The sequence below is a fragment of the Prionailurus bengalensis genome, chromosome C1 (genome assembly GCF_016509475.1).
Source record: "Prionailurus bengalensis isolate Pbe53 chromosome C1, Fcat_Pben_1.1_paternal_pri, whole genome shotgun sequence".
Classification (NCBI taxonomy): Eukaryota; Metazoa; Chordata; class Mammalia; order Carnivora; family Felidae; genus Prionailurus; species Prionailurus bengalensis.
In genome coordinates this window covers 87,741,084-87,885,262 of record NC_057345.1, presented here as the reverse complement: position 1 = coordinate 87,885,262, position 144,179 = coordinate 87,741,084, and the positions used below count along the sequence as shown (strand labels likewise).

The following is a 144,179-nucleotide window of genomic DNA, read 5'->3' as shown; positions in this document are numbered from 1 at the left end:
CTCCTGGGATATTATGTTTATTTAATAAGAAATAAATAAGTTTTATAAATAAGCACCTCCATAGGCACACACATCAATTCACAATCACACTTTTCTGTTATGGCAAATTTAGGTGGGGTTAGTTAGGAAGGATCAAGAACTTTGGCTGAGGGAAACATGGTAAAGCCACTAGAAGGTGATTGGGCCCTAGAGTTTGTTGCTGTGCTTTGAGAATGACCAAGTAGTGAAAACAAAATATGCAAGAAGAATCACTTTCATTGAATTCATCATATCACACACACACACACACACACACACACACACACACACACACACACAGTTTTTACAGGGTTTCCAAAGCAGTAGTGCTTTTGCTCTAAATTCTTGAAGTAGCTCATCATTGAGGTAACTCTTTAAATTTCTGCCCTTTAAATTTTAATCATATATTTCTCAGTTGAACTCTGAAATTAAAACTAGGTAAAAACACTAGTCAAGGGGATGGGTCTTATATTTTATTTAGAATTACCCCTACGTTTTGATGATCTTCTATGTTTTTTCAAACTCAATATAGCTTACTTTTATCTTAATATTATCCTATAGAGGGAACTTCACACAACCCTCCGCTGCCCCTTTCTCCGTAAATAGAAATAGGGTTTTGTATGATCCACGCTATTGGTTTTCCAAATATGCCCAGGCATGAACGTCATTGATAAACATACTCTACACCATTTATGTAAATCAAAAACCATACTGTCTTCTCTATGTCCTTCTTGCTGAGATTTATGAATAAAAAAAATAGAAAGAAAAAATATTCTCATAGTTTTTAAAAATACAACATTAAATTTATTTACATAATTATTGACCAAAAGGTCAGTCTGAAAAAAAGAAGTAAGCCTCCTTACTTTAAGTATATTTGCAAGAATCATATATTCCACTGCTCCTGTGGTCATTAAGTATATTTGCAAGAATCATATATTCCACTGCTCCTGTGGTCATTTATGAAGCCTAAGTTTATACTGAAAACATCAAAGACTCAACAAACATTTGCATAAATAACTCAAAGATTATAGAAAAGATGAAATGGAGAACATAAATATCTTGACAATTCAAATCATACACTGAAATTCAGGGTCTTCTGCCAAATTAAAAAAAAATCTTTGTTTTCGGGGCGCCTGGGTGGCGCAGTCGGTTAAGCCTCCGACTTCAGCCAGGTCACGATCTCGCGGTCTGTGAGTTCGAGCCCCGCGTCAGGCTCTGGGCTGATGGCTCAGAGCCTGGAGCCTGTTTCCGATTCTGTGTCTCCCTCTCTCTCTGCCCCTCCCCCGTTCGTGCTCTGTCTCTCTCTGTCCCAAAAATAAATAAACGTTGAAAAAAAAAATTAAAAAAAAAAATCTTTGTTTTCAAAATCAAGTGTAATTTTTATTCTCCTAGGTGGATGAATTACAAAGTCTATTGAACTGATTTCCCTGCCATACCTTTAATGTGAATGTTAAGGTAGCAACTGGGAGAGTGGAATATTGACAATTTGGGCGGTATTTAAGAGAAAATGTGGAAGATGAATCAGCATCTACTGAATTCCCAACCACCGAATGACTCTTTGAGGTTGAAACAGTCTTTCTTTCCATGTATAAGCCTATCCTCCATTGTTTAATGACCCCATAAATACTTGTCTTGGAGAGTCACTTTGCAAGGAAAACCATGTCATCCTATTGTCCACCCTGACACTCCTCCTTTGCCCCATTTATCTAGAGTAAAGATATGTCTAATTATAAAATTATATTAACAAACCCAGGAGAAAAAAACAAACAACAAAATACAAACTATAGAAGTAGCGATTTATATCTAAAAATATTCTGGTAAATATATATGGAGAAAATATGCCCTTGATAGATAAATGCAGGAAGAACCAAAGTTTAACTGGATTCAAGTTGTAAATATAAGTGCAAGATATCAGAGACTTTCAACTAAATTTACCAGGTTGAGTAGCTGGGAGAAGATGTAATTGCTTGCTTAGTTGCTTTCTTGATATCTGTACTTAACTGTGACCCATAATAAATGAAGGTAAGATATCATAAATAGGTAGAAATGTAAACTAGGGAGACAGGAATATGGACTGATATTATCAAATGTAATTCAAATAATTCTTGCTCTTATTTTCTCTGGAAGGACACATGAGATATTTCTTTGAACAAGTAACTGAAATTAATCACGGAAGTAAGCACCTGTGTTTTGAAAAGCCTTGCACTGGCTGTTCTTGGTAGTCTGAGAATGCTAGTAGGGTGCTGCAATTGAAATGGACTACAAGGTTCCAGAATACATATCTGAATGTTGTGATAGAGGCAAAGGAGCAGAACTCAAGTCCAGTTTTATATCACTACATTGGGTAGGAGATACAAAAATCAAAATAGGTTCATTAGCAGGAAGATTGGTTGCAGCTAAATACTCATAAAGTTCCAAACAAGCAGCACACTAAAGTTAAGGAAAAAATTCAAGGTAGAGAGAAGTCTGATGTGAGTCCCATGATACAGAACCATGCCGTCATTCAACCTGACCGGGGTCAGTTCATACATAAAAACCCTTTAAAGAAATACAGATTTTTCTCTTGAAGTCCTACAAGCGTTATAAGTGAACAGTGTAAATTTCCCTTCTAGCCTTTCCTAAATGTTACTTGGTATCATTCACCAAGATAACTGTGCAGTAGAAAAGGAAAAGCCTCAGACAATGTAGAGGTTAATATGCACTGGCTCTATGTTTACATTTTTTTCCTGAGAAACATGACATCATCTCTGCTGATCAAAATAAGTAATAGAGTAGCCAAGAAATAAATGGAGATGTTTATTTTACCAAAATTTGCTTCACGGTAGATCAGTGGGAAGAAAACTTTCTTCAGTTCCAGAATGTAATGGCAGAACAATTATATTGGTAATTGCCCCCTAAAGACTGTATTTTTGCAAGAAGGTCTAAGCAGAAGGTCATAGAATTATCTTTCCCTGTCAAAGAAGGAAACAAAAACAATACCACATCTCTGAAAGAATTATAAAGTTAACTACCAACATCAAAGGCTTGAAAGAATCAGGGTTGGTGATTCTTATCAAATCTCCCTTAACTTGCCAGTTTTGCAATTATTAAAAATAGATTGATGTAGCACAAGGAAAATGAATTATTGAAATCTTAATCAGGTGATGACTCCAATTACAGCTGCTCTTCTAGGTTTGGACATTTTTAGGTAAGCAAATCAGCACAACCAACTGGTACTAGAAATGTAACTATTGAACTGCTATTATTCTGTAAGTCAATAAACACGGAAGGCATTTGAGTACTTTGTCCAGCAAGCAAAAATACTCTACTTTTTTGCCTTCTTACAACGTAATTGAGTCAGCTTGTTGGTCCTGTGTCAAAATTTAGTCCACAGGGATGTTGATTTTTTCCACCACCTCAGAGTTCATCATGCTAGTAGTTCACAAGAAGAATGACATAGTAATGACATCAGGTACCTCATATCTATTTATCAGATAAAAACATGCGAAAGAGTAGGAGGAGAAGCTCATGCAACTATGCACGTGCAGCAAAACATTCTTTGACTTTAGAGGGGATATAATTTTATGTCATGGGCCTATTAGATAATAACAAATTATGTTGAATATATGTATAATTTGATTTTACTAGCAATGTTTTATTTCCCTAGTTAGACAAAAATAATGTCAAATTACAAATGAAATTTTTTAATGGAAGAGTAGACAATTATGTTTCATTTTTTGTAAAGGTACTCTGCACGTGTTTTCTCTCATTTATCTTGGTTTATGACTTTTCACCTATAGAATTAGAGGAGTTCTTTATGTATTGAGAACACTAAATTTTGTTTCTTATTTTATTGTGATATCTTGTCAAATTGGATATTTTATGACTGTTTTTAATGTATCTTTTAATAAGCAGTAACAAATGATTAGTTTTAATGTTGTGAAAAAATATCAGTGATTTCTATTTTTAATTTAGTTTTTTGCATCTTATTTAGGAAATTCTTCCTTATTTTACTTTACCAAAGATATTCTCAAATATTTTCTTAGAACTTTTTAATTTTTGCTTTACGGATTAAGCCTTAGTTGGCCTGGACTTGATTTGGGATAGGAGGTGAATCCAGAATTTAATATTATTTTTCGTTTTCACTTTTGCAGCTCTATTTATTAATCTCTGGTTAAGTAATAACAAGTAGATAACAGTGATGGGCAGAGTCCTCTGCAATCCTCATAAGTGTGTGATGTTTTACTTGTTACTGGTCTATTTGTGCACCAGTTCCATACCATCTGAAGTAATACGGACAATACAAACTAAGACAGCAACAACTATTCCGTGTCAATACTTCTTGAGGAATGTCATTATAGGCTTTGTACTCGTCTATGTAAGTTTTAGTATCTGCTTACCAGTTCCTAGGAAAAATTCTGTAGTTTTTTAAGTAAAACTCTTACTGAAGTATAAAATAATAAAGAAAGGTGCACACAAACCTGTTGATTGATGAATTTTTACAATGTAAACACACTCACTGTATCAACACCAAGATATTAAAAAAATATATACTCTCAATACCCCAGGACATCCCAAATTATCACACTTAAAGGTAACCATCATCCTGAATTTAAATAGTATCAATTAGTTTTGCATATTTTTGTATTCTCTGTAGGATAGAATCATACAGCATATATGCTTCTGTCTGGTTTCTTTTGCTAAACACTGTTTTGGTGTTATATTTCTTTCTTTCACGTGGCCATAAAATATTCTATTATATGAATATACTACAATTTTAAAAATCACTTTATTGCTGATGAATGCTGTGAATGTTTCGATATTCGGCCTATATAAATAAAGCTGTTGTGAACACTCTGGTACATTTACTTTGACAAACAAATGTATGAAATTCTGTGGATATACAATAGTGAAGTATGCTCAGCCTTTTTTGAAAGTGGTTATAACAGTTTACACTCCCACTAGCGGCGCTGAAAATCCCAGTTGCTCTACATCATTGTTAACACTTGGCATGGTCTACTTTTTCCCTTTTAGCCATTGTGATAGTTATCTCATACAGTTTTAATCTGTATTTTTTTGACAATTAATAAGGAAGAACACTTTCTCAGATAGATAATAGCCATTTTAGTTCCTTTCTGGTGAAGTGCCCATTAAAACTTTGTATTTCTGTTGGGTTGTCTTTTTCTTACTGAAATGTTAGTTATTTATATGCTCTGAATAATCTTCTCGTATTATATACATGCATCAAAATAAACTATTCTCACATTAAAGACCAGAATGCCTGAACTTGCTAGAGCATCCCTCAGTGATAGGCCAAATCTATTCTTGGCATGTTTTCAGAAATGTCCCATATTAATGTATAGGGTTTATACAATGATAATATTTTTGCTCAAGGTCATGGATCAAAAGAGTTTTGTATTGATCAACATAATCTTGTAAGGATATTTCTTAGATCTGTCAACTTTTCTAATATTTTCACAGCTCTCTAATCCTATATGAACAGAAAATATTTGAAAGATAATTTCGTGCTTTGAATGTTTCCTACTTGGGGAATTATCAGCCATATGCAAATGTTCTTTTAACATAGAGAGACCGGGGAGAAAAGAATATTTTAATAGGCCTGAACCCTGGCAAATTAATGGAACTGGCAAAAATAAATAAAAATTAGTGTCCCTCTTCAAGAAATGTTCATATATGGAGCAAGTCAGGAAACCCAAATGAGCCTGCAGTGTGATCATTGAGACAAATCCATCACCATCTATTTATATCCTAAGGATGAAAATCAAGTTTGACACTAATTTATATTAGACTAGCAATAAAATCTTGGGGCAAAGCCAATTTTAAAATTTCCTTTAGAATATACATATATAAATATATAGGACTTCTTTCATCTATGAGTAGTTTTCTTCATGCCTTATTCAGTTACAACATTTGGGCAGGCAAAGGAGAATTGAAAACAACATATATAAACACATGCTAGTTTTCAAGTAATTCTGCTCAAATGATCTTTCCTATCCAACCCCTACCTCTATCTTTGCATTTATTTCTTATTACACTTACCTCAAAACCCCCAAATGGTATCAGGCTACCCAGGATTCTATTAAAGGCAATCAGCTGTTTACACCTTCATAAATTGCCCATCTCCTCCTCATACATGAAATATCCTTCTTCCCTCTCCTACCCTATCAAATCACTATATTTTTTAAGTTTTCTGTGATTCCTTTCTAACCAAAAAGAAATGACCCGTGGTTCTTTTATGTTTCTGCTATACTCTATATCTCAGTCATATCATATGTTATTTTATTGCATATGTTTATTTATATGACTTCATAATTAGACCATAAGACTTTAGAATGAAGGTGTTGTCTGATGTCTCTCTACAATTTTGGTGCTTGGTATATACTAGGTGTGCACAAATTATTAATGTAACTGTTTTCAGCTTGAGCCAAAGCTATATTCTCTATAGGATTAAGATATTTCTAGACATGTCTCAACAACTGATTGAGACAGGCCATTCAGGAGTCTGTTCTAATGTAAGCGAAAATGATTCTTGGCTTAGTACTTAAAGTGATGCATGAAAGGGTTGGAGAAAATTAGATTTACCTTTAAACTGAGCTCTAGTCAGTATATTATGTGTTGAATTTGCACCAAACAATTCAGTTGTCTGGCCAAGCCCCAGGATTTTGCATGATGGCAAGGAATATGAGCTATAAGTACATTTAAATAGTCTACCTATATGCAAAACATACACTACAATATAAGATATGTAAGATAGAGTACACGGATTGCCACCGCTTGGTCTAAGAAGAGTATATAACGACTCATTATTAGCACTACCATTGTTATTAGTAGCTCAGTTCAGTGAAATATTGATATAAATGTGGAAGGATCTGGTGCCAGAGCCTACACCATCATTTGTAGCAACAATGCAACAGTTTTACAGGGGTTCTTGGCATCCGCAGGTATCAGCAACAAACCTCACTCTAGGAATACGAAGTTGGAAATGGAGAAAGAAAAGAAAAATAAAGTCACTTTGTGGTAATCTCAAACTGTATGTAAGAGCTGTATTAAAGAGTTAGGCTAATGTGTGCACAGATTTAACGCTTATTTGTATTTATGTTTATATTGTATTTGTATTTTTCCTCTGCCAGCCGGTTCAATGTCGGGTTTTGTTACAGAGGGTGATGGAGGGATGCTATAAGGCCAGACCAAGAGGAAAAGACTTCATGTCCTGATTCAGCAAGCATTTGTGCTTTCATTTCTTTGGCACAGACGTCAATGGATCAGCCTGTTGGCATTTCCTGTGCATTTTTCTATTGCTTTGTGAGACATTACTGCCTAGTGGTTACATCCAGGGCCTTGGTCAAGTTTCTTTGCTAACAGCTGGTGCCCGTTTCTGTGCAGTCACACTCTCTTCAATGGAGTCTAAAGCTCAGCCACAGTGGAAAATTCCTCTTCTAAGTCCATTCTTCTGTCTTTATTTCCATCCCTTTGGCTTGATTTTTGCATTTGCTATTTATTTATACCCTAGTGAACTTTTACCCCTTTTAGTAGTTAACCAAAAGCACTAGTTTATAATTCTTCAGATTAAATATTTTCAATTCGAATTACTACTCTGCTTTCTCTTTCCTGACTGGACCCTGACCGATAAAGTAGCAGTTTTTTGTTTGTTTTTTTTTTTAATTTATTTTATTAACTATGAAGTTTAACTATAAAGTACAAAATATATACACATCAAAACAAATTATTAATATCATGGACATTATTTTTTAGAATGAGTCTAAGTCAAACTTACTTTAATAAAAGTTTATATAAAGAAAGTATGGGATGCCTGGGTGGCTCAGTCTGTTAAAAGTCCAATTCCAGCTGAGGTCATAATCTCACAGTTCGTGAGTTCGAGCCCCACGTTGGGCTCTGTGCTGAGGGCTCAGAGCCTGGAGTCTGCTTTGGATTCTGTGTCTCCCTCTCTCCCTGCCTCTCTCTCTCTCTCTCTCTCTCTCTCTCTCAAAAATAAATAAACATTAAAAAAAACTAAAAAAAAAAGAAAATATTAGCAAAATAATGGTAGGGGAAATATATAAATGTGACAAATTCATAAAGGTTGTTTCGAAATGAGTGAACTTGAGCAAACCCTGGACTTCATTATCTATTCACATTTTATGAAAATGCCATGAAAAATGTTATTTATTTAAAATTAATCTTCAGTTTGCCAATAAATCAATTTCTATGAAAAAGCTCCCTATATACCAACTAAATTGTTTATGGAAAACTACCTTTAAAATATCATGGTTACTCTTATTAATGATATTTATAAACTACTGTTAAGGACTGAATTTTGTTTTGACCTGAAATTTATAGACTGAATGTAAGAGAAAGAATTTCTATTGTTTAAGACACTCAGTCTATAGTGTATCATTATGGCAAACACAGCAGACTAAGACAACTATTTACAGTACACTTCCTCATAAATAGTTTTTGAAACAGGTTACAATAATTTTGAGAAATTGCCATTAAATTTACATTTTACAGGGGAGGGAAACTGAAGCTCGCGTAAATACAAAATCTATTTGTGTGATGGTATGGGCCGTACCTTCATGTCCCTCTTGGAAGAGAAAAACAGGAGATTCTCTAAAGCAAAACAAATTGGCAGTAATGTCAAGTTTGTGGAGAACAAATTTGGAATAAAATTGGCTCTCAATGAGACCAAGATGCCAGTTAATTCCCACACACTTAGAAGTGGATTTTCAGGTTCATTAGTAGCTTAGCAATGGTCATGAATAAATCAGGGAATTTAGGGCCATGGAGTAGGTTACCCCACTTCTCTAAAACCATGAGAGCTGAGACCATGCATTCTAGTTTTTAATTTGGAAAGCGTATTAAAAAATAAACATAAAAAGATATTAGAAAAGAGAAAATATAAGTATCATCAATACTATTAATTAAAAACACTTTTAAAACCTTATTTAAATATGTTCACTTAATTTTGGTAACATATCCTTGGATTGCAACTAACAATTATTTTATTATTTAGTAATTCTGTGTTGCTATGATTTTTTAAATTAACATTTGATAAGTAGAGCCCTGGGGTGCAGGATGGTGAACCTTGGTTCAACAAAAGAAAGCAGGAAATTGAAATAGAGAAAGTCCTGCAGGAGGTATGTGGCAGGTCTCAAAGGGCCTGGGGAGGTCAAGGCAGGATGCAGGTGGAGACAGAGCAGGACCTGGACCACGTGCCTTTATTAAGGTCCAGGGGTAAAGTGCTTTGGGGTTCTCAGGCTAAGGCCAGGTTGGTTAATTCAAACCAAAAACAGCAGAGCTTTGGTAAGCTCTCAGAGGTTCTTATCTAAGTCACAAGGGGAAGGCCCTAGGAGCAAGGGGAGAATGTTACGACAGGAGTGGTCAGGGGAGTCGAATCAGGAACTTACATTTACTTGCGACTCTGTGGGCTGTTATCTAGAACATGAGCTCAAGGTGGCAGCCAATCAAGGCCTTTTCAGGCCTCTTGGTCACACAAAACGAACGTCAAGGAAGCAATATATGCAATATTTCAGCTAAACTCTCAGTATAGTATTGTGTATTCTATTAGATATGGCATTGGACAATAATAGTTAAAAAAATTTTAACGTTTATTTATTATTTATTATTGAGAGACAGAGAGAGACAGAGCATGAGCATGGGAGGAACAGAGAGAGAGACACAGAATCCAAAGCAGGCTCCAGGCTCCAGCTGTTAGCACAGAGCCTGATGTGGGAACTCACAAACCATGAGATCATGATCTGAGCCGAGGTCAGACGCTTAACTGACTGAGCTACCCAGGCACCCCTGGATAATAATATTTTAAAAGAATTACATTTGGAATAATGATGAACAGAGGTCTTAAATATTATCCTAAGAGATTAATGACAGAATAAAACAAGAGAACCTTGTTATGTGAATTAACAATAGAAAAGAAGATGGGGAAAAAGTGGTCATTTTATAAGATTAAAAGTTATTTGTCAACTGAGCTCCAGAATTATACTTTAAAAATTATTACAGTATGTAATTTTTATGCTAAAACTTTAAATATGTAATATTTATATCTATATAATGTGTAATATTTATACCTTTTTAAAAGTTTTTTTTATGTTTATTTATTTTGAGAGAGAGAGAGCCAGGGAGAGGCAGAGGGAGAGAGGGAGAGAGAATACCAAGCAGGCTCCATGCTGTCAGCACAGAGCCCCATGGGGGGGTCGATCCCACAACCCATGAGATCATGACCTGAGCTAAAACCAAGAGTGACTAACTTGGTCACTTAACCTACTGAGCCACCCAGGTGCCCCAAGTAATATTTATATCTTAAATAAAAAGTCAAAAGTGAAACCAACTTAGATTTTGAAAATGATATGAATTATACTTTATGTAATGTTTTTACGTTTGTTTTACATTGAGTCTGTAGAAAATGCCATAATACATTAAGTGATATTTGGACAGTAGTTTATTGGGCTTCTAACACCCCTTCAGAAGACAAATACGATGAAGAAATTTTTATACAGAAAAAGTTAAATTTTTGATACAAAAGAAAGTCTAGACATGTGTCCTAAGGCCCATATCTGAGAATGAAGTCAGGAGAAGAGGCAAGGATTCTTGTACTAGGAGTATTGGTAGAGGAATCCGTTGTGTCAGGCCAGTGACCCCTGTGGGACTCTGCTGTGTACGTAAGAGCAGGAAACATGCACTCACTCAGGTGTTCCGCTAAGCTGCACTTCATCCTAGTATATCCGACCTCAAAGCTGGAGCAAAGAATCTACACTTTGTCTTGCCATCTGCTTCCATTGCATCATTAAACTCACAAGACAGTCCTATTTTATAAGTATTATTATCCCATTTTATAAAGATGGAAACCAAAGCTTAAGTTACTCATTCAAGGTTACAAAGAAAGTAAATGGCAAGAATGGAATTCAGAACTAATTCCAAAACCTAGTCTCTATCTGTTATAGAAAAGCAGCTAAGGAGGGATGCCAGAGTGGCTCAGTTGGTTGAGTGACCAGCTCTTGATTTTGGCTCAGGTCACAAACCCAGGGTTGTGGGATCGAGCCACACATAGGGTTCTGTGCTTAGAGTGGAGCCTGCTTAAGATTCTCTCTCTCTCTCTCTCTCCCTCTGCCCCTCTCCACCTCACTTGCTCTCTCTAAAATTAAAAAAAGGTACTCTTTAAAAATTTAAAAAATAAAAGCATCTGAGGATATGCTCGTAAATATCCACAGTGCCAAACACACACACACACACACACACACACACACACACACACACATACACATACACTTTACCTGTACTTTCTCCGCTTAAGGATCTAGGAGGCTGTTTCAGATGTTCCTATGAGTCATTTTTATAGAATCTTAAACTGTGTAAGCCCTGAGCTAAATCATTAAATAAAAGGAGTTTTCTGTTTTCTTATAATGTCTCTAGCCTTTAACTTACTTCCTTTTCTTGTGCATTAGTGATCCCTGCTTTATACCTAAGCAACTTGCATTGGGGTTTAATTTTTGTCCTTTTTTTGTCCAACCATATTCTCAATTCAAGAACTAAAAAGCAGTATCAAACAATACAAATGATTGATATAAGCTTATAATCCTAATTTTGCAAGAAATATTTGCATTTAAACGTTTTAAAATCACAAGATAAACAGTGAATTTTGAGGGGAGTCACTCCTTAAGCTTTGAATAGAAAAGATATCTTGGGCTGGGAAATTGCAGTTCCCTCAGTCAGACCTGACATAATTCGATACAGTTTAACAGTCAAGCTTCAATTAAAACAAATAACTAAAATGGGACTATCCCTCTAGGTACTTCAACATTGTGATGGAAGCATGTCAGTCAGTTTAAAAGTATTTAAAAATCCTAAATATGTAGCTGATTTAAAAACCAATGTGGAAAAAGACTACCAAAATAATAACTGAGTACCCTAGGAATCTATTAATAGGTTTTCTTCATATTAATTCTCTCAAAGAATCCAATTTTAGCATCGACATCATTTAGCATTTGGAATATAGAATAGTCTTTCTAATAACCAATAATACAATCCTGCCAGATTTACATAAGAGAGCATAAGAGACAAAAATAATGTGAGTCAAGTAGACAGTTTCAAATATAAAATGCAAACAAAAATTTAAGACTATTTAATATCCTTGAAATTATTCTGTCAATTTTAAAGATGTTAGAGGTCAAATTTATAAGCATGGATGATACAAAAAAACATGCCAGTGTGATGCCACATACAAATTCAAGTGGCCAGTGGTAATACAAAGAAATCTTTAATACCTGAATGGAAAGAATGATTAAATTCAAACATTGAATATGACACTAAAGAGACAGAAACATGATATTTTAAGGATAAATGTATGTTATTAGTTACAAATTTTAATATGTACAAATATGTTGAATTAATTTTCCTTGCAATTTATAAAGTAATGGTGTGTCTTAAAATTGATGATGGTTTGGAGGCAAAGAAATATAGGAGCTCTCCCTTTTTGTTAGCAATTTTCAATCAGTTCTTGGGTTCTCTAAAGTTAAATAATTCCTGTAGCATAGTTTCCATTAATTGGACTATATGGACTTTTACTATATTTCAGTGGAGTCTAATACTACTAAGAAGCAGACCCAAAGAAGTATCATTTCTTGGCCAGTTTTAGCTTGTCTATATTGGCTACATTTTATTCCAGTTGACTGACATTCTATTGGCCACAATAGCTAACTGTATAGCTTTGATAAGCAAAATCTTATCCATGTATTTATATTATCTTTTAATTCAAAAATTAATGTTAGGTACCCAAAATGATATTTGTGACTTTCTTAAATGCCCAACAGAGTAGCCTTCATACTATTCCAGGCCTCCCGATAGAGTTTCTGATGACATATTAGTGATGCTGTTATCCTTGCTAACTTCCGGCATTCTGAAATCACATACAGAATATTTCACAATCCAATCATTCACAGCAATGACTGCAAAGAGGAGATTCTAGGAATACTGCTATATGCTATCTAACCAGTAATTAAATCTCTCTTAAAAATGAGTAGTGCATTTTTAATAGTTTCTCCGGTTTCATGAACAACATATGTTCTTTTAAGCAAGAGCTCATCTTTCATCAACACCTAAATTCACACCAAAGCTCAGTGGCTTTTTTCAGTTGGACGCCTGCACATTATATCATCCATCATCCTGGCACAGCAACAGGAGTGGAACAGAGGCATTAACCTGTCACAGTGTGATTCAGGAAGGAATGTGGTTTTCAAAGGAGCCTCAGCTTGGTTACCAGATCAGAGCTATAAAGTGTGGGGGTTATATGTATGTATACAAATATGTCCCGAACAGGGCCTTAAAATTCACATTGACAAAAAAAAATTCTCAGACTATTGAAAAACAGCTTGGAGCAGAGATGAATGTTTAAGTAACTTAAATTTTTACTGACAAAGCTCATTCCTTATTCTTTATTCTATTCTTCTCTTGCTTAGCACATCTCTATGCACATGAGAGCTTTGGGCTAATTTCTATGGTTTATATATATGCGTACAAGGAACATGGTCTCATGGATAAGTAACAACAGTTGAACAGACAAAAGCAGCCTAAGATGTGCATGCAAAGGGGAAAACCATCCTTGGGACATGGAATGTCTATTATCTCAGCCCAGGTATAGGGCACTTTACAATCTGAGTCTGTAGTGAATTATAGAAGGGTGTCAGGTGAAACCAGTTTTGATGTTCTTGCTAACTAGCACAATTATTAACAGAGAGTGCTGAGAAGTATTACTTTCTGGGGCCAAGAAATTGATCCATGATCAATTCCATTTGGTTAGAATCCTGGCCCTACCACTTCCTAATTGTATGGGTTGAACAATTCACTTAACTTCTCTGTGCCTTCGTTTCCCCCCTCATTAAGTTAGGAATAATATGATTGCCTACCTCATGGAGCTATTGAGGGGGTTATATAGTTTTCTTTTTGGGGAATAAGGAATACAATGCACTAAATTCAAATTTACCAAACAGGAAGCACAAATGATTTCAGTGGGTTATTTTAGGTAATAGTAATAGCCTTTTCCTTTCCTGGTCACTGGATCCACGCATTTTAGCCATGGGGACGTGTTTATGGTTGGATTTTGTCTCCTAAAAGGCACTTTGAAGTCCTAACCTTGAGTATCTCAGAATATGATCTTTTTTGGAAACAAGGAGAAGAGGCACAGAGGGTAGGAAGAAGGTCATGTGAAGATTCAAGTATGCTGTCATAAGGTAAGGGATGTCTGGGACTGCTGGAAGCTGGAAGAAGGAAGGATTCTCCTCTAGAAGCTTCAGAGAGAGCTTGGCTCAGCCAACAGCCTGAGTTTGAACTTCTAGCCTCCAGAACTGTGAGACAATAAATTTCTATTGTGATAAACCGCCCAGTTTGTAGCATGTTGTTATGGCTGTCCTAGGAAACTAAAACAGAAATTTGCCATCTACTTACTAGGGATTTCAAGTTGTTTAAATTATCTTATAGCAATGTCGTGGTTATATCAGAACTAAATTAAATCTCAGTTCTAGAGTGCTATCTTCTAATGTGATGATGGAGTCAACTTGCTAGTATTTCATCAAAGTTTTCCACATCTTCCTGAAACATGTTCTATTTTCCCAGAATACGATACAACTAATAGAGACATTAAAATGTATTAATATAGAATTTTACATAGCAGTCTCTTTTAACTTATACATTTCTGAAGGCTGTGGCCTTTTTCATTCATAATGATGTATCATTTTATATTTTGTTTTATTTTAATTTTTATAGTATTTCTTTTAAAAATATATTTAATTGTAGTAAAAACACACAATATAAAATCTACCATCATTAATCATTAACCAGTACACAGTTCAGTAGTGGTATATATTTCCATAGTATTCTTAATATTTGGTTATTTAATTGAACTTTTCAAAAGTCTTGAGTATAGTTTTACATAGTACCTTGTTTTAAAATTTTTTGGTCATTTATTTTTATTGAGGCAAAATTTACTTAAAAATTTTCACTGAGGGGCACCTGAGTGGCTCAGTCGGTTAAATGTCCGACTTTTAGTTTCAGGTCAGGTCATGATCTCATGGTTTCGTGAGTTCAAGCCCCACATCCAGCTCTGTGCTGGCAGCATGGAGCCTACTTGGGATTCTCTCTTTCTCCCTCAGTTTGCCCCTACCCTGCTCACACTGTCTCTGTCTCTCTCAAAATAAATAAATAAACTTTTAAAAAAAGTTTTCATTGAAATATACTGACTTTAGTTAAATATATGTCTAATTCATTCGAGAATTTGGAATTTTTATGATTTTTTTCTTTAGAAATTCACTTGCATACATGTATAAATGTTGTAGGCTTTGTGAGAATTTCCTAAATATTTTATTGTCACTGATATTTATATCCCTCTATTAATAATCCCAAAAATACTGCAGAATGGAGGATTTCTCTATATTTCATAATTTGTTTCATTCATTTATAACAAGACTTTTAACAAATTATGATGAGTATGAATTTTCAAACATTAGGTTATATAATTTAGCTTTCTGGAAAGTCCTACTTAATTTTGAAATGTATTCACTCATTTGAAAATTATGAAAAAAATATGTCCAGAACTAAAGAGAAAATGACTGGATTTGATAAAAAAAAAAAAAAACTATCTAGAGTTTTAAGAACTTAGATGAGATGGCATTGATTGATAGAACTCTTACTTGTTTAGGTTATTTTATCCGGAAAAATGTAACAGCTCTCATCTCTGCTCCTGTGGTATTTTTTGATAGTATTTTTTTTAAATTGCTTTTGACAAATAAATTAAATATATTTATGTAATATACTCTGCTTCTAGACCAATAGGACAAGTTTAAGAATGACAATGCACAGACTTTTGCTGTAACAATAATCACAGACACGAATATACAAATGATTCACTTAAGCAATGTAATAAATAATCTTCTAAAATTCAATGACACTAAGAGCTATTCCCTCCTTTCTTTAAAGAAAAGAAAGAAAAGAAAGAAAACTTTAAAAGAAAGAAAATAAAGTTTCTTTTTTCATTTTTAACAAATTTATTGACAAATAGAGGATATACAATAAATAGGACATGACTTGTAGTTGGATAAGCTGTGACATATGTACACAAATATAAACCTATCAAGATAATAAACACAAGGTAATAAACATTACCCCAAGAGTTTATTTAGTCCCCTTGATAATCCCTCCCTCATGCACCTCCCTGAGTCTCCTCACTCCAGGAATATATCAAATGGCTTCTTGTCACTTGAGAATAGCTTAGTTTTCTAAAATTCTATCTAAATGGAATCATAGTATATAAGCTTTATGGTTTAGTTTCTTTAACCTACCATGATTATTTTAAGATTCATCCAAGATGTTACATGTTTCAGTTGTTTGTTCCTTCTTATTTCTGAGTAGCATTTCATTTCATAGATATACCACAAAGTTTTACTATTCCTCTTTTAATGATCATTTGGGTTATTCCCTGTTTTTCTGGCTAGTACAAGTTAATCTACATTTATTTATGAACATTCATTTATGGATAAAGCTTTCATTTCTCTTGAGTAAATACCTCATAGTAAGATAGGTATTAAAATGGTAGGAACTGCCAATTTTTTTCAAAGTGTTTGTAAATTTTACTCTTCTACCACCAGAGTATGAGAGTTCTAGTTGTCCTACACCTGTGCCAGAAGTTGGTATAGTGGATCTTCTAATTTTAAATTGTCTAATGGTTGTATAGATGTATGACAATGTGGCTTTATTTGCATTCTCCAAACATCCAACGATATCCATCTTATCTCTATTTGCTTCTTTGTCATTGTTGTACCATCTATAGTAATTTTTTTTGTTTCAATCTTTGTCAATTCTTTATTGAATTTTTAAAAAGTGTTATTATTAGGTGTGAGAGTTCTTTAAATATTATGGGTACAAGCCCTTTAACATATATGATATTTACCAATTTTTTTTCAACCCATGGTTTGTTTTTTATGTTCACAACCATGTCTTTCAAACAGAAGTTCTTAATTTTGTTACAGTTTATTATTTTTTCCTTATATAGGTCATGGTTTTGGTGTTTTGTATAAGAAATCTTTGCCTAACACAGAGTCACAAAGATCCTTTCCTAGGTATTCTCTACAAGTTTTATTTTAGGTTTTTACATTTAGGCCTATGATTCATTTGACTAATTTTGGCATATGATGTATGCATTGAAGTTCCATATGAAGTTCCATTCATTTGACTTAATTTTGGCATATGATGTATGCATTGAAATAGGTCTACACCACCTTTGCTTATGATTGGCCTAGTATATATTTTGTTCAAAAAATTATCCTTTACTTATTTAATTGCATATGCACCGTTGTTGAAGATCAACTGACTGTGTGTGTGTGTGTGTGTGTGTGTGTGTGTTTGTGTGTGTGTGTGCGCGCACGCACGCACGCATGCATGTGCATGTGTGTCTCTGTCTGGACTTTCTATTCTGTTCTGTTTCTGTTGTTGTATTTGTATATCTTGATGCTAATAACACATTCTTCTGATTACTGTATCTTTGTAATAAATCTTGAAGGCAGATAATAAAACTCCTCCAACTTTGTCTTCTATTGTTCTGCCTAGTGTGACTTTTGCATTTTCATATGAAACTGAGGATCAGCTTGGCAATTTCTACAAAAAAATTTAAAAAGGCCTGATTTTGATTATAATTATTGATCAGTTTGTACAGGATTAAGATATTAACAATATTGATACTTTTGATCCATAAGTATGGTATATATATCTCCATTTAATAAGCAATTCTTTAATTTCTCTTAGGAATGAATGCTTTATAATTTTCAATGTCTCAGTCTTACAACTCACTCATTAGATTTACTATTTCATATTTTTGCACTACTTATTTATTTTTCTATTTCTTACTGTCTTCCTAGATGTAAAAATAAAATTGAGTTTCTGTATCATGCAAGCTTGCTAAACTCACTAATTAGTTTTAGATTTTTTGAAATTAGATACTTGTTATGTAAGTGATTTGATTATACAATCTGGAAATAACAACTGTTTTTATTCTTTATTTCCAAAGTAGATACCTTTTATTTATTTTTCTTTCCTACTTATATCCATTCAAACCTCCAGTAAAGTGGGAAATAGAAGTGGTAAAAGTTGATATCTTTGACTTTTTATTAATTGTAAAGCATTCAGCTTTTTATCTTTAATTGTATCATTAGCTGTAATTTTCCATAAATTCCTTTAATTAATAGCAGGAAACATCCTTCTATTCCCACCTTGTAAAAAGTCTTTATCATGAACGGCTTTTTTTGGTCATATGTCTTTTCTACATCTGCTGGAGTTGTTATGCATTTATATTTCTTTCTGTGTATGGAAAATTACATTTTTTGATTTTTAAATATTAAAGCAACCTTGATTCCTGGCATAAACCCATTGTGGTCATGATTAATGATTCTTTTATATATGTTGGATTCAATTTACTAAATTTAAAAAAATTAGTTTGGCAACAATGTTTAAAAGACATATTGCTCTGCAGTTTTAACGATTTTTTTTCTGGTTTCAGTAGTAGAGCAATGCAGACTTCATAAAATGAATTTGAAAATATACTCTCCTCTTCAATTTCCTGAGTTTGTGTAGCATTAGCATAATTTCTTCCATGAAAGTTTACTAGGATTCACATGGGAAAACACCTGGGCGTGAATTTCTCTTTGTGGAAAGGTTTCTAACTAAATTTTATTATACTACTTATTTATTCACATTTGTGACAATGTTTTCATAATTTATTACTGTTTCCTGAGTAAACTGGGCAGTTTGCATCTTTTATAGAATGCATCTAATAAATTGTCAAATTTGTTGACATAAAGGTTTTAAAAGCATTGCCTTATTATTTTCTTAATATTGGTGAATCTCTAGCGATATCTTGTCTCTCATTTCTGATATTGGTGATTCGTATTTTCTCCTATTACCTACAGCAGTATAATTACATTGTAATGAGAGAACATAGTTGTATAATTTAAATTCTTTTACATATATTGAGACTTGTTTATAGCTCAGAATATGACTTTCTTGGTAAATAATCCATGTACATTTGATAAGTGAATGTATTCTAGTGGTGTTGATAGTAATGTTTTATACATGTGAATTAGAGTTTAACAGAACTCCTTATACTTACTAATTTTCTGTCTACTTGCATTATCAGTTATTGACAGGGGTTGCTGAAATCTTCAATTATAATAGTCAATTTACATTTTCTTTCAGTTTTAACTAGCGATCTTGTTTTCCCCAGTCTTCCAGATCTTTCTCTATCAGTTCCTCTCTTTTTACAGCATCTCATAAGTCTTTATCAATTTTCTTTGAGTTATTCCTTTGGCTCATACTTGTAATTAGTGAAGAAGGTCAGGGAGAAATAGGTCTACACCACCTTTTTGACTGGAATTCAGAATCAATTTTTAAAGTGAGTTCAGGTTAAGCAGACCACAAAAGTACATTTCTTACAGAATGATATTTGAGGAATGATTATTCCCATTACTCCCTGCAGTAATGAAGCAGAACAAAACAATATATTTTAGGAGTCAGATACACAAAAGAAAGTTAAAAAGAAATAATGAAAACAGACATTTGTGCAAACAGAAAAGTGTGAGGTAGCAATGTGCATCAGAAAGGTCATTTACTTAAAATGATCTTTGTGATAGAACTTTGGAACTCCCCAACATACTCCATGAAGGAAGCATTCTACTTAGATGAATTTCTTGGCTTTAGTACAATTTTCTCAATGCTTGAGAGGACAATACAACTCAGAGCTAGGACAGATAAATTTTAAAGTATGAATGTTCATTTGGTGCATGAAGGGAGTTTGCCAGAATCATCTGATCAATGGAAGTGGGAAAGTAAAACAAAATTTGTTCTTGTTTCTGTTTTGTTTATGCTTTTACACCACTTTGGTCAGTGTTACAGAAAAGTGAGTTCTTCTCTTTGTCAAAATAAGGCTAACTGTGTACTCCCAGAATATCTTCAAATATTGGCATTTCTTCCCCCCTCCTTCTCTTGGGAAGAGTAGTTCAAACTCTAAGAAATCCCAGGCTAAAGCTGGTCATGATCAGTTCTTTGCTATTTGGTAGGAAAAGTGACCACACAGTTAATCCTCTCAAGCATGTTTTATTTATTCACATTTAACAAAAAATAGAACTGTTGTTAGCACTGTAGTTTGGGTAAGTAGAAGTAATAGAATGTTCAGGTATATTTCTGCTTTGCAGTTGTAAATAAATTAGTAAAACAAAATAGCAACAAAGCTGATGACACATGATCTTAAACCAATGGAAAATTGTGTATTAAAATCAATATTTCAAAATTGTGTGGCACCTGGATGGCTCAGTTGGTTAAGCATCGACTCTTGACTTCAGCTCAGGTCACGATCTCATGCTTTGAGTCTGAGCCCAGTGTTGGACTCCGCACTGGCTGTGCGGAGCCTGCTTGGGATTCTCTCTTTCCCTGTCTCTCTACCCCTTCCTCTCTCTCTCTCATTCTCTCTTCCTCAAAAATAAATAAATAATTTTTTAAAAATGCCACAAAGTAGAAATAATGACCACTGGGATATCAGAAAGTTAATATTTAGTTGTTGAAGGCCAGATGCAGATATAAATCAAGAGAAATCAGAACACTGTTAATTTCATGTTAGGAATTTTTTGTCAAGTAGTTGAGCTTAGATAAACTAAGTAACTAAATGATGAGCTCCCTTCTTTGGAATGTTTCCAAGTATACTCCAAAGTACCTCTTATTCAAATGTAGTATGTCATGTGACAAGACATCTATTCAAAGCTGGCATCAGAGAAAATGATGTATGAGTAAGTATGCTAATTCATAAGCCACCCTCCCTGTTCTTGATGTGAAAGTGGACATTTGGCTCAGTGAGTAGGTTTTTGTTTTGTTTTGTTTTGTTTTGTTTTGTTTTGTTTTAACAGTTAACTTTCTGAATTAGAATGAGCAGCAAGAGGAAAAAGCAAGAATGTTCTTATTTTTCTACATATTAGTTTTCAGTTGTGAAGTTTTTCTTTTATTTCAAGAGTCATAGCAATTCACATCAAACAATGAATGAGGTGTCAGCATAGGCGGTTATTGTGATTAAACAGAAATGTGCTGCAAAGCCCATTTGAGTAGTGCAAAATATTAAGACTTTTGCTGCAATAGTCAATGCAGTCCTGAATGCCCTGACTTTTAGTAGTCCATTATGACTATATCTATCATGTGATGCACTGTTCAGTAAGCTACCGTTTCCAATTGAAAAATGAAAAAGGTGGATCACCCATAAGCTCTCTGTGTGTGTGCGTATACTTGAGTATTATTTTTAAACACAGACATAATTAAAATTACATTATACATAATTTTATTATTCATAAGTGTAGAAGCCATATCCTAAGGTGATCCACAGTAATTTCCACCTCCTGATTCTGTGTAATCATCTCCCTCTGTGTGTGGGAACTTCGATTTGTTCCCAATTATAAAATAGAAGCAAAGATGATGGAATGTCACCCCTATCATTGTATTACTATATATGTAATCCGTCTTCCTAGCCAACTCATGTTCTCTCTTTTTTTGCTCTGCTGGTTTTAAAAAAGCAAGATCTCATGAAGGAGGTAGCACCCACACTTAGATGCCCATGTGACAACAAAATTTAAGGAATCTCTAGGTCTTGAGGGTGACTTCCAGAACAAAACTGAGACCCTTACTCCTGCAACCATAAGGAAAGGCATCCAGTCAACAACTAGGGAGCTGGAAAACATCTTTGCTCAGTTGAGCTTCTGATGACACTGCAAGCTCAGATGCCAATTGAATTGCTACAATTCTCCACTATTTGATTATTTTTTTATTTTCTATTTTGTCAACATGTTAATCACAATATTTAAAAGTTATTTTAGGCTAAATCTCATGTCTGGGTTGCTTATAGTCCTTGTGTTGAATGCTTTCTTGGATTTTGTGCCAGATTATCCTACATCTTGGAATGTGTGCTAAACTTTTAAAAATGTAGAATATGTGTATAAAACGAATATTGTAGAGGATCCAGATGATGTTATCCTCTACTAGAAAGAGTTCAGCACTTTCTCTAGCAGGCAGAGAGATGGGAACCTGGTTACTTTAATCCCAACATGGACTGATCTGAGTCAAGCCTCAGTTAGAATATTAGTAAGTTCACTCTACTTTCTGTTAGATTCTGCTCCTAGGATGCAGCCCTCTAGGTCTGTGTAAAGAACCATGGCCCTTGTTGTCACCAGGAATCCTTTCCCTATGAAGACTTTAGCATCATTATCTTCTCTGCCTTCTGAGAATACTATTCTGCTTTGGAATGCTTTCTGCTGTATTTTAGACACTTGGTTCATTTAGCTTCAAAATTAAAATACATACAGATGAAAAAATGGGCACAGATTTGAGGCCTCTCAAGTTTCCAACTCTTCTTAGGGAATATTAAAGCTCTGCTGGTTTCCTTGTCATTCCAGGAATGGCCTTTGTTTCAATAAATTCTGGATCTGAGAATCCTAGGTTCTCAGCATTGTGTCCTATGCCCAGAAATGGAAACTTCCTAAGGAAAAGTGGCTACACAGTGGCAGCTTAACTCTTCATGTTCTTTCCTCTGCAGACTCTTGGTCCATTCTTTCTTTATGTTTTAGAATCTCTCTTATGCCTTTAAACAGATAAATACTATTTTCCAATTTTTTCCAGTTATTTTAAGTGCATGCATTGGTCTGATGCAAGCCACTCCAACCTGCCTAAAAGTAAAAGCACTTTCAAATTTATTTTCATTTCCTAATATCCATAGACAAGAGAGACACAGAGACAGATTTTTCTTGCAGATAGGAAAAAATGAGATTATTTTTAAAATGTTTTTGTGCTGGTATTTATTATTTACTTGCAAATTCAACAAATTTATAACATGCTTGTAAATCATTTCTCAAACACTTAAGCATGTTTTCAACTTCGTTTAGTTGCATTTATATTCATAAGAAAGTTTTACACTACCTGGCACCTTACAGATTTTTGGTACTTTCTCACTAAATCACTTAAGACGTATTTTGCTATATTGTTTGTTTTAATTTTTCTAAATATTTTCTTGTGATTTGGATGTTTCTTATACTTTTTTATTCTACTAGTAATTATATATTTGAAAGTATATGTTTTTCTCTGGTGCCTAAATTAAAATACTGATATTAGTTTGTTACTTTTTGCTTTTGTTGATCCTGTTTCTTGCACAATACTAACTATTAAAATATATGTAAAGAGTATTATGTTCCCAGTGCCATTCCAAATGGTTTATTTGTCTGAACTAAGCAAAGTTCTGTGGTATGTTCTAAAATTAGCTCCATTTAAAGGATGGAATAACCCAGGCTAAAGATAAATAACTCTTAAATATGCTCAGGTAGTAGGTGGTAGGACCAGCACTAGAATCCAGGCAGTTTGACACCAGCATTCACTATCTTATATTACTTCAAAAGTCATTATGTTTACTTAGTACATGTATTGGGCTTTTCCTTCCAGAGGCGTAACAGTACATTTCTTGGGGACACTAGGATTTATGATGAATTGGTTACAAATCTTGCCCCAATTTTCTACCTATATCCATGTCTATTGAAATGTGATTTTATAGTTTAGTTCTTCACATCAAGAGGTGGTATCTATTTACCCTCACCCCTTGAAACTGTGAATTCCATGCAAAAGATTTTGGCTAGCATGATATAAATAGAATATTGCTTTTGAAACAAGATCACAAATATTAGGTCAGTGTCAATTTGATTAATTTCAGATCCTACTTAGAATTCCTTGTGTCTAGAGGCTCTTCAAATAGCACTTCAAATTAAAGAAAGGTATATGGGGAAAGATGAAGTTAGAATGAATTAGGATCAGGATATATTTTGAGAATAGTGCTGATAGTATTTGTTGTTCATGTGAAGATTTTTTGGATTAACAAACATAGAAAACTATGGAAGAATAAACAGACTTGAAAGGTATGAATCTGTGAACATAGGTTCTACTTTGGGTTTATTCTGGTATATAGAATCAATTTTTCTAAAAGATGTTTGATTATATGAGCCTGAAAATTAATAGAGAAGCCATAGCTAGAGAAAAATATTTAGGAGCCATCTTACTTAGGTGGATGTGTAGACAGAATGGCCAGAAAGTCAGGATAACGAAACATCCTAATTTTTAATGTCATTACTTGAGGAAAAAACAACTTACTACTGATAGTAAAACTGAATGATTCAAATAGTGAGAAAAAATGAATAAGATGCATCATGTCAGAGAGAAACTCTCATTGAGACAGGGTTTGACAGTGCACCTGGATGGCTCAGTCAATTAAATGTTGGACTTTGACTCTGTTAATGATCTTGCAGTTTGTGAGTTCTAGCCCTGCATCTAGCTCTCTGCTGTCAGCATGAAGCTCACTTCAGATCCCCTGTCTCCCTCTCTCTGCCCCTACCCTGCTCACACTGTCCCCTCCTCCCCCACCTTAAAAACAAATAAACATTTTTTTTAAATGACAGGGTTTGGTAATTAAGGCATGGTGTTGGTTCTTGTTAGAAATGTTTCAGTGCAGGAAGAGGGGGAAATTTTGGATTGTGTGGTAGAGATGGATTAAGGAATGGTTTGGAAATGAAGAAATGGAGATTGAAAAATGTAAAAATAATGAAAACGAAAAATTTGAAATGATGTATATACACGTATATGATTTATGACACATATTAAATAATCTCAAATTCTACACTTTCCTTATTTTTAAACTTGGTTTTTTATTTTATTTTTAAGTTTATTTATTTTTGAAAGAGAGAGAGAGGGAAATCACAAGTGGGGAAGGGCAGAGAGAAGGATAGAGGGAGAATGCCAAGCAAGCTTCACGCTGCCAGTGCAGAGCTGAATGCGGGGCTTGATTTCAGGAAGCGTGAGATCATGACCTGAGCCTAAACCAAGAGTCAGATGCTTAATCAACTGAGCCACCCAGGAGCCCCACATTTTACTTCTTTTATATTTATTGGGTATGTGTGTGCACTACTTTGTTTCCAAGAAGTGGACTGAAAGAAGAAATAGGGAAGCTGGAAGGGAATGCAGTATTCCAATAACTTTTTTTTTTCCAAATGGAGATGTCATGGATACATTTATAGACTGACTTAAAAGCAATGTCAGTAAGGACAAAGTGTTAAAAATAAAAAAAGAGAGAGATGTAACTGATAGACCAAATACTTGAAGAAAATGGGGGTGGGTGGGAAAATCACAGATTGAAAAAAGTGTTAGCTGCAGTCAATATTCAATATGTGCCAACTAATATGCAAGTAATTTCCTATTTGATACTTATAAAATTATGATACTATCTTTGGATGTACAAATTAAAAAATAATTAATGGTTAAATAATGCATTGAAGGTCAGAGAGCTCTGAATGATAGAGCTTAAAAACATAATCCTTTTTTCGATCTCTTCTCTTTTGTCAATTAAGTAATTTTTAATCAAATTCAGATATCTGGTGGAAAGTCAACTGTTATTGAAATAATTTCTAATTTACCTTGGTCTCTCTATAATTGCTTACTTCCCAGTAGCCTAAGAATGTAAAATTACAAAAGAATAAAAAGTACATCATTCCAAATGCTGTAGAGGTATTATCCTAAAATAGCTTTTTCTACTTCCTTCTGTTTGGCTCCTGGATTCTATTTTACTAAATTTACTGACTTGTCTAAGGAAAGGAGAGACTTGAGGAAAGTAATATGAAGGAAAAAAGATAAAACTACAAAAAGCAAAAGAAGGAGGGCTCATTTTTGAGGGAAAACTTTTTAAGTGTTAAAATTTAAAAAAGAAAAGAAAAGTTAAGCTATTATATGTATTTCAGGAAGCGGGTAAAAACTGGTCCATGCATTAAACACAATTAAAGCATTTTAAAGAAAGTTCTGTCTTTGCTAGATAGGAAAATAACAAAACTGCTTTGTAGGAATTTCATTGACATTATTAGTAATCAAGTCTTAGATCTATTAGTATAATATTCTTATATTCCTATCAAGTTTGGCCCTTATGAATAGAATCCCTGTTGATCATTGTGGGCTTTATAATGGACAGTGGGTTTCTCATACTTAGGGACTGTTTGCATCCTTAAAAGAGAAAATGCTCCTACCTCAAAGGACTGTAAACCACAACAAAAGAAATGAAAAGCTGACAATTTTCTTTTCCCAAAGGCCTTACCAACTACAAAGACATCTTATAATGAAGTGTTATGTGGAGCTCTTTCTAGAGGTAGGAAAAAACTAAAATGTACTTACTAAAAGCTATAGCTTCATGGATGTAAATGGACCTATACGTTGCTACGGTAGGATGGAAAAAATAAATGGTAGTGCTGAAGATTCAGAGAATAAAGACAACAAGTAAACACTGTGAATAACACACCTGTACTTATATTAAATTAAACAACTTTTAACTGCTATACACTTAATTTAGATTGTTTGTCAAGGTGAATAATTGTAAAAATACCATTTAAATCATTGAGGTGCTAACTCAGGTGCTAACTTTCCATGAAGTTTTTGCTATATACTTGGGTTAAAAAAGTGGCAAGTTATAAAATCTCTTCTAGGTACATACATGGCAAGAAAGTTTATAGCTACTTTAATAAAGAAAATAAAAATAAATCCTTTTGATTATGTGTGTCTTTTTGAGATAATGTGGACTGCGTTATAAGTTAATAGACATCAATACCACATAATGCAATAGTACTGACATTGTTGGGCACCTGGGTGGCTCAGTTGGTTAAGCGTATGACTCTTGATTTCAGCTCAGGTCATGATTCCATGGTTCATGAGATTAAGCCAAATATTGGGCTCTGAACTGACAGCACAGAGCCCGCTTGGGATATTCTCTCTCTCTCTCTCTCAAAATAAATAAATAACACTTTTTAAAAAAGTAGTACTGACATTCATGAAATATCATTTTAATGATTTAATACGTGGCTTAGAAAAGCAGTAGCCTAGTATTGAGCAAAATATTTGGACATACCATAACACAGAAAAGAGCTATAATTTTCTAAACATGATAGATCCTAGTGTTAACAAAAGGTCTCAATTGTTGGAAATCAATGAACATTTACTATGAACAAAAATCATTGGGTTGGTATTTTGTACTCTTTGGGTAAATACCTAGTAGTGCAATTTCTGGGTTGTAGGATAGTTCTATTTTTAACTTTTTGAGGAACCTCCTTCCTTTTTGCAGAGTGACTACACCAGTTTCCATTCCCACCAACAGTGCAAGAGAGTTCCCTCTTCGACACATCTTGCCAACTCCTGTCGTTTTTTTTGTGCAGTTGATTTTAGCTATTCTGACAGGTATGAGGGATAGCTCATTGTTGATTTGTATTTCCCTGATGATGAGTAATGTTGCATGTCTTTTCATGTGCCTGTTGGCCATCTGTACTTCTTTGGAAAAATGTCTGTTCTAGTCTTCTGCCCATTTCTTAATTAGAATATTTGTTTTTGGATGTTGGGTTTTGTAAGTTCTTTATATATTTTGGATACTAACACTTTATCAGTTACGTCATTTGCAAATATCTTCTACCACTCCAGAGACTGCCTTTTAGTTTTATAGACTGTTTCCCTCACTGTGCATAAGTATTATCTACAATAGCCAAATTATGGAAACAGCCCAAGTGTCCAGTGATGGATGAATGGATAAAGAAGTGGTACACACACACACACACACACACACACGTACACACACTGGAATATTACTCAACCATAAAAAGAATGAAATCTTGCCATGTGCAACACCATAGATGGAACTAGATTATATCACGCTAAGTGAAATAAAGCAGTCAGAGAAAGACAAGTACCATATGATTTCACTTATATGTGGAATTTAAGAAACAAAACAAATGATCAAAGGGGGAAAAAAAGAGAGTGAGGCAAACCAAGAACAAGACTCTTAACTACAAAGAATAAACTGATGGTTACCAGAAGGGAGGTGGGTACGGAGATGGATTAATAGGTGATGGGGATTAAGGAGGGCACTTGTGATCAGCACTGGGTGATGTATGGAAGTGTTGAATCACTATACTCTACACCTGAAACTAATATTACACTGTATGTTAACTAACTGGAATTTAAATAAAAACTTAAAAAAAAATCATTGCAGGGGGCATGGGGGGCTTGGGTGGCTCAGTCAGTTAAGCATCCGACTGCAGCTCAGGTCATGATCTCGCAGTTTGTGAGTTCAAGCCCCACGTCGGGCTCTGTGCTGACAGCTCAGAGCCTGAAGTCTGCTTCAGATTCTGTGTCTCCCCATCTTTCAGCCCCTCCCATGCTCATGCTCTGTCTCTGTCTCTCAATAATAAATAAACATTAAAAAAAATAAAAAAAACATTGGGATCCTCAAAATATGATAGCCAATGGCCTAGTGTATGTAACTAATTTTTTTTAATGAATTGAATTAAAAGAGCTTCTAGCTTTATGTGTTAGTTATGATTCCAAATAATCAATAATCCTTGGTGTCTGGCTGGAACTTTAGGAACAAGACTTGGGCATAGGAATGGATAGACCTGTAGAGTTCAGAATACAGAATAGTTCTTCATTGTTGCTCCAACAGGAGGTAATATATTTGGTCATAATTAAGCACTGACTAATCAGATGCTCCTCTCTCCCTTACTGAATCTCTTAGTCTATCAGAACCATCCTCACTGATTGAATATTTATTTGTGAAAATAACATCGACAAACCATATGGTATTTTATCAGTCACAGGTAAAGTGAATTCCCAAAATGATATCATTTTATATGAATGTACTTGAAGTTGCCTAAAGTTGAGAGCCTTATGCAATGTAAATTCTATTCTTGCTAGTTTCCCAGTAGTTGCATATTTCTTTAAAATGTTAAAAAAAAAAAAGAAATGAGTCTGGTTTCAGAAGGAGCAACAATGTCAACTGCTTTCCAAATCAATGCACTTCTTCCAGTCATTTTAATTGAGCACCAACTCATCTAACAATGCCAAGCTGCCACTAAAATGATGAAATCAATTACTAATCACTCATAAAGTGTTTACGGTTTAAATGGATCTGCAATTATTTTCAACATTTTGGCAATACACATAACATGTACATACAGGCTTACACAAAATAATTAACTTCACTATAAAATCCTTAATATTAAAGGTTTCTTTCTTACAGTTTGTAGATCTTCTCATTCTCCAAAATTTTTTAAAAAAAAGCTTTATTGTTTATAAAATTTTAAAAACTGAGAAATAAAATATAGAAGCTATTAAAAGGTATATGTTCATGCAAGGCACTACGTTTTGGTGTGATTTCCTGATAAATAATGGGAATTCATAGGTTTATTTAGTTTACACAGTGTTGCCATTGTACAGAAATTCTTTAGTAAAGATATTTTTATGGTAAAAGAAGTTGACCTTAAGTATTTTCACCTGTATAAGTAATGTTTATCCAGAAACATCTGTCAAATAAAAATAAATCTAGACTTAGTGGACACTTTATTCAAAAGGATAACTGCAAGGAAGAAGAGGGACTCTTGTAATAGGAGGAATCCTGTGACCATAAATGCTACAAGCGTCTGAAGTTAGAGGTTTTTTTGTTTGTTTGTTTGTTTGTTTGTTTGTTTGTTTTAATTTACCAGAGAGGATTAAACAAAGCTAGAAAGAAACAGGTGTGAGGAATAAAACAATGGAGTGAATGGATAGCCAGTTAGAGAATTTTTACTCAGAGACCAGCCTATTCTTAAGAAGGGCTAAATGCTGGCTTAAATCCAGGAATTTGTGGGAAGAGAAGCATAAACACAACTCAATTAACAAGAGTTTTCTTCCCATTGATCAAGTGGAGACAAGCAATTCAGCTAATCATTCATGAAACAAGGACTGGGAATTTGGAGTCTTTCGCTTGTCATAAGCAATGAAGAAGGGCCATATGTGATTCTTATCTAAGCCATACAGGGAAGGGTAGCTCATGGCAATAAGCCATTTCACAGAATACAAACGGTAGGAGGCTTTCTTAACCTTTGCTGTCCTCTAGGATCATAGGGCTTGGTTAAAATTCAACATTGTCACATTGTAACATTCTTCAAATGACATTTCGTTTAGTGAAATAAAAGTTGAAGACAATTTTCATTTTAATTTTAATAAAATATTTCTGATGAGAAGTAAATGCACTATAACTAAGTACTTTTTAAAACTTAATACAGAGATTTTGGATAATCTAGTGTAATAACTAGTTAACATGCTGCAATGTTCTGAATTTTTATGTCTTCCCAAACGGAAAAGTTGAAAACCAAATGCCCAAGGTGATGGTATTAGGGGGTGGGGCCTTTGGGAGGTGGCTAGGTTAAGAGGGTGGAACCACAGTGAATAGAATTAGTGCCATTATAAAAAGATATCACAGAGACCCATTCTACATGTGAGGACAGAGGAAGGTGATGGCTATGAACCAGCAAGAGAGCCCTTACCAGGATCCAACCATGCTGGTATCTTGATCTCAGACTTCCCAGACTCCAGAACTGTGAGAAAAAAACCTTTCTGTTGTTTATAAGCTACTAAGTTGGTTATAGCAGCCCAAACAAAGACACGTTTACCATAATCTCTATCTCAAATATTAAATTAACTCAAATAAGGATTTGGCAAATGCTAAGTTGATTAAAGTAATGGTTGAGGCCTCTGAAAAACATTTGAAATGCTGGAGGTCTATGTTTTTGATTGGTAAGAGTTTTATATGTTTTATGACCCATATTTTAATTTTTTTATGTTTATTTATTTGAGAGAGAGAGAGAGAGAGAGAGAGAGAGAGAGAGAGAGAAACAGAGTATGAGCTGGGGAGGGGCAGAGATAGAGGGAGACACAGAATCCAAAGCAGGCTCCAGGCTCTGAGATGTTAGCACAGAGCCTGATGTGGTGATCAAACCCATGCATCATGAGATCATGACTCTAGATGAAGTCAGATGCTCAACTAATGGAGTCACCCAGTCTTCCCTGTATGTCCCATATTAAGATAAATAAGGTTATATTTTACTGAGTATTTAAATGTTTGATATATGCAAGAAAATGTGTTAAGGAAGTGTTCTAAGAGTGATCACTTATGTTTTCTAAGCAGGAAGGTAATACTGTTAAATTGGATTTAAAAAGTAAAAATAACAGTGTGGAGTTTATATCATAATAAAAAGATCTGTGTGACATTGACTCACATAGGGATATGCTCATTTAAAAACAATGGCCAATCAAAACACCTTCCCCCTGAGATAAACAGATCTGATTTTTCTTATATACCTGTACACATGTTTAACTGAAATTCCAGATTTCAGTGTCTTACCAAATGGATTTTTTTCTTTGCTAGAAAAATATTAACAACTAACTTTCAAGTTCCTTAAAATAATCATGGCATGGACTCAATTGTGTCCCTAATATTTCCAGGGCCAGGATATTGATAGGCCTTAAATAATTTACTTCATAGTCTTTTATTGAACATGCATATATCATTCATGGGAGATACTGGTTAATGATTTATTGCCTAAAAGATGGCCAAATAAGTTTGGCACAGGGAAGTAATGATAGAAATGTTAATTGGGATAAGATTTTTTTCTGTTTAGAATCAACAAGATACACAACCAGCTGGATGGAATACAGAAAGGATCAATGGAGAAGTGATGTCAGTAATATGGCTAAGATGTCCCTTCCCTCGCTTATCCCCCCTTTAACAACAACTTGGCATCTATCCAAGGACAGAGTGTTTTTGTGGCATTTGTGAGATACATAGAGGAGATCGTGAAACCCCAGGGCAGCCCAAGACCTAGGAAATTCATTTGGAGAACACTGGCTCGTATCCAGGCAGCTGACACACCAACTGCAGTCTCTGCTACAGACCAAGAAAAAGCTTGATACCCCTGAGGACTCAGCGACAGGTCTGGCTTGGTCCTGTCACCAGCACCATATGCCAAAGGACCTGAGAGCAGTTGTGCTCATTTATGCATCAGTGATGGGCATACAGAATTCAGGCCGTGGACCCTGAAGTGGTCTATAAACCGGCTCCAGCCCCTCTTGGCCACAGTTCCAGAGCCCCTGGAGGTAAGCTCACCAACTTCAGTTATGAAGGTGATAGGCCCCTGACAGGCCCCTGATAGGCCCCTGCAACTGGGCTCCTGTCCCAATTACAGTCCATAAACAGTTTTTCTGGCACAGGGTTCCTGAAGGAGACAGTACTATGACCCTGAAGATCCTGAAAGGGATCTATATAGGGCTCCAGCTTCCTCACAGCCACAGTTGGCTAGTCTGCCAGCAACCCTAAGGGTCCAGGGTTCCAGTGAAAGGCACTCCTTTCTGTGTTTCCAGAGACCCTGAAAGGTTTGTACACTCAACTCCAGGCTCTTCTCAGCCAGAGCTCATGAAGAGGCCTGTTGGCACAGGGACCCAGCGGGGGATACTCCTGCCTGAGCCCCCAGAGATCCTGAAAGGGCCCTATAATTTGCACAGCCCTCTTCCAGCCACAGGTCACAAACAGGCTTGCTGGCACCGGGACCAGATGGGAGACACTCATGTCTGTGCCCCAGAGAATCCTAAAAAGCTTCTGTACAACAAAAGAAACAATCAATAGCATTAAGAGGCAAACTCGGAAAAAATATTCGCAAACTATGTATCAGATAAGGAGTTAACATCCAAAATACATAACGAACTCCTACAACTCAATACCAAAAAGAAAAAAAAATCCAAATAATCCAGTTAAAAATGGGCAAATGACCTGAATAGACATTTTTCCAAAGAAGACAGAAATGGCCAAAATGTACATGAAAAGACATGCAACATCACTATCAGGGAAATGCAAGTCAAAACCACAATAAGATATCACCTCAGGTCTGTTAGAATGGCTATTAACAAAAAGACAAGAGATAACACATTGGTGAAGATGTAGAGAAAAGGAAACACTTGTTCACTGTGGGTGGAGGTGGAAATTAGTACAACCCCTGTGAAAAACTGGAGAATGAAGTTTCCTCAAAAAACTAACAGTATAGGTAATATTTGATACAACAACCCCATTTTGGAGTATATACCTAAAGGAAATTAAATCACTACCTCAAAGAGATATCTGTACCACCATGTTCATTGCAGCATTATTCACAAAGACACGACCTTTGGAAACATCCTAAGTGTCCATGAACAGATGAATGGGTAACAAACATGTAATATATCATAATTTGTACATACAAAGGAATATAACTTAGCTATATATAAAAAAGATATCCTGCCTTTTGAGACAATATGGCTAGACCTTGAGGGTATTATGCTAAGTGAAATAGTTGAATAGGGAAAGAAAAATATTGTATGATCTACTTATCATGGTGAGCATTGAGTAATGCATAGAATTGTTGAATCACTGTGTTGTATACATGAAACTAGTCTATAAGTATATGTCAACTCTACTTTAATAATAAAAATAAAAATAATCTTTTCAAGTGAAAAAAACCATTGCATGAGTTTACTTATATATGAAATTTCAAAAAAAAAAAAAGTCTAACTCATAGAAACAGAGGAGAGTTACAACGGTGTTTATCAGGCCAAGGGGTGGGGGAAATGCGAGATGTTAGTCAAAATGTACAAACTTCTAGTTATCAAATGAGTAAGTTCTGGGAATCGAATACTCATCAAGGTGTCTATACTGTATTGCATACTTGAAAGTTGCTAAGAGAGTAAATCTTACATATTCTTACCACACACACACATACACACACACAAAAGGTAATTATATAAGGTTATGGAAATGTTAACTGATCCTAACAAATACTGTTGTGGTAATAATTTCACAACAGATGCATATATCAAATCAACACACTGTACACCTTAAACTTACCTAACACTATATGTCAATTGTCTCTCAATAATGCTGGGGAGGGGGAATAATAATAAGAATAAAAAAAGCACTGATATTCAGTCTGAGGGTTTTGGCTTGAACTAGTGGGTGCAGATGTTCCTGAAGATACAAGCATAAAAGGAGCAGGTGCGCAGCAAATGGTGTGGGAGGGAATGGGGATTTTCCTTCAATGACATCTCTATCATCTATTGATTCCTCATTGCCTCTACTTGGCTCTCTCAGGCCAAGAAGATAACAAAGTCAACATCAGGGATCATGAGATGGCAGAGATCCTTGGCATAAACCAAATCAGGCAGAAGCTGCCAGGCTGAAGAAAATTCTGTTCCATTTTTTGAGTTTTCTATTTAGAGAACAATCACTTTTAAGTTGCATTTCCTTTATCCTCCATTTTGATTATCTACTTGTATAACTTCTTTGCTTTTTCCTTTTGCATTAATTGTTAGTATTTAAATTGAAGTCTATTTTTCTGCCTTATTTTTTTAAATGGTTATTTTTGGGAGAGAGAGAGAGAGCATGAGCATGAGCAGAAGAAGGGCAGAAAGAGAGGGGGACAGAGGATCTGAAGCAGACTCTGCGCTGACAGCAGTGAGCCCAATGTGGGGCTTGAACTCAAGTACCATGAGATCATGACCTGAGCTGAAGTCCAACGCTCAACTGACTGAGCCATCAGGTGCCTCATATCTTTCTGCCTTATTTATCACACTTTAAATAATAATTCTGCTAGTTTATAATCCTCAAATTGTTTACTTAGCTTGTCAATTTCTCTTTTCAACTCTAATTCTACTTTGCTTAAATATTACATCTTTGAGCTTTTATTTTGTTGATTCCATGATTTTAATAATTTATTTCTATAACATATAACACTTATTGTAAAAACTAGGGTTTTTATTATTTCTGCGTCTTATTCTTTGGATTACATTTCCCTGTAACTGGAATTTTCCATCTATTTATCTGTGCAAACATGTTAGTTTTTGCCACTTTGTTACTTTTGTGTATTTGAATAGTTTTAAAGCTATTCTTCTTAATTTTGTTTTTGTTTAAAGTGGCATGCCCTATCTAATCTTCCTAGTTAGATTATTCTATTTCTGTGTTCTCAATACAGTATGAGGGCTGGAAATTGTATTAAATCTACACTTTTAGAGTCCAGGAGCATAAAGGACTTCTTGAGGACCTGACTTTGATCTCTCTTTTGAGATGTTTTCTCTGTGTTATACACTAGGTGTCATTTCATTTATTTGGAGATATTCTAACACAATGGATTGATACTCTTCAGCCTGAGGTAATTTCTTAATGTGGCATGAAGCTTTGTAGCCAATGCCTACCTTAGAGTTTGTCATCACTATTCAGCACCACCTCATTTCTCTCACCCATCATTACAAGTTCAAAGAATGAAAAGCTTAGGGCACCCACTGGTTTTGACAAAGTTTTTATTAGTACATTGCAGGAATGGAGAATTTCACCTGGAGCTCTCAATATGTCTCCTTGTTTCATACTCCTGTTCTCTCTGGGGATCCCAGTACATTTACTTTCTCTTGTCCACAGTCCTTTTCAATTATTATTTCTTGTGGAAAGAATTAGCTCTCTGTGGTTATGAAAAGTGCATTTTTCTCTCTCTGCCTTTACTCAGACAAGAAATATAAAAGTTTTTAACAGCTATAGTTCCTTCTGCCTCTGCTGAGATAGTTTGGTATATAGATAATAAGAGATTCTTCAGGACGCCTCAGTGGCTCAGTCGGTTAAGCATTGGACTCTTGGTTTGGGGTCGGGTCAGGATCTCTGGGATCAAGCCCCACATCGGGCTTGCTGACAGGAGGGAGCCTACTTGGGATTTTCTCTCTCCCTATTTCTCTGCCCTCTCTCTCTCCTGCTCACTCACTCTCTCTCTCTCAAAACAAATAAATAAACTTAAAAAAAATAAAAATAAAAAAAAATAGATTTTTCAGAGACATTCCCATGAGCATTAGGGAAATGTTTCTGGGTTTTGCTAACCCATCTTCTTTCTCAAGTGCTGGGAAGGAAGAGCTTATCTTCTTTAAATTAAAAATGGTTAATAAAATGAAATACCTCAACATTCTCCTTTCTAGTTTTCCTTGAAGCAACACTTAGGATTATTTTATCTCAGGAGGCTTCCTGTTAAGCTTACACCTACTTTAACCTTTATACAGGCTTAGTTTAAAAGCTCAACAGGTAACTTTCACTATTTTGCAGAAATATTTAGACTTAAATAGCTTTTGGTTTCTGCTGAATTTTTTTTGAAAAAATATTTTAAGTAGTTTTCCAAGATTTGTTTTTGTTTTATATCAGATAAATGCAGTCCTTCAATTGCCCAGAGATTGGTCAAAAAGAAGGCAGGTGATTATTTATCTATGATCTAGAGATATGTACTGTGGTGGGTTAAATAGTGGCCTCAAAAAAATAGGCCTTAAGTCTGAACCCCTGGAATCTATAAAGGTGACATGATTTGGAAAAAGGGACTTTGTATTTGTGATTAAGACTCTAGACACGAGATCACCCTGTGTTTTTGTACAAGAAGCAAAGGCCCTATGATGCAGTCACAGAAGAGATGCAGGCAAGAAAGCCATGTGAACGTATAGGCAGGGATCGTAGTTACACTGCCATAAGCCACAGAATGCCTGGCAACACCAGCAGCTATAGGAGACAAGGAAGAAATCTCCTCTACAGCCTTCTGCTCCCTGGAATTATAAAATAATACATTTCTGTCATTTTAAGCTACAAACCTTGTGGTAATTCATTGCAGCAGCCTTAAAAAACGAATACCCGTCCTTTAAGTGGGGCCTTCTACCAGATGCAATGCAATTAGTAGGCCATGAATTTCCTACTCTTATAGAGATGCCAGGAAAATCTATTCCCATATCTAATTTATTCATTCTTATTAGTTCTGCATTCAGATATTTGGGATCTCAAAAGGCAGCATAATACAGTTATATAACCACAAACTTTAGAGATAGCCTGCCTGGATTCAAATTGCAGCTTTACTACTTCTTAGTTCTGTGACTTTGAGCAGACTACTTGCTATCTATCTCCTTACCTAAGTTTCTTCTCCAGAGGATGGAATAATGATGGTACAGATCTTACATGTTGCAGGACATAAATGACTTACTAATGTGAAGGATTCAGAACAAGATCTAACACATAGCTGCTGCTACATGTGGGATAGTTATTTAGCTCGTATGATTCTATAACCAGCTGGAAAGACAGTTATTTGAAGAACAAAAATTTCACTGAGGATGTAAAACATCATTTTCAGTCTTGTTTAGCATAGCCAATTGAAGAGAAACTGCTTATTAAAAGTTAATAGTGCTGTGAGAGATGGTGGATGAAATGTGTCCTCTGCCTATGAAAGGGGATAATATTTAACATCATAAGGATATTTGATAAGTGATATTGTCAATTTGTTCCTAGGGAAATGGATCACATGAAATAAATCTTCTTAATCTACACACGTTATGGATGAAATAGACCGAATGCCAATTTCAGAACTTAGTTACCTTAAATATCTGGCATATAAAATAAATATATTTAGATATATTTATATATATAGATATATTTAGATATTGTTAAATTTTTAGATTTTTTTTACACTTATTCATTTTTGAGAGTGAAAAAAAAACAGAGCAAGAGTGGGGAAGGGGCAGAGAGAGAGGGAGTACCTCTCCTCAGTACCTCTGCTGTGTATGTTACCTGCTTGAGAGAGGAAAATAGGACCTCTACTGAAGCATTTTTAAAAAATAATCCACTTAAAAACAAGAACTTAACTAATTTTGCAGGACAATGAGAAAAAAGGCTTCTGCTTAAGCCTTGTCAAAAAGCTTTTTCCAAAAAAAAAAAAAAAAAAAAAAGGGGGCGCCTGGGTGGCACAGTCGGTTAAGCGTCCGACTTCAGCCAGGTCACGATCTCGCGGTCCAGGAGTTCGAGCCCCGCGTCGGGCTCTGGGCTGATGGCTCAGAGCCTGGAGCCTGTTTCCGATTCTGTGTCTCCCTCTCTCTCTGCCCCTCCCCCGTTCATGCTCTGTCTCTCTCTGTCCCAAAAATAAATAAACGTTGAAAAAAAAAAAAAAAGCTTTTTCTCTCACTTTTTAAATCCATAACAACACTAATCATATAAAAAGTTGCAAGAAGAATACAATGAACAATTATAATGACCATATATAGATTTTTTTTTCATTTTTTCTTTACATTTGTTAAACTGAATCTCATGGTAGGAAAAAAAAGTATAATTCAATTTATAATGTGAGTATTTTAAAATCATGTAGAAGTGAGTACAAACTTCCATTTATAAAATAAATAAGTCACAGGGATGAAAAGTCACAACATAGAGTATATGCTCAATAATACTGTAATAACAAAATAATAATAATATTTCAATAACATTGGTGACAGACAGTAACTACACTTACTGTACTGAGCATTATGTAATGTGTGGAATAGTCAGATCACTATGTTGTACATACCTAAAACAAATATAACATTGTATGTCAACTATACTTCAATAAAAAAACAGTGAGTAGTCATCACAAAGAAAATCAGAGACAAAATATAAGTTATTTCTTTCTCCTATTATAAGATTTTGGAGCTTTTTGGGGCACCAGGGTGGCTTAGTCAGTTAAGCGTCCAACTCTTGATTTCGGCTCAGGTCAGGATTTCATAGTTTCACGGGTTCAAGTGCCGTGTGGGGGTGTGGGCTGACAGTGTGGAGCCTGCTTGGGATTCTTTGTATCCCTCTCTCTCTGCCCCTCCCCCACTCATACTGTTTCTTTCAAAATAAATCAATGAACTTCAAACAAAACAAAAACAAAAACAACCCAAGACTTTGGAGCTTGTGAATCGGCACAGCTTAAGTAATAGCCGTTATGCCAAATTTAACAGTATCTCTTTTGGTCATATCTTCAATAAACTAAAAAAATATTTAGATCCATAGACATGCTGCTTATGAATATTTTGAGAAACAATGATCTGATGATATGTTGCTACACAACAAACTACATCAAATCTTAAAATCACAGTTTATTATTGTTGTTTACAATTCTATGGGCTGTCTGGGTGCAGTGGAATAGTTCTTGCTCAGGGGTCTCATGTTATTGTAGTCAAGTAGCAGCTGAGGTAGAAGTCATTTTTAAAGACCAGGTTCAACTAAGCTGCATGTCTTATATGTCTTATTCTCATAACTAGAAGTTGATACTGAGGTCACTGGCCAGGAACTCAACTAAGGCTGCTGACTAGAGTAATCCCATGTGTTTTTCCATGTGGCTTGGGCTTCTCACAGCATGGCAGCTGATTCTCAGAATAATAATTCCAAGAGACAAGAAATGGAATGTGACAGTCTCTTAAAGATAGGTGCAGAACCTTAAACGGTGTCATTTCTTCTATATTCTATCAGTCACAGAAGTCAATAGCCTGTCCATATTACAAAGGGAAAGATACAGCTCATACCTCTCATGTGGAGAGTTGTCAAAAAATTGTCATCATCTTTAATTTACAGCATACAGAGGGATTATACACTAATGTATGTGCTATAACCTTAAATATTTCTCTACATACCTTTTACTCCAACAATATCAACTATATATTCCCTCATTTCTACAGGTGTTTGCATAGGCTATTTCCTCTGCCTGGAATCCATTTTTTCTTTCTCCCTCCTTTTTGACCTAATTTATCCTGAAAGACCTGGGTTTAATGGTAAATACTATTATATCTACTAATGAAATTATAAAATTTATGAGAAAGCAAACAAGAAAATAAAAGGAATAAAAAGTTAAGAGTATAATATTAGGCCTGTGAATCGGTATTTACTCTAAACATACAAAATATGACACCTGCAAGCCATAGCTTCATATTAAATGTTTGCTCTTAGCTTGTTCATTCAATCTGGTTTTAATGCTTAAAAGTGCAGTAGACTTTTCTTGTTCATATTGTTACTAGAGAACAGTGATTGACAAATCCTTTTAAAGGGCCAGATAGTGTTTTATGCATTGAAGGCCAATACAGTCTCTGTCACATCATTCAATTTTACCCTTGTACCATTAAGGCAGACATTAATAGTACATAAATAAATGGGTATAGTGGTGTTTAAAAAATTTGTTGGTTATCAAAACAGATAACAAGCCAGGTTAGGCTCATAGAGTATGGCTGGAATATTTCACAGTATAGAATAACTCCACATGTGTTGAGAAAGACACTCCAATCAGTTAACATAAATTCAAGGAGGAGGTGGGGAAATCATAATTACAATGAAAAGGAGACGCAAATAATATTATTCAGAATACTTAGGATTTTCTTTCAAACTTTATTTTTTTTTCCCTGAGAAAAACAAAACACAAGAGAACCTGTCAACAATATTTTTGTTACTTTTTAATTTCTATAAAAAAAGTGATTTAGCATAGTACATTGGAATGGATATTTGATATTGAGTTAAAATATATAGTTTTAAAAAATGAATTATATCCACTAATATATAGGTGAGAATTGGAACATCATCTTATCTATTTAAGTTTGTTTTTTTCTTTTGTCTTGATAAATACAGAGTAGTTGTTAACTTCAAATGAAATAATAATTTAAATATATTTTGTATAGAATAAGAGCTTTTATGAAAGAAGTTTTATTCAAAGGTTGTTCCAAAGACATTTTTATTATTTTATTTAGTTTGTTTATTTGGGAAAATGTATCATTTGAAAATTAATAGACAACTTGTAAAAAAAAAAAAGAACTGATGTAAAGGTATATAGTAAATAAAATTCAAAAAGAGTAGAATTGGGCCTAAGAACATTTCTGTCCATCATGTGCAAAAATGAATGGAAAAACAGCTTAACCTAATGAAATTATTGGTATTTGTCCCACCCCAAACCTCTGCTCATTCATTTCCTACATAAAGAAAAGAAAAAGAAATATCAGAGAAAAGCAGTGAAGTTGTACACATAACAAGATTTTCTGATTTTTCTTTCTCTCCAATATCAATAGCTATAACTTCAGATGGGTTTTTTTAAAGTTAGTGATATTATTATTCTACAAAATCAGAATGCTCAGTAAAGTAATAAAGTATCATAACAAGCACTAAAATTTTATAGGGATCATCAAAATAGCTAAAGGTTACTTGTTATAGCTGTGTAGCATTAAATGGAATAAAGAACTACTAATTACAATAATTAAAGCAGGAAATTAAGAGGTAACAGTCAGGTATATTGGGCCTATTATTTTATTTAAAGACACATTTTAAATGACCTATTGAAGATTATTTAATCATGAGGAACAAAATTTCATGATGACAAATTTGAGTCCATTTAAGCAGAGAAACAGCCATGTTGAAATTGCTATTCAGTTAATGAGACTAAAGCTTATCCAGGCACAATATGAAGGGATATTTCGGTTCCAACTCAGTCTCCCAGCTTATTAGTTATATGTTCAACTATACAATTTGTACAGTCAGACCTCATTTTATTGCACTTTCTTTTACTAATATAACTAATATTACTAATAAACTAATATAACATTGTATGTCAACTATACTTCAATAAAAAAAAAACAGTGAGTAGTCATCACAAAGAAAATCAGAGACAAAATAAATGTTATTTCTTTCTCCTATTATAAGATTTTGGAGGCAATACCCAGGTTATTGGGGCACCAGTATGGCTTAGTCAATTAAGTGTCCAACTCTTGATTTCATCCAACTCTTGATATGCTTTGTAGATACTGTATTTTTTTATAAGTTGAAGGTTTGTAGCAACCCTGCATCAAGGAAGTCCACAGGTGACATTTTTCCAACAGCATTTGCTCACTTTGTGTTTCTGTGTCACATTTGGTAATTCTCAAAATGTTTTAAATTTTTGCATTATTATATTTGTATGATGATCTGATCAGTGATCTTTGATGTTACTATCATAACTGTTTTGGAATGCCATAAACCATGCCTGTAGAAGACAGTAGGTTTGATTGATAAGTGTGTGTGTTCTGAATATGTCCACCAACTGGCGGTTCCTTGTTTCTCTCCATCTCCTCAGGCCTTCCTATTCTTGAGACACAACACTATTGAAATTACGCCAATAAAAACTGTACAAGGTCCTCGAAGTGAAAGGAAGAGCTGCACATCTCTCACTTTAAGTCAAAAGCTAGAAATTATTAAGTTTAGTGAGGAAGGCAGGTTGAAAGCCAAGATAAACTGAAAGGGAGGCCTCTCACCAAACAGCCAAGGTGAGAATGCAAAATAAACATTCTTGAAGTAAATCAAAAGTGCTACTCCGGTGAACACACAAATTATAAGAAAGTGAAACAGCCTTATTACTGAAATGGAGAAACTTTGAGTGGTCTGGATAGAAAATCAAATCAGCCACAACACCCCCATAAGCCAAAGCCTAATCCAGAGCAAGCCTCTAACTTTATTCAATTCTATGAAGGTAAGATATGTGAGGCAGCTGCAGAAGAAAAGGTTGAAACCAGAAGAGGTTCATGAGATTTAAAAAAACAAACCATTTCCATAACATAAAAGTGTAAGGTGAAGCAGCAAGTTATCCAGAAGATCTAGCTAAGATCATTAATGAAGGTGGCTATAATAATACATTTTCAATGTAGATGAGATAGCCTTATACTAAAATAAAATGTCATCTAGGACTTTCATAGTTGTAGAGAAGTTAATTCCTGGCTCAAAGCTTCAAAGGACAGACTGAGTCTTGTTAGGGGCTAATGCAGCTGACAACTTTAAGTTGAAGCCAGTGCTCATTTATTATTCTAAAAATTCAAAGGCCCTTAAGAACAGTGCTAAATCTACTTGTGCATGTGCTCTCTAAATGGAATAACAAAGCCCGGATGACAGCATGTCTTTTCACAACATGGTTTGCTGAATATTTTAAGCCCACTATTGAGACCTACTGGTCAGAAAAAAAAGATTCCCTTCAAAATACTACTGCTCGTTGAAAAAACACCTGGTCACCCAAGAGTTCTAATGGAGATGTACAAGATTCATGTTGGGGGGCGAGGGTGGCTCAATTGGTTGAGTGTCCAACTCTTGATTTCAGCTCAAGTCATGATCCCAGGGTTGTGGGATCGAGCCCCACATCAGGATTGGTGCTGAACATGGAGCCTGCTTGGGATTCTTTCTCTCCCTCTCTCTCTGCCCCTCCCCCTACACACACTCTCTCTCTTTCTCTCAAAATAAATAAATAAACATTTTTTTAAATGATAAAAAAAAAGATTCATGTTGTTTTCATGCCTGCTAACACAACATCCATTCTTCAGCCCATGGATCAAGGAGTCATTGTGAATTTAAAGTCTTATTATTTAAGAAACATATTTCATAAGGCTATTGCTGCCATAAATAGTGATTTCTCTGACAGATCTGGACAAAGTAAATTGAGAACTTTCTGGAAAGGATTCACTATTTTAGATGCCATTAAGAACATTTGTGATTCATGGGAAGTGGTCAAAATATCAATATTTACAGGAACTTGTAAGAAGTTGATTCTATATTTGCATATGACATGATACCCTATATAGAAAACTCAAAAGACTTGACCAAAAAACAGCTAGAACTGATACACTAATTCAGTAAAGTCACAGGATACAGAATCACCATAGAGATTTTGTTGCATTTCTATACACCAATAATGAAGCAGCAGAAACAGAAATTAAGGAACCAATCCCATTTACATTTGCACCCCAAACAGTAAGATACCTAGTAATAAACTTAATCAAAGAAGTGAAAAGACCTATACGCTGAAAATTATAAAACACTGATAAAAGAAATTGAAGAGGACAAAAAGAAATGGAAAAACATTCCAGGCTCATGGATTGGAAGATCAAATATTGTTAAAAGCCTATACTACCTAAAACAACCTACACATTTCATGAAATCTGTATCAAAATACCAACAGCATTTTTCACAGAGCTAGAGTGAACAATTCTAAAATTTGTATGGAACCACAAAAGACCCCAAGTAGTCAAAGCACATTGAAAAACACAAGCAAAGCTGGAGGCATCGCAATTCAGACTTCAAGTTATGTTACAAAGCTATAATCGTCAAAACAGTATGGTAATGACACAAAAGTAGACACATAGATCAGAACAGAATAGAAAACCCAGAAATGAACCCACAACTATATGATCAATTAATCTCTGACAAAGCAGAAAAGAATATCTAATGGGGAAAATACAATCTCTTCAACAAATGGTGCTGGGAAAACTGGACAACAACATGCAAAAGAATGAAACTGGACCAGTTTCTTACACCATAAGCAAAAATAAATTCAAAATGGATTAAAGACCTAAATTTGAGACTTTAAACAATAAAAATCCTAGAGAAGAACATAGGCAGTAACTTTTTTTACACTGGAGTTGCACCTTCTTTCTAGATATGTCTCCCGAGGCAAGGGAAACAAAAGCAAAAATCAACTATTGGGACTTCATCAAAATAAAAATCTTCTGCTAAGCAAAGGAAACAATCAACACAACTAAAAGGCAACCTACAGAATGAGAGAAGATATTTGCAAATGACATATATGATAAAGGGATGGTATCCAAAATATATAAAGAACTTAAAAAATTCAACACCCCAAAACAAATAATTCAATTAAAAAAATGGGCAGAAGACTAGAACAGGTATTTTTCCAAAGAAGACAACCAGATGGGCAACAGACACACGAAAAGATGCTCAACATCACTCATTATCAGGGAAATACAAATCAAAATGGCAATGAGATATGACCTCACACCTGTCAGAATGGCTAAAATAAAAAACACAAGAAACAACAGGTGTTGGCAAGGATGTTTAAGAAAAGGAATCCTCCTGCACTGTTAGTGGTAATGCAAACTGGTGCAGCCACTCTGGAAAACAGTATGAAGGTTCCTAAAGAAGTTAGAAACAGAACTACCCTCAGTACTACTAGGTATTTACCAAAAGATAAAAAATACTAATTTGAAGGGATACGTGCAACATGAGGTTTATAGCAACATTATCTACAATAGCCAAATTATGGAAACAGTGCAAGTGTCCATTGATTGATGAAAGGATATATATTATATATATAATATAATATATATAATTCCATTATACATATATATATTAATGTATATATACATATACCCACACACAATGGAATATATATGTATACACGTATAAATGTATAATGGAAGATTACTCAGCCACAAAAAAAGAATGAAATCACGCCATTTGTCATGACATGAATGAAGCTAGAGAGTATTATATTTGGCAAAATAAGTCAGAGAAAGACTAATACTATATGATTTCACTTATATGTAGAATTTAAGAAACAAAACAAATGAGCAAAGGGAAAAAGAGAGAGAGAGACACACACACACACACAAACCAAGAAACAGACCCTTAACTATAGAGAACAAACTGATGGTTACCAGGGGGGAGGTGGGTGGGAAGATGGGTTAAGTAGGTGATGGGGATTAAGGAGTGCTCTTGTGATGAGCCCCAAGTGTCATAAATATGTTGACTCACTATATTGTATATCTGAAACTACTATTATACTGTATCTTAACTAACTGGAAGTCAAGTAAAAACTAGAAAACAAAGAAAAACAAAGGTTGATTCCAATCCCCATGGATGACTTTGAGGAGCACAGGATTTCACTGGAGGAAGTAACTGCAGGTGTGGTGGAAATAGCAAGAGAACTAGAATTAGAGGTGGGGCCTAAAGATGTGACTGAATGGCTGCAATTTCATGATAAAACTTTAACGGCTGAGGAGTTGCTTTTCATGGATGAGCAAAGAAAGTGATTTCTTGAGATGGCATCTACTCCTGTACTCCTGGTGAAGATGCTGTGAAGACTGTTTCAATGTCAATAAGGAATTTAGAATATCATACCAACCCAGTGATAAAGCAGCAGTGTTTGAGAGGACTGACTTCCCTTTTGAAAGAAGTTATACTGTGGGTAAAATATTATCAAAGGGCATTGCAAGCTACAGAGAAATCGTGCACAAAAGGAAGAGTCAAACTTCACTGTTGCCTTATTCCAAGGAACTGCCACAGCCACCAGTCTTCAATAACCACCACCTTGATCAGTCAGAAGCCATAAGTGAGACAAGATCCTCCACCAGCAAAAATATTACAGTGTACTGAAAGTTCAGTTGATGGTTAGCATTTTTTAGCAATAAAGTATGTTTAGTTAAGGCATGTATTTTTTTCGACATATCGCGATTGCACACTTAAAAGACTATTATATAATGGAAACGTAACTTTCATATGCATTGGGAAACCAAAAGAATGATTTGACTTACTTTATTGCAATATTTGCTTTACTGACGTGGTGTGAAACTGAACCCACAATATCTCTGAGGTATGCCTATACATTTTCCCAAATCAATCAATTAGAACCTTCCTTTATGCAACACTATTCCAGAAGTTCTTAAATTTTGTCTGTTCATGACATCCTTGGGAGTCTCAATTTTTTTAAACTATATTCGTAGGCCAAAAGAAACACTCAAGTATTCTGTTTAACAGTTTCTAAAAACATAATATTTATATCCTAAAAGTGTAGTAGCTATTTGAAAAATAAATGTGCATAAATTGGAAAAAAATATTTTTATTTCATTCTTAAATAACCTAACTTACTAATGGGATGCAGTGCCTGCTGAGTGCTGCACAACTTCTTAACCTTTGAATTAGATTAGATGGTTGCCACCCTCATTTTCTTTTTCAAATTCATTTCTGAGTGGCAATTGCTTTTTAAATTTTTAAAAATTATTCTAAGACTTTTTTTAGAGCTGTTTCAGATTCACAGCAAATTTCAGAGCCAGAGATTTCCCAAAGCCCCCATACCACACACCTGCATAGACTGCCCTATTATCAACATCTCTCACCAGAGTAGTACATTTATTACAATTGATGAAGCTATGTCAACAGATTGCAATCACCTAAAGTCCATGTTTACATTTAGGTTTACTCTCGATGTCTTACATTTTATGGGTTTGGACTGATGTATAATAACATGTATCCATCATTATGGTATCATACAGAGTATTTCCACTGCCCCCAAAGTCATCTGTGCTCTATCCATTCATCCCTCTTCCTTCCTCTAATTCCTGGCAACCACTAATCTTCTTGCCTTTATAATTTTGCCTGTTCAAAAATTTCATACAGTTGAAATAACACAGTCAGCAGCCTTTTTAAGTTGCTTTCTCCACTTAGTAATATGCATTTACATTTCTTCCACGTCTTTTCATGACTTGATAGCTCATTTCTTTTTAGTTCTCAGTAAGATTCTGTTGTGTAGATATACAGTATTTATTCATTCACCTGCTGAAGGACACCTTGGTTGCTAGCACACCAAGGTGTGATTGCTATATCATATGTCAAGTAGTTTTATAAGAAGGCACTAAATTGTTTTCCAGGTGGCTACATGATTGTATGCATTCTCACCAGGAATAAATAGGGCTTCGTGTTGCTCCATATTCTCACCAGCATTTGGTTTTGTCAGTGTACTGGAATTGGGCCATTACAATGGGTGTATAGAGGTATGTCCTTGTCTTAAGTTGCATTTCTCTAATGGTATATGATGTGAAACATCTTTTCATATGCTTATTTACCATCTGTATATCTTCTTGGCTGAGATGTCTGTTAAGGATCTTGGACCATTTTTTTTTAATGTTTATTTATTTTTTTATTTATTTATTTTTCTGAAATTTATTGACAAATTGGTTTCCATACAACACCCAGTGCTCATCCCAAAAGGTGCCCTCCTCAATACCCATCACCCACCCTCTCCTCCCTCCCACCCCCCATCAACCCTCAGTTTGTTCTCAGTTTTTAACAGTCTCTTGTGCTTTGGCTCTCTCCCATTCTAACCTCTTTTTTTTTTTCCTTCCCCTCCCCCATGGGTTCCTGTTAAGTTTCTCAGGATCCACATAAGAGTGAAACCATATGGTATCTGTCTTTCTCTGTATGGCTTATTTCACTTAGCATCACACTCTCCAGTTCCATCCACGTTGATACAAAAGGCCATATTTCATTTTTTCTCATTGCCACGTAATATTCCATTGTGTATATAAACCACAATTTCTTTATCCATTCATCAGTTGATGGACATTTAGGCTCTTTCCATAATTTGGCTATTGTTGAGAGTGCTGCTATGAACATTGGGGTACAAGTGGCCCTATGCATCAGTGTTCCTGTATCCCTTGGATAAATTCCTAGCAGTGCTATTGCTGGGTCATAGGGTAGGTCTATTTTTAATTTTCTGAGGAACCTCCACACTGCTTTCCAGAGCGGCTGCACCAATTTGCATTCCCACCAACAGTGCAAGAGGGTTCCCGTTTCTCCACATCCTCTCCAGCATCTAGAGTCTCCTGATTTGTTCATTTTGGCCACTCTGACTGGCGTGAGGTGATACCTGAGTGTGGTTTTGATTTGTATTTCCCTGATAAGGAGTGACGCTGAACATCTTTTCATGTGCCTGTTGGCCATCCGGATGTCTTCTTTAGAGAAGTGTTTATTCATGTTTTCTGCCCATTTCTTCACTGGGTTATTTGTTTTTCGGGTGTGGAGTTTGGTGAGCTCTTTATAGATTTTGGATACTAGCCCTTTGTCTGATATGTCATTTGCGAATATCTTTTCCCATTCCGTTGGTTGCCTTTTAGTTTTGTTGGTTGTTTCCTTTGCTGTGCAGAAGCTTTTTATCTTCATAAGGTCCCAGGAATTCACTTTTGCTTTTAATTCCCTTGCCTTTGGGGATGTGTCGAGTAAGAGATTGCTACGGCTGAGGTCAGAGAGGTCTTTTCCTGCTTTCTCCTCTAAGGTTTTGATGGTTTCCTGTCTCACTTGGACCATTTTTTTAAGTTAGATGGCTTATTTTCTTAATGCTGAGTTTTAAGAGTTATTTGTATATTTTGAATAACAGTCCTTTATCAGATGTGTCTTTGCAAAACTTTCTCCCAGTCTTTTCTAATTCTCTTGATATTATTTTTTGCAGAGCAGAAGTTTTTAATTTTAATGAAGTCCAACATATCGATTCTTTCTTTCATGGGTCATGCCTTCAGTGTTGTGTTTGAAAAGTCATCACCATACCAAGGCCATCTAGGTTTCCTCCTATGATATCTTCTACGAGTTTTATAGTTTTGAATTTTACATTTATGTCTATAACATATTTTGAGTTAATTTTGTGAAGAGTGTGTCATCTGTGTCTATATTGACCACAAAAAATACCAGAAACCTAGCTTAGCAAACATGTTATCATTCAAAAGAATGAAGAACAATCTAATAATGAAACTGTAAACTTCTTCAAGAAAGTATTTTACACAGTATTCAGTGTTGCTGAATTTCCTTTGAAAATTTAAAGTGTCCTGGAGAACCCCTGTGAATTCAGTGAGGGATCTTGGAGTACCTCAGGAAAGTTTGGGAATCAGGGACATCTGCCATTGATGGAAAACCTAAGGTAAGTAAATGTGTAAAAAAAAACAAACTATAGGGTCACCTGGCTGGCTCAGTCAGTTGGGTGCCCAACGTTGGCTCAGATCATGATGTTGTGGTTCATGAGTTCTAGCCCCACATGGGGCTCTGTGCTGACAGCTCAGAGCCTGCATCCTGCTTCAGATTCTGTGTCTCCCTCTCTGCCCCTCCCCCACTTGTGCTCTGTCTCCCTCTCTCTCTCTCTCAAAAATAAATAAAAACATTTAAAAAAATTAAAAAGAAAAAACTATAGACATTATTAAAAGCAAAGGTGCAAAGTAGCAGAAGATATCTGTAGTACATAACAAAAATATAGAATTAATATCTAGGCTATATAAAGAAATCCTATAAATCAATGATAAAAGAGAAATAATCCAATAGAAAATGAATAAAAATCTTACATAATTCTCAGAAAAAATTCCTAAGCATAGGGGAAACATGAAAATTCAGTTCATCTCATTAAAATCAAGTAAATTCAAAATAACACTCTAATAGGTACCATTTACACTCACTGTAATGAGTATTACATATACTTTATTACATTAATATCATAAATAATTCTATTTCTCCAAAACCATAGAGCAAATAAATTTTTATAGACTACTAGTAGGAGTATAAACTAGTACACTGACTTTCTGAAGGAGTTTGGAACTGTCTGGTCAAGTTAGAAATTCACATGTCCTATCAAATATGATTCTACTCCAAGAATATACTCTAGACAAATACTGCTCAGTTACCCTAGGAGACATATGTTGGTCATACTGAGAAAAATGAAACAATTCATATCTCTGTCAATAATAAAGAATTAAATTGTATAGTCATGAAATGGCACACAATACAGCAAGGGAGTGTGCAAACTATGTGTTTGAATCTAATGGTATCACGTCAAGTGAAAGCCAGACACGTAAAATATAAAGTGTATGATTTCATTGATATATATTTCAAAAATGGACAAAACTAGATTATTTGGAATGCATAGATGGAGACTAAACTTAACAAAACAAGGATATGAATGATTGTCACAGGAGTCAGAGCAGTGGTATTTTACAGGGAGTAAGAAAGATACTATGGGAAGGGGACAGTTGGGAATAATTTCTGAGATTCTAACAATGTTAATATTTTGACCTGAGAGATGTTTACACAGTGTTCACTTTGTAATAATGCATTTAAGTGCACATGTTTTATTTTATACTCTTCTATATATGTATTACATATCCTAAGTTAAAGAAAACAGTTTATATTATATCGACCACTGTAACAATGTCTCTTCTTCTCTGCCATCTGCTTGGCAGCCACAAAGCAGCAACCATGTGTGAATTCATCTCCATCCATGTTGGCCAGGCTGGTGTCCAGATTGGCAATGCCTATTGGGAGCTTTATTGCCTGGAACACGGCATGAGTCTGATGGTCAGATGCCAAGTGACAATACCATTGGCAGAGAAGATGACTCTTTTAATACCTCCTTCAGTAAAACAGGTGTTGGCAAGCATGTGTTCAATGCAGTATTTGTAGACCTGGAACCCACAGTCATTGATGAAGTTCGCACTGGCACCTATCATCAGCTTTTCCACCCTGAGCAGCTCATGACAGGCAAGTAAGATACAGCCAACAACTATGCCCAAGGGCACTACACCATTGGCAAGGAGATCATTGACAATGTCTTGGAATGAATTTGGAAATGGCTGACCAGTGCACAAGGTCTCCAGGACTTCTTGGTTTTCCATGGCCTTGGAGGGGGAATTGGTCCTGGGTTCACCTCCCTGGTAATGGAACATCTTTCTTGTCGATTGTGACAAGTCCTAGCTGGAGTTTTCCATTTAGTCATCCCCCCAGGTTTCCACAGCTGTAGTTGAGTCCTACCACTCCATTCTCACTACTCACACCAGGCTGGAGCACTCTGATTTTGCCTTCATTGGAGACAATGAAGCCATGTATGATATCTGTGGTAGAAACCTCACTGAATGCCCAATCTACACTAACCTGAATAAGATAACATGTCAAATTGTGTCCTCCGTCACTGCTTCCCTCAGATTTGATGGAGCCCAAAATGTTTTCGGATAGAATTCCAGACCAACTTGGTACCCTATCCCCACATCCGCTTCCCTCTGGTCACATATGCTCCTGTCATCTCTGCTGAGAAAGCCTACCACAAACAGCTTTATGTAGTAGAGATCACCAAGGCATGCTTTGAGACAAACAACCAAATGGTGAAATATGACCCTTACCATGATAAATACATGGCTTTCTGCCTGTTGTACTGTGGTGATGTGGTTCCCAAAGATGTCAACGCTGCCATTGCTACCATCAGGACCAGGCGTACCATCCAGTTTGTGGGCTAGTGCCCCATCAGCTTCACAGTTGGAGTCAGCATCCCACTGGCTAATTACCAGCATCCCACTGTGGTACCTGGTGGAGACCTGGTCAAAGTACAGCGAGCTGTGTGTACGCTGAGAACCACCAGAGCCATTGCTGAGACCTGGGCTCGCCTGGACCACAGGTTTGACCTGATGTGTGCCCAGTGAGCCTTTGTTCACTGGTATGTGGGTGAGGGCATGGGGAAAGGACAGTTTTCTGAGGCCCATGAAGACATGGCTGCCCTTGAGAAGGATTATGAAGAGGTTGGTGTGGATTCTGTTGAAGGAGAGGATCAAGAAGAAGAACAGGAATACTAAAGTTAAAAATGTCACAAAGGTGCTGCTTTTACAGGGAAGCCTATTCTGTTTTAAACGTTGAAACGTGCTGTGATCAGTTAGTTTGTAGGTAGCAGTATATACTTTCTTATACAATTACGGACCTAAGCTTTAAGACATGATGCTTTGTTACAGACATAAGCTGTCCATTTCTCTGATGGGTTTGAATAAATGTCTCAAATGAAAAAAAAATGGGTTAAAAACCAGAAAATACAAACTCAAAATGTCAATTGCCTTTGAGAACTGATTAAATGGAATTTAACATATTTGTGCTGTTTTTGTTTTTCAAAAATTAGATTAAAAGTGTAAATGGCAAAAATTAGCATTTGTAGCTTCAGATGGAGAAAAATGAGTCTTGGTTTTATTTTCTACTTTTATGCTGTGTTTTTTTCTCTCTCCAAGAAAGATCAACAATAAACAAATTAAAACAGACCATGCAAACCAAGAGTGCACACTGACTCTAAATACCTTCTGTAGTTGTCCCTACTCCATAGTAGAAGGGTGTCTTAAAGGTTGTTTGTACAAGTTTCTTAGGTTGTAGAGTCACATGAGACAAAGCAAGTTCTGTGAATCAACAGATGGAATGGCCTATCTTGGGTGGAATGCATAACAGGAAATGGTATGAATGGCAGTTCTGATTGGTAAAAGAAGAAAGATTTGGGAATATGTCTGTATAAATATATTATATAGGTAAAGATCGGGTTGTTTCATCAATATAAAAAAGTTACAAGAAAAAACTATTGTATGTGAAATTTGTTAGCTAGGCTACTGATAGGGAAGATCTGTATTTTAAGAGCGAATATAAGATGTAAATTTCATAAGTATTTATAACCCAATGAAACAATTACAATCATCTGTGATTATCTAGACTATAGTTGTCTTAATCATATAGTTTTTTTTAATTTTTTTAACATTTATTTATTTTTGAGACAGAGAGAGACAGAGCATGAACAGGGGAGGGGCAGAGAGAGAGGGAGACACAGAATCTGAAACGGGCTCCAGGCTCTGAGCTGTCAGCACAGAACCGACTCGGGGCTTGAATTCACGGACTGTGAGATCATAACCTGAGCCGAAGTCGGATGCTTAACCAACTGAGCCACCCAGGTGCCCCCTAATCATATAGTTTGACAGTGATAAGATGTGCTGAGTAACAATTGAAATATATTTTTGAAACAATTTCAGATAATTGAAATTGAAATTGAAATAATTGGTTTTACTATACATTGCAGGATATCAAAATGCATATTTTAACAAATGTTTTTTAAAATAAAATTATTTGCTACAAACACGAGAAAACGTGTTAACATTTTATATATGATAATATGCATTATTTTTAAGAACATGACCTTTTTCATTTGAATTATAATAAATCTACCCTAAGACTTTTGATGGAGTCTTCCTGCAAAAGCGTTCATCCTAAGAGTAATGTCTTTCCATTCAACCCAATTATTTCTGGCAATAGATTATTTAAGAAAAGGAACAGAAGAACATATAAACCAGCAAAAAGAAGTTGTTCAAGGCCTATGTCAACCTACAGGTAATTATTTTTATCAAAGAGAAGCATGGCTTCATTCCTCTGCATCACCACCCATCCCCCCAACCTAGGTGCCTTGTAAATTATACAGTCTGCAAAACTACATGAATTTGATGCAAGCAGACTGGTCCAAGAACGCAGGGTTGGGGGGGGCACAGGACCGGCCAAGAGGGTCCTTGGCTTCTCACAGGACAGAAATCAAATACAAGCCAGAGAAAGTGAAAGCAGAGTTTACTGAATAGTGTGGATGACCGAGAATAGTCGGTAGAGTGGGAAGAAGGAGTCGCCCCATCGCTTGGGGTTAGCGATTATATTGGAAAGAGTTCTAGGTTACATGTTTCTCCAGAAATCCAGAATAGGGTCTAATCAAAGGCAAGTGTCAGGTGAACAATAGGTGTTATTCAATAAATCACTGAAGGTAGGGGGTATTGATGCCAGGTTTGTTCAAAGCTAATGTCCTGGAATGTGTTTGGGATCCAGCTCTTAGATATTACCAGGTATTTGGGGGCTTAAAACTCAGAGAATGATTACTCTTTATTACTTCCCCCTTGGACTTGGAACATAGCTTCTTTGGTTTTTACTCAGATATAAGGTAAAAACTAGAACACAAGTAAATAGGGCCTAGCAGGAAAAGAGCAGAAATGGAGCCTTTCTAAAACAGAGTCCTTTCAGCTTTCCTATCTCTCAGTCACCCCAAGGACAAGAGAATCCAGGCTCAATAACTATTTTAAGATGATATTTTAAAAGTTTTTTTAAAGTTTATTAATTTTTGAGAAAGAGAGACAGAGTGTGAGCAGGGGACGGGCAAAGAGAGAGAGAGAGAGAGAGAGAGAGAGAGAGAGAGAGAGAGAGAGAGAGACACAAAGAATCTGAAGCAGGCTCCACGCTCTGAGCCGGCAGCACAGAGCATGATATGGGGCTGGAACACACGAACTGCGAGATCGTGACTCCACCTGAAGTCGGAGGCTTAACCGACTGAGCCACTCAGGCACCCCAAAGATGATACTTTTTAAGTCACTACTAATTTGACAACTAAAAAAATATATGTATATATAATATTTTTAAATAAAAATACATCAAATTGTTTATTTTTAAACATACCAACCGAAAAATTCAGTCTATTTAACTCCTGTGTTCTGATGAGAGATCTGTATTATTAAATGTTTTACTAAGTCTTTTTATGTTTTTACTATTTTCAACAATTTCTGTTTAGTCCAATAGCCCACCCTGTTTCACTTTCATCTTTCTTTTTTAAAGAGTCTAGTATCATTAACTATATTGTATTGTAATTTATTTTGCTAAGGTTTCCTTTGACTATTATGAATTCTGTCTGTGACTCAGGACAGGTTTTTTTTAATGTTGAATATTTCATATGTAGATGAAATAATGTACGTAACACAGCCAGTGTGTCTTACATGAAAGCCATATTACTTCAATATCCTGCTATAGACAACTATGTCCTACTTTAAAAGCTAAAAAATAATAATAATAAAAGTTTACAGCACCATAAATAGCATGTAATGAATACTACATGCTACTTTCATGAATACTACATGAATACTTTCATGATGTGACTATGTGACTCTAGTCCCAATAAATACATTAATGTCCCAAGACTCACAGCTCATTAGAGAAATGTTACCAGCTTGTAAAAGAATATGCAAGCCATCAAGCTTGGAAGCCAACCTTGATTACTAGAAGAATTTTAATCAGAAATGGCTGAAATCCTAAATATTCCAAATTGCTGATATGAAAAAAAAAATAATGTGACTTAGAAGCTTTGGAATAGAGGGGGCTTTTTCTTTTATTGATTCCTTAAAACAAACAAACAAACAAACACAAAGTAAGGTTTATTTTTTTAAAGAGATACAAACACATTTACTTTAAGCCTTTCCATCTATAATAGCTTGTCCATGGCTTCTTGGAAGGAGGCTGAACACAGGAATGATTGGCTGATTAGGATTGATTCCAACAAAAAATAACAAATATTTGTTTTAGCAAATACAAAAACAGAGGCAAAACTGGGAAGTGGGTTGTAAAGTATCTATTTTTGAGGGCAGATTATTAAAACAAGTGAAATAATATGATCAAATTCCTTTTTTAGACTATAACAGGGAAAATTTCATCATGTCAGATCACTGGTTACTCTCTATGGTACTAATTTTCCAAATATTCTATAATGTAACATAAAGTACTTGAGTGTTACATTTTAAAGAATCTTATCGCTGAGTAAATAATCTCTGCTGTTCCTTAGAAAATGGTCTTTTGGGGCGCCTGGGTGGCGCAGTCAGTTAAGCGTCCGACTTCGGCCAGGTCACGATCTCGCAGTCCGTGAGTTCGAGCCCCGCATCGGGCTCTGGGCTGATGGCTCAGAGCCTGGAGCCTGTTTCCGATTCTGTGTCTCCCTCTCTCTCTGCCCCTCCCCCATTCATGCTCTATCTCTTTCTGTCCCAAAAATAAATAAAACGTTGAAAAAAAAAATTAAAAAAAAAAAAAAAAGAAAATGGTCTTTCAAACTTCTTGACTGAGAAACACAAGAAAAAAAAACATTTTACATTGTGATACAGCATATATGTATGAGTGTGTATGTGTATGCATAAACAAAAGTTTACACACACACACACAATTACCTTACTAGGTGAAATAAGCTTGCATATAATCTATCCTATGCTATTTGATCTATTCTATCATTTTCTTTTTTTTTTTTTTAATTTTTTTTTCAACGTTTATTTATTTTTGGGACAGAGAGAGACAGAGCATGAACAGGGGAGGGGCAGAGAGAGAGGGAGACACAGAATCGGAAACAGGCTCCAGGCTGTGAGCCATCAGCCCAGAGCCCGACGCGGGGCTCGAACTCCCGGACCGCGAGATCGTGACCTGGCTGAAGTCGGACGCTTAACCGACTGCGCCACCCAGGCGCCCCTCATTTTCATTAATAATACCATTCTATCATATTTCATTAAGAACAGTCAAGAATCACTAAGATCTCACATCTCCCCAAATTTTACTGACTTTACTGCAAGTTTGGAAAACATTCCCTTTAGGTACCTAAATAATGACTGTTTAGTTTAATGGTTAAGAGAACAGGCCTTACCAGGCACCTGGGTGGCTCAGTCGTGTAAGCATCCAACATTTGATTTTGGCTCAGGTCATGATCTCTCTGTGAGATAGAATTCTTCACCCTGCTTTGCACTGACAGAGCAGAGCCTGCTTGGGATTCTCTCTCTCCCTCTCTCTTTGTTCCTTCCCCTCTCTCTCTCTCTCTCTCTCTCTCTCTCTCTCTCTCTCTCTCTCTCCCTCAATGAATAAATAAACTTAAAAAAAAAGAGTGCATGCTTTACATAGCAAGGAACACTCATTAACACTACTGAATAAGTAAATGGATGGTGTTTAAAATTTCTCAGTTTGCAATTATGGTCCAGCACTACCTTTCTGAGACAACATCTCACCCAGTATCTTTGGTTGTGATTTTCACATTACTCAAACTCCTTAGGATTCATTTAAACCCACTCTCTTAGGTTACTTTTATAGGGAGTTGTTGCAGGTAAGTGTTTATTTTACTACTAAAAAGAAAACCAAAAATAAAACATGCCCTTGAAAGAGGACTCCATTTTTCCCCTTAACTGCTTCCATTTTGACCTCAATCTGTACTTTCTAAGTGATTAAGTTCTTCTTTCCAGCTTATCTCTTAACTCAGGCAAAAGACCCAGCAGGCAAAGCATCCTGAGATGGGAACGGAAACTGCCCCTCAAGCAATAGTGATCCTCCTGATACCAGCCAAGACCTCACTTGATTGACCCCAAGACAATGATCAACCTGACTTTATTGCCAAGCTGTGCACTGACCTTTGTCCCACATTTTCCTTACAAACCTGGAAGTATTTCCAGCACTTTGGAGACAGACTTTGGGACACTAGTTCTATGTCTTCCTGATGTTGGCCTCCCTGAAATAAATCCCTTTCTTGTTTCACCACTGCTTGTCTTTCTGCCTTTGGGTTTTGTCATTGGCAATTAGCTTAATCTGTTCTGTTTGGAACCCCAGGTGCTCTTAGGCCCTGCACCCTGGCTACATCTTAAAGCCAACATAGTCAATTGTGTTTAGGTACCAGCTCTGCTGTGCAGTCTGTATATCTCTGAGATTGCTTTCTCATTTATAAATCTATGCTACTAATAATTAACATCTAGGTTTGTTATACAAATTACATGAAGAATGTGAAGCACTAAATTTCTGGAAAAGCCAATACATGTTAAGTGATATATGCTCATGGCTATCTTGTAATACACGGTATTTCTTCTGCAAACAATTTTGCGTTCTATGGTCCCTCATCTTGTTTTATTGTATTTTTCTCTCTTTATTTCAGTCTTATATATTTAACCAATTTAAGCAACTGCCATGATCCCATTAATATGAATCATGTGCTCCAATTAAAATAATTTCTCTGCCAAATGTATGATCACAATTTTAACTTTATCAGGTCAGAAAAATTTTGTTAATAATGTTAATTAAAACAGTGATCTGATTACAGAGACCTTGTAAAAATTACATATGTATGACTTTATTAGACATACACAATAATATGAGCAGTCTTTGGTGGAAATATCAAAAGCTATCTATCATAGGATCAGTATGTTATACCAATTTGACAATCACTTCCCATGCTTCAAAAAACGTTCTATGATCTGTCCCCTTTTTGTACATTAAAAAATATGTGTTTAGTGAAAAATAAGAGAAAAAGAATATTTTACTAACACTCAATTACAAATTAGACATTGTGGTATAACATCTTAAAAATCCTGATACTAGATTCTCATTTTAAAATCCCACATTTGGGAGATGGCAACCTTCTGCTTCTGACTATGATGGAGTAGCTCATTTCAGACCAATCATTCCATCAAGAACAACTAGAAAAGCTGAATAAAAATTAAAAATAAGTATTCTTTAAAGGCAGTAGAGAGTGACCATGACATTTTTCTACCCTGAATATGTTCTGAGTTAGGCAAAACAAAGACAAGTCCCTTCCCTGAATCATTCATGTGCCTATAAAAACAATTCTTTGGCAATAAGACCTGCTCCACTCCTGCAGATACAGGGAACTGTGTCCCAGTCTGGAAATGTAGGCTGGGATTCAAGACTACAGCAAACCAGGGAGGGTTGGGGAGCGATGACAGGTAAAAATGCTGTAATGCTTTCCAATAACTCTTTTATTATTTTTTTTAATTTTTAAATATTTATTTTTTGGAGACAGAGAGAGTGCAAACAGGCGAGGGGACAGACACACACACACACACACACACACACACACACACACACACACAGAATCTCAAGCAGGCTCCGAGCTGTCAGCACAGAGACCGACACGGGGCTGGAACCCACGAAGCGCGGGATCATGACCTGGGCTAACGTTGGATGCTTAACTGATTGAGCCACCCAGGCGCCCCTCCAGTGACTTTTTTTAAAGTTTATTTATTTCTTTTGAGAGAGAGAGAGTGTGTGGGCAGGGGATGGGCAGAGAGAGAGAATTCCAAGCAGGTTCTGTGCTGTCAGCACAGAACCTGATGCGGGGCTCGAGCAAGCTCAGGAGCAGTGACCAAGAGTCAGATGTTTAACTGACTGAGTCACCCAGGCACCCCTCCAATCATTTTTAAGTTGTCTTGTTCTTGATCAATATTTGCAGGATCTTGATACTTTAAAATGCTGCTTCTTTAAGTTGGAAAAATTTAAAACGTGCAGGAGGAAACAGAGCCCACAATCTCTTTACAGCCACCCCTGTCTAAGGATTTGCCTTGAAAGTATTTCTTTTGAAATGTAGGCATTCTTGAAAACTGCTTGAAAATCAGTGATATGAAGCCATTTTACAAAGAAGAGAAAGGAGGCTCAAAGATGTGAAGTAACACTTTCTCACACCACTGATAGGAGAAGGCAAACCTGGGACCTAAATCTAGGTATTTGGGGTTTTTTAGGCCGTTCTTTCCACCATGCTTTTCTGTCACCTTCCCCCGCCCCCCTTTAATCAAGGACTATGACACCAGTGAGTTTCCATTTAATTTTGAAAATAAGAATATGCATGAAATAACAGCACAAATGATAAGATTGGTGACACAGTGTTAAGGGAATTCATACAAGTAACAGATAAATAAAATATTAAGCAGGAATTAACAAGAATTAAGATGGAGTTTCAGAATAAAACTAGAATTTGGTTGGTAATACGTACCAATAACATGTTTGTACACCCATGTTCTACAACTTTTTATCTAGTATACCTTCTACTGCCAAAGTCATACTACTTTTGAAGTCTGTGTTTGCCCAAAAGACTGAAATAATGAAACTGTAGTGGCACACAATGCTCACAATTTGACTTTACATGAATTTTATACAATCGTCAAAAAGGTTCTATTTCTGCCTTCAGTTAGACATAGATTTCTAGTTCTCCACTGAGGCTTATGGAGGTTCCTGTGCCTATAACACTCCCCTGCACAAATACATGTTATCTCTGAATTATCAAATTTCTCTCAAGGAACTTCAATTTAATGCATTTAAGTTTTCAAACCCACAGTTAATCTTGGCTTACTCTGAACTTCGGTTATACTATTAGTATTTGTGTCATTTATTATTGTGTGTAGTCTAAGGCTCTTGCCCTATTATTTTACCTAATTAATTTGAGCATATCAGAAATTTTATAAACATTACTTGCTGCCATCCTAGTTTGGATATTGTGAGGCTGATTTTTCCCCCAGATAAGCCTCCAGAAATTCATGCAAAAACTGATAACCAAATTTGGTAAAAGTTGTAACTAAAACCACAATTTTACAGATGCAATTAAAAATTGACAATATATGGTTACTTATTGCTTTATGAATTTGCTTATAGTAATAGTAATAAATGATACCATTGAAGGGGTTCAGGACAGGACCCCAGAGTGTGCCACTTTGGCATGTACATTATTTTGAGCTGAAGGCACTTGAGACCGTGTGTGCCCAGAGAAACTTTTGCTCCTCTCCTAACTACACAGAAGAATCTAAACTGGGGGTCACTCCCAGACTATGGGTTATTAGCAGAGATAAATTTTATCTGAGTGACCCATCTCTAAGGCGGGGTAAACATCTAATTACCAAACATCTACTCTTCTTACTGCCCTGTGAAGTGCATTCCTTTCCCCTGAGGTCCCTTCTCCTTGGTTCAGAATCACATGTATACTTCATTTTGCCTGACTGTCTGGAATTTCCTTATCTATGTGGATTCCCACATGTATGCCTATTAAATTTGATTTTCTTCTGTTAATCTGTCTCATGTCATTTTGATCTTCAGTCTAGATAGAAGGACCTAGAAGAAGACAGGAACTCTTGCTCCCCAAGGAGACAAGGCATTTTTGCTCCCCAACAGCATAGATTAAAGCACATATCCAAGATGCATTTTCAGATATCCAGATGATCATATTTCTATAGATTTTTTTTCCAAAAAAAAGCAAACTTGTTTTTCTGCCCATATCTTTATATACAGGCATTGAATTGGTACATCATTTCATAAATCTCATTGGAGATAATAATTCAAAATTGCTCACCTTCACAGAATACAAATATAAAAGGGTTTAAAATTACTACAGGGAATTTTAAAGTGATTTCTACATTTATTTCAAAGGCAATGGACTTCCCTTTAATATGCTAAAGATTTTTTTTTACCGTGTCTTCTAACTTTTTTGCTTTATAATCATTTCTCATAGCACCTAAGCTCTACACAAGTAACACACCATTATAAAGATTGTCTAAATACACATAAATGTGGAAGATATTGCCATTTCAATTCACTCTGAGATTGTAATAGCACATTTTTCTAGGGATTCCATTGTCTGTTCAAAACTAGAACTTCCTCAAAATAGCTTTGCAACTGCTATTCAATATTCATTCACTGGAAATGGTACAATGAGAACACCACATGATGAAATGTTGTGCAAAAGGAACCAAATGTTCTATAACTCAGTAAGAAAAGTGAATTTTAAAGGATGTGCACTAAATAAATGAGGCATGCATTTCCAAAGATTTCTTTTCCATTGTATAGTAGTGTCTTATACCACTACTTTAACTAGCAAGGATTCACAAAATGCTAGTTTCTATGGACAGTGAAAAAAGCAGGTGTTCTCTATGAATACTGATCTTTACTGCTCTTCTTATGTTAATTACAAGAATAAAGCACAGCTGCATTTACACTCCTGTTTTACATTAAATTTGCTGGGGAAGGATTTTTAACATGTAGATTATATAAACCGCTAGCACAGATATAGGATCTTTTATTACTTTGGAATTTGTTTATCCTTAGAAATAATAATGCCTTTCATTTTGCTTTGTTTGTTTTTAAAATATAAAGGAGTTTATTGTCAATGAAACAGGGAAATTGCTCAGCTACTTTTTAAAGAAGATACCACGCAAAATTCAATCGCATTTTAGAAAAATAATTGCATTGTGTCAATTGGTTTAATGGATTGATTACTTAATCTTTACCCTTCCTTTGAGAATGCTAGCGAATCAAGACATTTGGTTTCAGGGGTCAAACTGTTGCCCATGTGTGACAAGCCTCTTTTATTCCAAAGAAAAGCTTTCAGCTTACTATTCTACAAGTTTATCCAGTCAATTTCTCTAACAGGAATTCAAGGTTTCAAAGTTTTGTAACAAAACAGGAAATTTTATAACTGAAAGTTTCTCTAAAAATGATATGAATGTATGATGCATCCTAAAGTTTATTTAGAAATAAATAAAGTGTATTTTGAGAGAGACCACATGTGCATGCAAGTGTCAGTGGGGGAGGGGCAGAGAGAGAAGGAGAGAGAGAATCCCAAGCAAGTTCTGTGCATGGATTGATCTCATGACCCTAAAGTCATGATCTGAGCCAAAATCAAGAGTCTAGTGCTTAACTGACTTAGACACCCAGGTGCCCCTGTCTGATGCATTTTAAAAAGCAATTAACACAGGCAAGAATTTGATGGCTACCATAAAAATCAGATTCCTATCATTCAGGTATGATATTTTCAGATCACAGCTTCTGCTTTGATAATTAGTAATTTAATGATGAGAATGTGTGGAGCCTAAAAAGTTCCCAATATTCAAAGACATTACAAACTCTCACAGTATATTGAAGCATCTTTTCAATTGATAAGGGGAACTTGCATATTGGGACCCACAAAATGGAGAGTGCCCCAGTGGTAGGGCCTATATCACAAATCTAAACCTAATCTGCTGGTACTTAATGGGAAACACCTCACTGTCCAGGAAGTGTAACAGAAACAATCACAATCCTTAGCTAGCTCACCTTCTTCTGTAAAACAGGACCTGCTAGTCTTACCAGGAAATGCTGACACCTTAGCTAATCACGTCCTGTGCTTCTAATGCTCTATACACCTCCATCTTGCCCCAAATCTCTCCAAAGAGTGTTCTAGTGCTTGTGAGGCACTGTACTCCATGATCCATGGGTTGTTTTCCTCTCAGAAAGGACATGAGACTTATTACTAAGTTGTGTTATTTTTGTCATTTGACACAATATGCTTAAAACCCTTTTGCTATTAAAACTTATATTACTGTTACCATGCCCACAGGGCAGGATGAATATACAGTTTTCAAAACAGTATTACAGAAACAAAACACATCATTTAAGATATCTGCTGGGGCTCAGGGCAGCCTGCCCCAAGATATGCCACAGTGGTATATTATTTTGATTTAAAGTCACACAAAAAGCAGCCAGTGCAAGAAGGGCATCTTGACCCTTCCTCCCCTGAATGTGGAAAATCAGTCTCCCCTGTGAAGGGTGCTTCTCCCTCCGGGGCATCTGGAGACTGAGAGGAGCCATCCTTATCACCAGAGATGGAACCTAGGGCCAAAGAAGCCTATATAAACAAACTTTGTTACTTTTACTAATTTACTACCCCAGCTCAAATTCGTTTAGAATTTCTTACAAATTGAAGCTCCTACCTTTTGAAAAAAACATAGACTGTTTATATCCAAGGTAAGGTTCTCATTCTGGTATCATACTATAAAGTCACTTTTTATTTTTTAGCTGCATACACTTTCAATATCAACCTCTACTTAGAGTCCTCTTTGTAGAGGCCTCTTTTAGGCAAACAGGCTTGCATAATGCAATGTAGAAAGGGCCCACAGTGACCCCCTGGCCGAATATAGACAGGTCCATCAGGTGACCCACCTCAACATATCCATAGGCCCTCACCGACAAATGGGCTGCTTACAACCACACACACTTACCAAAAAAGGTAAAATTCCATATGTCGCCATACCTCCTCACTTTCCCCCTTTAAAAACAGCCCCACTCACTGTCTTGCAGACAGCCTTTCCTTTGCTATCCTGCCTGCTTGCCCTTCCCTTGCAGTGTATGCAATATCCACTGCCCCCTGGCGGGCAGTTACCTGCTTTGCTGTCCTACCCGCTGCTCCCTTGTGGTGCATTAATAAACTTCCATCACCTTTTCCTGCCTTAGGTGAATCCTTTCACCTTCTGGACCACTGGCTTCCACCCTATCATTGTCCTGCATTTGGGGGCCCCCATCTGATTGAGAGGGACACCCACATTCTTTGTAACCTTCTTCTAATATTTTAAAAAACTGAATTACTTTATCATTTTTTTTTCATTTCTTCTAAAGATACTTAAAACTTTTTCAAAATCTCTCGATGTTGATGAGTTGGAGACACATTTCTTTTATGTCATCAGAGAGCCTAGATTTCAGTTTGGGTCTATGTAATTTTCAGATAAGGAGAAAACCATGGCATTTATTCTCTAGAACACTAGTTCAATCTTGTTTGTAATTCCTTCATCTAAAGATGCTGTGTAATTTTTATGGTTACCCTACTTTCTTCCCTCTCTACCCACAATGTACAATGGCAAATTATCTGTTTGTTAGTAGCTCCTGATCTTCATAGTAATTCATTTCAATGCTATTATTAAGCCTTCTTCTCACATCACTCTCTCAGCTGCTAATGTCTGTTAACCTTGTTGCATGTTAAATAATTTGGTCTTTTTCCCAAGTGCCTTGGGAGATAACCTCTACAACCTTGGACATTTCTGAGTGATAGAACTCTTAAGCCATCACTGATCCACCACATCTGAGTTAATGCTAATGAGTTCACTCAGGATGGTGGCAGGCCAGAAAGACCAACCACAGGTAAGCCATTTGATATCAACCTAAATACACCCAGGGAGAGAAGGAGGACGGGAGATTGAGTTCAGTCACCTGACTAGTGATTCAAACAATCATATAAACATAATAAAACCCCAATAAAAGCCCTGGACTCTGAAGTTTAGGTGAACTTCTTGGTTAGTAAACACAATCGCTGGGAGGGTGACTCATACTGATTTGATGGGGCAAGAGAGCAGAAATTCTGAATTCTGGACCATCCCGGTGTCTCTTCATTTGTCTAGTTTTGATTTGTAGCCTTAAGAATACAACTACAGTTGTGAATATAGGAATGTTTCTGAGTTTTATGAGGTATGGTAGCAAATTCTTAAACCTGGATAGGTTGTGGGAACCAACTATCATAGCCAGTTTGTGTGGGTGTCCTAGGGACTCTCAAACTTGTGGCTGGCATCTGAAGCGAGGATAATCTGCTAGGGACTCAATTTGTGTACTCTGCAGTAAATGTAGGTGATTAGTATCAGAATGCCATTGTAGTATTACAATCTGTGAGGTGTTATTATAATTATTAAATTTTATGGGAAGACATGTTACAATCCTTTCATTATGTATAAGCCTTATATTTTTTACTCACAACTATTATTTGTGAGAGTGACACAGAAAAATATACTTAAGGTACATTCAGTGTTTGGCATTTAATATACATTCAATGAGTGGAAAATGTTTTTATTTTTATAAGTGATTAGTAAAAATTAGGGCTTGCAAGACATCAGTCCCTACCTCCTTTGGAAGCATGGAAGATTGACAGTATTGACAACAACATGGCAGATTATTCTGCTCACCTATTTGCGAAAGGTTGAGCTGTTCTCAATTTAGAGCTTTGAATTCATTGGCGTTTTATACTCTGATCACCTGCATGCATTATAAAGTTAAATGAGTAATTACATAAGTATATAAAATGAGGTATTTCTTACTTGGGTAAAGCTAATGAAATTGAAATATATATTTCTCACTGAATTTCTGAGTGCAGGGAAAGAATAAGGAAAACAGAAAATCATCATCAGAACACATCATAATTATTGCCTTGAACTAGGGTTACCGCTGGTTGCTAAAATTAGTGTGCAGAAGTTTGAGCAAAAGCAGAATGCTTGTCTCAAACATCTATGCCTCGAAGATTTCTCCCATGAGACATGGTGACTAGATACAAAGTGATACTGGAATTTTGATCCTGGAATAAAGAAGGGTCACTGGCGGAAAAAATGGTGAAGTTCCAATAAATTTTGTTGCTTAACTAGCACTACTATACCAATGTTAATCTCCTGGTTATGATCGTTGTTCTATGACTATTTAAGATGTTAACACAACAGGAAGTTGGATGGGGGATATGCAAAAACTCAGTATTATGATTGCAACATTGTATAATTCTAAAACTATATCAACATTTGGAACATTTTTTTTTTTAATTTTTTTTTCAACGTTTATTTATTTTGGGGACAGAGAGAGACAGAGCATGAACGGGGGAGGGGCAGAGAGAGAGGGAGTCACAGAATCGGAAACAGGCTCCAGGCTCTGAGCCATCAGCCCAGAGCCCGACGCGGGGCTCGAACTCACGGACCGCGAGATCGTGACCTGGCTGAAGTCGGACGCTTAACCGACTGCGCCACCCAGGCGCCCCTGGAACATTTTTTAAAAGCATAACCTATTACTAGTTGCCTTGCGCAGGGGTAAGAACATTGACTCCAAAGGACACAGGGAACTTTTGGGGATGATAAAACATGAAGAAATGGATGATACTATTGGCCATGGTCCCTACTAGGGCTTCCTCCAAAAGCCAATTATGTCACTCCCAGTTGTATCCTTACACAGCAGGGATATGATTCGCTGGTAGTTCTGTGGAGTCTTTGGGCCTCACTGTAAAAAGAATTTTACAGAAATTCACTTTTACCCTTATATCCATCCACCCCCACTATAAACTGAAGGGGTATGATGTTTCAGGTATCGATGTATCAATGTCAACTCAGATCTTGTGTTCAAAATCCTTAAGATGCTTGAGTATTCTCCTTTCCCATATAAATTTTGCTTCATCAACTTTTTCTAGTTATTACTACAAGTGTGAAGGTCCTTTACATCTTTCTCGTCCCAATGGAAGCAGTTATACGCTAGTTTTTTAACAACTGGTCTGGTTAAACATTAGTCATAGAAAACATCTTTGCATACCAAAGATTCCTAACTGGTCAATTATCATAAGCATTCATTTATTTTCACACTTTTACTGTCTCTAAATTTGCTATGTCCTCCTTTTGTCCCTGAATTTTCTATGCATTTTCTGCTAATAAAACTTCCGCATCTGGTCTATGCTCTTTCAAATTTTTATTCTCTGATAATACCTGCCCCAGTTTATATCAGTGCATTTTATATCAAGGTATAATTGAACCTTACCTAGCTCATTTGGTAGTTGTATATTTCAAAAGGAGCCCACTTGCCTAAATTAATTTAAGCAGTCTCTTGGTTCTCCTTGCTGCCTTTTCAATGTCCCCTCTCTAATTCCTTACCTACTTTGCTAAGAAGATACACAAAATGGTCTCTACAGCTCATGGAATCATTGATTATCTTCACTATGTATGAGCTATGGAAGTTTAGGGAAATATTCTTATCTATTAAATGAAGATAAAAATAGATGTATTTAAATGATGTTATGATTTAAGTATACAGTATATGACAAGTGTTGACTGTATATCATATTTAATTGACTTTAGGACATATATTTTTCATATGTATGACTGCATAAATTAAAATTAATTTTACATGGTGCAATGTTTAAGGTTTCTGCTAGCCAACTCACATTTGTCATTTATTTTTATGGAGAAATACATTATTACCCTCTAGTAAACATATATTAAACATTATAAATTATATATTAAAGAATACATCAATATATGTTTGATTCAATAAAACACAGAACAAAATAGAATTAGACCTATAAATTCAGAGAACTGATGGTTGCCAGAGGGGAAGAGGGTAGGAAAATGGACAAAATGGGTAAAGGGGAGAGGGAGACACAAACTTCCAGTTATGGAATGAATAAGTCATAGAAATAAAAGGTACAACATACAGGATATATTCAATGATATTGTAATAGGGTTGTGTGGTGACAGAAGGTAGCTACACTTGTGGTGAACAAAAATAACATACAGAGAAGTTAATCATTATGCTGTATACCTGAAGCTAATATAATACCGTGTCAAATACACTCAAATAAAAATGAATAATAAAGTACGAGATGCTTGTGACACTTAAGACTTTTTTTTATGTCTCCAAGGACACAAAAGGTAAATTTGAATGGGCTTAAACCAAGAAAGAATTTGTTGACATTGAGAAATGAAAGTTCAGAAACAGGATCATCATTAGACACAGCTTTATCTGGTTCAAATGATATCAATAAGGGCCAAGGATCTCTTTATCTTTCACCTCTGCCTTCCTAGGATAGGCCTACTTTTTATATTAGATATGGTACTTCCCTACCTCCCACCACCACACACCATCCCCAATCTACATGGTGACTTCAGGATGTTCCCTCATTGCATAACAATGATTGCAGCCAAACATAGTTCCCATGAGGAGGTGGGTAGGACGAATGGGTAAAATAGGTGATAGGGATGAAAGAGTACACTTACGATGAGCACTGAGTAATGTATAGAATTGCTGAATCACCATATTGTATACCTGAAACTAACATAATACTTTATGTTAACTATACTGGAATTAAAATAAAAAATTAAAAATCCATAATTAAAACAAATTATTGCAGCCCTTCAATGATCATAACATGATACTGAAAGTAAGACACTCAGATGCTCTTTCAGAGAAATTGGAATAAATGTCACTTTGCTTGTTTTTTACCCTGAATGTCTTGCTTCCCTTCCTGGAGCCATTTATTATGGCTAGGGAAATAGACTGTACTATTGATAAAGGCAAGTAGGTATTGCTCTGGAACTAACACTGAGGTAAATCCCACTCAAAATTCATCGATTCATGTGTTTTATTCCCATTACTCTTTTGAAAGCACTCTAATCAAAGTTACCAAGTACTTCTAACTAATCTGTTAATTTGTAGTCATTTATAGTCTTCATCACATCTGAATATTCAGCATAATTCCTCAGAGTTTATTACTGCCTCCTTCTACAAATACTTGATCACTAAACTTTTTTTTCTTTTTATTTTTTTTTACATTTATTTATTTTTGAGACAGACAGAAACAGAGTGAGATTTGGGTAGGGGCAGAGAGAGAAGGAGACACAGAATCGCAAGCAGGCTCCAGGCTCTGAGCTGTCAGCACAGAGCCTGATGTGGGGCTCAAACTCACAAACCATGAGATCATGACCTGAGCTGAAGTCAGATGCTTAACTGATTGAGCCACCCAGGCACCCCATTTCTTTTTTTTAATTTGACAGAGAGAGAGAAAGAGAGTAACAGGAAAGAAGGGCAAAGAGAGAGAGAGAGAGAGAGAGAGAGAGAGAGAGAGAGAGAGAGAGAGAGAGAATCTTAAGCAGGCTCCACACTCAGTTCAGAGCTGACATGGGACTTGATCACAGACCCTGGGATCCTGACCTGAGCTGAAATCAAGAGTCAGATGCTCAACTAACTGAGCCACCTAGGCATGCTTGTTTACTAAATTTTCAAGACAAAACACTCTCCTAGTTTTCTTCCTATCATACTGGATGCTTCTCATGCCCAATGAAAGTTTTATTTTTGCTTTTGTTTTCAGAAGACAAAGTCACAACTACAGCTTTTGCACATTTTTCTAAATGATGACTATTTGGAAAGCCTTAATGATAGGTCTGTGATCCTTTCTGCCTTCCATTTATGTTTATTCTACAGGTGGCTTCATGTGGTATCATGGCTTGAAGTATTATCTTAGTACTAATCAATCTCAAATGCATATAACCATCCCTGACCTCACTCCTGAGCTTCAGATTGATATAGCCAATAACTGATGTGACAAATTCATTGGAAAATAGTGTTTTAAATTCAATATAACAAAAATTTAATTCCATATTTTCATCATCTAAAATGGGCTCTTATCTTCAGCATTACCCCTATCAATAAATGTCATCAGCATTCACTCATTTGCTCGCGAGAGAACCAAAATGCCAATTAATTTGTAAATCCTATTGACTGTACAATCAAAATATATTTCAAATTATACTGGAAGTCACTGCTTTCCCAGAACTCACTCTAGTCAAAGTCATCATTATTTACTTGGATGATGTCAATTGATCTTTCTTGAACAACTTGGAGAGTGTATTCTACAAAGAGTAGCCAGAAAAACCATTAAAAAGTGTCATAGGGGTACCTGGGTGACTCAGTTGGTTAGGTGTCCGAGTCTTGATTTCAGCTCAGGTCGTCATCTCACAGTTCATGGGTTTGAGCCCCACATCAGGTTCCATGCTGGAAGTGTGGAGCCTGCTTAGGATGCTCTCTCTCCCTCTCTCTCTCTGCCCCTCCTCTACTTGCTCTCTCTCTCTCTCTCTCTCAAAATAAATAAACTTAATTTTTTTTAATCTCTTTAAAAAGTGTGTCATATTATGTCACTTTTCTGTTCCAAATCTGCCAAAGATTTCATATTCACATTTAGAATAAATCCAAAGTAATCACTGTATCCTACAAGCAAATATATGATCTGTACCCTTTTATAGTATTATCCCTTATTTCCTGTGCTCTAATCAAACTGACCTCTTTACCATTTCTGTAAAATATCCTACTTACTCCTACCATAAGGCTTTGCAATTGCTGTTCTTTTTGCTTGGAGAATTTGTGCACCCCAGATACTTATGGGATTTATTCTTTTACAACATCAATACCTGTACCATCTCAGAAATGTCTTCTCCTTCTCCCTCTCCCCCTTCCCCTCCTCCTCTTCTTATTCTTCTTCTTCAAAGAAGAAATTAAACATGGCAAAGCCATGTTTAATTTTTAAAAATAGTAAAAAGATTTATAATTAAAAAAAATCTTTCTCCTAGTCTTCTGTGAGAGAAATTATGAAGATGGCAGAAATTACTGATGACATTCTGCATATGTAATTCACCTTCAGGACTGAAAGTCTTCCTATCCTTATCCATTTTAGACCAAGTGAGATCATGGAGCCTTTTATTACAGCTTTGCAAGGACTCGTCAACCTGCTCTCCGTGAAGTGATCATTGATAGTTATAGCCCCGTGAATAAGATGTCATTAATAGGTGACATCAAGCCCAGCTGTCAGTTTTAATGGCTTCTTCAATACCATTTGGTATGAGGAATGCTTCTTGGGGTCAGAGGACACTGTTCTTCATTTCTCTCCTGCCGGCTAATAGGTAAACACACCCTAAAAGATGCAATGCTCTGCTTGGAACCAAAAAGCACTGGGATTTTTCTCTCTGGCTGCAGAAACCCATTGTCCATCCACAGGACTGACCTTTTCCATGCAGAGTTCCAACCACCTTTCATGAAGCTGATGGGAAAGGAAAAGCTACATCAGACCCTGCCCATGTCTTCCTAAAGTATGTTTAAAATATGAATCATACAAAGCTCTCTATGTCTGATGCCCATTTTAGTATTTTAAAATTGTTTTAACGTAAAAATATGCTTTTCCAAAAAAGTGGAGGGGGGGCACCTGGGTGGCTCAGGTCATGACCTCACTGTCTGTAAGATCTGTCCCTGAGTCAGACCCAGTGATGAGTGTGAAGCCTGCTTGGGCTTCTCTCTCTCTCTCTGCCCCCCACCCCCGCCCCCTGCTTTTAAAACTTAAAAAAAGGTATATATTTTTTCCAAAAATACTCCAGGCTTTTTCTCTTGTATTTTTTTTTTGTCCTGTAAAAAGTCTCCCTGCCTTGCATTATTACATAAAGTACTTATTATGTGCTGAAAGTGCCCTAAAGACCTAAGACCCAAAGCAACTATGAGAAAGAGACAGACAGTGAGCAAGAGGTGATGGGGCAGAGGAAGGCAGTGGGGAGGAGAGAAGGGCAAGAAAGCTGTCCATCAAAGATTTTGTCATGGTGTCTATGAGCCTGCATCTACTGAGGGTATACTACAAATCAAGACCAACTGAAAGAAGGAGAAAGGTAAAGAGGGCAGACAATGGGAAGGTCCACAAACAACAGGATTCCAGCCAATAGAAAAACTACTGACAAAGAAGATTCTAGAAGATAGCAAGTGTTGGCATTACAAAATTGTCCATTTCATCCATATAAACTGCTCTTTGAAGATCCTTTGTGAGAGCAACTATAGTGTCCACATTGTTAAGGAAAAAAAAACCAAACCCACCACATGGAGAAGAGTCCCCTTATCCCCTTTTGGGTTATCATGGCAGTTTCCTTTTTGACACAGCTTTTTTTTTTAAGTTTTGTTTTGTTTTGTTTTCCTTCTTTTCTCTTCTTGGCTATCAGAGCCTGTTCAGTATGGAAACCAAACCAGGTACCATCTAGCTGGTGGCTTTGTGCTTCCCAGGCTGAGAGTTCTGGGTGGAAATCACTCTTTCCCCCTTTGATATGGCTGTGTATGTTTGACCTTCAGGCTCACAGCATGGAAATATACACCATAACGTGAAGTCCCACTGGGCCAGCCACCAGCCACCCAAATTCCAACATCATGCTAGCAAGTGCTTCGTTTAATTCCATGGTTCAACTGTGGGTCGTGGAGCGAGACATTTGAATCCACATGCTAACCAAACATCAGCAACTTGCCCATTGTGTAGCTTTTAGCCCTTATGAGAAATATGTAGCCAGTGGCTCCTTTGACAAGTGTGTGCATATCTAGAATACTCAGAGTGGAAGTCTCCTCCACAGGTACTGAGGTGTTGGCGGCATCTTGGAGTGTGTTGGAATGCCCAAGGGAACAAAGTGGGCCCAGTGCTTCTGACAGTTGTGTGTGTTTTAGATCTTAGAAGGTAAATACAAAATATTATAGAAAATAATTCTTTAAAAAAATTTTTTTCAATGTTTTTTTTTTATTTTTTTGGGGACAGAGAGAGACAGAGCATGAACGGGGGAGGGGAAGAGAGAGAGGGAGACACAGAATCAGAAACAGGCTCCAGGCTCTGAGCCATCAGCCCAGAGCCTGACGCGGGGTTCGAACTCACGGACCGTGAGATCGTGACGTGGCTGAAGTCAAACGCTTAACCGACTGCGCCACCCAGGCGCCCCTAGAAAATAATTCTAATGGACCAGCAGCGAATGTTTGGGGTTGCAGCACTTGTCAAACATAGTTCTATCTGCTCTAAAACTGTACAAACATCTGCTACAAAACTGTAAGTTAGAGTGTACTTGGAAATCAACGCTTCCCTGGCCACAGGAGTCTATTTTTTCATAATCTTCAACCCCCTACTTCTTAATATTTGGAAGGAAAATGTGGAGGCTATTCTTCATGTCCATCACTCACACTAAAGCAGCTTATTCAGAAGGTGTGAATTAGTTTTTCTGGCTATTTCATGAATATCATTATAATTAGATTCTTCTCAACTTATAAGAAAATAGTAGGCCCTTCACTAATTGTCCCCAGTTTATTCTATGCTTGTTACTGATTTGAAAGGGTCAGTATGTACAATGTAAGTTAGGTGTGCAGTATATTAAAGTTCTTCTTAGGCTGACCACTGAAAATAAATTTAGTGGAAAAATAAAGTTGTAAATTTCCTTGATTAGACTCTCCGAGGATATGAGTTTTTAACACAAGAGGCCTTTTAAAAAGCACTTCACATGATCCTCATCGCAGGTCACACAGTCTGACCAAGTGAATGAAGTGTGTACCTATACAAAGATTTCATTGTGAATATGCTTGAGTGTGAGAGAGCAAGGAGGGGGTGAAAGATAATGATGAAAAGAGATCAGATTCTCTGTGTGGTAGTGGAAGTAATTAATTGTAACGACTAAATCATTAAATAATGTAAGTTTACTATAACAAAGGTATGTTAATTTAGATGTCATTTGGTTCAAGATATTTTGTAATTTCTTTTACCCAATTAAAATGTATGTGTGCTGTTAAATTTCCAAATACTTGAGCATCCTGGTTATCTTATTTGCAGATTTCTAATGATGTTCTGTTGTGCTCAGAAAACATATTCAGTATGATTTTAGTATATAAAAATTGATATGGAATTTTTAGAGTGCAAATTGTAGTCTACCTTTGTAAACATACCATGTGCATCTGAAAAGCATGGGTATTCTATCATTTTGGGGGTAGTGTCCTATAAGTATCAGTTAAGTCAAGGTAGTCCATACTATTTGTAAGATCTATGTCTTTGCTGATTTTTGTGTCCAGTTGTTTTATCAAGTACTGAAGAAGGTATTTAAATCTCAACAGTGGTTATGGTATTATCCATTTTTATTTCTTTTTAATTCTGTCAATTATTGCTTTATGGATTTTGAAGCTCTACTTTTCTATATCTCTCGTTTTTTGGATCCTCCTATTTCTATTTTAGTTTTTTTTAGATTTTTAGAACTTCACTTTAATTTTTGTGTTGGTGCTGTAATTTTTGCCCTAGGGATTAAAACTGAAATATTTAGATTTCCATAGTCTACTTACAAGAAATAAAGTCAAACTTCGTGCAAAAAGTAGACATCTAGTAAATTTATAGTCCCATATACTCATTCATCCTTTATGTTATAGTTATATGTATTATATTTAAATATGTCACAAACCCCATAAGACAATGTTATGATTTTCATTTTAAACAGTTTTACAAATGAATTAAGAAAGAAAAGGCCAAAACATGTAATCTTTTGTTTTTCCCCAGATACTAGTTGCAATGCTTTTGTATTCTCTTCTGAGGATATCTGCATTTCCACTTGATATAATTCCCCTGTAGCCTGAATAAATTCTTTTAGCACTTTGTGTAGCACAGGTCTTTTGGCTGCAAATTCTCCTATTTTCCTTTTTCCTAAAAATGCTGTATTTCATTTTTCATCTTGAAATATATTTTTGCTGGAGATAGAATCTGAGTTAACCTTTTTCCCCTTGTTGTTTGTTTGTTTGTTTCTGTCATTTTAAAAATGTTTCACTCTCCTCTGACTTCCTTGCTATCTGATGAAAGGGCAGTCTTTGATCATAACCTTGTTTCTCTATATGTAATATGTCATATTTCTCTCTCTGCTTCCAATATTTTTTCTTTATCTTTGGTTTGATTTTGATGTGCCTTGGCAGGAGTGTCTTTGTGTTTATTTTGCTTGATGTTCAGATATCATCTCATATACAGGATTCCCCAGTGTTCTTGAAATCTCTCTCCCTCTCTCATTCAATATTATTTAACAGGGCCTGGGGCTCTGTCCACTGCTAACACAAAATAATTTCTCTTCTTCTGAATTCAGCTTCACTTACTTTTGCCTCAGTCAATTCCATCAAGCTGTTAAGTCCATTCAGGTTTGTTTTGATTTTAACATTGTATTTTCAGTTTTAGAATTTCTATTTGGTTCTTTTTTATTGTTTTTATTTCTGCTGACACTTCCAATTTCTCTGTGAAAGCTTTATGCATAGAAAACACATTTTGTTTTACATCACTGAGGATAGATATAATAATATCTACTTTAATGTTTTTAAAATTAGTTTCAACATCTGGTTCATCTATGGCTCAAACTCAATTGACTTTCTTTTCTCTTGAAAGTGTAATTCATTTTCTTGGCTCTTGGTTGGTTGGCTAAATTTTGGATTGCATACTGAACTCTGTGAAAGTTAGGTTGTGGACATTCTGGATTCTGTGTCTTTTCTGTGACAAATGTTGTTTTGTTTTGTTTGTTTTAACAAATATTTTTCTCAGGTGAGCTTCAACGGCAAACTATTTGCTACTCTGGCCTTTGGTCATATGTTTTACCTTCAGCTGGGCTGCTCTAAGTCACTTCTGTACACATGTGGTTCAGGAGTCAGTTGATCAAAGGGTACATACTTCCAGTTATAACATAAATAAGTTCTGTGGATCTAATGTACAGCACAGTGACTGTAGTTAACAATACTATGTTATATACTTGAAAGCTGCTGTGTGTTCTCACCACAATGACAGAGAGACAGACAGAGAGACAGACAGACACACACACACACACACACACACACACACACAAGGTAATTATGTGAGATAATGCAGGTGTTGACCAACCTTACTGTGGTAATCATTTCACAGTGTCTACAGTAGTGACATATATTAAATCATGTTATACACTTTAAACTTACACAATGTATAATATATCAATTATACATCAATAAAGCTGGAAAAATGTTTTGAAAGAATGGGAAAACAAAAAAGGCAAAAAAACAAAAAAGCTAGGAATGGAACAAAATTATAAACCTACAATAGGTAGAAAGAAGGATATGATAAAGAAAACATTAATAAAAAAAGAAAAAGAATAAAATCAAAAGCTATTCTATCAAAAAGGTTAATAAACTCATTCTTTAGCATGACTAAGTATAAAGAGAAGACACAAATAAACATAATTTAGAAGTTGAAAAAAATAGATAACAGACATAGAACATATTTTCAAATATAAAGTGGTATTTTAAATAGCATAGCCAATAAACCAGAAAAAAATAAAAATGAATAGTCTACACACATAAATTAGTATAACTGACTAAAGAAAAACTAGATACATGAGATTTATTTATTAAAATAAATTTATTAAATTTAATCTACATCCAAAATTTTCTTGTTATAAAAAAGAACCAGCCACCATAATTTTCCTAAAGAGACCTATCAAACCTCTTTGGAACAGACAGTTTTTGTGCTGTATCAACTGTTCAGAAAACCACAAAAGAAGGAAAGCTCCCTAAATAATTTCATGAGGCTAATAACATCTTGATAGTGAAAGCAGATAAACCAGTATTAAAAAGAAAATTTAAAAGGCACATGTCATTCTTGAATATACGTCAAAAACTCACAAACAAGGGCATCTGGGTGGCTTAGTCGATTGTGTCCGACTTCAGCTCAGGTCATGATTTCACAGTTTGTAGGTTCCACCCCGCATTGGGCTCTGTGTTGCAGCTCAGAGCCTGGAGACTGCTTCAGATTCTGCCTCCCTCTCTCTCTGCCCCTCCCCAACTCATTCTCTCTCTCTCCCTTTAAAAAGTAAATTCATAAATAAAATACCAGTAAATCAAACTACTTTCCCCCAAAAAATAGTGATGTGGGACACAGATTTTGAGGATTTCCCTGACTTCTAGGATTCCTTCACTGTCTTCAGGGTTCATAGTTTCCCAGCTTCTCTTTTCTCATTCCCCAGACCAGCAAATGTGTTTCTGTACGTGCTCTCAAAACCTTACCCCTGCTGTTTACCTACAGACTAAAAACAAGCCAGATGGATGGGAACTTAGCTGTAGAGCTCCTGTCTCTTCTTCACCAAGTAAGAGGGCACCCCTCCATCACATACACATGCAATCTTTCTGCTTCTGAATTTCCCAGTGTTTCCATGAATGGATTATAGTTCTTTTCAGATTATTTGTCTTTGAGCTACTTAGAGACTATTGGGTACATGCATGCTTGCAGGGTAAATCAGAGCTGTGAGCATACAGGACTAAATAACTCTCTTGGCTTTTTCTCTCTGAGGATCTCCCCACTTTCTTGGACATTCATGACTCCTGACTTCACTTTTTTGGTTCTCTGAGCCAGAGAGATGAAATGGTTTACTTGAGCCTTCTTGAGTGAGTATAAACTTCTCGTCAGAGTCTAAGTCTGTCTCTTTAAGTTCAGTCTTCTTCTTTATATTTAAGTAGTTGCTTTTTATACCACATCTAGGTTGAAAAGCTTTTTCCCCAGGCAGAGGGTGTACATAAAGTAGGATCTTATTCTGTCAAACTCAGACTGATGATAAACTCAGACTGATGCTTTATCTTTGAAAATCTTCAAAAATTTATTTTTACTTTTTTTTAAATCAGTTTTTTCCTGGGCCATAAAATTCCACATGAATCAGGAAATGAATCCACTTTGGTTTTTATTTTTAAACTGAGATATCTTTCACATACCACGAAATTAGCCAATTTAACATTTATAGTTCAGGGTTTTTTTTGTATATTCAAAGAATTGTACAACCATCACACAATTTTAGAATAATTTCAACACCTCAAAAGGAAACCCCATACACATTATAGTCATTTCCCGTATCTACTCCTTCTCCTTCACCCTAGTCACAAGCAACCATTAATCCACTTTCTATATCTATGGATTTTTCTACACTGGACATTTCATATAAATGTCATTATACAATATGTGCTCTTTGTAATAGGTTCCTTTCACGGATAAAAACACGTTTTGTTTTTGTTTTTAAATGTTTATTTTTGAGAGAGAGAGAGAGAGAGAGAGAGAGAGAGAGAGAGAGAGCACAAGTTGAGTAAAGGCAGAGAGAGAGGGAGACAGAGGATCCGAAGCAGGCTCTGGGCTGAAAGCAGACAGCCTGATGTGGTGCTCGAACTCGCGGACTCACAAACCGTGAGATCATGACCTGAGCTGAAGTTAGATGCTTAACTGACTGAGCCACCCAGGTGCCCTAAAATCATGTTCTGAAGACTGACCCTTATGTATCAGTACTTCATTCTTTTATATTGCCAAATAATAACTCATCGTGTAGATATGCAGATTTAATTTATCCATTCATTAGTTGATGGACAGTTAGATTATTTCCACATGTTTGCTCTTAGAAATAATGTTGCTGTGAACATTAGTGTACAAATTTCTGTTGGGACTTATATTTTCATTTCTTTTGAATGTATGCTGAAGACTGGGATTGCTGACGATACGATAATTCAAAGTTTAGCATTTTGAGGAACTACCAAACTGTTTCCATGTAGCTGCATTTTACATTCCTGTCAGCAACATATGAAGGTTCTAATTTCTCCACATCTTTTTTTTAACTTTAAAGAAAAAAATTGTTCCTAAGTTTATTTTGAGAGAGAGACAGAGACAGCATGAGTTGGGGAGGGGCACAGAGAGAGAGGGAGACAGAATTCCAAACAGGCTCCATGCTGCCAGCACAGGGCCCAAGGTGGGGATTGAACTCATGAAACTGCAAGATCATGGTCTGTCTGAGCCGAAATCAGTCAGACATTTAATCTATTGAGTGACCCAGCTGCCCCTTTCTCCACATCATTACCTTCCCTTGTTAATGTCTTAATTTTGGCCACCCTGATGGTTGTGAGTGGCATCACATGTGGTTTTGATTTGCATTTCCCTAGAAACTTAAGATATAGGCATCTTTTCATTTGCTTGGTGTCCATTTGTATATCTTTACAGAAATACTATTCATATGATTTGTCCCACGTTTCATTTTGTTTGTTTTCTTTTTTAGTTAGGTTGTCTTTTATCATTGAGTTGTAAGAGTTCTTTATATTCTGGATGTAATTCTTTTCTCAAATATGTAACTTGCAAATATTTTGGCCCATTCTGTGGGTTGGCTTTTCACTTTCACGGTGTCCTTTGAAGTGCAAAGTTTTTATTTTGATAAAGTCTACTTTACATAGTTTTTCCTGTGATTTGTGCTTTTGGTGCCACATCTAAGAAACCATTGCCTAATCCAGGGTTACAAAGATCTAGTCCACTGTTTTCTTTTAGGAATTTTATAGTTGTGGTTCTTGCATTTAGACCTATGACCCACTTCAGCTGATTTTTGTAGATGATGTCAAATAGAGGTCCAAATTCAATCTTTGAATGTAGATATGCAGTTGTTCTAGTATCACTTATTGAAAAGATTACTTTTTCTCTCATTGAAGTGTCTAAATAACATTGCTGAAATTAATTGACTCAATCAAACTGACTCAATAAATCAGTTTATTTCTGGATTCTTAATTCTACTACATCTAAGCCTATCCTTTTAGTCTCACATTCTTGATTATTAGAGCTTACAGTAGGCTTCTATTTTTTTTAAATGCTTATTTTTGAGAGAGAGAGAAAGCAAGAGTGAGAGTGCACGTGTGCACAAGAAGGGGAGGGGCAGAAAGAGAGGGGAGAGAGAGTCTCAAGCAGGCTCCACACTACCAGCACAAAGCCTGACACAAACTCAAACTCAGGAATCATGAGATCATGACCTGAGCGAAACCAGGAGTCAGAGGCTTAAACAACTGAGTCACCCAGGCACCCCTACAGTAGTTTTTTTTTTAAATCACGAAGTGTAGGGGCCCTGAGTGGCTCAGTTGATTAACTCTCCAACTCTATTTCAGCTCAGGTCATGATCTCACTATTTGTGAGTTCAAGCCTCACACTGGGCTCCACATTGGAATCCTGCTTGGGATTCTCTCTCCCCCTCCTCCTTCTCTGCCCCTCCCCACTCAAAAAAATAAATGAACTTTAAAAAAAAATAAAAATAAAATCATGAACTCTAACACCTCCAACTTCTTTTTTTTATAAGACTGTTTTGGCTATTTGGATTTCTTACATTTCCATAAGTATTATAGGAATCATCTTGTTATTTTTTTAAGCAAGCAAACAAGCAAACAATAATCAGCTGTGATTTGGATGGGAACTATATTGAATAATATATAGATTAATCGGCGAGTAGCACAATGTCAACAATGTTAAGTCTTCTTATCCATGGCAAGGAGATATCTTTCCATTTATCTAAATCTTGTAAACTCCTTGGCATGTTTTTAGTTTTCACTGTAAATATTTTGCAATAAAAAAAAAAACCCAGATTCCTATGTCTTTTAGTCTTTTCAGCTTTTATAAATGGGATAATTCTCTTAATTTTGTTTTCAGATTGTTCAATATTAGCATGTAAAAATACAATTAATTTTTTGATACTGAATTTGTGTCCTATCAGTTTGCTAAACTCGTTTATTATAATTTATTCTAATAGATCATTAGTGCATTTCTTTTGATTTTCTATGGGCGAGAGTATGTCATCTGCATAATTTCACTGGTTATTAGATCAAGTACAATGCTGAAGAGAAATGGTGACAACAGACATCTTTGTCTTGTTTCTGATCTTAGGAAGAAAGCTTTTAGCCTTTCATCATTAAATATGATATTAGCTGTGGGATTTTCATACGTATCCATTGATAAGGTTAAGAAAATTATTTTTTATTCTTAATTTGTTGAGTGTTTTTTTTAATCATGAAAGAGTGTTGAATTTTGCCAAATATGTTTGGCAAATATACAATATCTCTTCACTTTCCCAATATCTCTTTATTTTGCATTTCCCCCCCTAACTATTCCTTGAGCCTTGCAGTTATTCTCTGTGTCTGGCATACTCTTAGCCCTTTAGTATATAGGAGCTGCTGTGATTATCTAGATTACAGTAGTCAATAACCAACCATATTTACAGATGAATATGTTCCAAATTTAGTTAGATCATTACTTAAAACTGAGTCACTTTCATTATTTACCACCTCAAATTACTGCCTAACGATGTCTTTTCAACAGAGAACTGCCAATTTCCCTTGAATCGCAAGGCAACAACCACAAGCTTGCAACCTCACTTTGGGAAGCTTAAGAGAGCTTTCACCCAATAAGAAACTAACAGAGGATTTTAACACACCCAGTTGAACAGGGGACACATTCAATTTATTTAGAAAACCTTTGTAAGACTGTTCTTAATGAATTCACAGTTCAAACACCCTCTCCACTAGTGACCTTTTATTCCCTAATACTTCATTTTTTACCAACTAATTTCTGTTTTTTCTTTCCTTCTCAGAATAAATACCACTTCCTCCAATAGGTGATCCTCAAGTAGTCTGGGTATCTAACAATAAAAATGGCACATTAACAGGTGCCTTCTCTCAGCCTCTCTTCCTTCGTCATTCTGTGAAATTATCTTTCTAGATTATTGGCTTCCCTATGGCTGCTTCATACCTTTAATGGCAATGCTCTAGAGAAAGAGTAGTTTCAGGCAAGGGGCACCTGTCCTGAGAGGTGGTTATTATACCTCCATAGGCTTCTCCAGTTTGTTCCACATCTCCCCTTATCTTGGTGGACAGAGTTCTCACACCTTGTGCTTTGGAATTGTCCCCATGACCCAGCTTCCCTGAAGACAGAGTTTTTACTTCTTTAATACTTCTTATGAGATTGGAGGGAGAGGAGTAGGATTTAAATTAATTACATTCAGTATCATTTTGATAGTTCCCACATTTTCCAATTGGATTGTAGTGCCCTTACATTCCAACCAAAAACATTTGTATAAAGTTAGTCTTTCATGAGTATTCAATAAGTGATAATTTAATGTCATTAAGTATATAAAAAGCAATAGCACATAAAGTCCATGTGCTGATTCTAAATTCAGTGAAAGCAAATTTATAATTTGGATTATTTTTATAATATAATTTCTTGATATAAATTTAAAAAGGTTGCTTTATTAAATATATCACAATGATGAATACGTTTCTTCTACTTTTACATTTAAGAATGTAAGTGTTTCTATGCCTTTAAAGTAATGGAGTTCAAAAGAATGACCTTATAAAACTCCACTTAACACTTAGCAAAGAATGTGGTCATAAACCACTTTGAAAGTAATCTCCATTATCCATTTGAGCTAGTTTAAGTGTTTTGGATAAGATGCCTAGAGTTTTTGAAGCTTTCAGCTTATTCATCATCCTGTCATGTAGAACTTTATCAAAGGTTTCTTCCCAGGAAGTCAAAAGGACTTATTCCGTGTGCACCCTGATAATACATTTCATTTCCCATCTCAATGAGAAAGAGTTGACAAGACAGCCAGTTAAAAGAGATTGTATATTAATCTGTGACAATTGTTTATACCAGTTAGTAAATCGGTACTTTTCTCAATCTATTTATAAGACATATATGTACATGTATGTCATATATACATTTATAAAAAATTAAAATAATTAAATGACTTGTTTCTAACTCAGGTTATGAAACATAATCCAATAGAGTATTTATGGCAAACTGTGGTCTCAAAAGTAATGATAAATGTTCCCTCTTTGGTTATATTCCCCTAAAAGGTTTTTTAATATTTGCTGAACAAATGTACATGATATTCACAATAGTGACATAATTTCATCAAAATTAATGTACTTGAGATATGTTGATGGTACAGAACACTTAAATAAAGGTGTTTTTTTACAACAGTTTGTGTCACATTATATTTCTATGTATTTTAGATTTGTGTCTTATTAACCTCTTTTATGTATATAGATTCTTTCTTTAATGTTGTATGATACATTGGCCACTTTAAATGCAGTCTTTATGTGTGGTTGGTTTCTCACTTTTACACATTAAACTCCATGATTAGGATCTAAGTAAAATACTTTCATTAAATACTAAATGTAAAAGATACAAGAAAACCTGCTATAATATCATAGACTATTTGAAAGACCTAGTATCAAGCTCTTTTACTGAGGCCAGAGGGAGCTATAATTTCCAGGCAGATATGGTTCCTCAGAATAGTTATGTACCTGGGCCCTGGAGGTAGGCAGTCTGGATCTAGTCTGGCTTTGCTATGTAAGGAATGTGCAATCTTGACCCTGGCATCAGCCTCTCAGAAGCTTGGACTCCCTATCTGTGAATGGAAATAATAACAACTATTTTTCTCATAAAACTGTTTTAGTTTTTTTGATACAGCAAATTTTTACAAACTGAACCCATGTAACCAGCACTTTGCTCATGAGACAGAACAGTTCTTGGCTACAGACATCCTCCTGTGTTCCTTTCCTGTCACTATGTTCCGAAGTAACCACCATCCTGATGTCTAAGAGTATAGACTAGCCTTGTCTACTCTGTGCCTCATAATAACATTTATGGAATCATGCAGAATATACCATTTTATGTCTGGCATCTTTCCCTTAACATTCTATTCCGAGATTCATGTATTCCATGTAATTGGGAATATTTCATGAAGAAACTCTGGAAGATTCATAATTTGGGACAATGGGATAGGGAGCCCAGAATTAAGGATGTATCACCCTGAACCTTACATCTTACACAACAGTGAAGATCAGACTTTGCACTGAATAATTCTTGATAGGTACTGTAATGGAGTTTTGGAGATAAGAGCAAGGAAAGAAAGGTATCAGAAAGTTTTCCTCTGAGAAGAATAACACTGTGAAGGGAAGTCAATAAACTTGCAATTCTGAGTCATTATCAGTTGCCATTGTCAGACCATCCCTCATGGGGAAAAAATAATAAAACCTCTAAAACTACTGACTGATTTGATAAATGTAGCTATATTTACATGTATGTAGTTCGGCCTTATCTGATCAGTGCATAGATTATATTTAATAGTGCTATTAAAGCAGATCTGCTCAGTCGCTGCTCAGGATAGAGATGTCCTAAATAGGGGAAATGGATTAGTGTATAAAGAAGCAGTCACCACTATAATCTGGAGTTTGTTAGAATATCTTTCCTATAGTCCAAATCTGTCTTCTATTCTGGAATTGTGTAAATATAAATACTGTTGTTAAGCTTCACTGGGAAATTGAAGTTTCTGAAACTATAAAATGCTGAGGTCAGTTCAGGAAAAGACAGAAACACTCCTTTAGAATCTTTGCTTTCATCCAAGAGAAAAACAGCTATCAGATACTCACACAGTGTATAGAAGAATGGTCTTTTGCACAGATTAATTTTCTAGTGCAGTTAGATGTGATGGTCAGGAATATTAAAGGTAAAGAATAAAGTTCTATGATAATATATAAAGTATATTTAATCACATTCCTTGCACAGGCATTTATAAAAACTATTCCCTGTGATCTAAGCTCTGTGTTAGGTACCAGAGATACAGTGGTAAAATACAGATACCAAAAGCCTGAAGCTTAATGGGGATGATTACACACAACATAACTGGTAAGATAGAGGTGTACAGAAGAACGACAGAAACGGTACCTCATCTTGACTAGGAATAGGTAATCTATCAGAAGACTTGCTAGAGGTGGGAAAATCTGAAGGGCAGAGACCTGAATAGGGAGGTCAGAATATTTCAGTCCTGCAGAGATATGTTTATTGAAGGCACCAATTAGACACTTTAAAAGCTTCAGTATGACTATTCCATGGAGAATGAGTGAGGAGTACTGAGAAGAGAGGCTAGAGGAACTATGCTGTGATAAGAATTTGGTCTATTTTTCTGAAGGTAGTGAGGATCCTTGGAAAGATCTTTAAAGAAGAATGACAACACTAATTGTGTTGTGTTTAGAAACAGCAATCAGCACAATGTATGGAAAACAGATTAGGAGGGAGCCAAGATAAATGATAAAGAGAAATTTACGGCTTATTTTAATAGTCCCAGTAAAATACTAGAAGGCCCAATCTAAGCCAGGGCACTAGACTTAGAACCCAGACAAGACTAGTGAGGTCAAAGAAGTCATTTCAACTGAAATCTAATTATAGGTTAGAAAAGATTAGCAATGACATTCTTCATTAAGATATACAATTCAAGGGGCACCTGTCTGGCTCAGTTGGTTAAGTGTCTGACTTTGGCTCAGGTCATAATCTTAGTTTGTGAGTTTGAGCACCTCATTGGGCTCCATGCTGACTGTGTGGAGCCTGGTTGGGATTTTCTCTCTCTCTCTCTCTCTCTCTCTCTCTCTCTCTCTCTCTCTCTGCCCCTCCCCCACTGCGTGCGCTCTCCCCCTCCCTCCCTCCCTCTCTCCCTCTCAAAATAAATAAATGAACTTAAAAAAAAAGAGACAATTTAATAAACAACAAAAAAGAGCAAACTTGTGGTATGTAAGAGGAGGAAGAGTTTGGTTATGAACTGACTTTGAAGTACATGTGGCATATCCAAATACAGATGCCCCTATGGGGTTATTGAACATTTACTCATTCGATTTTATCTCACAATCCTTCTATTGGAAAGGCTGGAAAGCTAAACGGTGCACTCCTAAAAATTGCTTGAGGTTAAGGTCGAGGCAGAAATTCAATTTTACCAATTAGATGTACTCATGCGAAATTTGAAAGGCAAAAATGAAGTCAAAGTCGCTTTCCTGACCTAATTGTCTATTTTTGCAGATGATCAGTCATGAAAATGTGAGGTTTCCCTGCAGTCATTTTCCAGAGTCCATTTGCCACATTTACTGTGTGCCTAGAAGCAGTCGTGGTTGTGGCAGGATCTTATCTAACTTTATAATCCTGGGATTGTATCTATGAATGTCCAGTCTCCATATCCTTGGGTATCAAGCGGTAGCTGCAGTGGTTGCTTCTTTAGATCCTTGATTCTGGCATGATTTTAGTGTTAGCCTCACAGTTTTGCTCCAGGGGCTATTTAGAGGTCTCATACAGAATACTCATCGGCACTTCCAAAGGTTTATAAGCACTGAATCTCTTGTAATAAATCACTCCTTGCATAAAACTCCTACAGTAAATAGACATGTAAATCCAAATGTTCTTTTTCCCCTAAAACCCTAAAACCATTATTGAAGGCTTACTCTGCAAGGTATTATTTATTCTAAGTGTTCTACATATGCTAATATATGTAACCCTCCAAACAACAGTACTAATGAGGTCATGTTTTAACTCAAATTTTAATGGTGAGAAAATTTAAATGCAGGTAAGTTAAATAACTTGTCTAACCACATGCAGCAGAAAATGGTAGTCTGGAATTACACTCAGGCAGTTTGGCTCTTATCCACCATAGTATACTCCTTGGAGATACAATTTTTGATAAATATATTAAATGTATTTCAGAGGAATTCTTGAGTCGAAAATATTGATATTTGTGTCATCAGTGTACACAGGGTAATTCAAACCATATAAAAGGAATGAGGTCATTTAAGAGGGTCTCTTACTATAAGAGAAGGTAAAAGAGGCAGAAGAGGAGATCCTTGTAGAATACAATGTTTAAGAGATGAGCAGAAGATAGGGAACTTGGAAAGAGGCTGGAGAAAGACTGGCCCAGTAGAAGGTATCAAAGAAACCAAAAGAAGAGTAAGTCAAGAAGTTAACTACACTAATGCTAGAACTGAGTAAGATAAAATAGTTTCCATTAATGGAAAGCCATTAATGACTTTTGCAGTAGTGGTTTTGACAAAGAGGGGAAGATACACAACGACAAAATGTAATGGCTTAAATTGAAAATAAAGAGGGAGAATTTGGAGAAAACTAAAGCAGAGACTCCTTTTTGGAATTCAATGGGATTGGAAACAAGCACAATAGGAAATTAGTTAAAAGAATATGTAAAATAAACATCTAGTATAGAACCTACTGCATGATAGGCAAGGTGAATGATTTTGCAAAAATATTCTGAAAGAAAAGAAAGAGAAGTTGAAAATAAAGAAAGAGGAGAAAAGAGAATAATGGATTGAAGTCTCAGAGGAGATGAGAGCAAATGCAAACCAAAGTATGTGTTGAAGTACTTATCTTTAATGTGGTAGGGAGGAATCAAATCTCCCACTGAAATTGGTGAGAGTAGGGTAAGAAAAATCTGGTCATAGACTAGATTAATGAGGAAAATGGTAGATCAGGCAGCTAAAAAATGTCATCAAAGCTATGATGGAGCTGATTTAGGAATGAGAGAAGAAGGTGACCAGTGACACATACACATACCAAAATCTCCAATTAATAAAATCTTACTGAGCCCGGAGACCATATGTGTGAATGGAGCAAATTGCTAATTTGGATGATTTCTACCTAAACATTGGATGAGTGACCCATGTGTAAGAACTGAACATGTAAATATATAGATTGATCACCCACACTGTATTTATTGAGTTGATGTAAGAAAAAAGCAAGGGAAAGCTTGGTGGTGGTATTAGGTGATGAATGGTGGAAAGGATGATAGATCATGAGGATTAAGCTGGTGAGGAATGTTACCGAATCCAACCAGCACCTAATACAGTTGATGAAAGAAGGGAGAGCAGTGTGCAAGAGACTGAAAATACTGATAAAGACAGGAGATGATAGTTTGGCTGGAAAAGAGAATAACTTTGAAAGAAAGACTATATGGTCACGGATAAGATGGTGATTGTAACCAGGGTACAGTGATAGAAATTAGTGGTACAAGAAGGTTAGAGATACAAAGCTACGATATGAAAACTGACAAATAATTTATGGTTTATACCTGGGCCATTCATTTATATGGAGAAGTACCTAAGAGGAGGCCAGAAGAGATTCTAATCATTAAAGTTTATAGGAGATACATTGGAAGATAGGTGGACGAAGAGGGCGAAGAGTGACACAGGCTACACTGGCTAGATACCATGAGCTTTCAGAGATGGAACGCATTTATATAGGATGAAAGCAAGAGTGGAAACTTACATAAAACTGAACTCTGACTAATTATTCTTGAACTGAATAGAGAATAGTAGATTGAGCACTCAAGAAGAATGCAGGGATGGACTAATATTAGAGAACGTTTAGATTCCAGTTAAAGACAAAAGATTGTTGGAGAATGTTATTGAGGATGTATGGGAGGGGGGTGGAGGGTTGCCCACGGAATGGAGGTTCTGTGGAGAATATTGGGGAAAGGGATGGAAGGAGTTTGGCTGCACCTAGGAAGAGAAAGAAAAAACCAAAACATACGGAATTTAGACTAAGTCAGAGATCGGTAACCCCAGACTGGATGAACCCCATTTTACTTTTGGCTGTCACCAAGAAACTAGACACAAACATATAATACATGGTGGAATTTATTTGTCTAAATTTCTCAACAGATGATAATAATTTTTTGTCAAGTACCGGAGAAAACGTCAACCCGGGTTTTTTAGATAACTGACACAGTATACACTTTGAAAACTTTACTGAGGACAGCAGAAGAAATGTTGTTAAGAAATTGTTATGATCTTCCAGAGATCCTGGCCCTCTTGGGCAAGGTTAGCTACTTGCTTGAAGTTCACCTGAATGAGAAATAACAGCTGCTCCAGGGCGCTGCAGTGGAATATCAGTCTCTCTGTGGGGAGTTGAGAAGGAGGTTTGATTCCACTGTTAATGAGGGCTAAGCATTCTACTGTAAGAACCAACAGCCTCAAAAAAAAAAAAAAAAAATCCAGCCTGCAGCACTTTCTTACATTGTCTTCAATTCCTAGAGAAGCTACTGAGAATCAGACAAACTGCTTTTCAAACAAAAGCAATGAGATAGGAGTTGGTTAAGGGAAAATTTGTTGGAAAATCTGACTTAGAGTTTGGTGTTCATTTTTTTTTCTAGAAATGGCTGAAAGTACCATATTTAGCCAACTGTAAACCACATAGCCATAAAGTATAAAACAGAAAAGAGTCTATGGTTTACTAGGCAAAAGATTCCCAACTTAATGATTCTTTGACTTAAGATTTTTTAACTTTATGATGGTTGAAAGCAGTAGGCATTCAGTAGCAACTGTATCTGCAGCTTGAATTTGGATCATTTCCAGGCCAGGGATATTGGTATGATACTCTCTTATGATGCTGGGCACCAGCAGCTGTGGCAGCTCCCAATTGGCCATATAATTAAGAGGGTAAACAACCATTACATGGTCAACAGTGTAAACACAACCATTCTGTACCATTCTGTACCCATACAACTATTGTTTCTCACTTTCAGTGCGGCATTCAATAAATTACTTGAGATACTCATCACTGTAGTATAAACTAGGCTTTGTGTGAGATGATTTTGCCCAACTGTAGGCTAATGTAAGTGTTCTGAGCACGTTTAAGGTAGGCTAGGCTAAGCAATGATGTTTTGTAGGTTAGGTGTATTAAATGCATTTTTTACTTACAATATTCTCATTTTATGATGGGTTTATCTGGATATAACTGCATTGCAAATTAAGGACAATCTGTATTGGAAATAACACAGGCTTTGGAGTAAGACAAACCTAGACTGAACTTCATAAGCATGACATATCTGTTCACTGATAGAGGAATATTTATATGGTATCTTGGATTTTCCAGTTACATGCAGAATGAGGGTAAATTATTCAGATAAATGTACCTAGCAGTTTGCCTTAAATATTCTAGGGCACAGTGCATCTTAAATATTTTCTAAAATTGGATTTCAAAATAACCAATAATATATAGAGTTTAACATGTTACAATGTCACAATGCACTATACAACATTCATACCATTTGTTATAACTCCTAATTTTTTGTGTGCGATACAGTGAAAGTTGAAAAAACCACTTTCAATAGTATCTTCTTTCTTAGACTTCTTCAGGAAGATTTTGAGAAGTTTCTCTGATGACATTTTAAGGAGTTGATTAACTAGAGATGCTTAAGTTTTTCACCCACTTAAAAAATAATTTTGAAATAATTATCGATTCACAGGAAGTTGCAAAGACAGCATAAAGAGGTTCTGTGTACTTTATTCTTCACTCAGGTCCCTCCAAATGGTTGGATCTGACATATTTACAGTACAATGTCAAAATCCAGGAGATTGACAATGGAACAATGGGTGTATACAGTTCTGTGTCATTCCTATGTGAAGATTCACATAACCACCACTGCAATCAAGATACACAACCACTGCTTCAGCACAAAGACCTCACTATGTTAACTCATCAGTCACGTCCCTCTCCTCACTGTTCTTAACCCCTGGTAACCACTAATATGTTTTCCATCTCTATAATGTTGTCATTTTGAGAATGTCATATCAATGGAATCATATAGTTTGTAACCTTTTTGAGATCAGCTTTTTTTCTCTTAGCATAATAGCTTTGAGATCCAACCAACTTGTGTATACCAATAATTCATCCTTTTTATTGATGTGTAGTATTCCATGGTAGAAATGTACCACCATTTGTTTAACCACTCACCCATGGAGGGACACTTCTGTTGTTTCTAGTTTCTAGCTATTACAAATAAATTTGCTGTAAACAATTGTGTACAGGTTTTTGTGTGGACATAAGTTTTCAGTATTCTAGATAAATACCCAGGCGTACAATTCTTGGATTGTCAGGCAAGGGTTTCATTTTTTTTGTTGTTGTTTTTTATTTTTTTTTTTTTTTTTATATTTTTTTTCAACGTTTATTTATTTTTGGGACAGAGAGAGACAGAGCATGAACGGGGGAGTGGCAGAGAGAGAGGGAGACACAGAATCGGAAACAGGCTCCAGGCTCTGAGCCATCAGCCCAGAGCCTGACGCGGGGCTCGAACTCCTGGACCGCGAGATCGTGACCTGGCTGAAGTTGGATGCTTAACCGACTGTGCCACCCAGGCGCCCCTGTTGTTGTTTTTTAAAAGAAATTGATGAACTATTTCTCAGAGCAGCCATATCATATTACATTCTTATAAGCAATGAATAAGAGATCTAGTTTTCCTGAATCCTTGTCAGCATTTGATATTGTTGATATTTTATTTTACTTGCAGCCATTCTGATGGGTATATAGTAATTATTTTCATTTACATTTCTCTAATGGCTAATGGTGTTTAACATCTTTTTAATATCTACTTATGTCCCATCCATACCTCTTTGGTAAAATGCCTCTTCATGTCCTTTGAACATTTTCTAATTGGATTGTTTATTTTTTTAGTTCTTGAGATTGGAATGTTCTTTATATATTCTAGATTTGAATCTTTTGTCATTTATAGGGTTGGAAAATACTTCTCTCAATCTCTGGTATATATTTATCCTTTCAATAGGATCTTTCACAGAGGAAAAGTTTTTAATTTTGATGAGGTCCAATTTATCGATAATATTCACTTTATGCTTCTCATTATACATTTTTATTTAATGAATTAATCACTTCTTAAGGTTTTAATCATTTTATACAGTTCCTTCTCCCTAAAGCTTGCTGAAAAATGCATTTATTTTTTTCATTATTTTTTAATTTGTAAAGGTTTTTTTTAATGTTTATTTACTTATTATTTTTGGGAGACAGAGAACATGAGTGGGGGAGGGGCAGAGAGAGAGGGAGAGATCATCCCAAGCAGGTTCCACACTGTCAGTGCAGAGTCTGATGTGGGACTCGATCCCACAAACTGTTAGATCATGACTTGAATTGAAATCAAGAGCTGGACATTCAACCAACTGAGCCACCCAGGTGTCCCTGTTTTATCATTATTTGTAAAACCATATTTTTGCTTCAAGCTCAAGTTGTCATAATAATAATAATAACAATAATAATAATAACAACGATAAATATAATAGCTTACATTTTTGACCATCAACCACATGACAGGTCAGTAATTTAGGATAACCCATATAGTATCACACTCGATATTCATAGCAATCCTATGGATTATGTACTATTAGTTACTCCCGATTTCAATAACTAGAGCATAGAAGGCTTAAAAGGTATTTTTTTTTTAATTTTATATATATAGAGAGAGTGCCAGTGGGGGAGAGGGGCAGAGGGAGAGAGAGAGAATCTTAAGCAGGCTCCATGCTCAGAGTGGAGCCCAATGTGGTACTCACTCAATCTGACCACCCCTGTGATCATGACCTGAGCCAAACTCAACAGTTGGGTACTCAATTGACTGAGCCACGCAGGCACCCCAAGTATTTTAATCATACTACTGAATGTCAGATAGAGTTTTTGACCTGGTTTGTGTATACACAGTCTATGACAAGATAAACTCTTTCAACTTCTCTGTTGCTTTTTCATTTTTGTTTGCATCCTACATGCCCTGAAAAACTCTTCTGTTTTATAACAACTCAGAGTTTCAGAGACTTTTGTCCTACAAATTTATCTGATTTCACTGGTATAGTCATTTAAAACAAATGGGTTTCCGAAAGGAATAATTTGATTACAAAGTTATGACTGGGTTTGGAATAATTTCTCTTTGAAAAAAATAGATACAATGGTTTGAAATGCAGTTGAGTAGATGATTAAAAACAAGCATATGAAGTAAAAATGTTCAATTCTCTTCCTACCATATTGTTAAGACTAGGTTATTGTTTTGATTTTTTAAGAAAAGTTTTCTAAATTAATTTTTCATGAGAGAAATAGTCAATAAGAATAATCATAATAATTAGTGGCATGATTAATTTATTTTTTCTCAACAAAGTTTCAATATACTTTATTCTATTTAATTTGCTATGATTTTTTAAGCAAAAATGTTTTTTAATTCTATGATTCTTTTCTGTTTATTTTTTTAGTTGACTTATACAAGCAAAACCAAACCAAAACAAAAAAAAAAATCCTACTCACCGAGATATAAAAGAAAATACCTGAAATAAAACAAATTAACTTTCCCTCACATATTTTTCCCAAAACTGGATGCAATTTGTAAATGACTAAATATATATTTAAACCTATATAAGTCTACTTCAGATTCAATTGCACATTAACTAACCCATTATATGTTAATCATACACTAGAAAATATTTACAGCTTTCTTTCTATGCCACTGGGTTTCCCACCACTGGAATCCAATTTCACCTAGAACCAATTTCACATTCCTAAAGTGAGATCTGCAGCACTGAGGAGCCGTGGCTGAATGCAAAATCTCAACTTTTGGTGTGAATCCATGTCTGATTTGTGACTATATTTGACAAGGAAAAGGAAACCTTTATATATTCTTTATGACTATCCCTTAAAGCCATGAAAGTAACTAAATCTCTAAGTAGCCATCAATACTTTCTTCGGTCTCCCCTGGGGAAATGTTCAACTGATGAAGATACGCTTTTCACTTTTCCAAATCTTATCTTCTGCTGTGTCTTTCAGAGTGATTTTTCACTACCACCTCTTCCCAAACTGTCCTCTAAAAATCAGTCATTTCTCCTATAGTCTGTAATTGCCTATATGATTTTTATTCATTTGGAAAACTCTACATTTATCTTTTTGCCCTTTAGCATTTATTGAAAACTTACTACAGTAAGCAGTTTACTTCAAAAACAAACACACATTTATGGAGCTTCTAAGATATGTGGTTTCAACCATACAAGGACATTTAAGGTAGCTATAATTCTTGTTATTTTATAGATGAAAAAGCTATCTAAGAGATTAAGTGCCCCCATATAAGGAAACAAGGACAGCACAGAATTCCAACTTGGGTCTCTCTGAACCAAAGCCTATTGTTGTTTCACTACACCACATTGCCTGGGCTGTACTTTTTTTTTTTAATATTCTTATTTATTTTTTAAAAAGTTTTAATGCTTATTTATTTTTGAGAGAGAGAGAGAGAGAGAGAGAGAGAGAGAGAGAGAGAGAGAGAGAGAGTCTGCGCACAAGCCAGGGAGGGTCAGACAGAGAGGGAGACACAGAATCCAAAGCAGGTTCCAGGCTCTGAGCTAACAGCACAGAGCCCGCTGAGGGGCTTGAACCCATGAACCATGAGATCATGACCTAAGCCAAAGTCAGAATCCTAATCCACTGAGCCACCCTGGCATCCCTTTATTTATGTTTTAGAGAGAAAGCATGAGTGGGGGAGGAGCAGAGAGAGGGGGAGGGAGGGAATCCCAAACAGACTCTGTGCTGATAGCACAGAGCCCCACACGGGGCTTGAACCCAAGAACCCTGAGACCATGCCCTGAGTTAATATCAAGAGAATGCTTAACCAGCTGAGACACCCAGGCACCCCACCTGTGTTGCACTCTTGATTAGATAAGCCACAGAACAATTCTTGTGGTTTTGTGGCCTCTTAATGATGTCTACCTTCTTGAGTGCAGCCTGGGCTTTATGGATACTTTTCTAAAAATAGAGCATGGAAGAAGTGATAGGCTGTCATTTCCAATATTAGGTTATAAAAAAAGACTGTGGCTTTTGTCTTAGATGTTTGTTCCCACTTTATTTTGAATTGCATGCTTTTGGAAGAAAACAGCTACATGTCATAAGGCAGCCCAATGGAGATACCCTCATGAGTAAATTTAGAAGAAGGATATTTTGAGATCTGCTCAGGGAGGAGGGGGGGAGGCTGGAGTCAGAACCTTTCCTACTTAAGCTTTGAAGTGACTACAGTACTAGCCAGTATCTTCTCTGAGCCCTCTTGAGAGATCCTGAGCCAGAACCCTCCAAAAAAACTGCTCCCAGATTCCTGACCCACTGAAACTATGAGATAATAAAGGTGCTACTTTCAGCTTCTAAGTTGGAGATAATTTGTATATAGCAACAAATAATATAATACTTGACTCAAAAATACATACTGAACAGATGAATGGATGGATGAAGGGATGAATGAATGGTTATCAGGGCTTTATCTGAGTACTGTATCTAATCTAATTCTGATATCTATTACATGAGAAAAACCATAATTGGTTAGAGAATCATAAGTAGCTAGGAAATAGTATTATCTTATCTTTATGATTTGAATGTCTAAAAATACATAATAAAAGCAATTGCACAGAGAATGGGATTAGGTTTAAAACAAGAAAAGGTTTCAAACAGCAATTATAAATAGGTTTCTTAAGGAAGCGTTTCAAATTTAGACAGCCTCTCATCTATCCAGGATGGCTTAAACCTGATGCCTGAGGGCTAGATTAGATGAGGTGCCTCTCGCCCTTTGATATTATGATAATTAGCATTTACTGAGCCCCCATGGGTATATGTCCCATCCTAGGTGCTACTTGAAAGCTAGTTTAGACGTGATCCTTTGATTTGATACAGAGAATCCTCCATGCATATTAATTTTAAAAAATCTTTCCAACTCATTTAATTTGTGACCTCTTGCTTTTCTCAACTTATAGCACAAATTGTCTGTACAACGCATGTGGCAATCACTCAAGAACTGGCTTTTGGCATTCCTTGAACTGTTTTATTGATATTTATTCCTTCATGTAAGGAAATTTCCTGTCTCATTATTTCCTAATGTGTATCTCTGCATTTTGAACCACACCAAGCCATGCAATCAAAGCTACAGGCAGTGAATCCTAACTATCTTTGATATAATAACCACAGAAATACCCATTTTGCTATCACACTTTAGCCCTAGCATAAGGAGGGCTTTGAAGATCAGGTCTCCCATTTGTACTTGCCCCTAATCTTTCTGTTGCCCTCACCTACAGACTATTTTGTTACTCCTCATTCCTAGAAGATTTTGGATTATGGTTAATTGCCATGACTCTCCAGGGCTTAATATTCATGCGGTTGGAAACATAAAATTAAAAACCGTATCTATCTTTTCCCAATCCAGGAAACTTCTTTACAAAGGTAATAGAATAAGAAAAACAGTTTTATTACTGAATAAGTGTTAAACCAGAATGTGATGTGCATCGCAGGCAATCAGCTAAGAGATTCCAAGAACACAAATCTCTCCCTTTTATATAACCCCATACAGATGTGTTCTCAAGATAAACAGTAACTAGTCCTCGGGTAACAAGACTTGACAGCACTATTTGTCACACATAGTTTACTCTAAATTCACCTGGTAACTGGGGTGACCATCTGTGTTAGCTAATTGACTTTATCCAGAGGAAAACCCAACCTCTCATATCTTTATGGCAGGAGATGTTTTTACAACTTGGAGCAGGAAAGACATCCCTTGAAGTTAGGTTCCTAACCTCCCACAGATGTTCACATTTCAAAGAGATGGCTCCTCAGTCCTTGAGAAAGACAGTCTTGTGTCCTAAAACTGGCAAGAGCCTCATGTGGTTTCCAAAAAGATTTATCTACGTGCGAAAGAGACTGAGAAATCATTTACATTTACAAGTTTTCTAAAGTAAATGCTCTAAGAAAAGGGAGAGGGAGTCTCTTCCCTTATTTTCAACAGGGAGAATTAAGCACCTTATTTTTAATTTTTATTAGTATTAACAGTACAGATATTCTTTCCAATCCCTGTGATTTTTCTCAGTATCCCCAACTACTTCAGCTCTCCATTCCTGGACTGATAGCTTAATTTTCATACTTACCTAACTGTAAATCCCACATAATTTCAACATTGAGCATTCTTTACCCAGCAATCACCTTTAATTTTCCAACTCCTTCCTTTGGAGTACTCCAAATGCAAGGCATCTTTATCTCCATCGGGACCTACCTCCTTCCCCCCTGTACTCTCACCATCCTGGTTATCAAGCTTTGATTCCATGGCTTTTCATTAAAACTATTCCAATGCATATATTCTTTCCTTTAAATTTTTTTTTTTTTTTTTTTTTTTTTGAGAGAGAGAGAGCAAGCGAGCAGGGGAGGGTCAGAGAGAGGAGACACAGAATCTGAAGCAAGCTCCAGGCTCTGAGCAGTCAGCACAGTACCTGGGGCTCAAACTCACGAACCACGAGATCATAAACTGAGCTGAAGTCAGACGCTTAACCACTCAAGCGCCCCTCTGATGCACATATTCTGAACTCCTTTATCCTCCCTTTTCTCTAGAGGCAGACATCAGCACCACAGTAGTCAGACCCTCTGTTCTCTCCTTCACCTACATCCCTGGCAGTTGAATGTGGCAGGAAGCAAACACACAACCATACTGACCGACCTCACTTTAAGTTGATGACCACCTCTAACAGAGACAGTATTGCCCAGCAATTCTACTAAATGTGTCTAAATCCATTCCTCTCCTTCAATCCAACGCAAGCATTTCACACTTGCTTTTCTCTCCTTCAACCACTTTTCCATCCTCAGTTTTTTCCTGCTTCATTTGAGAAATGGAAATAATCATCAGAAAACTGCCACATGTTCCCACATTTACTAACCAGTCCGCATCAGTGAGAATATATTCTGAATATCCTCTGATCCCTATAAAAGAGACTTCAACATTCCTTTCTAAAGCCATCATCACAATTTGTCCCATAAATCCCTCTCTGCTTGCCGACTCAACACCAACCTAGTTATCTCCCACTCTTTTCTATATTTATGTCAGCATTTAAACTTGCTATAATAAATGCCTATCCTTTAAATTAGAGTAATATACAAAAAAAAAGCCTGTCTTGAAGACACATTCTCTTGAGCTATTCACCTGTTTTTGTGATCTTCAATAAGTTAAACTCTTTGAGTCAGCTATTCTTGTTGTTTCCTGTTCCTCTTGTCTTTCTCTTACCCAAATATATCCCAGTAAGGTGGAGTGTTTTTTCCCTCCCATTCTCAGTAGTACTTGTCAAGATTATTGATGACTTCACTTTGCAAAATCTCTCTGTTAGTAAGTATCCTGAATGATCTCCCTGGGGTCATGCTTTTGAGCAAAATCCAGCGATATCCTGCCATCTCATTCAGAATAAAAGCAAAAAACTTCACAATGACTTACAAGACTCTAGATAATAAATTTTGCCCCAGACTCCTCACACATACACAGCAGCCAGTATCCTGCCACTTTTCTCTCTGCTTTCATTCTCTACTTCTTCTCTCTCACTCGTTCTAATCCAGCCACAATGATTTTCATGATTTTTTTATTCTTCACACATATTGAGCAAGCTCCTGTATTAGGGCTTCTGCATTTGGTTTCCTTCTTTCCTTCCTTCCTTTCCTTTTTTTTTTTTTTTTTTTTTTTTTTTTTTTTTTTTTTTTTTTTTTTAGTCTGTTTGCCTGTTTTGGTTTCAGGTGTAGAATTTAGTGATTCACCACTTACATATGACACCCAGTGCTCATCATGACAAGTGCCCTCCTTAATACCCATCCCCTATTTAGCACATCCCCCACCTACCTCCCTCCATCAACCTTCTGTCTCTATAGTTAAGAGTCTCTTATGGTTTGTCTCTCTCTCTCTCTCTCTCTCTCTCTCTCTCTCTCTCTCTGTCTCTCTGTTTCCCCTTCTCCTATGTTCATCTGTTGGTATCCTTTCTATTTAGAATATAATTATTCTATATATCTATAGTATTCATTACCATACCTCCTTAAGGCCTCTGCTTAAATTTGATCTTAGCATCTTCCTGAGTATTCTAAATAAAAACAACAACAGCGACCTTCCCTTTTCCCTCTTTGGTATTCCTGCTCCTCTTTATCCTGATATCAAGTATATCATGATATACTCGTTGTGTGTCTTCTGTGCCAGCCACTCACAATAGAACGTAGGCACTATTGGGTACAGAAGTTGCTTTTATTCCTGCCTCCCTTCCGTCTTCCTAGAACACTTCCTGGCATAATGTGGGTACACAACAATTGTGTGATAAATAAATTCATATTGAACTATTTATAAAAACACCTTGTACTCTGTATGATATTCAGTTATTTTTCTTCCCCTAACAATTAAACAGTACAAAAGTATTATTTCTAGGAATCTCTAGGTTTTTTCACATTAGCAGAGATATACTTATTTATCAACCATTCACTTAAATATATAAGCATACTGAAAGCACAGCCATTACCTTATATTTTTCATTATGTCTCACATTATCTGTCACTAGGTTTTTACTCATTGTGCTCAATAGGATGTGGTAAATTTGATTTTAATTGCTTAGTTTCTTTTACTAATTTAGCGAGAATATACCTAGAAATTAGCAGAGCATTCCTTCAACTATCATTTGCTATATTTCCCACAAGTAATATAATGGCTCTATTAAGATGTTTTTGTGCTGATTAATATCTTTCCCAATATGTCTTACTCTTTTATCTTCAAAGCTATCTCCCACTGTTTTTCAACATTCTTCTTGCAGTCTAGGCAAACTACTTTCCCCTATGTCCTCCATATTCCATGCCTGCTGATTCCACTATCCATATATTGTTACAGCTCAAGAACGAACACTTCCCTTATACTGGCCCATGTCCTCTGCATCCTTCAAAGCATAGGCTAACTTCAATGTTTCTATGATTTCACCAGTCTACACCTATCTCATCCTTCTTCAAACACTCAATCTTATAGTTAGTATGTCTACAGTGGTAACGCTTGTCTTTGTTTTTTCTGTAATTGCAATGTTATATGTGTAAATATTGACTCTCCCTCTGGAGAGTCACCATGTTATACTTTTGCACTGAACATACTATCACACTAAAACATTGTAAAAGCCTAATCATTTGAGTAAGTTATCATTAAGATGTTGGAGCTAAATTATAGTAATTACCTGAATGATAATTTAAAATGAATTTTATTCCATTGACATATAAAATAATTTTGGTTGAGATTCTTCATGTTGATTCTAATTTTTAGCTAGAGAAACAAATGGGAAACTTGGGAACTAAATATCTTCTCCGGGGGTACCTGGATAGCTCAATCAGTTGAGTGTCTGACTCTCAATTCTGGCTCAGGTAATGATCCCAGGGTCATAGGATGGAGCCCCACGTTGGGCTCTACGCTGAGTGTGGAGCCTGCTTAAGACTCTCTCTCTCCCCTCTATCCCTCCCCCTCCTTAAAATTAAAAAAAATTAAAAATGAATAAAAATCTTAAAAAACATTTTTATTCTTCCAAATTAAGTCAGATATTCCTCCTAGAACTGGCAGACTTGTTGTCACGTGATATTTACTTGATAATCCAGTCCAGTTTATGTAAGCAAATGGTTATGTGAAAAAATGTTAAGGATTACTGAATTTTTGGTCTTATAAACAATGCTATAGAATTTCTGTACCTTTCCTCATGAAACAAGGAAGGAATGACCCTTTCGAAGCCCAGTTGTTGAGAGACTAAAGGAATACATAAAATAGGGAGATAAGTATTTCATCCAAAATCTCATAGGCCTGGTGTCATCATAAGAGTAGGGCATTTATAAGAGTGTTTATAAAAGCTTAATATTTGGATTCTGGAACTTATAGATATATATAAACATAGTAACTGGTATGTTTTTCTTGCCTGGAGGATTCTGAAATTGGGATACAGTACAGAGCCGCTACTGATAGCAGCTTGGAGAAGAAGGTTAATGGAGAAAGCCTATACTTCTAGTTTTTAGCACTGCAAGGGCAGCTGAGGTCTCAATGGCCAGATGGACACAGCAGGCATTAGCTAGGGTTGGGCCCTATAGAGGTGATAGGAGTCAGGCTTAAGGAAAATTGTAGGAAGTCTCATAAAGAGCATAGAACTCATGTCAGGGACATTTTCAGGGTGCAAGTCCTCATGAAGGCTTTTGAAGACTTACCTAACTCTCATGAGAAAAGGAAGAAAAAAAATTAAATGAATATTACAAAAGAAAAGAGCATTGGAAACCAGCCATTGATATCCAAGAGGTAGCTTCACAAGGGGAAGAACTAAGAAAACATTATTTGAGTAAGTAGTTTTCATTTACTGAAACATTTAAAAATAATTGTAATATATATATGCAAGTCTGCTAGGTGCAAAGTAATTTTTAACACAGCATGAAAGCAGAGTCAACATTTTTTTCCACTTTAGAAAAGATTGATGCTGACTAATATGCTTAAAAGGCTAAGATAATATTCTGTAAGTATTTGAAAGCATCATAATGACTCTGCTGATTTCACTTTTATATATTTGTATTTTTATTTATAAGGCATAAAGATATGTGCTAAATTCAAAAGGAACAACAATAACAAAAATGCAGAAGGCTGATTACCAATTTAGATTCTCTTAGTAATATTTATAACTTTATGGTAAATATAGAAATTATAAAATAATAATATACAGTGATTGTATAATAAAATATAAAATATGTGATGGTATCTAAACTGAATCATAAATGATCTTTAACCTAATAGTTGGCTTGCTATTCTCTCAAATATAAATTGTCTATGTGGGTTTGGTTAAAGTTTGGTTAATTTCAGAGAGATATCCTTGACATAAATCTAAATTGGATAGATTCTAGCCAAGATTTTACCAGGGATGGGGGAAAGTAAGTTCAAAGAAGAAAATGAAAAGAAGCAATCCATTCCCCTTCTCATCCTATGCTGACTCATAAGAAAACCAATACTCTAGAAGTGACTCCTTCACCTTCACAATAACCAATGAAGCCCAGTAGTTATATTATTACCTATTCTTAAACATTTTCACCTTGGTAATTCACTTTATGTGCTAAAACCAAACTTTGCAGAAAAGTATAACATTTTCCGTGGCTGCCATTCTTTCAAGACCGATTAAATCTGTAGTTGACTACTGCAGGATGAGTTTCATTATTACTTTTAAGCAATTAATTGATTTCTCAATGCCTACTCTTCTTCCACAGTTCAAAGAAGATTTCACTTTTTGTCACATCCTCCCACTGAAGGGGTGATGCATGACTCAGAGATGTTTTGTGTGCAGGAAGATGCATCGTCTCCTGGCTATTTTCCCAGTCTTCTACCACGTATAAGGATGAAGATCACACTATTGCTTCCGAAATACTTAGATCTAAAATGGTCCTGGCTGTCTTTTAGGCTACAAAGTCAGCCAAATGCTGTGCCGATACTCCTATCATGGCCTGTCATCACCTTGTTCAATATTAGATCAAAGGCTGCTGAAGGACCTAAATTAGATTAGCTATTTTGCCTTCCGCCATCATGAAAACCATTTGGCTTCAAGCAGTTTTGCAGAGTGTAGTCACTTAAATTTCTTTCTCCTCTTCTCTCTCTGTCTCTTATCTTTCATTACAGGTTATAACTACAAAGATTCGAAATATATAGACCATCTGTGTCTTCCTATGTGATCTCCATTGGGGCTCAAACATAGTTTTCTTCTTTTTTTAATGTTTATTTATTTTTGAGAGAGAAAGCACAAGCAGGGGAGGGGCAGAGAGAGAGGGAGACACAGAATCCGAAACAGACTCCAGGCTCTGAGCTGTCAGCACAGAGCCCAATGCAGGACTCGAACTCACAAACTGTGAGATCATGACCTGAGCCAAAGTTGGACGCTTAACCAACTGAGCCACCAAGGCACCCTCAAACATAGTTTTCTGAAGAAAAAGCTTACTGTCTTATCCTACATTTTCATTAGGGATGTGAGCAGTTCTAGAGCCCTCTTTGCCAAGACCATGTTTTTTTTGTTTCTTTGTTTTGTTTTTCACAAGAATGAAGCAATATGCATCAGTGCAAGATGAAAGGAAACTGTTGGCTGACTACTTGAAAGAATTTAAAATGTCCACATATTTTTGTTTTCTGCTGTTTTTACACACACACACACACACACACACACACACACACACAGACAACATAGGAGGATGGTTGTACACATTGAACTGGAAAGTGATTCTGACAAGTTTCCATCAATACTGACTCAATCAGATGGTCTCTGGAGGTCTCTAGGCAAGCACAGCAATGTCTAAAGTGCTTAGCTGTTTCAGAAAGCATCGGAGGAACTTTCTCCCTATTTGTGCTTAGTGTTCTGTTCCTCTAGTGGAAACTGACTTGTATATCCACAGACTCAGATTCCTTTCTTTCAAATGCACCAGGAAGCAAATGTTTATGATTTGGGAGAAAAAAGATGAAGAAGTTAAAATCTGTGGTTTAATTTGGATGCAGCTTCTGAGAGGGATTGGTGCGTGGGTGGGAAGACCTGCAACAGCCTGTGAGGAGAAGGACACTTTTAGAACCACTGTTCCCAAGTATACTAGCTCTATATGGGGATCTAGGGAGCTTGATAGAATTAGATATTATTAGAGAAGATGGACAGGAAAATGCTTATACCCTTCCGTTATGACGTTTATAACAGGCTAGGGCCTCCAGGCCCCAGTAGTAAGCAAAGAGCAAAGAGCAGGTAGTTGAGTGCCCTTGCTTTTGACCTTTCTGAATTAGTGCATTAATGCTGCCCCACTTTATACTGTTAACCGTCACCTGTCTTGCTCTCCTAGATTCTAGAAAAGGTGCAATCTTTCAAGTACTTGAGAGTATGGTCTGAGGTACAAGATGACAGGAAACCACCACTTATTAACTTCTGCATCCTAGTGCCCAGCACAAAGAAGGTACTCTGAAAATGGCTCATAGAATAAAAAGAACTATTTCCTATACAATTTTCAAGTCTATTAACAACTTCAGTAAATCTCAGCTTTCCTATCATGCAGAATGAAAATATTAATAGTCATATTTTGTGGAGTCATTTCAAGAGCTAAGTGGGATAATGCATATCAGCACATTTGAATTCTAAAGCTAGAAAGATATATAAAGGGCTATGTATTTGAAAGATGTATTCAGGTGGTGAATATTTTGAAAATTAATATTGATTTTTCCTGAAGCGTCCTATCTGCCAAACGATTTTTTAAAATTACTTGAAGTTTAATACATGCTTAGTTGTTTTCTTTTCAAAAAGTAACCACAAGGAAATATTGGCAAGAACTTCTAATTGAAAATCAAGGACTCTCATTTAGGTTAATGATCCTGTCCTATCTGGGTATTTATTAATTATTAAATTCCTACATCTTCATCATCATGTCCATTTTCCCCCAAACAAACATGATCAAGTATTAGGATCACTGAATCCTGATTTATTAACATGAGATACTTCCCCATGGCGAGTCAGGGCTATCAATCATTTATCATGTACCACTGAAGAAAAACTTTGCAATATGAGAAAGTAGGGTTAGATTTAAGAAATTAAGTTAGGTCAATCAATCTTGGGGGAGATGATTGTTTAGTGGAATAGCTCTTAATAGTAACAGATCTACAATTTGAATATAAAATCAACAACCACAGTTAATTCTTCAAACTCCATGTTAAATTCCTTACCCTTGGATTTGGTTGATGGTAAGGAACAAGAAGCAGGAACATTTTTCTTTAGTGGCATACCAGCATTTAAGCTTGCCCTGATAGTTCTTCAAAAGCACCTGTCTCATGTCAAATATGGGAGAATTCTTTTTTTATCTAAATTTATGTGGGGGGAAAGAGAGGAGGGTGTGGTTTAAATGTGCTCATTATCCTTTCAAACACATTGTCTAAGTCAGGGTACCTTTTTTCTTATTCAAGAACCTAGTCTTCTGCAAGTCAAAGCTTAATGGAGGAAGAGGCTTCCCCACCTCCCATTTTCTGCTAATAAATCCCCCTTTTAAGACAAGAGATGTTAAATAGCTTAGTTGCTTCACAAATAGGAAGAAGGCCAACTTAAATAAGAAACACTCAAAAAATTAATATTACTAACATATTATCTAGTTATACCTGAAATTGAAACTGGGGGAAAAATCTGGCCAAGTTTTATCCTCAAGAAATGCTTACTGAATTGAATTAAAATATGTGTGATATATATTTTAGAATAAAATCTATTTAAAAGATCCTTCCTGGTTGATATCACATTGCATTGATGTGCTCTCTCTTCTAAATGTATTAAATAAAGGGAATATAAAGGCTCCTATACTAAGTATGGATTTTGTTCACCGAATAATGAAGTCAGTAAGGAACTCATAAATTGCTGAGTATATATTACTACTGTCGAATGCTACCGTTGCCTAATATTTTTCCTTTAAGGAAGATTTAATTCTACTTACTGAACGCAAGTATTTCATGCACAAGAACTTGGAAAGTACTTTCGTCAACTTTTTGTATATTCTGAATGTCATTTGTTTACAATTATTCCCTTCTGTGGAAAATAAGAATCACAAATAAGCAGAGGTTAAGGCATAAGGATTTTTTTTTGCACCAACTATATCACAAAACGTAAGCTAGAGCAGAGTAAATACATTTTTATTCTGAGACTTTCATTTGGATGTTAAAGTTATTTTCAAAATGACCAATGTATCCATATGGAAAATGCTGAATGTATAGATTTGTGCATTGAAGTAAATTTATCATTTCACCTTGAAACTGTTGCCTCACTTAATGTGTTTCAGTTTCCTAGGGCTCCTGGAACAAACTGACTAGCGCAACAAATTTATTGTTACAGTTCCGGAGGCTAGAAATTCACAAGTGGGTTGTTGGCAGTATTGGCACTGGTTCAGTGCCTCTCTCCAGGGTTTGTGGGTAGCTCCTTCTCCCTGTGTCTCTCCACACTGTCTTCCCTCCTTGTGCATCTGTCTCTGTGTTCAAATTTCTCCTTTTACATGGACATCAGTCATATTGGATTGTAGCTCATTCTGATGACCTCATGTTAACTAATTACATCTACAGTGATTTCCAAATAAGATCACATTCTCAGGTACTGGGGGTTAAGATACCAACAATGAATTTTGGAAGAGGAAACAAAATTGAACCCAGAGCTCTCACACAGCTTTTGGAAGGAGATTCCAGTTCCTCACCAGCTGCTGAAAGGAGGCCTTAATTCCTTCCCACAGGGGCCTCTCCATAGAGCTGGTTGACAACTCATTATAATTTTACAACATTAAAACACACACACACACACACACACACACACACACACACACAGCAAATTGCAAAATCTGTATTACAAACCATCATATTATTCTGAGCACATCACTAAAAATCCCATACAAGTTTGCTAGAATTATAAACTGTTTTCATAAGACTGATTTAACTTCAGTGGTATCATTAGGCATTTTTCTCTTCATAAATAGCAGCAAAATTATAAAAAAATAATTAAAATTATTTAGGCGTGATGATTAATATTATCCAGAATCAGTTAAGTGCCTAAAACAAGAAAGGTTTTGGAAATATTAAATGTTGAGGAAAAAAAGAAAAAATATATTAAAGTAAAATTCAAGAATATCTGATAATAGAGCAAGGTCTCACGATTTAAAAAAAATGTTTTTACTGATCCTAATTTGTCCCACATAAAAATAATCATTTTAGAAGAGCAAAAACCAGATTCTATAAGATTTTCTTGGATGGTAACTAATTATGTAGTTTCAGTATTTTGCTTGCAGTTAAAAATCCCTATCATTAGTTTTGAAGTTAAAAATCCCTATAATTAGTTTTGAGGTAGAACAGAATTCCATTTCAAGCAACTGCTGTAGGTATGATAAATTTAAGATTATCCTGTAACTTAATTGTCAAGTGGAAATGAATTATTTGTAAATCCTCTTATCAAGAAAATTCCAACTTCTAGTGTCTCTAAAGATAAGGAGGTTAAGTACAGATACCTCTTACAACTACACTTACAGCAGACCAAATGTCTTCTTTACCTCTAAGATTTAAACCTAGAGACACAGGTCAGTTTAAAGGCTCAATAGAAAAATCCCATGGAGTATATATTTATGCTTCTATTTCTTTTTTGCTGTGAGTTTTGAAATGATAATCTTTAACTTGATATCCTCCCCTAAGAAAGAGATATTTGCAAGCAGAAAGACACCATTACAAATAACCATAAAGCGCTGAAATTAAAACTTAAATTATAATTTAGAGCATATAAAAGCAATTTTAAAATGTAAAGTGTTAATATTTATCTATATATTCTAATTTGATATCAAAACAAATTAAACCAAAACAAATTAAACCAACAAATTACCTCAAAAATATGTGACAATAAAATATAACCATATACTTAAAAAGATTTTATAAACATATATATTTAAATTCTGCATTATAAAAAAGGAAAATGTCATTTAAAAATTTAATGTTAAACTGAAAGTCAATCAACATTTTTTAGTTTACAACAGTGTAAAATAGCGAAAAATGGCAAATATACAATATTAAACATGTATATAATATGATCTAATGTTACCTAATAATTTTCTTATATTAATATACAGTGACATTATCTCCTTCTCCTCTCAAAAGAACTGCACTTTCTATGAAGATTAATGCAGCATGTGGAAGACTGTATTACTTTGAGCTCCAGGAATTCCCAGAGGCAAAGGGTATTAAATCATAATATCCACACGTTGCCTTTTAGTTCTCTTGACGTGTTAGCCTTGCAGGTTCCCTAAATTCAGCAGTGACATTATGATGTGACTGTGTCCAAAATTTCATTGGGATTGTAGCATATTTGTATTTGAGGAAAAATGTATCATAATCACTATATGAAAATTACTGCAATTTTCTTATTAATATTTCATCACAAGATTTCCATGAGAACATCTAAACTTCCTTTTAAAAGTCATGAAGGAAAATGCAGTCAGGAAGACATACACTGAGGTTTACATTTGCTGTTTTTATGTACCCTTGATATTCAGTCTCTCTTGTTTACATCTACCTGACAGTATTTGCTAATAGTTTATATACTTCTGTTCCTAACTAAAACAAAAATTAATATGTATCAGTTAATACTATTTAGACTTAAATCTTAATAGTACATCTGATTTAAGTATGAGTAAAAATTCATATAGGTTATACAGACTTTATATGGTCTAATCAAAGTAATTCTCCAAGCAATAGCTCATGATAACCTTTGGTTCTTCTTTAACTGACTACACTACTCAACAAGCCAAGTAAATGTCTTTTCTCCAAAGATCCCAGATGTTTACTATGTATGTGTTTGTGTTTTCTTTTTTCTCTTTTTCAGTTTCTCATAATGTCTTCAGAGTGGGAAACAAAACGTTGGAGTGAAGAGCCAGAAAAGAATCTAAAATGTGTTAGGCGATGGGGAAAGAGCCATATGTTTAGAGGTTCCAGAGAACTTTCAAACAGGAAAATTTAGGATATGACTTCAAGTTTTATAATTATTTATCTCATTTATTCATTTTCTTTTTAGTTTATAATAGGAAACCTCAAAATGACTCTTAACTACTTAGAAGTAGATACTGTACTCTTTGTTACCAGAGGTGTAGAAAAAAACAAAAAGTGGAAAAATTTAAATGAACCAAAAAGATCATGGATGTCCTATGTAGGTCACCCTAACAGGTTATCTCATTCTCTCACTGTTAATGAGACATTTTACAAACTCTGTAAGTGTAGACACTGATAGCAAGGCAAATGACTCTTCTCCATAGAAATTAATTTTATCAGCAAAATTTAATTGCTTTTCTCCCTAGAGATAAACCTATTTTTCATTTATTTATAAATTTCAGTTTACCTTATTTGCCTATACATGTATTTCTTTTAATTTTCCTTTGAACCAGTTGTAATGTCTTACTAGTTCTCTTATTAATTCATAACTTAAGTTAAATATTTAACAGGCATTTGTTTAAAAAAATTATTGCATGTTGTTTTTTGGAAATCATCCACCAAGATGCCTGATAAATTCACTTGACAGGAACAGGCAAGTGTGTTGTCAGAGAAATGTTTCTTAGGAGAAGTTTAGACTAGGCATCTATTTTCTTGGTTCACAGGGGTGAAAACTAAGGGATAAAAGTACTTTAATATTTTTCTAGTTTTTATTTCTTTCCTTTCCTTTCCTTTCCTTTCCTTTCCTTTCCTTTCCTTTCCTATCCTTTCCTTTCATTTTCTCCCCTCTCTGCTAATGCTGTGTTTCCTTTAGGATATGGCTTGCTCAGACATCTGATGTTATACCCAATTATGGCAACAACAACTGGGAGTTTGGTTTTATGTTCTATCTGAAAATCAACCGATGTAATGGATTTACAGTTAATCTATTACCATTAATATTTATTAACTATTGGGAGAGAGCCAAAAGAGAATAGTGTGTTAATCATTTTGTTTGTTTTTTATATATATGATAAATCTGGGGTCAAACCAGTTAAGAATTTCAGGCCTATCGAAAAGGAAAACAGCACTTTGATAACTGGACTGATGATGTCTGTGTTCTTGTGTTCAGAATTGGACCTACGAGCTCTCTCTGCATCTATAGGACTATGTGTCTATAAATCACTAGGGTGTTAACTCTTGTATATGAGTATGAGATACTTTCCCATCTCTTAGACAGTATTAATAATTTTGGTTGATAAAGTGTCAAAATAAAGGACAGCTGTTTTGATTGGTTTATAGGAATAAGTCTTATATAAATTGAATATTGTTAAAATTCCCCCAAAATAAAGAATCTTAAATTTCTCATATTTTAAGTTTACTAGACTAAAATGAATTTTTTAAAATATTTATTTATTTGAGACAGAGACAGAGAGAGGGAGACAGAGAATCCCAAGCAGGCTCCACACTGTCATCACAGAGACAGATGTGGGGCGTGACCCCACAAACTGTGAGAGAATGACCTGAACCAAAATCAAGCTCTGGACACTTAATGGAGTCACCTAGGTGGCCGAGACTAAAATAAAATTCTTATAGAAGCTAACCAGGGCCATTTTAAGAATCCAGGTCCACATAATTAGTTGAATTATTGACAGATGAGAATATTAAATAATTTAGGTTTAAAAGAAAACAGCTCTGTTAGTTACCAGTTGTAAATATAAAAGTCATAGATTTTATACTTTACTGTTTTTCGTAAACTAAGTTTAATAATCAAAACAAGTTAATGCTACTCCATTACGTTTAATATTACAAAAATTATAAATTTCCTAATATATAAACTGTCATTATTCTTTAAAACAATTTTTTTTAGTGTTTATTTATTTTTGAGAGAGAGCATGTGAGTGGGGGAAGGGGCAGAGAGAGGGGGAGCCACAGAAGCAGAAGCAGGCTCCAGGCTCTGAGCTGTCAGCACAGAGCCAGATGCGGGGCTCAAACTCACAAACCCTGAGATCATGACCTGAGCCGAAGTCGGATGCTCAACTGACTGAGCTACCCAGGCACCCCTAAACCGTCATTATTCTTAAAATTTTTATTTCAATAGTAATCGTTTTGGCTGAAGATCATTTTCTTATCTCTAAGTAACTTAAAGTCATATCCTGAAATGTAATCGAATAGGAATGATAAATTGAATTAATTAATTGATAATTACTGGACATGCAGACAATTTTTAAGTATGATAGGATACCAAAACATTGATTAGGACACATAAATTTAAGTTCATACAGTTTTGCTTCTTTTTTAATATGCTGTACAGAGGCTGTTGCTTTGGATTGTGATAATGAATGTGTCCAATTTGTCATTTGAGAGGCTGTATGAAGGATATGTGTGATTATGGGAAGTTGTATTTTATATATTAATAAGCTCCACTAGTGTGCTACAATTCTAATGTGTGATAGTTCTAGATTATCTACCTCCAGTTTTTTTCCTCTGTGAAATAGAAAATTTTGCTCTGATGAAGAGTGAACAGTCAAAATGGACAGGGCCAGATACTGGAAAAGCCCTTTCTGCAGTGTGCTAAAGATGGGACAGTAAATGGAGAGGTGGCTATTTCAGAATGGTTGAGAAGCTACAGCAAAAGGGGATTAAAGAGTCAACCAGAGTAGCTGAAAAAAGGGCAAATTCATAACTTCCAGGAGTGCAAGAATCCTAGAATCAGAGCCAACATTCCACTGGCATGGAGTAAAGACAACTAATAAATATCAGAATTGGGCAGCTCTCTGCAGTGGAAGCAGAACAGGAACAGGCACCAGAACTCTGTGTTTGGTGCAGCTTTGTCCCTCAGTAGATGTGCTCCAAGGCATAACTTTGAGCAGTATTTGTCATCTGATACTAGATTTCAAAGAAACGGTATTTCAGAAGGACAGCTGTAAATTAAAAAAAAAATGCTTTAAAAATGTAAATATTATGACTGTTGCTTTCCCAATATTTGCATTTTATAAGTGTAAAATATAGAGAATGGCTATGTTTTTCAGTGTTGGCCTATAAACTTTTTGTTTTCACTTTTAAATTTATATTAGGAATATAGGGCTAAGTTAACTTTATTTGTACTTAAGTGGCATTAAAATATGAATCACATTATCCTGCTTATACAAAGATACAATGTATCTTTGCCTCCTCAGACTTTGCATTTTATTATTTTTCAAAAACAAAACTATTTTATACAACCAGTGCTGTAGTTGATCTAATTCATAACTTATAATTCTTCCCTTTCATTTTGAAAGATATGTGGCATAATATCTGCAATAAAGTCTGGAACAGAACAAATTATTTTTATGTGCCATTCACAACAGAGAAAGACACATGAAGTTTTATGGCATATGAGACCTCTGGAATTTCTTTAGTTTTATTAGAAGATGTATATGTTTTCTTCATCATATTGTATCATTTCCCAAATATGATTGTGCTGCTGAGGCAAAATATAGGCATAAATGCTCAGAATAATACATACTTAGTTTCTGCTAGAGTAAGTGAAATTACTCAGTGATAAAATACCACTATATGCAAAGATAAATTTCTTTTTTCTATGTGTCACACATAAATGTTAAAGCAGTTACTCTTCTGAATTTAGCTATAAATATAAAAAGCCTATGGGGATGTCCACTTAGAGTTTTTAAAACATTTACATACAACCCTGAAGGGTTTTTATTGATTTCAGCACTTTGGTCCGATTCAGGAATAACATGAATTTGGATTTTTCACAGGCCAATGAATACTAAAAATTCAACATTTCAGACAGTCAAAATGTAAAAGGCAATCTTCTTCCTTGACAAATCTAATTAATTCTATCCTTCTCCATGGTGATACCAGGAGAGCCAGAAGCCTGAAAGTCATCCTTCAAACCACTGTTTAAAAAACCATTTCCAACCGAACATTTCATGTGACCACATACATTTCACTACATTAATATGTTTCCTAACTAGCCTATTGTTTTAAAATTCCCACTGCCATTGCTAAATATAGTTCCTCGTTATCTCCTTTCTGCACCATTGCTACAATCTCCTGAAACCTCTTCCTTCATCAAAGATTACCACCTCCAATGTATTCTCTACATTGCTGCCAGGCAGGGTTTTTTTTTTTCTCTCTCTTTTTTCTCCTTCTTGTTCTTTTAATGGCCTTCAGATCCTTTTCCTTCCCTGAATAAAATCCTCCAATGACAGCTTCATAAAGAATAAAGCTCAATATAAATACACAAGATCCTGCCTTGGCTGAACCCTGCTTCCCTCTTGCCTGTATACTTGAACAGAGCTGGCCAAACTGTCAAATGTCATGGTAACTTTATGGCGAGGATACAAGATCCTATAGCATTTATCAATTCCAAACTTGTTCCTTCTCCTGGAATTTACACTTTTCCAAGATAGACACTACATATTTATTTAAAAAAAAAAATTTTTTTTAATTTTGAGAGAGAGAAAGTAAGGGAGGGGCAGAGAGAGAGGGAGACAGAAAATTCCAAGCAGGCTCCATACTGTCAGTGCTGAGTCTGATGTGGGGCTCAAACTCACAAACTGTGAGTTCATAACCTAAGCTGAAACCAAGAGTTGGACGCTTAACTGACTGAACCACCCAGGAGTCCCCATATTTACTCAATTTTGAGTCCCACGATAGTGGTATTGGATCTTCTAAAATATTGTCAATACATGAATGATTTATTATTCAAATAAATGAATAAAAAATTCTCTAGGACATTTTCATTCAATCTGGGAGGCTCTTCCAATTTTGTAGTTATTAAGTGGGTGCAAAACACATGATCTAAACTGAGGTCGTAGACTGACCCAGGCCCATACCTGTGCTTTCAAGCTGTTAAACTAACATTTTTCTCGAACCTCAGAGCACCAGGATGCTATGGGGACTATTTGATGGAAAAGGAATTAGCACAAAAGAGACCTGACTTTCAGAAAACTTTAGAGAATACTCCCAAGGATATACCATGTTTATATGTATATTAGTGCCCTTATCTGTAAAATAAGAGAAATCTATCTTAACCTATCTTGTAAATAAGGAAACTTATGGCAGCAAGATGGGGTAAGCCATAAAAGTCATGAAAGTATTCTAACATTGTAACCTATGCATATTAAATATGTTGATAGACACTAGATTTGTGTGAATAATTTATAGTTAATTCTGGTGGTTCATCGATCTTCTTTTTCTCCTCCCACAAACTGAGTATCCTGTGGAAAATAAGAGGTTTTTAAAAAAAGTGTATATGAGGGGGTGCCTGGCTAGCTCAGAAAAGCATGCAGCTCTTGGTCTCAGGGTTCTGAGTTTGAGCCCCACCATTGGGTGTAGAGATTACTTAAAAATAAAATCTTAAAGTGTATATTAATACCTAAAGTTATACATATATGCCTTCTCCCTAAGGCAGGATGGATGGAACAGATGGGTAGATTGGAGATAAAAATGGAGATAGAGATATACAGATATTGTCTTATAAGACAGGAATATTTAGGGAATGAGCACTTCCTTTATGATAAAAATAGAATATCCTCCCTCCACACATAGCTGCCTCACAGTGCTAGTTACAAATTAGTATTCTGAAAACCCATTTAAGGCCTCTAACAAATTTTAAAAAGTTAGACATAATATATCACCATCCCTTCATTTTCAACACAATTTTTATATAGGCTATCTGCTTAAAATAATTGATTTATATTTATGGGTTTCAAACTAAATATTAAGCTAAATACACTACCGAATTCATGGTTGTTTAAAATGTGCCTGATGTTAATATTCTACATCCAGAATCAAGAATATTGTATTTTTTAAAAATCTATTCATAATGCCAGTGAAAAAGATGGTTACATGATAAATTTTGGAATTATTATGATTTAGAATCATATTAGAAGTGAAGTAGAACTTAGATATCAATTAGTCTTATTTTCTTTCTTTATGTACGGGAAATTAAGACCCACGGAAATTAAATATACTGTCCACAAATCTTACTGTTGATCTAAAACTATGGCAGAGAGTGGACTCATAGTCCTCTAACTTTTGTTATCCAGAAGTGAAACATTTACCTCTGATCTCTCATGCAATCAATAGGTATTTTTACTGGGTAGTTATTTACTTCTGATAAGCCTGTTTAAGGTTATACAATTTAGCAAGTTTTAAATATAATGGGATTATATTAGTCAGGTTCAATCAGGGCATAGATATCACCTAACAATTTGAACAGGGGAAGTTTAATAAAAAGAATTAACAGAGGAGTGAAATGACAGGGAATTGGCTAATGGGATTTAATGAAAATTCTAAAGAATGCAGGCATAGCTGAAATAAAGGGCAACCACTTACTAGAAAGCGCATAGATCCCAAGATCCACACCTCGTTGGAAATGGCACCATCTTGGCTCACTGGGTAGGGAACCTGCTAACTGCCTCAGTGGTGAGACTTGCTGGAAATCTGCCCTCTAGGAAGTCAAGGGAGACCACCCACTAAAAGGCCCAATGTTTTAAAACTTACTTGGTACTGGGAAGCTGGGAACTTGTTGGGCACTGGGTGGCACTGGCTGCTGGAGAGGCTGCTGTGTGCAAAAACACAATGTACTTATGTGCAGAACTCCAGCGAGTGTGGCCCAGGAGAAGGTCCGACTAGGGCTTATTACACCTCCAGCCTCATACGGCCTCCTGTGTGGGTGCATAGACATTGGACTAAGGAGAGGGGCTGGGGCTGAGCACATACCCAGACTGCCCTCAGCTCCTAGCTACACTGTGGACAATGCTGGAATAGAGAGCTAGAGAAAGCACTGGGATGGGTGGGGTGGAGGGTAGCAAATTCTGGAGAAAGCTGTGTTCTTCTGGAACATATTATTAGAGAAACTGTGTGAAATAGCAGTGAGGAAAAAGTACTGAGTAAAGGTCTGTGGTGGCAACCTCACCAAAACCCTGAGGAGAAAATCCCTCGCCCTTCAGTGTCCCTCTGATGACAAGGTTTAACATTGTTGGTTGGAGGCAAGAAAAGGAAGAATGCTTACCAGGTCCAGATCCATTATCAGAGTCAGGCATAAGGTGTGCATTTAGTGCTGATGTGTCTCTTTACTAATATTTATAATTGCTCTCTTTCATCTTTATTCTTTTGATTGTTGGATTATTTATCACAGTTTTGGTTTTATTGATTTTTCTCTTTTTCTGTATTATATTTTATTGGTTCCTGCTCTTAATTTTATTAGATCTTTATTTCTGCCTCCTTTGGCTTTAAGTTTCTTTACATTCTCTAATTTCTTAAGGTAAATCTTTAATATTGTAAGTTCTTTCTTCTTTCCTTATATGTGTTCAAAGCTATATATATATATATATTTTTAAGGGATTGATTAGTCTTCTTTTTTTATGCTATTTTTGGGAGAGAGAGTGAGAGCGAGTGAGTGAGCAGGGGAGGGGCAGAAAGAGAAGGAGACAGACAATCCCAAGAGGACTCTGCACTAACAACAGAGAGTCCAATGTGGGGCTTGAACTCATGAACAGTGAGATGACAACCTGAGCCAAAGTAAAAGGCCTAACAGACTGAGCCACCCAGGTGTTCCTAGATTATGTTTTAAATACCATGTTAGCTATTTTTGCACACATTTTGGTATCTTTGATATTCTATATTTTCATGTTCATGTTTTATGCTTTTATTTTCTAATTTCTCTTGTGGCTACTTCTTTGAAGCATGGGTTATTAGAAGTATGCTATTTAATTTCCAAATATTTAGGAATTTTCTAGATATTTTTCTGTAATTGATTTATAGTTTCATAGCATTATAATTATTTGTGCTATTATTGCCATACATTTGACTGGTGCATATGTTATAGGTAATAAATTATTATTTTTGTCTTAAAAATTCAATTATCTTTTAAAATGATTTCAAAATTGAGGAAAATGCCTGGGAGGGAGGGGAAAGTGGGTGATGGGCACTGAGGAGGGCACCTGTTGGGATGAGCACTGGCTGTTGTATGGAAACCAATTTGACAATAAATTTCATATTTAAAAAAATTGAGGAAAATGCCTGTTACATTTATCCACATAATCACCATTTCCATTGTTCTTCTCTTTTATATAAATTCAAATTTCTATCTTCAAACATGTGTCTTATGACTTCTATCATATCCTGAAAAACTTATTTTTTGTTTCTTTGTTTGTGTCTGGGTCATTTGGCAAAGAATCTTTTCAAATTCTGGGTTGCAGGAAGAGATGGTCTTAAACCCCTTTATTTTTCTCTTGAAATGCATTATTTATGGGCATAGAATTCTCAGCTGTTGTTTTTGTTTGTTTCAGCACTTAGAGATGTCATTATCTCTGCCCTACAGAGCTTTTGACAAGAAGTCTGTTCTCTTTCTTATCTTTGTTCCTCTGGACAATGTATCCTTTTTCTCTGCTTACTTTTAGGATTTTCTTCTTCTTCAACAATTGGATTACAATGTGTCATGGTGGGTATCGATTTGTTTCTTTTGTTTGGCCTTCATTGAGACTTTTGGATTTGTGGGCTTACATATTTTATAACCATTTCAGCCATTATTTCTTTATATACTTTTCTTTTTTTCTCTTCATTCCTTCTCTCTTTCTGGAGCTTCAATTATACGTACGATGAACATTTGTGATTTCTCACTACTCATGGAGGCTCTGTTCAGTTTCTTTCAGTCTTTTTTCTCTCTGCACTTAATCTTGGATAGTTTCCTTACAATGGATTCAAGCTTGTTGATCTTTACATCTATTTCTAAATCTTATTTAACTCCATCCCATGTAATTTTTATTTTAAATTGTGTATTATTCATCAATGGAAGTTCAATTTGGGTCTTTTAGAAATCCTTTTTATATTTCTTAGCTTCCTTCACATGCTTGAACATAGGTATGTTTAATTGACACTTAAGTTCCTTGTCTGCTAATTTTGGTATTTTTGTCATTTGTGTGTTAGTACCTGTTAACCGATTTTTTTTCTCCCTCTTCATTATGGCTCATATTTCCCTGCTTTTTCTTCTGATCATTCTTTTTTTAGTAGATGAATGACTCTGAATTCTACATCTTTGAATGGTGCATATAATTGAATGACTTTTGGAAATACTGAGTTTTTGGTTTGTGAATAGTTGCTTGTGGATCATCTTTGTTTATTTATTTGCTTTTAAATTTTACAGTGATGACTCCAGAGCAACTTCTACTCTAGGACTAAATGTGCCCGTTACTAGGTATGGTCCTTATGAGGATTCTTCCCAAAAACCAATGTAACCTAACTAGATGTTTCCATTCTCACTGCTGGAAACATAGTATGAGAGAGTGCTCATTAGTATTGCAAGCAATTGTTATCAATCGATCTTTCCTTAGCCCTGGGCAATTTCTTCTAATCTATGTGCATATCAATATTTAGCCAAAAGACGTAAAGGGTTCCTTTTGTAGATTTCTAAAATATTCTCTCTGGTACAGCTCTCTTCTCTCTGTTATTCTGCCACAAAATATAGCCATCTGTACCTTCTTTAAAATGATCTCTTTTTTCTCCATCTGAGAGCATAGAGTTCTGTGTCTGATTCTGTTCTTTCTAGTGACACCTGGTAACTATCTTTAGGCCACAAGCTGGGGCAACTAGAAGAATGACCTCATTTGTTTCCCTTATTTTAGGGATCACTCCCCTATGCTGTTACCTGTGCCCTAAAAACAACTGTTCCTCATATTTTTTCCTAGTTTTCTAATTATTTACAGATGAAAGGCAATTTCTACAAGATGGAAGCAGAAGTCTTCAGTTTTTCTGTTTTCTTTCTTCTTTTTTAATGTTTCTTTTTGAGAGAGAGAGTGAACATAAGCAGGGGAGGGGCAGAGAGAGAGAGAAAAAGAGAGAGAGAGAGAGAGACAGCATCCAAAGTAGGCTCCAGGCTCTGAGCTGTCAGCACACAGCCCGACACGGGGCTCAAACTCATGAACTGCAAGATCATGACCTAAGCTGAAGTCAGACACTTAACCGACTGAGCCACCCAGGGGGGCCTCTTTTTTCTTTTAAATATAATGAATCTATTCTTTTTCTTTTAATTTTGAAAACAATATGACAGTGGCTCTTTGAGGCATATACACATATAAATACACAAACATAGATATTTATTTTGTTTGGAAATTTTATTTTTTTCCTAAGTCCTTGAAATATTGCAATTTTATTTTTGTCTCTTAAACTTAATTTAATCAATTACCCGATAAATTCATTTATTCAGTTCTCAACTTATACAACTCATTGTGCATATTGGTAATTTGTGCTTCAAAATTTGCATTGTGAGCCTAATTTCTATATGGCCTGAATATTCAATAAATAATTAGTAAATACATAAACACAGATTAAATTTCCAATTGATGTTTGGACACACATCAATTTGGACTGATTGGAAATGTGGCAGTGTAGTTGTAAGAACTTCTTAAAAGATATCAGAGAGGGAAATTTTCATAATGCTTAAGTCAAGGTGATGAACTAATTAGACTTATCAAACGTCACAAAAATCACCTCTAAATAATCTACATTTTGTTAAACTCTCCTAGATGTTGAAGGGGATAAAGGAACAAAAGATATAAGACATGTGAAAATACATAGCCTCTCTCCTTAAACCTGACATACACCCATACATGTGGACAGTCGTTCAATTAAAGTAGGTTTTGGAGAATAATAACAACAAAAACAATATAAATTGAGAAAAAAGAGAGAGAGATTTCATTGGAAAACATGAATGAAGAAAAAAAATTGCAGATTTAGTAATACCATGAAAGGATAAATATAGACAGAAAAGTTTTGTGTGGGTATATTAGAAAAAATAATTCAAAAAGTAATTTGGATTTATAAATATGTTTGAATGCAGCTTCAATGTTTGAAGCAGCATTATTTACAGTCGCCAAAAGGTGGAAATAATGCAAATGACTATCAATAGATGAATGGATAAAAAATGTGGTGTTTACACATAATGGAATATTATTCAGCTGTAAGAATGAAATTCTAATAAATGCTACAACATGGATAAACCTTGAAACCAGGATGTTAAGTGAAATAAATTAGACGAAAAAGAGCAAATGTTATATAATTCCACTTATAGGAGTTAGCTAGAATAGTCAAAGTCGTAAAGACAGAAGTAGTATAGTGGTTAGCAGTGGGTTGGGGGAGGGAGTAACTATGAGTACTGTTTAATCAGTACAGTCTCGGTTTTGGATGATTAAAAAGTACTGAAGATAAACAGTGGGATGCTGGCACAACCATGTGAATGGATTTAATGTCAGTGACCTGCATACTTAAAAATGCTTAAAATAGTACATTTTATGCTATGTATATTTTATAATAAGAAGAAACATTTAAAGAATAATTTGGGACTGGGTTATGGAAGTTATTGAATAAATTTGTAAAGCACTTAAGTTTTTCTTATATATCAGTGATATTCAAATTGAGATACAGTATCACTGGAGTACACGAAAACTCTCTTAGAGGTGTGCAGGGAACTAATTGTCATGTCCTTAGCTTCCCAGAAGATCTCCACTTTCACCTAGCTTCACAATGGCTTTTCTCCCACTTTACAAAAGAAAGGCATACACTCTCAGCCCTTCAGAATCTTACTTTGATGTCTTGCTCTTGAGTATAAAAATCTTCTGGGTACCAAGCAAATAGATAATTCTGGAAAATTTCTGCCTCCACCACAAAGAATATATCACTTGAAGGGAGAGCACCAGGAAAGCAAAGCAAAAGGATTCATCAGAAGAAATAGTGAGTCTATTCAGCCTTATTGTGTCCAGACAACAAACCGGCAGCAAGGTTACAGATCTTTTTGATTCTTTCTTAGAATTAAATTTCAAATATGTTATGCTTCCTACAGGGTATGTATTATTGTGTATTCTTGAGCTGAAAAACTATGTTAGTTATCAACTTAGTGCTTTTTTGACTAATTAGCATGACACTACAGACTCTCTTAACCAAATAGGTTTTTTTTTTTTTAATATTTATTGATTTTTGAGAGACAAAGAGAAACAGCATGAGCAGGGAAGGGGCAGAGAGACAGGGAGACACAGAGTCTGAAGCAGGCTCCAGGCTCAGAGCTGTCAGCACAGGGCCAGATGCGGTGCTCGAACTCATGAACCGTGAGATCACAACATGAGCCAGTCAGACATTTAACCAACTGAGCCACCCAGGTGCCCCTTAACCAAATAGTTTATGTGAACACTTTTCTTTTTTTTTTTAAGTTATTTATTTATTTTGAGAGAGAGAGAGAGAGAGAGAGAGAGAGAGAGAGAGAGAGAAAGCACAATCAGGGGAGGCACAGAGAGAGAGGGAGAGAAAGAATTCCAAGCAGGCTCTGTGCTGTCAGCACAGAGGTGGGGCTCAATCCCATGAACCATGAGATCACGACCTGAGCAAAAGTCAAAAGTTGGATGCTTAACCAACTAAACTGCCCAGGCACCCCTGAAGTTTTTTCATTAAACTGAAGAGATATATACGTAGTTCCATATTTTTGGCAAAAATAAATCAAATGTTAATTAAAAGTACTGTGTAAAAAAATGCTATGTAGACAAAGGCATAATAAAATGCATATTATTTCCATTTTTGTAAACTTTTGGAATATTTTTCCCAGGGTCACTTACTCTTCTAAAGCAGAAAACTTCTGCCTTACAATATCTTACAATAATAATTGTAGTAACATCTGTATCCAGAAGAGAAATGATCAGCACTAAGTCTTTTAGTTACAGAAAATATATTTAAATTCACTTTATTTTCTTGTTTTTGTCATAGAGAAGCATGATTAAAATGATCAGTAATACATTTCTAGAACTAAAATATGGTATAGTAAAATTTGTGGGGTGAACAGAAAGTGAATATGAGCTCAAAGTATAAAAGGAACAATATAAAATTTCTTTTAATTAGTTCATGTGCTTTTTAAATGAGGGATGGTGGGAATCAATTTATTATGATATTTATATTCCATTACATATGGTATGACCAACAGTTTTATTTTAATCTCTTACAACACACAAAACGTATATTACTTTGTATTATTTTTTAAGTATAATGAAAATAACTGACAACTTAAAATATGTGAAATGATATATAGATTTAAACTTTATTTTATTTTATTTTATTTATTTATTTATTTTAAATTTTTTTTCGACGTTTATTTATTTTTGGGACAGAGAGAGACAGAGCATGAACGGGGGAAGGGCAGAGAGAGAGGGAGACACAGAATCAGAAACAGGCTCCAGGCTCTGAGCCATCAGCCCAGAGCCCCACGCGGGGCTCGAACTCACAGACCGCAAGATCGTGACCTGGCTGAAGTCGGACGCTTAACCGACTGCGCCACCCAGGCGCCCCTTTAAACTTTATTTTAAAGGGCACAAGCAAAGATATTTGACCAGATGCTCATGTAAAGGATTAAGCTGAATTGATAATATATGGTAATTTATAAAGGACTAAATTGAATTGATGATCTAGTTAGCTTATCTATCTGCTCAAATTGCTGAAAATAATATTTCACATGTAAGTAATGGTAAAAATATAAAATTAATATTTAACACTTGAAAATGTATTGAGTTACTAATTATAAGCAAGAATCTATATGTTAGTGAAACATTAGTTTGCATTTATCATCCTGATACAAAGGAAAGGATTTCGATATTTTGTGTGCATTCCTCTTTTGTATCTCTACCATTTGCATACACTTGAGCATAAATGTATCTTTTTATTAGTATTAAATTGTTAGGATAGTTAGGGAAAATATATGTGAAGCATCTTATGGTCTATTTGATTGATGGTATATATATTTTTTTATCTCTTTACTATTATTCAAAATAATGCTCCATGACAATTATGATTGTATTAGGTAAGTTCAGCTAGAAAATATTTCTCTTCTCAATATAATTTTAAAATAATACATATAATAATTTATCTTTTCTAACAAAGTGTGATAATTACTTTAAATAACTGTATTCATGGTATGCTTGGGTTTGCCTTATTACTTTCATAGAATGCCAAGATGCTATGAGGCATATTAAACTGTGTCTAGTTTTGTAACTCACTCCTGAGAATGAGGAAACCTCTCAAATTTTACCTGGAGTTTCACTGATTAAATTCACATTAAAGGGAGAAAGAGAGAGACAGGCTTATTCCACATTTACCTAATGCATAGGTAAATTAAAAAAGAAAAAAACTTTGTACTTCATGAATTTTACTATTATAATTGGTAGAAAACCTGCAATACAAATTATACTTCAATTCCAGGGGCAATTTTCTCACCATTGGGAAATTACTGGGCAGAAAAATCACATGAAATATTATGCCAGATAAAAATTCCTTCAGGGTAACTGAATGAAGTATAAATGTCCTCTTCACTCAGTGCTTCCTGTTTCTAAACTATCCCCTGGTTATAAATTAGGCCCCTCTGAAAAACCTAAGAACTAATTTAGTATCTCACTAAAACTAAGTCTCCCCTCGAGTCCCCCCCTAAACTAAGTTTACTACTAGAGATGGTCCATTTTCATAAAATTAGAAACACTAGATGCTCCTTTTTTATCTACATGTTGCCTAACTTAGAGTCATTCTAGTTTAATCCCCAAATAAGTCATGTTGACCAATATAAAGCAAATCAAAATGAAGAAGAAAGTCAAAGAACAAAATGTCAAAATTAAACCAAACAAAACATGCAGAAGGGGAGAAACTCTGAAATTAATTCTGCTTCATAGGTCACAGGTGTACATTCTCAATTATAGTGGCTGCCTGACAGAAAATATTTTGTATGAGTAAACAGTCCTGGGTAAGAAAATAAACCACACTGGAGCACCTGGGTGGCTCAGTCATAAGCATCAACCTCTCGATTTCAGCTCAAGTCATGATCTCACAGTTTCATGAGTTCAAGCCGAAGACCCACATCTGCTTTAGATTCTCCCTCTCTGTCTGCCCCTATCCCATGCTCACTTGTTCTCCAAATAAATAAATAAACTTTAAAAAAGAAAGAAAGAAAATGAAGTGTATTTTCACAATGCAAACATGTTAAGTGACTGAAAAAATAAACTTGGGTGGATGGTATTAAAAAAATAGCTGATGGGAAGACTTTTCACTCATTTTCTAAACATTTTTTGCCATCCTATGCAAAAGAAAAGTCATTGGAAAGAAAAGAAACACCTAAAAGTACGGTTAAAATAAAATACCCACTTCAAGAACAAAGTAATTTTACTTTGTTCATTAGCCATGAAATAAATTTAACACTCAGATTATTATTTTAAAAATCTATAATGTTACACAGGTAGTTTTTATCTAGATTGAAAATAATGTATTTTATGTAATAGTCACCCAGATTAACAGCCCCCAAATATTACAAATTAAGAAAAATGTGTATTATTTTGGTAAAACATAATTAGAATCCAATAAGAGATGAATTTTATTCTCACGAAGCTAAAGATTTTTCAGGACATTAAAAAACACACAAAAATTGTTCTGAACTCTTTAAAGCAATAATATTTAAAATCTTATTTCTGGTTCACAAATAAGTTTTATAAACCACCATATGTTTTGAACATATTTAAATAAAACCTTGGAAAATTTAGTATTCTTTACTGCTTAACTATTTGGATTTCTAAGCTTTGACCCCAAGTAATAAAACTCTCTACAGACTACCTTTATTATTTTTTTTTAATGTTTATTTATTTTTGAGAGAGAGAGAGCATGATCAAGGGAGGGGCAGAGAGAGAGGAAGACACAGAATCCAAAGCAGTCTCCAAAGTTGAGGCTTAACCAACTGAGCCACCCAGGCACCCCTCCACAAACTGCCTTTAAAACAAACACTGATGTTTTTGAAATGTCCTGGAGCTATCATTTTTCATTTCACAGAGTGATACATATTGTTTGTTTTATTTTGTTTTTCTGGAAGAAAGAGAAAAAAATTTTCAAATATCAGATTTCTAAATTCTCTATACAGTTATAAAATGTCAAACGATGTAAAAAAAAATCCAGGATGGGTGTTTCAAACTATTTTTTCAACTAGCAAGATCTATTTTTAAACTTGGAGCTCTTTGCACCCTTCACTGCAGACCTGTCTGTGACTAACAGAGTTGCCTGGCTTATTATCTTCAGACACAGACACTCAGAATGAAACACAGGGCTCATTAGAACACACAAAGCAGGGAATATCTTCCAACAATTTATACCAACAAATTACTGAGACTCCAGAAAACTTGCTGTCTACAAATTTAGGTGGAATAAAGCGTGATCACAAGGCATGAAATAATCAGAGCAAAACCAGGGTTTAACAGATGTTGGACTTCTAGAAGTCAGGTAACTGTCAAGAGGAAAGATAGTAAGCTACTAATTTTTCTCCCTGTCAAAGTGAAAATGAAAAGAATTGTTAGGGTGACATAAGAAAAATGTGGGACACAGGAAAATTAGAAGATCTCTTCAACGATGTGTGTGTGTGTGTGCATGCGTGCATGCATGTGATGAAGACAGACACAGAAAAAAAAGATGAAAACAGTGAGACTCTTGATCACTTTGAAGTAAACATGGACTGAAGTGGCATTTATCATCATTTCCTTTGTTTTATTTTTCTTTTGAGAATGGAAGACTCAATGTCAGAATGAGATCATGTGAAGAGATAACCACAATTTTTATCCTATATTCCATTCAGTAGACATTATTTAATTATTCTATTCTTAATATTTTAAATTATTTTTCCTCTGTGTGTGAGTGTGTGTGTTGTGTGTGTGTTTCTCTGAAGGAGAAAAATTGGGATTTTTTTCAAGAGTCACCATTTCTTTAAGTACATTATCTTACACATCACTCAAAAGAACAGAACACTTTGTCTATCACCAAACGCTTTACAGGTTAACCTGTGTACCATCTATAAGAGTTCTCAGAGGTCACTCAAAAAAAAAAAATGACATAACCATATTCATGATCAAGATTCAGACCTGTTAGGCAAAAATGTGGAAAACATGCCACCAAATAGTTTTTAAAAGTATTTTAAACTAATACACAGTTTAATGATTTCTTTGATTAAATTTGACCTAAGCCCATATGAAATAATTTTCAAAAAAAAATTACATCTTAAGTATATTTTGATGTCTTTTATCAATGTTTCTGAAAGGTAATATCATTTAAAGTAAAGAATAATGGGCTTATTAGTAGGTGAGGGTTCCAGTCATAATTCTGCCACTTACTATTCCCATACATTTTTAGAATAATCTTTACTCCAGGGTATAAGCCATCTTCTCTTAAGATAAAATAATTGCAATGACTTTAAAATAATGTAATACTATAAAAAATAATCACTGTCTAAGATATTAGTAAAACAGGCTAAAATAACCAGCTATACAGCAGTATAGCTGAATGACTTTCGGCATGTTACTGAACTTCCTAGATCCTAAATTTCTTCTTCCAAAATATAATGCTGGGACAATGATCACTAACTCAAGCACACTTGAAACATCGGGGAAAATTCTGCCATTAACACCATTGACTGAGGCTGGACTTTTCGACCAATCTTTGAAGGAGAGATAGGGCAATCAGAATGGGGAGACATAGGATGGCCATTTATTATCTGTGTATTTATTCATATTCACTAATTAATTTGCTAATATACAATTTACAGGAAATAGAATGTGCCAACCCTAGTTGCTCAGTTATGTGACTTTTGACAACGGTAGACACCTATGAAACAAACACACAATTTAAGAGAGAAAATCTCAATCATTCCAGAAAGTTAATTTATGCCCCCTTTCTAGTCACTTCTCTACCAGATAGGCAACCATTTTCTGGCTTCTATGACCATGGATTATTTTTTCCTATTCAGGAGCTTAACATTAATGGAATCATGACTTATATTCTACTTTACATGCGGCTTCTTTCTCTCAGAATAGTATATGCCTGAATCATCCATGCTATTCATATTAGTAGTTTGATTGATTTTATTGCCTCATAGTATTCCATTATATCCATATGCCATGATTTTAGTAATAATTTCCTGTTGATGGACATTTAAATGATTCACAGATTGGGAATATTATGAACAAAGTTGATTTAAACTGCCTCATATATCTTTATGTAGATGTAAGCTTTGCTTCATTTCAAATCATTATGCATTTTATTTATTTTTCTTGCTGTATTGCATTGACCTAGACCTCCAGTGCACAGATGAATAGAAATGCAAGAGTGTGCATCCTAACCTTATTTCTGATCTTGTTAGTGGCACTACCTCACTATTTAGTATGTTTCAACTTATCACAATTAAGTATCCTCAGGTTTTCAGAAGTGCCTTACATTAGAATGAAGAAATTCTAGTCAATCTTTAATGAAAGCAAGGATTTTTATGAATGCTTGATGAATTTTATCAGTTTTACCTGATTTATTAAAATGTTCCTGGTTTTTGCCTTTTCTTTATTACTTTGATCAATTACCATGATTTATTTGTTAATGTCAAATCACACTTGCATCCCTGGAACAAACTAGTTTATGAATAGCTGACCCTTGAAAATGTGAGAATTGGGGCACCAACCCCCTGCATGGTCAAAAATCCATGTATAACTGGTAAATCCTTATTAGCTTAATTACTAATAGCCTACTGTTGACCAAAAGCCTTACCAATGACATAAACAGTCTAATAACATATATTTTGTATGTCATATGTATTATATATTGTATTCTTAAAGTAAGCAAAGAGAAAATGCTAATAAAATCATAAGGAAAATACATTTACAGTATTGTACTGTAAAAAATATTTGTGTAAGTGGATCCATACAGTTTAGACCCACATTACTCAGCAGTCCACTGTATTACTCTTTTTAGATTTTGCTGGATTTTATTTGGTAAGACTATTTAAGGATTTGTTTTTGTCTGTGTTCATGGGAAGTTATGACCCATAATTTTCCTTCTTAGTAACGTTTTCATCTGATTTTGTTATTAGGCTTACAATTCCTTATAAGATGAATAGAGAACGGTTGCCTCCTCTCTTCTGAAATAATCTGTTTATTTTTAGCGTTATTTCTTCTCTAAACATACTATTTTACATATAAACATAGTATAAACATACTATTTTACAGTTGCATTATTACTTGGGTTGAAATGTGTCCCCATAAAACTCGTATCTTTAGTCAACCCACACTACCTCAGAATGTTACCTTATGAGAAATAGGGACACTGCAGATGCAATCCATTAACTGGAGTAGGGTGGGCCCTTACTTCAGTATGACTGGCACTCATATAAAAAGGAGACCTTTAGGGGCACTTATGTGGCTCAGTTGGTTAAGTGTCTGACTTTGGCTCAGGTCATGATCTCATGGTTCTTGAGTTTGAACCCCGTGTCAGGCTCTTGTGCTGAAAGCTCAGAGCCTGGCGCCTGCTTCAGATTCGGTATCTGCCTCTCTCCCACCGTGCTCTCTCTCAAAAATAAATAAATGTTAAAAAAAAAGAAAGAAAGAAAACATTTTCATTTTAGGTTTATCTTCTATACAAAATACAACATTTTTCAAAACTAAAGAAAAAAAGGAACTGGATAAATTTCGAAGTTGTTTTTTTTTTAATTTTTAAGAGGCAATTCATAATAATTTACAATAGGTTAGAATGTGCTGTGGTACAAAGAGGTTTCTGTGCAAGCATCAAGGATTTAAATATAACTACACTCTATCATCTCTCCTCAAAACTGAATTGAGGGTGACTCAGTCAGTCGTGTCCAACTCTTGATTTCAGCACAGGTCATGATCACAGGACCGAGCCCCACATTGGGCTCCTCACTGGGCATGCAGCCTGCTTAAGATTCTCTCTGCCCCCCGTGCCCCCGCCCCTCTCCCCTGCTTGCACTCTCTCTCTAAAAATCAAAATCAAAATAAAATAAAATAAGTTACTTATAGAAAATGAACTGAAAAAGACTAGGCTAAAACATTTCTTGCTGAAAGAAACATTAAACAAAAGGACAAAGATACTATACTGGAGAGTAGTATGCATAATCTCAGAAAACTTCTATTTCTAACTTTGCTTATATACTCTGAGTTATACATTTATTAAAAAGTTAGGACAAGTAAATTGTCAAAATATACTAAGCAGTATGATCTTCTTGATTTTGTTTCATTTTAAACTCAATTTTCATTTTCAAGGAGAATTGAAAGTTAAAAAATAGGTATATGCCCACTTTTAATCATCTCTCTTTCAAGAGTTTTTATTACATTTCAAGCTACCAAGAGGACCTTCCCTGTGCATTTTTACCAAAGAACAATTGTATCCCTTTGGAATTATTAGGTCCTGACAGCTATATATAAAATTGAAATAATGGGATTTGGCATCTGAGAGCTTCCTAATCTTCTTTCATCAATATTGCTATAATAATTGAAAATGTCAAGTTAAAATGATTGCAAGCTGCAGACATCTGTCACTTATAATCATAAAAATTTAGCTATTATTACTAAATGTATGCATCATTTCCAAGCCTGTTATAGAGAGCATATTTGCAAAGCTTAGAAAAGTGTGTATCTGGAGTTGCGGCAAGATGGCGGCTTAGGAGGACGCTGGGCTCACCGCACGTCCTGCTGATCACTTAGATTCCATCTACACCTGCCTAAATAACCCAGAAAACCTCCAGAGGATTAGCAGAACAGAATCACCAGAGCCAAACGCAGACGAGAGGCCCACGGAAGAGGGTAGGAAGGGCGGCGAGGGGGTGCGCTCCACGGACTGGCGGGAGGGAGCCGGGGCGGAGGGGCGGCTCGCCGGCCAAGCAGAGCCCCCGAGTCTGGCTTGCAAAAGCGGAGGGGCCTGACGGACTGTGTTCCCACAACAAGCGCGACTTAGCGTCTGGGAGGTCATAAATTAACAGCTCTGCTCAGAAAGCGGGAAGGCTGGAGGACAAAGGGAGGGAGAGCTGCTGAGCCCCCTGACAACAGAGCTCAGTTTGGTGGGGAACAAGGGCGCTCACCAGCGCCATTTCCCCCGCCCATCCCCCAGTCGAAATCCCAAAGGGAACTGGTTCCTGCCAGGGAACTTGCTCGCTCCACGCAAACACCCAACTCTGCGCTTCTGCGGAGCCAAACCTCCGGCAGCGGATCTGACTCCCTCCCGCTGCCACAGGGCCCCTCCTGAAGTGGATCACCTAAGGAGAAGCGATCTAAGCCTGCCCCTCCTGCCCCCGAGCACCTTGCCTACCCACCCCAGCTAATACGCCAGATCCGCAGCATCACAAGCCTGGCAGGGTGCAAGTAGCCCAGACGAGCCACACCACCCCACAGTGAATCCCACCCCTAGGAGAGGGGAAGAGAAGGCACACACCAGTCTGACTGTGGCCCCAGCAGTGGGCTGGGGGCAGACATCAGGTCTGACTGCGGCCCCGCCCACCAACTCCAGCTATACACCACAGCACAGGGGAAGTGCCCTGCAGGTCCTCACCACGCCAGGGACTATCCAAAATGACCAAGCGGAAGAACTCCCCTCAGAAGAATCTCCAGGAAATAACAACAGCTAATGAGCTGATCAAAAAGGATTTAAATAATATAACAGAAAGTGAATTTAGAATAATAGTCATAAAATTAATCGCTGGGCTTGAAAACAGTATACAGGACAGCAGAGAATCTCTTGCTACAGAGATCAAGGGACTAAGGAACAGTCACGAGGAGCTGAAAAACGCTTTAAACGAAATGCATAACAAAATGGAAACCACCACAGCTCGGCTTGAAGAGGCAGAGGAGAGAATAGGTGAACTAGAAGATAAAGGTATGGAAAAAGAGGAAGCTGAGAAAAAGAGAGATAAAAAAATCCAGGAGTATGAGGGGAAAATTAGAGAACTAAGTGATACACTAAAAAGAAATAATATACGCATAATTGGTATCCCAGAGGAGGAAGAGAGAGGGAAAGGTGCTGAAGGGGTACTTGAAGAAATAATAGCTGAGAACTTCCCTGAACTGGGGAAGGAAAAAGGCATTGAAATCCAAGAGGCACAGAGAACTCCCTTCAGACGTAACTTGAATCGATCTTCTGCACGACATATCATAGTGAAACTGGCAAAATACAAGGATAAAGAGACAATTCTGAAAGCAGCAAGGGGTAAACGTGCCCTCACATATAAAGGGAGACCTATAAGACTCGTGACTGATCTCTCTTTTGAAACTTGGCAGGCCAGAAAGAATTGGCACGAGATTTTCAGGGTGCTAGACAGAAAAAATATGCAGCCGAGAATCCTTTATCCAGCAAGTCTGTCATTTAGAATAGAAGGAGAGATAAAGGTCTTCCCAAACAAACAAAAACTGAAGGAATTTGTCACCACTAAACCAGCCCTACAAGAGATCCTAAGGGGGACCCTGTGAGACAAAGTCCCAGAGACATCACTATAAGCATAAAACATACAGACATCACAATGACTCTAAACCCGTATCTTTCTATAATAACACTGAATGTAAATGGATTAAATGCGCCAACCAAAAGACATAGGGTATCAGAATGGATAAAAAAACAAGACCCATCTATTTTCTGTCTACAAGAGACTCATTTTAGACCGGAGGACACCTTTAGATTGAGAGTGAGGGGATGGAGAACTATTTATCATGCGACTGGAAGCCAAAAGAAAGCTGGAGTAGCCATACTTCTATCAGACAAACTAGACTTTAAAATAAAGGCTGTAACAAGAGATGAAGAAGGACATTATATAATAGTTACAGGGTCTATCCATCAGGAAGAGCTAACAATTATAAATGTCTATGCACCGAATACCGGAGCCCCCAAATATATAAAACAATTACTCATAAACATAAGCAACCTTATTGATAAGAATGTGGTAATTGCAGGGGGCTTTAACACCCCACTTACAGAAATGGATAGATCATCTAGACACACGGTCAATAAAGAAACAAGGGCCCTGAATGAGACATTGGATCAGATGGACTTGACAGATCTATTTAGAACTCTGCATCCCAAAGCAACAGAATATACTTTCTTCTCGAGTGCACATGGAACATTCTCCAAGATAGATCATATACTGGGTCACAAAACAGCCCTTCATAAGTTTACAAGAATTGAAATTATACCATGCTTACTTTCAGACCACAATGCTATGAAGCTTGAAATCAACCACAGAAAAAAGTCTGGAAAACCTCCAAAAGCATGGAGGTTAAAGAACACCCTACTAACGAATGAGTGGGTCAACCAGGCAATTAGAGAAGAAATTAAAAAATATATGGAAACAAACGAAAATGAAAATACAACAATCCAAACGCTTTGGGACGCAGCAAAGGAAGTCCTGAGAGGAAAATACATTGCCATCCAGGCCTATCTCCAGAAACAAGAAAAATCCCAAATACAAACTCTAACAGCACACCTAAAGGAACTAGAAGCAGAACAGCAAAGGCAGCCTAAGCCCAGCAGAAGAAGAGAAATAATAAAGATCAGAGCAGAAATAAACAATATAGAAACTAAAAAAACTGTAGAGCAGATCAACGAAACCAAGAGTTGGTTTTTTGAAAAAATAAACAAAATTGACAAACCTCTAGCCAGGCTTCTCAAAAAGAAAAGGGAGATGACCCAAATAGATAAAATCATGAATGAAAATGGAATGATTACAACCAATCCCTCAGAGATACAAACAATTATCAGGGAATACTATGAAAAATTATATGCCAACAAATTGGACAGCCTGGAAGAAATGGACAAATTCCTGAACACCCACACTCTTCCAAAACTCAATCAGGAGGAAATAGAAAGCTTGAACAGACCCATAAGCAGCGAAGAAATTGAATCGGTTATCAAAAATCTCCCAACAAATAAGAGTCCAGGACCAGATGGCTTCCCAGGGGAGTTCTACCAGACGTTTAAAGCAGAGATAATACCTATCCTTCTCAAGCTATTCCAAGAAATAGAAAGGGAAGGAAAACTTCCAGACTCATTCTATGAAGCCAGTATTACTTTGGTTCCTAAACCAGACAGAGACCCAGTAAAAAAAGAGAACTACAGGCCAATATCCCTGATGAATATGGATGCAAAAATTCTCAATAAGATACTAGCAAATCGAATTCAACGGCATATAAAAAAAATTATTCACCATGATCAAGTGGGATTCATTCCTGGGATGCAGGGCTGGTTCAACATTCGCAAATCAATCAACGTGATACATCACATTAACAAAAAAAGAGAGAAGAACCATATGATCCTGTCAATCGATGCAGAAAAGGCCTTCGACAAAATCCAGCACGCTTTCTTAATAAAAACCCTTGAGAAAGGCGGGATAGAAGGAACATACTTAAAGATCATAAAAGCCATTTATGAAAAGCCCACAGCTAACATCATCCTCAACGGGGAAAAACTGAGAGCTTTTTCCCTGAGATCAGGAACACGACAAGGATGCCCACTCTCACCGCTGCTGTTTAACATAGTGCTGGAAGTTCTAGCATCAGCAATCAGACAACAAAAGGAAATCAAAGGCATCAAAATTGGCAAAGATGAAGTCAAGCTTTCGCTTTTTGCAGATGACATGATATTATGCATGGAAAATCCGATAGACTCCACCAAAAGTCTGCTAGAACTGATACAGGAATTCAGCAAAGTGGCAGGATACAAAATCAATGTACAGAAATCAGTTGCATTCTTATACACTAACAATGAAGCAACAGAAAGACAAATAAAGAAACTGATCCCATTCACAATTGCACCAAGAAGCATAAAATACCTAGGAATAAATCTAACCAAAGATGTAAAGGATCTGTATGCTGAAAACTATAGAAAGCTTCTGAAGGAAATTGAAGAAGATTTAAAGAAATGGAAAGACATTCCCTGCTCATGGATTGGAAAAATAAATATTGTCAAAATGTCAATACTACCCAAAGCTATCTACACATTCAATGCAATCCCAATCAAAATTGCACCAGCATTCTTCTCGAAACTAGAACAAGCAATCCTAAAATTCATATGGAACCACAAAAGGCCCCGAATAGCCAAAGGAATTTTGAAGAAGAAGACCAAAGCAGGAGGCATCACAATCCCAGACTTTAGCCTCTACTACAAAGCTGTCATCATCAAGACAGCATGGTATTGGCACCAAAACAGACACATAGACCAATGGAATAGAATAGAAACCCCAGAACTAGACCCACAAACGTATGGCCAACTCATCTTTGACAAAGCAGGAAAGAACATCCAATGGAAAAAAGACAGCCTCTTTAACAAATGGTGCTGGGAGAACTGGACAGCAACATGCAGAAGGTTGAAACTAGACCACTTTCTCACACCATTCACAAAAATAAACTCAAAATGGATAAAGGACCTAAATGTGAGACAGGAAACCATCAAAACCTTAGAGGAGAAAGCAGGAAAAGACCTCTCTGACCTCAGCCGTAGCGATCTCTTACTCGACACATCCCCAAAGGCAAGGGAATTAAAAGCAAAAGTGAATTCCTGGGACCTTATGAAGATAAAAAGCTTCTGCACAGCAAAGGAAACAACCAACAAAACTAAAAGGCAACCAACGGAATGGGAAAAGATATTCGCAAATGACATATCAGACAAAGGGCTAGTATCCAAAATCTATCAAGAGCTCACCAAACTCCACACCCAAAAAACAAATAACCCAGTGAAGAAATGGGCAGAAAACATGAATAGACACTTCTCTCAAGAAGACATCCGGATGGCCAACAGGCACATGAAAAGATGTTCAGCGTCGCTCCTTATCAGGGAAATACAAATCAAAACCACACTCAGGTGTCACCTCACGCCAGTCAGAGTGGCCAAAATGAACAAATCAGGAGACTATAGATGCTGGAGAGGATGTGGAGAAACGGGAACCCTCTTGCACTGTTGGTGGGAATGCAAATTGGTGCAGCCGCTCTGGAAAGCAGTGTGGAGGTTCCTCAGAAAATTAAAAATAGACCTACCCTATGACCCAGCAATAGCACTGCTAGGAATTTATCCAAGGGATACAGGAGCACTGATGCATAGGGCCACTTGTACCCCAATGTTCATAGCAGCACTCTCAACAATAGCCAAATTATGGAAAGAGCCTAAATGTCCATCAACTGATGAATGGATAAAGAAATTGTGGTTTATATACACAATGGAATATTACGTGGCAATGAGAAAAAATGAAATATGGCCTTTTGTAGCAACGTGGATGGAACTGGAGAATGTGATGCTAAGTGAAATAAGCCATACAGAGAAAAACAGATACCATATGGTTTCACTCTTATGTGGATCCTGAGAAACTGAACAGGAACCCATGGGGGAGGGGAAGGAAAAAAAAAAAAAGAGGTTAGAATGGGAGAGAGCCAAAGCATAAGAGACTGTTAAAAACTGAGAACAAACTGAGGGTTGATGGGGGGTGGGAGGGAGGAGAGGGTGGGTGATGGGTATTGAGGAGGGCACCTTTTGGGATGAGCACTGGGTGTTGTATGGAAACCAATTTGTCAATAAATTTCAGAAAAAAAAAAAAAAAGAAAAGTGTGTATCATTTTGAGTGATTATATATAAAGAAGAAATATGACACTAATTTACAAAGAGAATTTAAAGTGTTCCTCAAATAGGTGAAAAAGTGTGGTACTCATGTATTGATGGTCAAAAATATGTTATGGTACTTGAATAATTTGGGGAACTGGATAATGAATCACAACAGTATGAGCCTTGGGAGTGAGAATCTTGCTTTTGTTTCTGATCTCCAGTCACACAAATAAGAAAACAAAAGAAAATTTCTACTTATAGAAATTCACGGATCCCAGTGAGGTCTTTTGAGAATGTGTTAACATAATTTTTAATTTTTTCCACTTACTTTGTTTTTCTGGTACATGATACCTTTTTGAAATTTTATATTCTAATTGTCTATTGTTAGTGTTAAGATGTGATTTATTGTTATATACTAAAGTTTTCATAGCCAGCAGATTTTTAAAATTTTTAAATAATTCTAACAGCTTGTTCTTAGTTTTTGGTTTCTCTTTATGTCATCATATTGTCTGAGAATAATAGCAGTTTTATTTCTGCATTTCCAATTTTAAATCTCATACTACTGTCTACTATTTTTATCTTGCTGATTAAAAAATTTTTTTTTTCAACGTTTATTTATTTTTGGGACAGAGGGAGACAGAGCATGAACAGGGGAGGGGCAGAGAGAGAGGGAGACACAGAATTGGAAACAGGCTCCAGGCTCTGAGCCATCAGCCCAGAGCCTGACGTGGGGCTCAAACTCACGGACCGCAAGATCAGTTGCTGATTTAGACATTCAGTACTAGTTTAATCAGAAAAAAAGTGTTCATGGTCATCCCTGTTTTTATTTATTTCTAATATAAAGAGAATGCTTCTAACAATTCTCAATCAAATGGCAGATGTTTAATAAATTTTTGGAGCCTCATTTTTAGGTTAAGTATGTAGCTCTCTACTCTTAGTTTAAGAAATTTATTATTATTACTATTATTAAAATGATTTCTGCCAAGAAACTGAACTTGAAAGCAGATGTGTCCCCAGGAAAGGCACAGATCAAAGCACAGCCCTGACTGACATCTTGATTGTTCCATTTTGAGAACACAATGAAATTGGTGCTTGGACAACTTCTGACCCACAAAAACTATGAGATCATAAATTCTTGTTGTTTATGTTCCTTTCCTTGCTAATTCCTAATATTGGTAAGCAGCAAAGATAACTAATCTTGAGTAAACTCTGGCACTTGTGACTTTGAAGCAATTTTTCTGTTTTATCTAAGTTGTCAGATATAAGGGCTTAGAAATGTACATTCTCTGTATTGCCTTACTGTATGTATGGTCAGTGTCCAAAGCACCTTTCATGAGATTCCCATTTCTATCTATATTTTTAGTTTGCTTATTTTCTTTTTATTTTTGGTCACTCTGAAAAATGTTTTATCATTTTGTCAATTTCAAAGAAACAGCTTTAGTTTATATTGATTTTATCTATTATTTTTTCAATTTTACTGACATTTTTGAGATATAAAAATTGTACATTTAAGGTGTACAACTCAATGTGATGTATGTATATATTGTGAAATAATGACCAGAATTCATCAAAGTATGAATTGACTCAATACTTAACCATTTGTGTGTGTGTGTGTGTGTGCATGTTGAGAAGATTTAATTTACCATTATCCTCTTAGCAGATTTTAAGAATAGTACAGTGTTATTAACTATAGCCACCACATTGTACATTAGATCTCCAAAACTTATTCATCCTGCATAACTGAAAACTTTTCCCTTTGGCCAACATTACTGCCTTTCTCCCTCCCCTCATTCCCTGGTAATGACCATCCTTCCAAGTCTATGGGTTTGACTATTTTAGATCCCACATATAAATGAGATCATTCAGTATTTCCCTTCCTGTGTCTTATTTTCCTTATCATAGTGTCCTTTAGCTCCATCAGTATCACAAATAAGAGAATTTTCTTTCTTTTTCAGGGCTAAGAAATATCCCAATATGTGTATATGTTTTTTTTTCCTTTATTCAACTGTCATAGGACATTTAGATTGCTACTATGAATGTGGGAATCTGCATTTATATCTGTTATACACTTACCTCTGTAAAACTTTGATTCAATTTGCTACTTCTTTCTAATTTCTTAAGGTGGAAGCTTACACCGATGAATTGAGACCTCTCTCCTTCTCTAACATAGGCATTTAATGAAGTAAATATCATTATATACACTGCTTTAGGTGCATCCTACACAACTGGATATGTTACATTTTCATTTTAGGTTTCCTTTGTGACCAATGTGCTATGTTTCATGCTGAAATATTTGAGGGGTTTACAGACATCTTTCTGTTATTGATTTCAGGTTCAATTTGTAATGTCCCCTAAATATGCATAATGTAATTTCAATTCTTTAACATTTGTTAAAGTTCATTTTATTGCATAGAATACTTTTTAACTTTTAAATTTTCTTAATGTTGAGAGAGAGAGAGAGAGAATATGAGTGGGGGAGGGACAGAAAGAGAGGGAGACACAGAATCTGAAGCAGGCTCCAGGCTCTAAGCTGTCAGCACAGAGCCTGACGCGGGGCTTGAACACATGAACCATAAGATCATGACCTGAGCCGAAGTTGGATGCTTAACTGACTGAGCCACCCAGGCGCCCCACTTTTCAACTTTTATTTTCAGTTCTATGAGTTTTTTTGTTCCTTCGTGTGTTTTTAAAATCTTATGTCCAGGTGGATAAACACTTAATAATTCTTAGGTTTTCTTGCAGAACGAATCACTTTATCATTATGGAATGACCCTCTTTATCACTGATAAGAATTCCTTCTTCTGAAGCCTACTTTGACTTTCTATAGCTACTTTAGCTTTGTTTTGACTAGTGTTGGCCTTACATATATTTATATCATCTTTTTACTTGTAAATTTACTTTGTCTTTATACTTACAATTGGTTTCCTGAATACAGCATAGTTTTGGCTCTTAATTTACTTATCCAATCTGATAGCCTCTGTCTTTTATTGCGTATTTAGACAATTTATATTTAGGTAAATTTTATTTTATTTTATTATTTTTTTTTAATATATGAAATTTATTGACAAATTGGTTTCCATACAACACCCAGTGCTCATCCCAAAAGGTGCCCTCCTCAATACCCATCACCCACCCTCTCCTCCCTCCCACCCCCCATCAACCCTCAGTTTGTTCTCAGTTTTTAACAGTCTCTTATGCTTTGGCTCTCTCCCACTCTAACCTCTTTTTTTTTTTTCCCTTCCCCTCCCCGATGTGTTCCTGTTAAGTTTCTCAGGATCCACATAAGAGTGAAACCATATGGTATCTGTCTTTCTCTGTATGGCTTATTTCACTTGGCATCACACTCTCCACTTCCATCCACGTTGATACAAAAGGCCGTATTTCATTTTTTCTCATTGCCACGTAGTACTCCATTGTGTATATAAACCACAATTTCTTTATCCATTCATCAGTTGATGGACATTTAGGCTCTTTCCATAATTTGGCTATTGTTGAGAGTGCTGCTATGAACATTGGGGTACAAGTGGCCCTATGCATCAGTACTCCTGTATCCCTTGGGTAAATTCCTAGCAGTGCTATTGCTGGGTCATAGGGTAGGTCTATTTTTAATTTTCTGAGGAACCTCCATACTGCTTTCCAGAGCGGCTGCACCAGTTTGCATTCCCACCAACAGTGCAAGAGGGTTCCCGTTTCTCCACATCCTCTCTAGCATCTATAGTCTCCTGATTTGTTCATTTTGGCCACTCTGACTGGCGTGAGGTGACACCTGAGTGTGGTTTTGATTTGTATTTCCCTGATAAGGAGCGACGCTGAACATCTTTTCATGGCCATCCGGATGTCTTCTTGAGAGAAGTGTCTATTCATGTTTTCTGCCCATTTCTTCACTGGGTTATTTGTTTTTTGGGTGTGGAGTTTGGTGAGCTCTTGATAGATTTTGGATACTAGCCCTTTGTCCGATATGTCATTTGCGAATATCTTTTCCCATTCCGTTGGTTGCCTTTTAGTTTTGTTGGTTGTTTCCTTTGCTGTGCAGAAGCTTTTTATCTTCATAAGGTCCCAGGAATTCACTTTTGCTTTTAATTCCCTTGCCTTTGGGGATGTGTCGAGTAAGAGATTGCTACGGCTGAGGTCAGAGAGGTCTTTTCCTGCTTTCTCCTCTAAGGTTTTGATGGTTTCCTGTCTCACATTCAGGTCCTTTATCCATTTTGAGTTTATTTTTGTGAATGGTGTGAGAAAGTGGTCTAGTTTCAACCTTCTGCATGTTGCTGTCCAGTTCTCCCAGCACCATTTGTTAAAGAGGCTGTCTTTTTTCCATTGGATGTTCTTTCCTGCTTTGTCAAAGATGAGTTGGCCATACGTTTGTGGGTCTAGTTCTGGGGTTTCTATTCTATTCCATTGGTCTATGTGTCTGTTTTGGTGCCAATACCATGCTGTCTTGATGATGACAGCTTTGTAGTAGAGGCTAAAGTCTGGGATTGTGATGCCTCCTGCTTTGGTCTTCTTCTTCAAAATTCCTTTGGCTATTCGGGGCCTTTTGTGGTTCCATATGAATTTTAGGATTGCTTGTTCTAGTTTCGAGAAGAATGCTGGTGCAATTTTGATTGGGATTGCATTGAATGTGTAGATAGCTTTGGGTAGTATTGACATTTTGACAATATTTATTTTTCCAATCCATGAGCAGGGAATGTCTTTCCATTTCTTTAAATCTTCTTCAATTTCCTTCAGAAGCTTTCTATAGTTTTCAGCATACAGATCCTTTACATCTTTGGTTAGATTTATTCCTAGGTATTTTATGCTTCTTGGTGCAATTGTGAATTGGATCAGTTTCTTTATTTGTCTTTCTGTTGCTTCATTGTTAGTGTATAAGAATGCAACTGATTTCTGTACATTGATTTTGTATCCAGCAACTTTGCTGAATTCATGTATCAGTTCTAGCAGACTTTTGGTGGAGTCTATCGGATTTTCCATGCATAATATCATGTCATCTGCAAAAAGCGAAAGCTTGACTTCATCTTTGCCAATTTTGATGCCTTTGATTTCCTTTTGTTGTCTGATTGCTGATGCTAGAACTTCCAGCACTATGTTAAACAGCAGCGGTGAGAGTGGGCATCCTTGTCGTGTTCCTGATCTCAGGGAAAAAGCTCTCAGTTTTTCCCCGTTGAGGATGATGTTAGCTGTGGGCTTTTCATAAATGGCTTTTATGATCTTTAAGTATGTTCCTTCTATCCCGACTTTCTCAAGGGTTTTTATTAAGAAAGGGTGCTGGATTTTGTCGAAGGCCTTTTCTGCATCGATTGACAGGATCATATGGTTCTTCTCTTTTTTTTTGTTAATGTGATGTATCACGTTGATTGATTTGCGAATGTTGAACCAGCCCTGCATCCCAGGAATGAATCCCACTTGATCATGGTGAATAATTCTTTTTATATGCCGTTGAATTCGATTTGCTAGTATCTTATTGAGAATTTTTGCATCCATATTCATCAGGGATATTGGCCTGTAGTTCTCTTTTTTTACTGGGTCTCTGTCTGGTTTAGGAACCAAAGTAATACTGGCTTCATAGAATGAGTCTGGAAGTTTTCCTTCCCTTTCTATTTCTTGGAATAGCTTGAGAAGGATAGGTATTATCTCTGCTTTAAACGTCTGGTAGAACTCCCCTGGGAAGCCATCTGGTCCTGGACTCTTATTTGTTGGGAGATTTTTGATAACCGATTCAATTTCTTCGCTGCTTATGGGTCTGTTCAAGCTTTCTATTTCCTCCTGATTGAGTTTTGGAAGAGTGTGGGTGTTCAGGAATTTGTCCATTTCTTCCAGGTTGTCCAATTTGTTGGCATATAATTTTTCATAGTATTCCCTGATAATTGTTTGTATCTCTGAGGGATTGGTTGTAATCATTCCATTTTCATTCATGATTTTATCTATTTGGGTCATCTCCCTTTTCTTTTTGAGAAGCCTGGCTAGAGGTTTGTCAATTTTGTTTATTTTTTCAAAAAACCAACTCTTGGTTTCGTTGATCTGCTCTACAGTTTTTTTAGTTTCTATATTGTTTATTTCTGCTCTGATCTTTATTATTTCTCTTCTTCTGCTGGGCTTAGGCTGCCTTTGCTGTTCTGCTTCTAGTTCCTTTAGGTGTGCTGTTAGAGTTTGTATTTGGGATTTTTCTTGTTTCTGGAGATAGGCCTGGATGGCAATGTATTTTCCTCTCAGGACTTCCTTTGCTGCGTCCCAAAGCGTTTGGATTGTTGTATTTTCATTTTCGTTTGTTTCCATATATTTTTTAATTTCTTCTCTAATTGCCTGGTTGACCCACTCATTCGTTAGTAGGGTGTTCTTTAACCTCCATGCTTTTGGAGGTTTTCCAGACTTTTTTCTGCGGTTGATTTCAAGCTTCATAGCATTGTGGTCTGAAAGTAAGCATGGTATAATTTCAATTCTTGTAAACTTATGAAGGGCTGTTTTGTGACCCAGTATATGATCTATCTTGGAGAATGTTCCATGTGCACTCGAGAAGAAAGTATATTCTGTTGCTTTGGGATGCAGAGTTCTAAATAGATCTGTCAAGTCCATCTGATCCAATGTCTCATTCAGAGCCCTTGTTTCTTTATTGACCGTGTGTCTAGATGATCTATCCATTTCTGTAAGTGGGGTGTTAAAGCCCCCTGCAATTACCACATTCTTATCAATAAGGTTGCTTATGTTTATGAGTAATTGTTTTATATATTTGGGGGCTCCGGTATTCGGTGCATAGACATTTATAATTGTTAGCTCTTCCTGATGGATAGACCCTGTAACTATTATATAATGTCCTTCTTCATCTCTTGTTACAGCCTTTATTTTAAAGTCTAGTTTGTCTGATAGAAGTATGGCTACTCCAGCTTTCTTTTGGCTTCCAGTCGCATGATAAATAGTTCTCCATCCCCTCACTCTCAATCTAAAGGTGTCCTCCGGTCTAAAATGAGTCTCTTGTAGACAGAAAATAGATGGGTCTTGTTTTTTTATCCATTCTGATACCCTATGTCTTTTGGTTGGCGCATTTAATCCATTTACATTCAGTGTTATTATAGAAAGATACGGGTTTAGAGTCATTGTGATGTCTGTATGTTTTATGCTTATAGTGATGTCTCTGGGACTTTGTCTCACAGGGTCCCCCTTAGGATCTCTTGTAGGGCTGGTTTAGTGGTGACAAATTCCTTCAGTTTTTGTTTGTTTGGGAAGACCTTTATCTCTCCTTCTATTCTAAATGACAGACTTGCTGGATAAAGGATTCTCGGCTGCATATTTTTTCTGTCTAGCACCCTGAAAATCTCGTGCCAATTCTTTCTGGCCTGCCAAGTTTCAAAAGAGAGATCAGTCACGAGTCTTATAGGTCTCCCTTTATATGTGAGGGCACGTTTACCCCTTGCTGCTTTCAGAATTGTCTCTTTATCCTTGTATTTTGCCAGTTTCACTATGATATGTCGTGCAGAAGATCGATTCAAGTTACGTCTGAAGGGAGTTCTCTGTGCCTCTTGGATTTCAATGCCTTTTTCCTTCCCCAGTTCAGGGAAGTTCTCAGCTATTATTTCTTCAAGTACCCCTTCAGCACCTTTCCCTCTCTCTTCCTCCTCTGGGATACCAATTATGCGTATATTATTTCTTTTTAGTGTATCACTTAGTTCTCTAATTTTCCCCTCATACTCCTGGATTTTTTTATCTCTCTTTTTCTCAGCTTCCTCTTTTTCCATACCTTTATCTTCTAGTTCACCTATTCTCTCCTCTGCCTCTTCAAGCCGAGCTGTGGTGGTTTCCATTTTGTTATGCATTTCGTTTAAAGCGTTTTTCAGCTCCTCGTGACTGTTCCTTAGTCCCTTGATCTCTGTAGCAAGAGATTCTCTGCTGTCCTGTATACTGTTTTCAAGCCCAGCAATTAATTTTATGACTATTATTCTACATTTACTTTCTGTTATATTATTTAAATCCTGTGTGATCAGCTCATTAGCTGTTGTTACTTCCTGGAGATTCTTCTGAGGGGAATTCTTCCGCTTGGTCATTTTGGATAGTCCCTGGCGTGGTGAGGACCTGCAGGGCACTTCCCCTGTGCTGTGGTGTATAACTGGAGTTGGTGGGCGGGGCCGCAGTCAGACCTGATGTCTGCCCCCAGCCCACTGCTGGGGCCACAGTCAGACTGGTGTGTGCCTTCTCTTCCCTTCTGCTAGGGGCGGGATTCACTGTGGGGTGGTGTGGCTCGTCTGGGCTACTTGCACCCTGCCAGGCTTGTGATGCTGGGGATCTGGCGTATTAGCTGGGGTGGGTAGGCAAGGTGCACGGGGGCAGGAGGGGCAGGCTTAGATCGCTTCTCCTTAGGTGATCCACTTCAGGAGGGGCCCTGTGGCAGCGGGAGGGAGTCAGATCCGCTGCCGGAGGTTTGGCTCCGCAGAAGCGCAGAGTTGGGTGTTTGCGTGGAGCGAGCAAGTTCCCTGGCAGGAACCAGTTCCCTTTGGGATTTTGGCTGGGGGATGGGCGGGGGAGATGGCGCTGGTGAGCGCCTTTGTTCCCCACCAAACTGAGCTCTGTTGTCAGGGGGCTCAGCAGCTCTCCCTCCCTTTGTCCTCCAGCCTTCCCGCTTTCTGAGCAGAGCTGTTAACTTATGACCTCCCAGACGCTAAGTCGCGCTTCTTGTGGGAACACAGTCCTTCAGGCCCCTCCGCTTTTGCAAGCCAGACTCGGGGGCTCTGCTTGGCCGGTGAGCCGCCCCTCCACCCCGGCTCCCTCCCGCCAGTCCGTGGAGCGCGCACCGCCTCGCCGCCCTTCCTACCCTCTTCCGTGGGCCTCTTGTCTTCGTTTGGCTCCGGCGACTCCGTTCTGCTAATCCTCTGGCGGTTTTCTGGGTTATTTAGGCAGGTGTAGGTGGAATCTAAGTGATTAGCAGGACGTGCGGTGAGCCCAGCGTCCTCCTAAGCCGCCATCTTGCCCTCTCACCTTATTTAAGGTAAATTTTATAGGTGAGATTAAAATCTGCTACCTTCATGGTTATATTCTATTTAATCCATATGTTCTATGCTTTTTCTTTTTTTTTCTACCATCTTTTGTGTTGAGAATTTTTATTAATCCACTTTATTTTCCCTATTTGTCTATTATTTTATTGATATATAATTCACCTAACATAAACTGTGGTTTCTACAGTTTCTACATAAATTGATGGTTTCTACTTTACCAAAAAGTAGTGAAACCAGCCCTGCTATTGAATCCCAGAAGAATATCCCCCACCTAAAAAAGAACCCCATATCCATCCGCAATCACTTCCCATTTGGTCATGCATAGTAACTGTGCACTTTCAGGAGACCTAGATTCCCAGGTATATATTGAAGCTTTTAAAATCCCCTTATGGAAGGCTCATTCCTCACTTATTTCTTTATCTGTTAATTTTTTTTAAGTTTATTTATTTAGAGAGAGTCCGCAGGAGAGGCAGAAAGAGAGAATCCCAAGTAGGCTCTGCACTGTCAGTGCGGAGCTCTATGCAGGGCTCAAACTCAACACACTGTGAAGTCACAGTCTGAGTCAAAATCAAGAGTCAGATGCTTAATGGTCAGAGCCACCCAGGTGCCCCCTCAGCTTTTTAGTTTAAGTGTTTTATCAACTTGTTTGCCTCAACTGTTTTTACCACACCAGGCAGTTGCAAAAGTGAACAATCACCACTGATAATTTTTAGTGACCATCTCAGAGAAAAGCTTTTTGTAGTAAGTACGCTCTGCATTAGGTCAAATAAAAACAACCTCTGAGAACGGGAGTTTCTGGTGAACTGCCAAACAGATCAGATCATAATCATTCTTGCGGATGTGGTTTGCAGGAGCTCCACACCCTTTTTGCCCCATCAGTGGCTGCTAAAATGCTGTTTTTCATGGCTAATGTGATTGTGAGATTATTGTTTTCAAGGGTGCTGTAGATCCGGTCAGAGAGGGACTGAACTTAGGCAAGTTAAAATACTTTTATGGTATTTTCTACTCTTACCAAGTGATTTTTACAACTTTTTTTTGCAGGGTTCTTACGTCTTTTATAAGGATCAGATTTTCAGAGGCCATTATCTCATCATTCCTTCTGATATTATCAGATCAATATTATTTTCATCTGTCTTTTAAAAAAAATTGACTGGCTACGGTTTACATCTATAATTAATCAGAGCCTATAATAAAATGAAATTATATCTCTCTACAGATAACACAAAGCCTCATGACAATATATTCACATTTCCCCCC

The 144,179-nt window shown here is 36.1% G+C and overlaps 1 pseudogene; it reads left to right on the top strand.

Moving 5' to 3' along the window:
- Positions 1-50,587: 50,587 nt before the first annotated feature.
- Positions 50,588-51,992, top strand: LOC122480851 (annotated as a pseudogene).
- Positions 51,993-144,179: the final 92,187 nt, after the last annotated feature.